The sequence below is a fragment of the Homo sapiens genome, chromosome 7, assembly GCF_000001405.40.
Source record: "Homo sapiens chromosome 7, GRCh38.p14 Primary Assembly".
Taxonomy (NCBI): Eukaryota; Metazoa; Chordata; class Mammalia; order Primates; family Hominidae; genus Homo; species Homo sapiens.
This window is the reverse complement of record NC_000007.14, coordinates 135,656,115-135,796,280: the sequence shown is the minus strand read 5'-3', so window position 1 is coordinate 135,796,280 and position 140,166 is coordinate 135,656,115. Positions and strand designations below refer to the sequence as shown.

The following is a 140,166-nucleotide window of genomic DNA, read 5'->3' as shown; positions in this document are numbered from 1 at the left end:
TCTGACTTGGATTAGTCTTTAATTGAAGTCTCTGCTGAGATTCTGTCTGCGCCAGTCTGAAACAGCCTGTACACTAGTCAGCCATTCAACTGTTCTCTTTATAAATGCCATTTTCCCCTGTATTTGCTGAATTTTCATTCTTCATTCAAATGTTTGGGTGTCTGCATGTTTAATGAACACAGATGCCAGGGTTCTCTCAGAGCCAAATATTTGGATTACAAAACATTGAGGATATCCACATAGTTGGCTTCTCATTCACATATGTGACATTGTGTACAGACAGTTAAGTTTTAATAATAAAGTCTAAGAATGGATAGGGCTGGCTGTTCGTAGGGGAAAATAGTGCTGCACCTAAATCAGTGTGTATTTTTAGAGCTAGTGAACATTTTTATGAGGCTGAAGTTTTACTTGGTCTCAGGTCTGCCATCACAGAGGGCCAAAGTAGGCCCGGCCATGTGGCCAGGGTGAGACCACAGCTTCTGGGGCCAAGTTGAACTCAAATTTTACCTGACGCAGCCAAGAACAGGAAGACCCAAGGCAAGTAAAACTATGTTCTAAGGAGTTTTTTGGACCAGGCTAGAGAATCCAAATTCTACTGTCGGAAACAAAGCCAAAGGGGGTAAGGAATCAAGTGTAATCAAAGATCAAAAGAATGAGGAAAGAGACCCAAGATCATTTCTATGAATGGAGCTGAAGTGATGAGCCTTGATGTGACCAGAGTCAGGCCAGGTGTTGGTCTGAGGGTGTGGATTTGGAAAGGATCAATTTGCAGGGCATGGATTTTCTGGGCCTGTTCAGGGGACTTACCTGGCACTGTGATTTGAATATCTTGTCCCCTCCAAAAGTCGTGTTGAAATTTAATCATCAATGTGGCGGTCTTGAGAGGCAGGGCCTTTAAGAGGTGATTGGGTCATGAGGGCTCTGTCCTCATTAATTAATTGATCCATTAAAGGATTAATGGATTGATTAATGGCCTAACATGGGAGAGGAACCAGTGGCTCTATAAGAAGAGGGAGGGAGACCTGAGCTAGCACACTCAGACCCCTCCCCATGTGATGTCCTGTGCCACCTCAGGACTCTTCAGAGTCCCCACCAGAAAGAAGATTCTCACCAGGTGCAGCCCCTTGACTTTGGACTTCTCAGCCTCCAAAACTGTAAGAAATAAATTCCTTTTCTTTATAAATCGCTCTGTTTCCAGTATTCTGTTACAAGCAACAGGAAAAGGACTAAGACACCTGGTCACAGAGCATGACAGCTGACAAGACTGCTGCAGGCCAGTTGCAGGCTGACAAGGACAAATGGTTTCCTTTGGTGTCATCCAGGCCAATGCATCAATTGATGTCTTGTCTAATAGATGAAAAAGGTATGAAAAAATAAATCAATGCCCAAGAACATAACCTCCATTAACTTGCAGTTCTTGGAGGAGGGAAGGAAACATAGTCTGGTCTGGAGATAGTGTAACTAATAGTTAAAATCATGGATCTCAGATTCAGATGGACCAGGATTGAAACTACAGCTCTGCAACTTGGTGTTTGGAGAGAGGAAACTAACCTCTCTGAATCCTCAGGTGTCCCATCTGTAAAACGAGCATAACGATGGCATCTACTGCACTGGAATGTGATGAAGCTTGAAGGGCATGAAAATAGCTAGTGTTTATTGAGTCCCTACAGGGCTGTGCTCTTACAGGTATTATCACATGCTTGACAAATAGCAAGAACTCAAACGTCAGCTATAATAACTGCCTACATTCTAAAACATTAACAAAGGAAATATAGTACAAATAGTTCCAACCAAGCAACACAAAAGTATAGTTTTTAAACTGAAATCATTATCCATGAAATGTTAACAAAACATCTTTATAAAGGCTATGTTTGAGGAACAGTGCTGGATGCTATAGGAAATGCAAAGTTAAACCAGGCACGGTCTCTGCTCTTCAGGAGCTTCTAGTCTACGAAGGAAGATAAACACAAAATTAACTGGTTGCTACCATGTATGAGAATATATGTATGCTAAAATCAAGATACAAGTAGTACATTGGGAGCAAGAGGGGGAAAGGTTTTTTGTATCTGGATGAGAAAACCGAACTTCATGGAGGAGAGGAAGGAAGAGTGTGGCAGACCCTGATAGTGAGCTCTCCCAGTAGCCAGTCCCAGCTCCTTTCCCTCCTTTCCCTTTCCCTCTTCCAACCAAATACTCACTTTCCCAGCCTCCCTTGCAGCTAGCGGGGGATAGCCATGTGATACAAGGCTACACATGACACTTAAGAGGAAGATTATTGGAGCTTCAGAAAAGGGTTTTACTATTTGATAAAAAGGAAAGTCATCAATAATGACAGGTTTGCCCTTCTTCCTACTTTGAACATGGACACAATGCCTAGAACTGTAACACTTTATAACCATATTGCAACAAGCCAACTTGCCAAGATGACAGAGAAGACAGATCGAAAGGGTCTGGGTCTCTGATGCCAGGGCTGAGCTGCTGCAGCAGCCTGAAGAGCTCACCTCTGGAATTGTTGTTATGGGTGTGATTTTCCCTAAGTCAGTGCTGGTTCCGTGTGATGTTACTTGCGGCTGAATGCCTTCCTAACAGATGCAGAGGATACAGAGCAAAAGCACAAAGGTGGGAAAACACAGGACACTTTCAAGGAAAAGCAAATGCACTCCGAGTTTTTGGAGCATAAGAAGCCAAGAGGGAACATAGAAAACAAGGCTGGAAACGTAGGCTGGGGCCTTGCATAGCATGGTAAGATTTGGCAGTGGGGGAGCTGACAAGGTTTTTTGTGTAGGAGAATGATGTGAGAAGAACTGCAGTTCTAGAAGATTAAACTGGGTGGTTTGGCTTGGAAGGTAGGGGTGCTGGAAGCTGGGAGAGCCTTTGGTTAGCATGCTATCTCAAGCATTCATGGAGAATGTGGGGAGAGGCTGGCCATGGGTGGTGGAAGTGGGAAAGGAGGAGATGAAGGTGCAGAGTGATTTCCCTTTGAACTTTTCCTCAATCACAGAGAAGTTCAGCTCTCGAAGCAGAGCTTGAAAGGGGCCTTTTTATGGATTAGCTATATTCCACACCAAAAAGTGCTCTTACAACTCACTATTTCTCTTAATATACAAAAATGCTCTGAACTTGGCCAGTTACTGTATCCCAGCACGTGCAAAGTGACTTGTCAGGGCCATCCTCTCACTAATGCATCCGTTTACCACGTGGAAATGATCTGCGGTGTGACAAGGAAGCTGGCAGTCAGGCACATCTGTGCATGTGGCCCTCAAGACATATTTGCTAAAGGGCAGGGCGTGGTGACTCACACCTGTCATCCCAGCACTTTGGGAGGCTGAGGCGGGTGGATCACTTGAGGTCAGGAGTTTGAGACCAGCCTGGCCACCGTGGTGAAACCCCGTCTCTACTAAGAATACAAAAATTGGCTGGGTGTGGTGGCACACACCTGTAATCCCAGCTACTCAGGAGGCAGAGGAAGGAGAATTGCTTGAGCTCAGGAGGCAGAGGTTGCAGTGAGCCGAGATCACACCACTGCACTCCAGCCTGGGCAACAGAGCAACACTCCATCTCAAAAAAAAAAAAAATGTATATTTTAAAATGGCAATTTTATAAGTTTTACCTCAATTTTTTTAAAGTGCTGGGAGCAAGAAAGAGGGAAAAGAAAATAAAGGGGACCCTCTACAAAGGCATCTGAGGAAGTAGCATAGTGTGGCGAAAGACCAAGACTGAGAACACTCTGACTCTGTCACAACCACACGTGACTTCAGGCAACTCATCTCCCCAGCACAGCCTCGTTTTCTCATCTATGAACCTGAAAGGGCTTAGAGCAGCCAGCTCCGAATAGACCCTATATAGATATTAGTTATTGCTGTGAATTTATTATTAAGTTTATGAATAGATATGTTCTTCTCTAATGACCTTCCCAGATGCATCCTGGCTTTTAAATCACTGGCTCAATCATCACCAACTTCCAAGACAAAATGAAGTGTCAGAGAGGCCCGAAGAGCCTGCTGTTCTAATAAATATTCTCTGTTGAGTGCAGGGAGGGAAAAGGTTCAGCAGAGCCAGCCTTTAGTGAGTCGAGGGGGCGGATGCCATACATGCTTCTGACCAAGGGTGTTAGAAAAATATGGTTTTTACTTCACCACCCTGCAAAGCTAATAAATAACCTACTATGTATGATTCAATATGACAATGGATATAAATATGTGTTGTAAATTCTAAGGCTGTCTATCCCAAGGTAAAAGATGATTTGTAGCCATCCCAGCATTGAAGAGGCAGGAACTGGCTGAGCACGCTGGCTCTGATGAAAACAGCTCCATCCCTGCTGGGAGCACCCGAGGTGAGGGCGGGTGACAGGAGGAAGTTGCAAGACTACTTTCTCTCTTTCTTCAGTTCAGCCCAGAAGGGCTGCAGGCAGCAGTGGCCTCACAGGACACAGCTCCAGCCTCATCTACCAGGCTGTGATCTCCAGGACACAATAGGGCTGTGATGTGACACTGCTCCACCATCCAAAGACCAAAGTACAACGCTCCTCTCCTGCTTCTCTAGGCCATGCTGCAGGGAAGGAATCCAGCTCCCCTGAGGGCAGGGCCAAGCAACACTCACTAGCAGCCCTGCAGTGTTGAGCTGGATGGGAGGCTCCCCTGGGACAATGAGGGTGCCATCTTTTCTTGCCTGCCAATGGTTTGCTGGCCCTGGGACTTCTGTGCACAAGGAAGGGAAATGCACAGATTCATCTAGGTGCGTTTACCTCAACCCCGTGCGTTCTGATACTGCCTACATAGACTTTGCCTTGACCACAAAACACTCATACTAAAAAGAAAAAAAAAAAAAAAAAAAACCAACCCAGGCACTATCATCTGAGGTCCACTCTGCCTGCTTGATCTTCCACCTTCTATAATGGCAAAAATGTGTATGTCTATTGCACTCTCAAACACTTATTAGTATCTACTGTGTTCACCAGCACTTCTCAGCACAGTGGGAGGTTCATAATAACCAGAAGGCATGTTCTCTGCCCTTAAGGACTTCATTTGTTCATTCATCTACTCACTTTGTTTCTGAGCCATCTATTATGTGCTAGCAGCATGAAGTCAACAGAGGAAGGAAAAGTGTTCATACCTAAACCAGAGAATAATCTCAAACAGACATAGCATGTGGGTAAATCATGACAATTGCTGACACAGATGTAAGTTTAGCAACTTGAGCTCATCCTTTTACATGAATTCAGGTACATGAGAATTCAAAGGAACTCAGGTCACCACTGAGTCAAGTGGGCCCTACCTGGTGACTGGCTGCATCAGAATCTCTTGGAGACTTTCCTAAAAATACAGGTTCCTGGGTCTGGGAAATCTGTATTTCTGAAGCTCCCTGGAAATTGCTGACTTGCAGCCAGGTTTAAATACATCCAGTCCAAGTTCTTATTTAAGAGGTGAGGAAGCCACCGTCCAGGGAAGTGAAGTGACTTCCCAAAGGTCACTCAGCACCCTAGAGACTGTGTTGGGACCAGTCTAGATCAGTGGTTTCTAATCCTGGCAGGACATCTGAGTCATTCGCTGGGCCCCAACCCAGACCCACTGATTTAGGATTTCTAATAGAAGAGGCCTGAGCAACGTGGATTTATAAGTACTTCATGAGCTCTTAAAATTCTGATATGTGGCCATCATTGAAGGCTCCTGACCAAGTCTTCTGGTTCTTTTCATCCTCGCACGTGAGGCACCAGATCCTGGCTGAGAATCGGGAGTCATGCATCTGCTGTTTGAGAGGGCCGCCACCAGCGGAGCTTCCCATCAGTTTTGGTGATTTCACAACCGTGGCTCTCCCTCTCTTGAGAAATAAGGTGTCTGCAAAATCAGAAGGCTTCATCATTGCATATTTTGGGGTCTAGTACATTGCCTCTGTTACACGTTGCAACGAGAACACGGTACCCAGAAAGTTAACACAGTTAGGAAAGGGCAAGATATAACCGCTATGTTCCACTTCACCAGCCTACAATGCAAAAGAAAGTCACTTTCTTATAACGCCTCTAACCCCCCAGCTGCCCAAGTTAGTAAGAAGTCAAGGCCTACTTCCAGAACTCCCTTCCAAAAAATATTTCAAGAAACCTCAGGGTTGCATATGCAGACCAAAGGGCAGCTCAGGCTGCTCTCACCACATGGCAGCCAGGGACACAAGCTTTCCTGCTAAAAGCAGATCAGACTTCAAAGGACCATTTGTGTAAAGTTAACAGGCCATCTCTGGAGTCACTGCCACGGATGGGATTGTAATTCAACAATGTGAAGCTTTCACAACACTTGTGGATGATAAATGTCCCTTGGGGCAATCTTCCTGAGACTAAGCCAATGTCACCTACACTAAAAACCTGTTGAGGGAGAGACCCCCCTTTCTGGATGGCCACTGCAAGTATCTTAAAATTCTCAGCAGCTGTGATCTCCAGGGCACCGTATCTGCTCTCACTCCCTCGAATTCGCTCTTTGATGTTGAGCCGGCTTGAACAGGCCTTGAACTTGTGTGGCCATCTAACACTTGCGATGCTTCAGCAGCAACACTTCTATCACATACAGAATTTAAGATTCTGAACACACTCCTAGTTGTCACATGAACCCACATTAACCCAAGACTTCTGACAATGGTGTCATCCTCTTGTCACAGCTGCAAATTTCTTTGGTTTCATTAGCCACTTTTCCTTGTCTCCTTGTTACTTGGCAAGCATTTCATGTGTCACTTGATCTACTCTTTGTCCTTCTAATCATCCTTCCTGTCTAGTGATAATAGTGAGAATTCACTAAATGTCAGCAAACACACAGTAAACTAATAAGCAGTATGGCTGCTATGAAAGGACCTTGTATGACATCCACTAATGCCACTTGTGCAGGGTGGGAAGAGAAGGAACACTTTGACTCTAGCATGGGGCTCTGTGGGTTGGAAGTCTGGAGGTAGAGAGCTTCTGTGCACTACTCAGTCTGCCCAAAAGCCCTGTTCTCCATCCTTGATGCCTCTGCTCCTAAATGATGCTACTTCCAATCCAGGAGCCCAGGAGCCCAAAATAGATCCATTTATCCTGGGAGTCACAGGTAGGGTAATGGAGGCTCCATCCCATAGACATAAAGACAGCCCAAGGTGCAGTGCCACCAAGGACTATACAAAGGCCCGTCATCCCCCAGTGGGGTCCACAGCCATGGTACGTCCTGTGAAAGGGGGAAAGATACTGTGCTTCAAGTGTTACAGTTCTTAATAACCCACTCTTCCCATGCATATCCACAGGAAGACAGACAGACAGACAGACACACACACACATACACATACACACACACACACACACACACACACACACACAGAGCCATTTTATACCCAAAGTCACATTCATGGCTCTAGGATAGACAGGTCAAGGATAGTTCCAGAATCAGCCAAACACCGTGGCCCTCTCTAAACCCTGGGCCAGACTCCCATCCTATGGTGACTTCTCCCTCAGAGCCTCCTGTGCTCCTCTCCTGCCCTCTGGCATCTGCTGGGCCAATTCCATTTATAACATATGTTGTAACAACATTCCACTTTATCCAGAAAGTTTTAAGGTCTCAATGCAGTCCCTCCCTAGAGACACCTGTGTTCCTTATGCAAATGCGCCCCAACTCTCTCCATCACAGCCAACTTGCTTGACATGTGTATTACCAATGAGCCATTCTATGAACTTGCCCAGAACAAGACAAGAGAAAGTAGTTAGGGACATAAAAATTGGAAAGGAAGAAGTCATCACTATTTAAAAATTCTATGATGATACACCAGAAAACTCAAGAAAACTGACAGGAAACCTATAGTAAACAATAAGAATATTTAATAACATAGCAGGCTACAGAATTAATAAACAAAGTAATTACCAGTCAGAAGATATAATAAGGGAGAAAGCCTCCATTTATAATAGGAACCAGAGAGAAAGAAGATAAAATAAACTTAACCCAAAAATTCCACAGCTATAGGAAACAAACTTGAAAACAGTTCTGAAGGAAAAAAGAAATAAGATTTGAACAAATAGATGAACTGTGTTGTGATATATCAATACTCTCTAAAGAAATTCACAAATTAAACATTATACCAATATAACTACCAATAGACTTCTCATTTTCTGGAGCTAGACAAGATAATTCTAAAGTCCTCCAAGAGGAATCAAGTAGGAAAATTCTGAAAAGCAAGAGCAAAGAGTGATATTAATGTACACTGTTGGCTGGGTGCAGTGGCTCATGCCTGTAGTCCCAAAACTTTGGGAGACCAAAGTGGGAGGATCGCTTGAAGCCAGGGGTTCAAGACAAGCCTGGGCAACATAGCAAGACTTAAGCTCTATCAAAAATTAAATAAAACTAGCTGGACATGGTGGTGTGTGCCTACACTCCCAGCTACTTGGGAGACTGATGTGGGAGGATCACTTGAGCCCAGAAGTTCAAGGCTGCAGTAAGCTATGATTATGCCACTGCCCTCCAGCCGAGGCAACAGAGTAAGATCTTGTCTCTTTAAAAAAAAAAAATGCTGTTAAGCCTCAAATTGTTAAATTATGTGGCACTAGACTATAAATCATCAGACAGACTAATGTAACAACATAGAAAACACAGAAATATTCTCAATTACATAAAGATTTGATATATGATAAGTTTGGGAACTCGGTGGGAGAAACATGAACTTTTCAATGAATGGTGCTATTACAACTGGATACACTTTCTGGAAAATGTTTTTAAACCATACCTTATGCCATACACCAGGATAATTTTCAAACGGAACGAGAATTTAAATGTAATGACCAAGAAAGCAACCTACCAGAAAACATGGAGAATTCTTTTATAAGCTCAGAATGGGTAAGACCCTCCCTGAATGATTCAAAATCCAGATGTCGTGAAATAAAAGATATAAAAATTGTACACCATAAAAATTAAAACATCTGCATGGATAAAAATAAAACAGTCAAATGACATATTACAGACAAAGAGAAATGACAAATTGAAAAATATTTGCAACTCACATCCCATTATACGAAAAATTCTTACAAATTGACAAGAAAAAGGCCAAAGACGCAAATAAAACTGGACAAAGGAGAGCCCACCAAAAGGAAATACAAATGTTCTACCTCTGTCATAATAAAAGATGCAAATTAAAGCCAATGAGATGCCAATTTCCCACTTAACAAGTTGGCAAGAATACAAAAGTTTAGTAAGGCAGAAGCCTGTAACTTATGGCTAGTGGGAGTGTAAACTGATACAAACTGTTTGGAAGCAATTTGGCAAAATTTATTAAATCAGAAAGGCATGTTCCTTTTGGCCCAAGAATTCCACTTCCAGGAATTTATCCTACCGTTATTTTTTTAACATGTGCAAAGTGACCTACCTACAATGTTATCCAGAAGTATTGTACACAAGAGCGAAAGACTGTAATCAGCTTAGGTGTACATCAAGAAGACACCGATTTTAAAAACTGTGGCACAGCCACAAAATAGAATGCTATGCAGCTCTAAAAAGGAATGAACAAACTTATCAAGAACTAATGTAGAAATGTCTTCAAGATACGATGTCAAGAGAAAAAAGTAAGGTACAAGAGAGTGTGTAGAGAACACTGCTAGTTGTTTTTTAAAAGTTGGAAGAGGAAAGAATATAGATTCATATTTGTTTGTACCCACTTTAAAAATACCTCTTGATTGGGAGGCCGAGGTGGGTGGATCATGAGGCCAGGAGTTCAAGACCAGCCTGGCCAACATGGTGAAATGCCATCTCTACAAAAGATACAAAGAATTAGCTGGGCGTGGTGGCACCTGCCTATAATCCCAGCTACTCAGGAGGCTGGGGCAGGAGAATCACTTGGACCTGGGAGGCGGAGGGTGCAGTGAGCCGAGATCGCGCCACTGCACTCCAACCTGGGTGACAGGGTGAGACTCTGTCTCAAAAAAATAAATAAATAAAATAAATACCTCTTGAAGTATACCCCCAAAACACTACATAATACTGTGTTTCTGCTATACGAATAGAAACTGGAAAAACTGGAAACAGGTTTATGAAGCAGCCATTTTACTATATCCATGTATAGTTTTCACTTTTGAATTGTGCAAGTATTACCTATTTTTAAAAGCAAATGGTAATTTTTTAAAAGAATATGGTAAAAAAAAAAAAAAAAAAAAAAGAGAGAGAGAGAGATTAAATGATGTTTCCCTTGCTTAACACAAGCTGTTAAAGCCACTCGTAGAAAACATCATAACATGAACTAGGCTGCTCTAAGCACGTCATGTAGGGGCCACTGTCTGGCATTCTACCCTCTCAACCCATGAGGCCCCTACTCCTAGGAGAGAAACAAGGAACTGTCAGCTCACAGTCCCTGCTTTGCAGCCCCACACCAACCAGCCATGAACTGGGAAAAAAAAAAAAAAAAAAGCAAAATTAGCCAGGCCCAAGAAAGTCTTTCTTTGGGAAACTAAAGCTAGTTTCCCAAACTGCATAGTAAACTTTGAATAAGTTTGTGCAAACTCAATATTATGAAGATACAACTATATAATTTGCAACTATATTTTAAGATTTTAAAAAAGTCCTTTTGGAAAAAGAACACAAATGACAAATGCACCTGACATCTCTCACTGGGTTCTCCATAATTTGTACTTTTAAATGTGATGCTGGTGTACTACAGTCTCTTAGAAGCAACATTTTAACTTCGTGGGTGCTCCACTACTTGTGAGCTTACTATTGGACATGGTATGGTTAGTTCTTATGTCTGAGATACCGCAAACATAGGCAAATGTAGGAATGAATATCTATGACAACCGTGGCTATTTAAGCCATTGAAGCAACAAAACATCTTGACCTGGGCTGTCACTCTCTGGGTTAAAATGAAGAAGTTGAGGCATCTGTCTAGTCCTTCACGGATGCCTACTGTTGATCTACCCTACTCTATAGACTTGTGTGCCACTTCTTCCTTCTCCTACTCCTACTCCTTCTTTCTTCTTCTTTTCTTTCTCTTCCTCCTCTTCCTCCATCCTCTCTTCTTCTTCCTCCTCCTCTTCTTTTTCTCCTCCTCCTCCTTCCTTCTAGCTAAGCTACTGCTGTGGTTTTTTCTATATTCCCAGCCAGGTTTCCTAAGGTACCAGAGACAAAGGAGAGAGCAAAGGAGGGGCTGGGAAGGCTGGAGTCTTCTTCCACCTTCCTCCCCACTCCATAGCACTATTTTGCCTTCCTCACCTGCCTAAGCCCTATTCATTCTTAAGATTCAAGAAAGTTGTCACCTCTTTCAAGAAGCCTTCTCTGACTCCTCTCTACAGCATTGAGTGCCTGTCATTATGTTCCTTCATAATTTCCTGTGCCTGTTATCAAAGCATTAATCACCCTGTACTATCATTGTCTTCTGCGTGTCCACTTTCTCCTAAACTGTAAGCTCTTGAAGGCTAGGGGTGCACTTCATTCATGTGAATCCTTAAAGACTAGAATGTATCACCTGGCACAAAGTAGGTGCTCAGCAAACATTCAACACATAAAGGATGAGGTGGGAGAGAGGAAATCTGACCAACCAATGCTTAGGAGGCAACAGGGTGCAAATGTTTCCTTCTGCCATCAGCCAACGCAGGAGGCTAATTAGGGAAGCCTAGGAAGTGCTTGGACTGTCCATGAGATGTGAGTTCTGCTAGCAAATCTTTAAGTGGATCATCTTAACCATCCGGTCCACGGACAGTTAGGCATGACCAGGAGGAGAACAATCGCACGCCCTGTTTTCCCATAAAGCACCTGAGACATAGAACCTGTGCCCACAGGGGCTGAAGGAGCTCGGAGGCAAGCGAGTGCAATGTGACTCTTGGGGGGCCTCTCTGGAAAGCTGAGTCTCAAAGAAAGGAAGTTCAAGAGCTGGTTTGTTACAGAAGTAGTGGGAAGAGGGGACAGGACTAACGGCAAGGTGGCTAGGACCAGCCCATTACAGGGGTAGAAATGAGCCTCTCTCTTCCCCTACCACCTTTCTTCTCCTTCCCCGCTACCACTATCCTGAGACTACGAGGCTGTAAGCTAGAGGCGAAAGATTGTGCAATAAAGCCCAAATTATGATAATGGTAGTGAGAATACAGCAGGAGAAGGAGGAAGACCAAGCAGACCTGAGTCAGGGAGGGAGGAATTGCGTGAGCAGAGGTGGAGAATTCAGATCCTCTCCGGACTAGAACAGAAAGTACAGACCATGAGTAACCGCAAAACAATAGGGTTGAATGGGTAGAGAGCCATCGAGGGGAGAACAGAGGTGGCAATGGGGAGGTATTTTGTGTTCTTAAGTAAGGACATAACAAAAGCAGTGTTTTGATAAGAACAACTTGACAGAGAGATGCAGGGTGGTTAGAGCAAAGCCTCTTAGGAGGCTGATAGACTGATCAAGGATTCTCCACGAAAGCTGTTACAGTGGTGGGGGTTAGAATAAGAGTTAAAGCAAGTGTTTCATTTTTAAGGAAGAAATCATTACTGCCTGGAGGACAGATTAGATATAAGGTGTGACGTGTAAGGAAGAGTTATCATAGAGGATTCCAAAGTTTCTGTGACTTGACTGAAAAACCAGAAGTTCCCTTGGTGGGAACTGGGTAATAGAGGAAGAAAGCTGGGATTTGGGATGGGAAGATAATTAAGGAGCTTAATTAATGAGATTAGTGAGACTGTAGGGAGAAGCACATTAAGGCGAAGGCAGAATCATCTACAGGAAACACCCTCATGTGGTTCTTTACTTGGAGGAAGGAACCTCACATGACTGTCTTTAACATCAACCATACCGGACTCCCTGACAACATGAGTACAGCATGCTGTCATATTTTAACTCAATGATGACTTTTATATTATGTGATTTTTTTTTTTTTGAGATGGAGTCTCGCTCTGTCGCCCAGGCTGGAGGGCAGTGCCGCGATCTTGGCTCACTGCAACCTCTACCTCCCAGGTTCAAGCAATTCTCCTGCCTCAGCCTCCCAAGTAGCTGGGATTATAGGCACGTGTCACCATGCTCGGCTAATTTTTATATTTTTAGTAGAGACAGGGTTTCACCATGTTGGCCAGGCTGGTCTCGATCTCCTGACCTCAGGTGATCCGCCCACCTCAGCCACCCAAAGTGCTAGGATTACAGGCGTGAGCCACTGTGCCCAGCCTATATTATGTGATTTTTAAGACCATTGCATATAAACTCAGAAAAAGTTTGAAAGTTCACTGCTACTTTAGTGCTCACTATTTTTGGACTCACAGCATCACCGGGCGTTATTAACATCCCTGACTCACAAGCTCCGAATGAGCCTCTCTCAGGCAGTTCCCTACTCACCAATTTGCAAGCAGGTCCGTGTTTGCATTTTGGCCCTCCCATAATTATGTGTGTATTTGTTTGTACATCTCACATCATACCACTGTTAGGACCTTGACCTTTGATTGAATACGGTTTCAATCAGGTGCCCAAACTTCATAGAAATTACATCTTTTCTTAGTCAACTTTTCATGGAAGACCAGTGCTTTCAAATTGCCTTACTCGGAAGGAAAAAGCAGCTCAGGCTAGAAATATTCTTCCAGAAATACACTCCCTGTCCCAAACCAAGTCAACATGGAGAAGTCATCCTCGCTCCTACCCTTCAATATTCCACCAGAACAGGGGATGGGAAAGGAGGGAAGTGGGGGATGGTGAGGCGGAAGAGACCAGGCAGACCTGCCAGGGAAGACAGCCTTGGCAAGGAAGGAAGGGGGACAGCCACCAGAGCTCCATGTGACTCCACTCAATGGGGAGCAGAAGCAGCTGCAGCCCACATGACACATGATCCCTGCCAATCTTCCCGTGGCTACGGAACGGACGGGACCAGGTTTCCTAACATTCGCTCTGATTGTACCCAAATGTTCCCTGGTACACCTCTCACATCACGTCCTAGATTTTGAAATTTAAAAATCGTATCATGTCAGTATAATGTAGATGCAAGATAAAAGAACCCTGGGGCCCAGGCGCGGAGGCTCATGCCTGTAATCCCAGCACTTTGGGAGGCCAAGGCGGGTGGATCACCTGAGGTCAGGAGTTCAAGACTGGCCTGGCCAACATGGTGAAACCCCATATCTACTAAAAATACAAAAAATTAGCCAGGTGTGGTGGCGGGTGCCTGTAATCCCAGCAACTTGGGCGGCTGAGGTGGGAGAATCACTTGAACCCCAGAGGCAGAGGTTGCAGTGAGCCGAGATGGCTCCACTGCCCTCCAGCCTGAGTGACAGAGCGACACTGACTCAAAAAAAAAAAAAGAAAGAAAGAAAGAAAGAAAAAGAAAAAAGAACCCTGGAATCAGGGTGATTGGTTTACACGAGACTAAATTCATGTGAAGCCACCAAATTTGCGAGTTAGGGGTCCATACATTTTCTCTGCCTAAAATATGGCCCAGCTCAATCCTGGAGCCCAGCATTGGACTGAGAATGAAGATAGAGACTATGAGCCGGCCCCGACTGTTGGGATGGGAGAGTTCAGACAGCCAGGCTGGTCTTTGTGGAGTTATTTTTGGTAACTTCCCAGGTGAAACAAGGAACATGGGTGGAACTGAGCCTCCCTGAGGATGCCTGGGGTCCTGATCCAGGTCCAATCATCTCCGAAAAAGGCAGCTAAGGGTCCTCTTGCCCAAAGTGCATCCAGCAGCCTACCTTATATAATGTGTCTCTTAGGAGGCTTCCCCCAAGTATCTTAGCATCTATTTATGTATCCCTGAATAAAACCCTATTTGGTTTTGCACATTTGCAAACTTTATATAAACAGAGTCACTGGGTTTACATTAGTTTGCAAATTGCTTCTTCTACTCAACATTGTTGCTGAGATTTTTTTTTTCCAGGTTAATGCATGAACTGTAATTCATTTATTTTTCACTGTATGTAGCACAATGTATGTGTTCATTTTCTCCTGGGTGGACATTTGTGTTGTTCCCAGTTTTTCTGTTATTAGCAACAATTCTGCTATGAAAATTCTCGTGCATCTCTCCTGGTGCTCATTTGGAGAGTTTCTCTGGGGTATAATAGTGAAATGTCTGGGTCATGCAGTTATTTTGCAGCTTTCACTTTTCTAGATAATGCCCATTTTTTCCCAAAAGTAATTTTACAAATTTACACTTCCACTAGTAGTACTTTGCTCCTCACCTTTGGTATTGTCTGAATTATTGATTTTTGCCAGTTAGGTGGTATAAAATAGCATCTCTGCTTTGTTTTAATTTGCATTCTCCCAATTAATAATAAAGTTGAACATTTCTTCATATGCCTTTATTCATTTGTGTTTCCTCTTCTATAATGTTCCTATTCATAACTGTCTTCTCTATTTGCATATCATGTGCTCTTTTTCTTAACAATTTTTATATTCTGGGTAATGATCTTTTTTGTTCATCTGTGATACAAATATCTTCTCCCTCTTTGGAGCTTTAAATTTTCACTCTTTTTATAGGGTCTTGTGGTAGTTCTTAATTAAAGTAGCAACATTTATCAGTCTTTTCCTGGATGGCTTGTATGCTTGTGTCATGTTTAAGAAATCCTTCCTTACCTTGAGGTCTTAAAGATGGTCTGTTTTTTCCAAAAGGCTTAAAGTGTATTTTGCCTTTGCCTTTTGAGTCCTTAATCAGTCTAGAATTAATTTTTGCGCTTGGAGTGCTATAGGACTGCAGTTTCATTTCTTTCCCATGTGGATAATTATCACATAGTCTAGCACTTCCCCACTTTTCTTAATGCTTTTTTTGTCATCTATCCAGTTTCCAAATATGCTTAGGTCTGTACCTCCCTCTCTATTTTGTTCCAATGGTCTTTTTGTCTATCCTCGCACTAATACCCTACTGTCGTAAATACTATTGCTTTATAATGAGACTTAATAGCTTGTAGGCAAATCCCTGCATTGTGTCCTTTTTTCTTCTAGACTGTGTTGGCTATTCTTGGACCTTTGCTCTTCCACATAAATGTTAGAATCAGCGTGCCAACTACCATGAAACCCATGTTGGTATTTTTATTGGAAATACTTTAAATCTGGAGCACAAAGTTGGAAAAATGGACACAATTTCCAAGACTGTGAACTCTCCATTTATTTATGTCCTCTTTACAGACTTTCAATAAAGTTGGACAAGTTTACCGGTGTAGATTTTACACATTTTTATTAGATTGATTCCTAGGTACCTTACATTTTTATTGCTGTTGTAAATGATAGGTTTGTCTAATTACATTTTCCAAATGTTACTGGTGTATAAAAATGCAATTGACTTGTTTATATTGGGCTTATAGTTGACAAACTTGCCAAACTCTCATTAACTCTAACAAATTATCTATATTTCTATGCAAAAATCATATCATCTATGAATAACAAGTTTTGTGTCTTCTTTTCTAATGCTTGTACCTTGTAAACCTTTTTTTTTTTTTTGCTTTATTATAGATTAAGAAGGGTGAAAGCAGAAGCCCTTGACTTTCTTTTTTAAATTTTTAACTTCTTTCTAATCTTATTTTTTTATTGAGGTAAAATGTGCATGTGAAATTTATCATCTTTATCATTTTTAAGTGTACAGTTCAGTGGTAATAAATTTATATTCTCAGCTGAGCAAGGTGGCTCATGCCTGTAATCCCAGCACTTTGAGAGTCTGAGGCAGGTGGATCACTTGAGGTCAGGAGTTCCAGACCAGCCTGACCAACATGGTGAAACCCTGTCTCTACTAAAAATATAAAAATTAGATGGCTGTGGTGGCACGTGCCTGTAATCCCAGCTACTCGGGAGGCTGAGGCAGAAGAATCTCATGAACTCGGGAGGTGGAGGTTGCAGTGAGCCAAGATTGCACCACTACACTCCAGCCTGGGGCAACAGAGCAAGACTCCATCTATAAATAAATAAATAAATAAATAAATATTCTTTTTCCCCCCCCATTTTATCTCCCTGCCCTCCTCTTCCCAGCCTCTGGTAACCACCAATCTATACTTTATCTTCATGAGATCCACTTTTTTAGCTCCTGCATATGAGTGAGAACATGCAATATTTGTCTTTCTGTGCTTGATTTATTTCACTTAATATAATGTCCTCCAGTTCCATCCATATTGATGCAAATGAGAGGATTTCATGCTTGGTTATGGCTGAATAATATTCCATTGTGTGTGTATATATATATTTGTATCTCCACATTTTCTTTATCCACTCATCCATTAATGGGCACTTAGGTTGATTCCATATCTTGGCTATTATGAATAGTGCTGCTATAAACATGGGAGTGCCGATATCTCTTCAATATATTGATTTCCTTTCTTTTGGATATATACCCAGTAGTGGATTTGATGGTTGTTCTAATTTTGGCTTTTTGAGAAACCTCTATTCAGTTTTCCATAGTGGCTGTACTAATTTACATATTTACCAACAGTGTTCCTCTTTCTCCACATCCTCACCAGTATCTGTTATTCCATCTTTTTTCTAAAAGCCATTTTAACTGGGGTGAGATGATATCTCTTCGTGGTTTTTATTTCATTTCTCCAATGATTAGTGATGTTGAGCATTTTTTCACATACCTGTTTGGTCATTGGTATGTCTTCTTTAGAGAAATGTCTGTTCAGATCTTTTGCCCATTTTAAAATCCGATTATTTGGGTTTTTTTTTTTTTGGCAATTGGGTTGTTTGAGCTCCTCATATGTTCTCGTTATGAACCCCTTGTCAGATGGACAGTTTGCAAATATTTTCCCATGTTCTCTGGGTTGTCTCTTTACTTTGTTGATTGTTTACTTTTCTGTGCAGAAGCACTGTAGCTTGATGTAGTCCTAAGTGTCTCTTTTTATTTTGGTTGCCTGTGCTTTTGATGTCTTACACACACAAAAATCTTTCCCCAGATCAATGTCCTGGAGCGTTTCTCCAATGTATTCTTCTAGTGGTTCCATGGTTCAGGTCTTAAAGTCTTAAATCCATTTTGATTTTTGGGTATGGTAAGAGACAGGGGTCTAGTGTCATTCTTCTGCATATAGTCATGCAGTTTCCCAGCCACATTTATTGAAAAGACTGTCCTTTCACCACTGCATGTTCTTGGTGCCTTTGTTGAAAATGAGTTGGCTGTAAATGCATGGATTTATATTTGGATTCTCTTTTCTGTTCCATTAGCCTATGTGTCTGTTTTTATGCCAGTGCCACACTGTTTTGATTACTAGAGCTTTGTAGTATATTTTGAAGTCAGGTAGCGTGATACCTCCAGCTTTGCTCTTTTTGCTCAGGATTGTTTTGGCTATTTGGGGTCTTTTGTAGGAACTCTTGTCTTATTCCTGTTTTTTCTATTTCATCATTAAGTATAGTGTTTGTTATAAGTTATTGTATGTATATAGATGTCCTTTACCACGTTCAGTTTTTTTAATTCCTGGTTTTCTAAAAGTCCTTTTCATAAATTGATATTTTATTGAACAGTTTTCTGCTTTTTTTGAGAGAAGGCCATGTGGATTTTTTCATTTGACTTGTGAATATGGTCAAGTATATCAGATTTCAAGTGGTGAATCAGTCTTCCATTTCTAGGATAAGCCTCTTTCCAGTGTAGTCATGATTGGTTGTCTTTTATATGTAAATATTATTTGTTCAGTTTGCTAATATTTTGTTTAGGATGTTCACATCTAGGTTCTTGAGTACGATCAGCCTATAATTTTCCTTTCTCATATTGTACCTATTTGCTTTTGGTATGGAAATTTTTTTACTAGCTTCATCAACACAGTTGGGAAGCATTTCCTCTACTCTATTCTCTGCATGGGCTTGTGTAATATATTAGTAACCTGTTTCTTCAAGTCTGATAAAACCTTCTTCTAAAACTATTTAGGCTGGCAATTTCTTAATGGAAAGATTAGTTATACTAGTCACGTATTTAATGATTATGGAACTATTCAAATTCTCTTTTAATTTTAAAACAGCTTTAATAAATAAATCAGCTTTAATATTTTCCTGTTAATTTTTCTATTTCTCCTGTTTCTGCTTTATTGGCATAAATTTGTTTACAGTAGTCTTTTATGATTGTTATACTCTCTGCTGCATCTGCTACCTGCTCCTTTTTTTATTCCTAATATTGACTTTCTGTCTTCTCTCTTTAGATCTTTATCAATATTGACAGAAGTTTATTAATGTTATTACTCATATCAAAGAACTAATTCTTTGTATTAATCATTTTTATTTTATATTTTAGCCTATATTTGTTTACTATTTCATTAGTTTCTCCTCAAGTCTTTATTGTTTTCCTTATTCTATTTTCTTTGGGTTATTTTAATGTTCTCTTACTAACATCTTAGATGCTCAGTTCCTTGACTTTTAGCCATTCTTATTTTATAATATAAGCATTTAAGGCTATAAATTTCCCCCCAAATGCCATTCTAGTTGCATCTCACAAATTTAGATACGTAGTATTTTATTATTTTACAAATAAAAGTATTTTATTTTATGCAAAACAACATATAGTCCATGATTTATTTTAAAATGAGCTTTCAATCCTAGCACTTTGGGAGGCCAAAGAAGGTGGATCTCTTGAACCCATGAGTTCAAGACCAGCCTGAGCAACATGGCGAAACCCTGTCTCTACAAAAAATACAAAAATTAGCCGGGCATGGTGGTATGCACTGGTAGTTCCAGTTACTCAGGAGGCTGAGGTGGGACGATTACATGAGCCCAGGGAGGTCAAGGCTGCAGTGAACTGTGATCATGTCACTGCACTCTAGCCTGGGCAACAGAGTGAGAGACCCCATCTCAAAAAAAAAAAAAAAGAGCTTTCAAGTAACTATCAACTATTTCAAGAAACAGAATATTGCCTGTACCCTAGAAAATCCCTGAGTGTTCCTTCTCATTCACTATACCCTCCCACCCTCCACAAAGCTAACCATTATCCTGAATTTAATGATTATCTTTTCCTTTTTTTTAATAGGTTTTTGATTTTTGTTTTTCGTTTTTCACTTTCTGTTTTTGAGATGGAGTCTCCCTCTGTTACCCACGCTGGAGTGCAGTGGCGCCATCTCAGCTCACTGCAACCTCTGCCTCCCGGGTTCCAGCCATTCTCCTGCCTCGGCCTCCCGAGTAGCTGGGATTACAGGCACATGCCACCACGCCTGGCCAATTTTTGTATTTTTAGTAGAGATGGGGTTTCTCCATGTTGGCCAGGCTGGTCTCGAACTCCAGACCGCAAGTGATCTGCCTGCCTCGGCCTCCCAAAGTGCTGGGATTATAGGCATGAGTCACTGTGCCCCGCCTGGAATAAGATTGTTAAATCAGATACAAAACTGGCTCATGTGCTGTGTGCTGCTAGAAACTAAAACCATAATGTCTGGTTATCTTTCCTACCAGAAAGAAATTATTTGCATCTCTACTGCAAAGGTCGACAAGTTAGCATGTAATTTCACAGAGTCAGGGCCTTTAATAAGTGACTGAAAGTGAGTCAAATAAAGGTACATTCCCCTGGATACTTAAAGAACACTGAGGGGGACTGGGGGCGGTAACTCATGCCTGTAATCCCAGCACTTTAGGAGGCCAAGGCAGACGGATCACTTGAGGTCAGGAGTTCGAGACTAGCCTGCCCAACATGGAGAAACCCCATCTCTACTAAAAATACAAAAAATTAGCTGGGTGTGATGGTGGGCGCCTGTAATCCCAGCTACTCGGGAGGCTGAGGCAGGAGAATCACTTGAACCCAGGAGGTGGAGGCTACAGTAAGCCGAGATCACGTCACTGCACTCCAGCCTGGGCAACAGCAGTCTCAAAAAAATAAAAAATAAATAAAATAAAAAAGAGCCCTGAAGGGATTAAACACCACTCCAACATGACATTGAAAGAAACAAGGCCCTCCTTTTGCCTTATGTCCAAATCTGAGATAATTTTTCTTAACAGCCAAATCCCTGTCTGCTAAAATGAACCACAGCAGGAATGGTACCACATGACTCTGGCCTGGCCACAGCCTATGTCACAACTTTCCTAACCCAGTCTTCTCAGCTTATCCACCAACTATTGGGTGTTGGAACATCCTCAAGTCTCCCCATCAAACTAGGCAGCAAAGTCTACCATTTTGTGGCCACCATGTTTGTCGCTGCTCATGCCAAGGAAGCGAAAGCTGATCTACAGAGAAAAAGCAGCAGGGATCAAATATGGAAAAAGAAGCAGAGTCCAGATGACCAAGCGAGAGAGAGTCAGAGAGAGAAAAGTGAGGATGAAATAACCTCTTGAATAGGTTTTTGAAGGTTTTGCACTCACTTCGTGGTTCCAGGCCTTCACGTAGCTCTGGCTGTAGTTCTTGGCCTTGGGTTTTGTGTGATACTCCAGGACTCTTCCAATAAATTCCCTTTTATGCTTAAAGGAAGTTAAGTGAATTTTGAAAACTAACAAGTCTGGGTACAGTGGCTCATGCCTGTAATCCCAGCACTTTGGGAGGCCAAGGAGGGCAGATCACTTGAGGCCAGGAGTTCGAGACCAGCCTGGCCAACATGGCAAAACCCTGTCTCTACTAAAAATCAAAAAAATTAGCCGGGCGTGGTAGCACGCACCTGTAATCCCAGCTACTCGGGAGGCTGAAGCACAAGAATCACTTGTACCCGGAAGGCAGAGGTTGCAGTGAGCCGAGATTGTGCCACTGCACTCCAGCCTTGGGGATAGAGTGAGACTCTGCCTCAAAAACAAACAAGAATAAGCCACAATTTGAAAGCCCAGAGACGTCAAGACAGAGAACAACGAGAGTTATCTTTCTGATTAACACAGCTCCACAAGTCCAGGTGCAAGACCCCCTTGATATGTCAGAAAACATCAGTTCTTATGAGGTTCCTGTTAACCAAGGGTAAGGCTACTCTGCTATGCAGGAAGTGCCACACAGTAGACAGTTAATTAGGACTTGCTTTGAGCCAAGAACGCCACTGGGCTGAGATCATGAATTTATTTACACAACACACGTGGTAGATCCAGGAACATAGTCACATCTCTTTCCTGCTCCTTATTATGCATTTCATACAGGTTACTGCTGGTGTCTAACAGCCTGTGGTGTGTCCTCCATTGCTTCTATGGGTATAAAGCAAGCCAATTACATCTCCACAGCTTTTTAGCTTCATTTATCAGGTCAATTCAGAGGGGCGCAATTATGAAATTAAAACACCCACATTTTAGGTGGATATTTTTCACTTTTGTATTGAATATTTTTTTAAACGTTCAAGCTTTCAACACTAAACACTAGGATAGCTCTAGAAAGACCCAAGGAAAAGGAAAAGGGACCCACAGGGAGGCAGTGGTAAATAAATGGGAGGTGGCTGCAGATGGGAGGGTCCTTGCGAGGAAGAGGAGGTGGGGCAGAGAAAAAATAAATTGAACCTGATAATACTAGAACAAACAAGGGAAAGACAGATTTTACCAATTGTTTACCCTGTATAAATCTTTTTTAAATTATCTTGGTGCATGTGACAGCAAACAAGAAACAAGAAAGGGGCTTTTATGAAAAAGCTTTTTAGAATGTGTGAAAAAACAAAAGTTCTAGTTTTCCATCTCAGCTCTTTTGTGCAATCACATCAAATAGAAGCTCAGCAGGCCCGAGGGCCACTGCTGCTTCTAATTAAGGCCCCAAGGTAAGGCAGCACATTAGGGGGTATCATCCCAGCAAAACATAAATTCTACCTCTGTCTCTAGCAGCAGAAGGCCGATTTGGGCTCAGTATGCCGTGTTTGTTCTCAGCTTGCATTAGAAGTGGCAGGCCGCACCTGCCTTCCAGACACCCTACAAGCAAGTTTATTCTGACACTGATTCTCTTGTTCAAACAACTCAAAGCATGGCTAACAGATGGTAAACAGAGGAGGAGGGAGGAGCCAGGCATTCTTCCACTTTGTGTGTACTTTTGTGTGTGCGTGGATGAGGGGTGTTGTACCTAAAAGTTACTATTTCTTTCCTTTTCAAAAATAAGACCTCATCCATCACACAGGTGTCAACTCTGAAATTTTGGGGGCTGGTAGGGGGCCTTATTGCTGTCATATGTCTCAAAGAGAGTGGTTTTCCAACTGGAGTGATCATTAGACTCACCTGGTGGGCTTGTTAGACATTCAGATTACCAGCCACACCCTAGAGTTTCTGATTCAAGAGGTTCGAGAATCAGCATTTCTGACAATTTCCCAGGTGATGCTGGTGCTGCTGGTTCAGGGACCACACTTTGAGTATCATGGTTCTCAGACAATAAAGAGATAGAGAAAAAGCAAAGAAACATTAGCTAGGCCTCCAACCCAGACTTTTTGATTTTTTGAGAGACAGCTGGTAGACAAAAAAGAGACAGCTGTGTTTGAACGGGGGCAGATATGCAAAAGGACAAGCCAATGGCAGGCGGAGGATGGCGCTAAAAATGATTAGCACATGTGCAATGATTTGTTATGAGGAGTGGGATTCACATTTGCTGCAGGAGGGGCTGTGGGCCTCCTTCAGTCCAGCCGAGCTTCCTAAACTATCAAGACTCTAGGTGGGGTCCTAGCTCTTCATTTCCTCCCTGGCCTATTATAGAAGCTCTGCGTGCCTGACACCCCTGCTCCTCCCTGTCCCCTGCTATCTCCCCGAGTAGAAAAAACCCAGCTGGTGGAGAAGGAGCTTCCTCAGCTTGGTTCCTAGGGAAGAAGAGCTGGGATTCAGCACATTCTAGGTTCTGTTGTTTTAGGCCTGAGCTACAGGACACTGTCTCCAGCCGCGTTCCCAGCCTAGCATCCCTCACACCCGGTTAATTCTACCAGAGGATTAGGGCACATTGTTAATTACATACAGGGGTTGGGAGTATCTGTTCTTAAGATCTTTGAGGGGATCTGTCAGACAGAGGGAAACATGAATACAGTATTCAGTTTTCATGTGGTTTGTCCTTCCTTGCTGATGCAACTTCTCCACCTGGTCCCCAGTGAGATAGTACAGGCTGAACTAATGAAATAGCTGAGGCTCCTGGTCCCACCACACGAGTATGAGTCACCAGCAGGACCAACTACTTAATGTTCAGGGCCCAGTACAAAATGAAAAGCCAGGGCTCCTTGTTCAAAATGTATTAAGAATTTTGAGACGGCAACAGCAGAACACTAAATTGAGCACAGGGTTCTTTTGTGTATGGGGCCCTGTGTGACTTCACTGGTCACAGGCTTATGGAACCGGGCCTGTCATAGGATTGTCTACGAGTGTATAGACTAAGAATCTCCTTGTTTAGGCTGGGATGCTGCCCCCAGTGGGGTAGAGGGACCCTCTCTGTAGTAGGCTCTCTAGAAGGAATGGAAAGAGGAGTGAAGCCAGACAAACAGAAAATGCAGTCCTAGACCTAAGAGAGCTTCTGTGGCCCTGGGAGGCAGACAGACACTGTCCCTAAAAAATAGATTTTTGGAACAACTTCACATGGACAAGATGACATGGTTGACCATCCATACATCTTACTCTGCTTAGGGCACATTTCCAGTGGGGTTATCCAGGAAAGGTAAACACAAGAGACGCTTCACCATCAAGGGCAGGGGAGGTAAAGCTGAAGTAAGGAAGCTCCAGCACCTTCTATGTGATTGCTGCATTTTGTGCTCAGTTTCTGGAGGCCTCTGACAATATTCAGAATTCTTATGTGCAAATCAGGGAGTTGAAATAACTGACCTCTAGGTCTCTCTCAGCTCTGTTAACATGTGCCCAGCCTTCTCTACAACAAAGTTCCAGGCATCTGTAACATAGCAGACTATTCTAAACATTGGTAGCTTAAAACCAATGTTAAGAATAAATATATATGAATATAATAAAACCACCATTTTATTATATCTCACCATTTTGTGAATTAGGAATTCACACAGGGCTCAGCCATTCAATTTTTCTGCTCCATATGGTATCAGCAAAGGTCATTTGATAGTGGATGGGCTAGGCTGCTTCCAGGATGAGGGCCCAGGATGGCCTCACTCATGTCTTGCACCTTGATGCCTTGATGGGGATGGCTGGGAGGCTGAGATCAGCTGGCACCAATATGTAACCTTTTAAGCATGTGAACTCCAAGTAGTAAACTTCCTGCATGGTAATTCAGGGTTCTCAGCAAGGATTCCAAGGAACCCAGAGAAGAGTTTCAACCCCAGCCACGGAAATTTCAGAATGTCACTCCCACTGCATTTTACTGGTCAAGAAAAAAGCCAGCCCAGATTCAAGCAAAGAAAAATTGGACTCCACCTCTCATTGTGAGGAGTTGCAAAGGATTTATTTGTGGCCATTATTGGATCCATTATGAATGTGGCTCATACAAGAAAGAAGAGAAGGAGCTCAAATCAGCATACCTGTGGTCAAAGAAAAAGCCTAGACTCAATATTAAAATATTAGGAGATAAATGTACATTTGATGTCTTAAGTTAAAATATTTAAAATATAGGGGTCCTATTTTTGTACTGATTCCTCAACTTTTTTCCCCTTTATTTTGACCTATCACTTGACTCAGTTGTATGGAATAAGAATCTCTAAGTTTTTTTGAAAAAATTCAAGAACTTAGATCCATGACAATACCTTATTTGTCCTTAAGGATTCAAAGCGCAGAGTGTGTTTACTAATTCAATACAAACAAACAAACAAAAACTAGGTGCCCACTTTCGTTCGTGCCAGAGCTTCCCACAACAACCCCTGTGGTTTGTCCTGTGAAGCTCCAATTCTTGGTGCTAACTTGCCTTTGTTGTGGGCCATTTTCACCTCTTTCTTCCACTGTCACCTTAGCTGCCTGCCATTTTCCAGGGCACACTTTGGTCACATGTTTCTCCAACACAGAGGCTCCCTTCCTCTGCCTGCTTCTAGCTTAAGCTGGGAGATGCTTCTTACACCATACTTTCAAGGAAAACCAGTGTTTTCCTTACGCAGATGTCGAAATGCTGGCCATCTGCTAACCCTTCTCATGAAGTTATCCTTGCTCAGGCCCCTGAGAGTTTCCCTAATGATGCATCCCCAGGTGCCATCATCCCCTCATCTCCTACAGACCTTACCAATGCCCATCAGAACCTGCACCTCAGTGGTCCTGGCATCCTTTGTTGCCATAGTAACCATCTCTGGGCTTCCACACACCCTTTCTCATGCCCAGAGTCCCTTCTCCAATAGTCTCTGGCAAAACAGAGCCTATATTTTTCAACCATTCTTCCTCATTAAGCCTTTTCCAGCTCACGTCACCCATAGCTGGCCTTTGCTCACTGAATCCTGGCACTCCTTGGCCCGCTCTCCACGCCGTCTCTCTCCTGCAGCCCCTGCATCACCTTAGAACTCTCCTACCTTCTATGCCTGTGTGTCTTGCCACTCCCCACTGTAGTGCAGAGCTTTTGAGAGCACAGATCGTGGTTAATGCATGTGTGTGTGTTTGTCTCATACAGCATAGAAAACAGGACTGGGCTTCACAGTCTATGCTCTAAAGAGGCGTACTGAAATGAAATGTCTAAAAAAGGTACATAACTGGTGCCAGGTGCTGAATTCAGCCCTTTATAGAACATGAACTCTTCATTTTCACCTCATACCACTATGGCCTCCTCTCAGGTCCCAGTTTAACAAAATCCCACAATAGGAAAGAATTTGGATGTCCCATGTAGTTAATTATAATTAGATTTTTTTAACTTTTATTTTTAGATTCAGGGGGTACATGGGCAGGTTTGTTACCTGGGTTATAATGCGATTTGGAATCTGGTACAAACACAGCTCAGAATGCCAAATAAAGGCATGAATATCATGAGGTAGCGTCAGTGGCACAACTTGTTGGCAGGAGAGCTTGAGCTTACGTGGCTCAGACTCCAGGCAGAGAGAATATTCTCGCCTAGAGAAGCCTCAGCCCTAGGAACCAGGCATTTGTGAGTGAGGGGTGAGAAAGAGGTTTCCTGCTCTCGAGGAGAGGAATCATGTAGGAGTTGTGAGAAATAAAGCTGTGGAAGGGAGGGGTGGATCCCAAATCCCACACCCTCAAAAAAGTCAGACTTTAATTCTTATATATTTTACAAAAATTGGAACCAGTGAGGAAAAGAACAAGCCACAGAAATTCATTCTTGGCTCCTGTCAGACAATTGAGCCCCAAACCATGATCTTAAAATCTGTTTGCTATTGAACAGGCAATTGGAAGACCAAAAGGCGCTGACATGTCTGGGGGCTCCTGGCTCAGCTGCCAGCTGGAGGGTTGGAACGGTTGCCAGCAGCCTGCTCTGGTACACTCTGTCCCACTCTGTCCCTGCCCAAGTCCACTGCAGTAATTAGCTCTGCTCATTAGTTTCAAGTAAATAATCTCCTTGTCACAGCTGGGATCCTTTATCAGAGCAGTGGACATTAGGGTTTACAGAAGGAAAATGATTTTTTTTCCCCTGGAATTCCCTGGAACACTAAATCATGACCCAGTAATCTGAATGAGGCAAGGAAACTTCCTAAGACATCTAAAAATTCCGAAGAACAGTTCTGCTTAAAAGGTGGAAGAGTTGGGTATTTAAAACAAACAGCCAAAATACAATAGCCACCGCCACCCTTAGAAGTGGATAATGATTTTTTTCTTCAGTTCACCTTATTAGCTCAGATCATCAAAATGCACAAAGTATTTGTTAAGGGCTAATATTGAGGTATTCCCAACCCCGGGAGAGCATCCAGTCTAGGCAGAGAGAGAATGACAAGTAAATTGGTCTAAATGCACTAATGGCATTCTTGCACTCATAATGCATGCAAACAGCAGAATGCACAGAGGGAGGGCACTTTAAGCCAGCCTGGTTCTTCAGGGATGGCCTCCCAGAGATGTGGTGCTGATTTGAGAAAGACGAGGAGTGGCAGCCAGGAGTGCCTCTACAAGAGGGCTTGCACTGAGGAGGCACGGGCTGGATTCTGAGGTTTTCGAAACAACTGGCAAAATACATTTCCTCATCCTTTTGTCCCTTGGTATCACATCAGTTTGCCCACTTTGAAGAAGGGGAAAGTGAGAAGAGAAACTTCAGCTCTGCCCCTGGATGACCTGTGGAGTTGGGGCTCAGGGGACAGCTCTGACATTGTGGGGGCAGGACCCCTGCCAGCTTCAGGAAGAGCCTCATGGTGACAGGGCATCTCATCCCTGGCCCTTTAAGCTCTGCCTTCCATGTCCCCACCCTAAGGATTGCAGGGGCATCTGCAGCACCCTTAGTCATTGCCAGAGAGGGTGCCCAGTCTGCTCACAAGCCTGCATGGGCCACAGCTCAACACCAAATGCCAATCTCCTTCCAGTGTGGCAGAGGCTCGCTCTGGAGTTTAACACAGGGTTGCCCAAGAGCAGAAAGAAAACACGGGTAATTCAAGGGCAAGAGGGATACGTTTCCTGATAGATTGATTGGAAATTACAAGATAGGAAGACAAGGTAAAGAGGTAAATAATTGCGTGGGGGTTAAGAGGATGAGCTTCGGAATCAAATATTGCTGGTTTTCAGTCTCAGCCCTGCTACTTCCTAACTGCATAGGAATGTTCCTTGACTTCCCTGAACCTCACTTTCCTCATCTGTAAAGTGGGTGTAATAGTACTTACCCCAGGGGGTTGTTATGAGAATTAAATGCAGTAATATGTGTAGCCACTCCGTGCAGGGTCTGGCACACAGAGGCTTTCAATGAATATTACCCGTCGTTTTTTCTGTCCATTTACATCCCCCATATCAATGCATAGGATACCCAAATCCACCAAATTTACCTGAATCATCTAGATAGTCACCTTCATTTGATCATTTTGGAGATAGCCAATGATATTTTACACTGGTAGTTTTTTTTGTTGTTGTTGTTGTTGTTTTTTAACCAGAAAATGAAAAGATACTTTCTAGTAGCAAAGAAGAGTTTCTAGGAAGATCAGTGCTAGAGACAAACAATGGTGTCCAAGTTCTCATGTCCTTTCCCACAGAAAGGGCTTATTTAATGAAACTTTGACTAACTGGTACCCATCCCACGCCCTTGGGTACACTTAGTGATAATGTGATGTCCCAGAATGGATAATCCCTGTGAACATCCTGGCTGGACCACAGCATCCCACGTCCTGGGATGAGCTGAAGTAGAGATAAGAAGGCCTTCACCATTTGTTCATTTGGACTAATTTATGTCACTTGTTCTTTGATTAGCAGCTCTTACATTCAAGGTGCTGCTTTAGAGACCACTGCCCTCACCAGGGACGATAGAGGCAGAGCCACCGAATGGGCTTCCCTTTGATTAGGAAATTGACGCTCTCCATCCACAGCTGTGGTCACAATCAGCAAACTCTACTTATTGACAACTGGGTAAAGCCCAGCCTGACCTCCCTATGAAAGAGACAAACCAGGATTTTTACTCCTGTCTTGCAGAGCAGGAAACAATCATGCTTGTTTGATGCCATTCCACTTGACAAGGAAAGAAACTAGGGCTTGCCCCCTGGTTTTCTGATTCTAAAGTCCATATTGTCACTGAATCAGGTACTTTTGTCACATGGAGGGGGAAAGCTACACATCCTTTGCCCTTTAAAACCTAGAGGACACATTTCAAGGACAGTTGGCAATAGGCTATGGTCCTGGAACCTCTAACCTTTATTCACGCCATGATCTAGAGAATTTTGCAACTAGTTTCATCATGCCCCAAATTGTGCTGTTACCTGAATTAGAAACATTCAGTCAGCTGGACAAATGAAGCAGAGGGAAAACGTTGGGACTCAGAGAACTTCTAGGAGGACAGAGGCAACATGATTCATTCTCAGTGGAAAATTGCATGGGTAGCTCCAGCTAGTCTCCCACTTCTTCCATTTTCCTGAACTATCCAGATCCTTCTATTTCTGGGCTTCCTTTATATTATCTCTCTATGTGATCAACCTCTCGGTCACTCAGCACCTATAAAAATCACCTGTCCTAGGATCCAATAACTTCAAGACTGCTTTCAGCCAAATGTGGGGTTAGAAAAACTCCAACGAACAATTTTATTCTAAAGGGGTAATAACTTAATATGTTGTGTTTCTCCAGAATATTTGTTTTTTGTTTTGTTTTGTTTTATTTTTTAAGAGAAGGTCAGGGGCCGGGCATGGTGGCTCATGCCTGTAATCCCAGCATTATGGGAGGCCAAGGTGGGCGGATCACGAGGTCAGGAGATCAAGACCATCCTGGCTAACACGTTGAAATCCCGTCTCTACTAAAAATACAAAAAAATTAGTCGAGCGTGGTGGCACGTGCTTGTAATCCCATCTACTCGGGAAGCTGAGGCAGGAGAATCGCTTGAACCCAGGAGGCAGAGGTTGCAGTGAGCTGAGATCGTGCCACTGCACTCCAGCCTGGGCAACAGCAAGACTCCATCTCAAAAATAAATATAAATAAATAAATAAATAAAGAAGAAGGTCATTAACCTTAAGACTTAATGGCAGAACTTTAGGCATTATGACAGGTGGTGGGTGGGGCAGGCAGTACCTTACAGCAAGGGGCTCTCTCACCACACACGGGAGGCTGTTGTAAATTTCCTTTCTCCCTCTGTCCAATATGGTCAGCCCTAGGTCGCTCTTTTTCCTCTGAAATCAAAATCTCATCCAGCTGCTGGGAAGACAGAACAAAGCTGCCAACTGATTATTATTCAAGAACAAAGCAGACCATTTATTTTAGCAGGTTCAGAGCCATTATCTCCCCAGGACACGAGCTACGGTGTGTGCCGGCTTTATCTACCCAAATTTCCTTCCGTCCTTAAATCCTTAAAGAGGGTGCTGTTCCTCTTGCTGGAGCAAGACAAAAGGGAACAGGAGAAAGAAATTTCTTACAGCAATGACCTATGAAACTTCTCTCTCCTTCCTTGGCTGCCTAGGCTTCTCAAAGGCAATTGGATTTCCTGACTCTTTGAGAAACTACAGACAGATAAGAAAAGGTATGAGAGAAGCAGGCTTGGGCAGGCATCTTCCATTTGAAATAAGGCAGAAGGCTGGGCATGGTGGCTCACACCTATAATACCAGCACTTTGGGAGGCTGAGGCAGGAGGATCACTTGAGCCCAGGAGCCTGAGACCAGCCTAGGCAATATGGTGAGTCCTCGTCTCTACAAAAATAATGCCAGGTGTGGTGGCGCACGCGTATAATTTCAGCTACTCAGGAGGCTGAGGTGGGAGGATCACTTGAGCTCAGGAGGTAGAGGCCTCACTGACCCATGATTGCACCACTGCACTTCATCCTGGGCAACAGAACAAGATGCTATCAAAAAAAAAACAGAAAGAAAGAGAGAAAGAGAAAGAAAGAAAGAGAGAGAGAGAAAGGAAGGAAGGAAAGAAGGAAGGAAGGAAGGAGGAAGGAAGGAAGGAAGGAAGGAAAAGGAGAGAAGAGGAGAGGAGAAGAGAAAAGAAAAAAGAAGAAAAGAGAAATACGGCAGCCCAACACCATCAACCTCACTACTATTTTTTTTTTTTTTTTTTTTGAGACAGAGTCTCACTGTGTCATCAGGCTGGAGTGCAGTGGTGCCATCTCAGCTCATTGCAACCTCAGCCTCCCAGGTTCAAGCGTTTCTCCTGCCTCAGCCTCCCAAGTAGCTAGGACTATAGGCATGTGCCACCATGCCCAGCTAATTTTTGTATTTTTAGTAGAGATGGGGTTTCAGCATGTTGGCTTCTTTGAGAGTCTCAAGAAGGAATTGCCAGATAAAACACAGGATGCCCAGTTAAATCTGAATTTCAGATGAACAGTAAATAATTTTTCAGTATATAAGTATATCCCATGCAATATTTGGGATATGCTTATACTAAGCAGTCATTCATTGTTCATTTTAAATTCTCATTTAACTGGGTATCCTGTATTTTTATGTGCTAAATCTGGCAACACCATCACATCATATTTCTGCCCAATCTCCATCCCTCCCCAATAGGCTGAAAAGCAATCATACTAATTCTGACGCAGTGAAGACCAACATGTGGGCTTTATGCTGAGTCCTTCATGCACTTGGTAAAATTCACTTTTAAAGTAACATGAACCCAATACCACCCAGTTGTGCTTCTTTTTTTTTTTTTTCTTTTTTTTTTTTTTTTGAGATGGAGTCTTACTGTGTTGCCTAGGCTGGAGTACAGTGGCACGATCTCAGCTGACTGCAACCTCTGCCTCCGGATTCAAGCAATTCTTCTGCCTCAGCCTCGTGAGTAGCCGGGACTACTGGCAAGCGCCACCACACCCAGCTAATTTTTGTATTTTTAGTAGAGAAGGGGTTTCACCATATTGGCCAGGTTGGTCTCGAACTCCTGACCTCATGATCCGCCCGCCTTGGCCTCCCAAAGTGCTGGGATTACAGGTGTGAGCCACCGCGCCCGGCCCCAGTCGTGCTTCTAACACAATTATTCTTCCCTCTCACTGGCAAGTCTTTACTCCTTTTTTTGTGCTGATTGCTGTTTTAACTGTGTTCTCTTTCCAAACAATTTGTCCATTTGAATTAATCGACCAGTAAAGTTCATGAAAAGTCAGCCCATCCTTTTATTCTTAAACTGATTCTCTGGTAATATCTATCTAACTGATAGCCTGTATTTTTTTTCTCTCACTCAGTCTCTTCCATTTTTGTTCTGCTCAAAGTACACCCACCCTTTCAAGATGCACTGGAATTTGTATTTTATAATCTAGCATACAAGGTCCTCTGAAGACACTTTTTTTTTCTTTTAAACAAATGAAGACTCTACCCTCTGAAGCATTTCATCTTCAGGAAAACAGACACAAAATTATTTAATCATTTCCCCAAAGTCAACATTGGTGAAAATTTCTGGGATTAAGAAAAACAATATGATAGGATTTTGTGGTAGAGAGGCTGCCTTTTATATTTTACTTGTGACTTTTCCCAATGCCAAAATTCTATGACTCTATGATCAATATTCTCCCATGGCTCTCATGGCTGCTAATGGCTATGTTTGGGGGACTTTCTCTTCTAACTGTAAGAGTCTTGAGGCTTAACATTCCAAAGTGCTGGCTACATCCCCAGTGGGAAAAAAAAATTTCTACCATGTAGTAGCTATTTCTATTGTTTTATAAGAATGAAAATAAGCCACATAATTAAGCCTGGAGCCCAGGGAAGGGAGCTCAAAAAATGCCTTCTGTGGTGCCATGATAGTGGATGACAAAGTAGATAAACAGGAATCCCTCCTGTCCCCCAGATAGAAAGTCATATGAGTCGAGTCATCCTCCCGCATCTCCTGCCAGGCTACACCTGGCCAATGTGCTTATATAATACTGGATAATAGTGAATGAAAGTTTACATCCCAGGGTCTCCCAGTGAGTTTGTCCATTCATTCATTCACGCAAACCCATTAATTGCATCTCTCACATGTCAGGTACTATGCAAGACACAGGAAACATAAAGGTCAATAAAACCCTGTCTGGACCCTCAAAGAACTGCAGACTGATGCATGAGACAGGTCCACAAATAATAATGCATCCCAATGTATCTCTCAGTGTTGAACTAAAAGAGTGGGCTCTCTGTCACAGCAACTCTCAACCAGGGCCAATTTTGTGCCCCCCACCCCCACCCTGGGACGTTTAGCAGTGTCTGCAGACATTTTTGATTGACACAGCTGGGGTGAGGGATGCTACTGGCTTCTAGTGGGTAGAAGCGAGGGATGCTGTTAAACATCCCACAGTGCATAGGACGGTCCCACAACAAGGAATTATCTAGCCCCAAAAGTCAACAGTGCTGAGGTTGAGAACCCTCATCTAGTGGGATAAAATATGATGTAGTCAGCTCTGTCTGGTCATCTCTGGAATTTGAGCCGACTTGATCACTTTTGTTCTTTTCATAGTTGTGTCATTGATTGGCTTTTGCTCCTAAGCAAGTTACTTCGCCTCACTTGGCTTAAGTTTCCTCATCTATAAAATAGATGTAGAGTCTCTGATCTCTAAATCCATTCTAGCCTAAGAAGCTATGGTCTTCTTGGGCCAATATTTATGCTTTCACTGAACCCTGCTTCCGAGAGGAGAATGCCTTGGCCAAAGACTGTTTACTCCACTCCAGGTCAAGGAGATAAACTAGTTTCCTGTGTTGATCTGGAGTCTCACTCAGGAAGGGCAAGCATGACCTCTGCCCGAGGACCCTGAGTTAGGACACTTCCATCTTTGGAGTTTTCTCATCAGCAAACAGGAACTACTTAACTGCTCTGCCTCCCTGTGTCCGGAGGAAGCCTTTGAGTCAATGAAGAGATGGAAAATTACCCGGATGCTGTTCCTGTGACTAGGTCCAAACCACAAATGCCACTTTTCTCCCTTTGGGGGGCCTGTGGCAAGGACAGGGTGGGGAGACACTGTGCTGTCCCTGTGGTGTAGGCTGGTGGGCTGGGCCGGGGAGGAGTAGTGTCTCTTTATCTGTCTGTGGGGCTGCCTCAGGGAGGACCTTCGTCATTTTTCTCCCTGAGGACAAAAAACTTCAATTCTTGGCCACATATTTTAGGCTCTGGGGACTGGGTAGGGATCTGGTGCCCTCAAATTCTCACACTCTCTCTCTCTCCCCCGCCGTGGCTTCAGGCTTAGTCACCAAACAGAAAGAGCTTTTCTGAGCCAGCCGGCTGGAGGACAAGAGCAGCTACAGAGACCAGGGGAAGCCAGGTCCCCACAAGACGCGCTCCTGCCTGGGCCTGAACAGAGGCCTCTTCAATGCTGCTGTGGTGCTGCTGTAACCAGAAAGGCAGAAAAAGGGAGACTAGGGCAGGGCTGGAGATGAGGGCAGGGCTGGTCTTGGCAGTGACACTGAGTTTGGTGTTATTGGGCTCTCTGTCTTGGCAGAAATGCATCAAGGATGGCAACTGGAGTATCTTCGTGTCCTCTCCCCTGCTACACCAGTGCCACCTTAGGTAGCAGATCCTGTGTGTGATGAACAAATGAACTGCTGTGAAAGAAAGAGAGAAAGAAAGAAAGAAAGAAAGAAAGAAAGAAAGAAAGAGAGAGAGAGAGAGAGAGAGAGAGAGAGAAAGAAAGAAAGAAAGAAAGAAAGAAAGAAAGAAAGAAAGAAAGAAAGAAAGAAAGAAAGAAAGAAAAACAACCCAGAGACATTAAGTAATATGCCCAAGTTATTTAAACTGCTAGTCAAGGGGAACTTCTATCAAATGTGCTTCACTGAACTTATCAACAATAAAAGTTCCAAATCAGACAAATATTTCCCACTCTGTATGTTTTCATTGCTTGGGATGTTGGGGGTTTTTCTGGAGGCGGCAGGGTTGGTATGATTTACATTAAGTAAAATGTGCAAATCTTAAGTACACCGCTTAATGACTTTTATATATGTATATACCCAAGAATCATGTTCCCAGATGAAGATATAAAACGTTCCCATTGTTCTAGAAAGTGTCCTCGAACCCTATTTCAGTTGATAGCCACTTCAAGAAATAACCAGGTTTTTTTCTACTTCTGTCACCATAAATTAGTTTTGCCTGTTCTTGAACTTCTTATTATCAACCTCATATTGTTTTCTTCAATATAATGTATTTGGGGTTCATCCACATTGTGTCAGTAATTTGTCCTTTTTGATTGCTGTGTAGTATTTCACTGTATAAATATATCACATTCTGTTTATCCATTGTTCTGTTGATGGATATTTTGATTATTTTCAGTTTTTGGTTATTGTAATATATTTATCCTAAAGATATGAATTGGATAGGGATAATTTTTTGTTAATTTGTCTCAAAACATGTGCCTATTTTAATTCCCCTTCAAACAAACTCTAATAAAAGTCATTCTCCAAAGCTCCCAGAAGTTGAGATAGAAAGAAGTATTTATTAAATTACCTCAAAGATCTTTTCAGACATGAAATCCTCTAATTCAATGTCTTCTCTAAGAGCTGCTGTTAAGCACCTGCTTGCATGAATTCTAAAATTTTCTCTGAACTGTAATACAGAGAGTGGTTGTTTCCATGTAGAAACAACCCCTGCCTCTATAAATTCACCGACAAAGACTAGAGAACTTATTCAAGCACAAAAAACATACTCATATCTCTTCACAAGATGGCACCTATTTCCAAATGAAAGATGCTCTCCTGTTCTGCGCACTGGAAGCAACTTGGGAGTGACCAGAAGAAATGGTGGAATGTAAATAAATATAACTACTTCATTTCAATCCTTTTTTCTTCCATGGAAAGCAACGGTGGTTTCTTTCTTGAGATAGGTGGGAAAGAATGAAGCCCACAATGGACTATTTACCAGGCCTCCAAAGCATTTCTCAGAATTTTCAGATCCTGCAGTGAATTCCTACCACCCATTGTATTCAGATTTTCATTTCGTCTAATGCTAACTCTAATGAGTCTATACCATACCTGGTGAGCCGAACTGCAGTACACACTCCATCACACCGTCAGTCTTCTATTTAACCCAGACAAAGGGTCTTTTATACTCTTCCTGGACATGAAAATAAAAGATTGGAAACAATCATTTTAATGATATATTTATTTAAAAAAAAACTTTGCCTTAAGATTTGTTCAACAAATATTCATTCAGCCACAAGGACTGAACTCCCAAAGCCAAAGGTTGGAGTCACCATTATTGTGGCACCTAACATCTTGTATGATGTCTAAAAAAAGGAAAATTCAAAAGAAAATTTGCACAATGGCCCACGATGGCTGTAGTCAGACATGTAGGTAATAAAACCTAGGCCTGTAAACTAAAGCTGACTTCTTGCCTGTGTAACTGGAGTTTGTTACATACTTCACTGACAGGTACTGGTTATAAACCTGTTTATCAGCTGTAGAACAAAGACAGGATGCAAAGAGTTGCCCTCCACCAGACCCTAAGGCACCTAACCTTTCTCCTACCCGCTCCACCATATATTTACCTTATCTTATGGACAGTGTCACCGAGCACCAATCAGAATCACAAAAATTCAACTACTGCTTCCCTCCTCCTTTCTCCCACCTTCTGTGCCACGCCTATCCCTCATTAGGAAATGTATCTATACTGTGCCTCCTGTAACCCACTTAGAGACACATTCTTAGTCTATACTGAGTCTGTGTTCCTGGGCTTCCGTCTTCAAGTGTGGCTCAGAATAAATCTAAGCATGATTTCTCTAAGTTCTAGTGCCTGTTATTTCACTTTTCAGCCAATGGTGTATACCATCCAAACACTGAAGTCCTACCCTCATCACACCTAAGACTGCAACCAAAAATACTATGGACAGGGCGGTGAGGCACACAGATTCCATCCCATCCCCTCTCTGTCTTCTCTCATCCCTCTTGGCTCAGCCCTGATCTCTCTTCTCCTCTCCCCTCCTCTTCTATCCCTTTTCCTACTTGGTCTCCTGTCTGCCGATCTCCAAGGCTCTTTATGAGTTCACAGAAAAAAGAAAAGGGGATGGGGGAATGGGGAGAGGACACACAGATGTAGCTGTTACAACTAAACAGCCTTTATACTCAAGCCATTCAGATTCCTGTATCCCACCTTTAGGTACTATTGGTTCCTCACCTTACCCCACATATAGCCCAGGAAGACCTTATCTGCTCTCCAGCTGGCCTAATGCACCATTATTTTCTCCAGATCCTTCACATCAAGACCCGAACCTCCCTCACCCCACCCACTTGGCTTTACCAAGGTAGGGAATGAAATTCCTCCCTGGGATCCTAATGAGCAGTGGTAGTCCCTGAGCTGCCAATCTCTCATCCTCACAACAGGCAGGGGTGGTGCTTGTCTGTCATTATGCTTGACTCCTTTCCCTTCCTTTCCCTAAGCTGGTCTCGCCCTTTTCTTAAAATGACAACACTGTGTAGAATCAGCTCCTGACAGCCTCACCCACCCCAATCAGCCCCGGCCAGCCAGGGCTCTGGAGGCGTCATCTGAAAACCAGGGTATTTTTTTCTAACCTCTCCCCGCCCTCCACCCACCTCTTGTTCTTTCAAGAACAAATTCTTTCCCCGGCATTTCTAAATTAAGAGGAAAAGAAAAGGAGTTTCTTCCATTTTCGTCGTGGATGAAAATAAGCCAGTTGTCAGTTATTTACCCAAAATCTGATTCGGAAATGACCCAGTCCTAGACTGGATTTAAATTTTAAAGGCAAACCTAAAAAGAGTTTCTGAGATATTTTTTAAAAATTCACCAAAAGTGGCCAGGAGGTGAATTTGCTAAGCTGTGGTTATTGGCAAGAAGAACTGCAAAGGCAGGAAATTCTCTGCATAACTAGCCCGTCTTCCCGAAGCCTGCCGGGAGCAGGAACAGGAGTTTCCAACTCCTCCCTGACTATTTCTCCTGAGTCCCCAGTCCAGGCACCCACTGGCTCTGGGCACAAGCCCGCCAGCCTCTTATTGCAAATCACAGCATATGTTCACATCCATTCATCGAATCCCATTTGGCAAGAGTTCAGGCAAGAAGGTGGGATTAACTTGCCAAGACACCAACCACTCCCTCACTACAGGCTGCACGAAGTCCTCTCCTTCTATGTAATCCAGCCAGACAGCAGCCAAGATGCTTACCTCAGGGAACGTTCCATTCTGGAAAATTCCTTCTGGAATCACTCCTTTCTGTTGCCCCACCAACTCCACCTCTCTGACCCAACTCCCACCACACACAGACACAGTGTATTAGTCAGGGCAGGCTAGGTGCTGCAACAAACATCCCCAACATCTCAGTCAATTAGTACAGAGGGTTTGTTTGTCTCTCATACTTAACATCTGAGCAAATATTGCTATGATTTTGAGGTTTTTTCCAAATTATACTTCTAGCCCTCGAGGTCTTAATTTTTTGAGGAACTGTGACTTATCCATGTTTATGTAACAGAGATGTCCCTCTTTATAGTTTGCAGCGTAAACAGCATACTTCAAGCAGGTCCCAGATGCAAGGTTTGAGCCTTCAAAAGCTGGTAGCAGCCGGAAATCCTATATTTTTATTTAATTCTGTATTTTACAAAATTCCAACTCCTTTGCTTTTATATATCCAAAAGTACCTGCATTCTTACCAGTAGGTAAGATAGATAGGAAATGGGAGGAAAAAATGCAAAGGAAATGAGAAGTCAGAGAGGGATCAAAACTTATTCATCCCTATCCAGCTCTGCCAACAACAGCAGCAGGCTGGTAGCTGGGTATGTAGTCAAGATAGACAACATACTCCCTGGAAGCCACAGTAGTGACCCTCCAGGGCTATGCTCAGTCAAGAAAACTACGCTAAAGATCTAAGCCCCTTCCCACAAGGACTCTTTCAGCTACTTCCCTGGGTGAGCAGACCCCAAGAGACCTGGATCGGGATGGGGTTCAGCAAGTACCTCACAGATCCAGAACCATTTCTCCCTTCTCTCCTGCCTCAGTCAGGTGGATTTATCAGCTCTCCCTGTCTAAGTATCCATCAGTCTAACCACCTCAAACCTCCTAGTAACTTCATTCTGGGGATCCAGTTGCCTGTCTCTGCCACTGGCCACAGTTGGAGCCAATCAGATGCCCATTCACAACAGATCTCCCTAGTTCTGAATCACAGGGGAGGGTGTAAATGCCTATAGTAGATTGTATTCCTGTTCACCAATGATGCCAGCTTTCCATGCTGTGGCAGAAGTATACATCCCTGCCCTGCTGGACTCAGAAACTGCCCTGTGACTTACTTTAGCCATTAAAATGGGTTGGGGGCAGGGGGGATGGAAATGTGGAATGTGTGTCACTTCTGAGCAGAAATTATGAGAGCCAGAGCATGGTTTACTTGACCCTTTTTCCCTCTGCCATGATGACCAAGCAGTGCTTCATATAGAAGCTGCTGCATTAGCCCAGGTCCCAGAATGAGGACAACATGGAGGAAAGCCATAGCCAACCCAGGATGAATACATTGCATGCATGAAAAATAAACCTCTACTGATTCTTGTTGTAAGCCCTTGGAACTTCGGGGTCATTTGTTAAAATGGTGGAAGCTTGTAGATCCTGACTGATGAAGTGAATGCCCTGCCCTCCCTTCCCAGAATGCTCTGGGAGTCCCTGTGTACATTACACCACCTTCTCCCCAGAGCTTTTCATACCCAAAGAGGCTTCTCAAAGAAATCATTTTGCATCTTTTCTCCAGGTCTGTTGCCTGCCTTCTTTAGCAAATAAGGAAGTCACAACATCTGCCCTGGCACGCCCTTCTAGTTTGGCCTCTACGGAAACTGATTGGCAGTTCCTTTTGCTAACGAAGGAAAAAACTGTAATCTCTGAGGGCACTGCCACCACCTACGTTTGCCCTACTGTGGTTTGTGCATGGTAGACACCAGTGGATGTTTGTTGTCTGAAGAGAACGGGGATAATTTTGAGGAAGAAATTGGTAGCATCATTAGTAAAATTTAAAAGCCTGAGAGGTAGGTGGGACCATCTAGAATGTGTTCCATCTAAATTTCTACTCACACCATGTCCCTGTTTTAGCAACCTCCCTCAAACCCCTCCCCGCCAAAAAAAACAAAGAAGCACCTATAAGCAAAGGGTGTAACTCGGTTATTTTTAAACTGAAAATACAAAGATCCAAGGCTTTGGGACAAGTCAAATAAAACTGCAATTTTTATCTCCCTGTCCTCCCCTAGACAAAGCACTTGCATCTGGAGTGGAGATTACGCAGGCATTCGGTCTGTGCAAAGCCCAGAAGCTGAACTGATTGCATTGCAGATGCTTTAGGGACACCTAAACACGGCTTAAGAGGCTCCACCAGGGCAGTTGGTGTTTCCATCAGAGAAAAGACCTGGCCCACTTTGTTCAATTGGCCCATCCATTGGTGGTCCAGCATTTACTTTCCTGAATCACTGCTCTGGCTAGCGGGGCTGGCAACAACAACTCAATATTCAAGCCTCACGTAGACACAGGAACTGAATTGCCCCAATGATTATTTGATCTGGCGCAGAACATGCTATACACAGTGGACTCCACGTTGCAGGTGGATGTTCTGGCCCGGCCTGGCAGAGGCGCGCACGTATCACCGAGTCGTATGCTGGCAACCCTTGAGGGCCAGATGACTTCTCTGCTTTGGAGGCTGGCACTTCATAATTACAGCTGTGTTTGTGTTGTCATACCCAATTACCTCACTTACAGCCTTAAAATAGAATCCAGCCAAAGGTGCTGGCTGCACAGACAAAAAGGGAGGCTTCACAGGACTCAGAACCTGGGGACTGAGCCAGAGGGGAGGGCTTGAAGCTGGACACAAACGTCCTAACGCTTAAAAACCCAGGACTCCTTTCCCTCTCCTCATGAGGGAAACAGAACAGTGCCGCAAGACTGTAAATGAATGAATAGGAGCATGATGGAGACAGAACTCCAAGTCAATCTTGTTTCTAGTTTGGAAACATTCATTTACCCATGAATGAAGTCAACCAAAGAGGGGATCTTAGGTGTCTTGTTAGCTAAGGGAGAAAACCCAGAAGAGTTCTGTCACTGTGTCCGTATGTCCCTCCAATGATGGGAATACCCCAATCCACAAGTGACTCTTCTCTCCAAAAAGAATTTCTGCCATCTGCCATCCCCACAGCTGCAGGCCACAGCAGAGAACCCAATGCAGAAGAGATCCCTCCAATTACAGAGCAAGAGCCATTCCCCAGGCAGGTAGGGAGAGAACAGCAGCTTATATCCGAGGGCAAAGAGGAAGCAAACCTCTGTAGAAACCAAGTCGTAGCAATGCCCAGCACTCGCCTCGCTCTCAAGCTTTCTCCACAGAAACCATAAGGCCCTGCTCCTGAGCTCTCCAACTAGGCTGGGGATACCCCTAAAATTTATTTATTTATTTTTTGAGACAGTCTCACTCTGTCTCTCAGGCTTGAATGCAGTGGTGGGAACAGAGCTCACTGCAGCCTTGATCTCCCAGGCTTAAGTGATCCTCCCCATTCAGCCTTCCAAGTTGCTGGAACCACAGGCCTATGCCACCACACCCTGCTAAATTTTTTTATGTTTTGTAGAGAAGAGGTCTCACCATGTTGCCCAAGCTGGTCTCAAACTCCTGGGCTCAAGCAATCCTCCCGCCTTGGCCTCCCAAAGTGCTAGGATTGTAGGCATGAGCCACCGCCCCTGGCCAGACCTTCTTGTCTGCTCCCTCTCTCCTACCCCATCTCCTGCTCTCAGACATCTGCACATTTCTGATTTTATGTCCTCAATCTTTCTTAAATCCGTGCCTCCTCTCCTTACCACTGGCTCCTGCCCTGATTCAGGTCTTTATTATCTGTCCCTAGAGCTTGGCAGCTTCTTGACTGGTCTCCAACCCTGTCAAATCCACCCTCCACGGCACAGCCAACCATAAAGCCAAGCACCCCACCCACCTGCTGGGACCCTCCAGGACTCCCAGTGACCAGTAGAGTGCAGTGCACATTGTAGCCCATGACTCTCCACCAGGCCTTCCTGTCCCACCAGACAGCCTCCCACTGCTTCCTGCTCCTACTTGATCTTCCAGTAAGGCTAAATGGCATGAGGTTCTGCACCTACATCAAGTTGTCTCTCCCCTCATGCTGTTTTTCAGGTTGTCCGCTCCCTCACCATTCCTTCTCCCACAACCTAGTTAAATCCAATGCATCTCTAAACACTTAATTCAGATTTCAACCCCTCCAAGAAGCCTTCCCCGACACCTCTCTCCCTCTCACTTTCTACATGAGAATCCTCCAGCGTTAAATGTAACATCATGTGCTCTGGATATCTGCAGCGGAGTCTATTGCCGCCATTGTTATGAAGATTCTTGACAGCAGGGGATCTGTCTTATTTGATGTGGTGTATACCTGCTGCTGGGACAGAGGAGATTTTCAAAACCTAGATGAATGAATGCATGAATGAATGAGTGAAGGACAAACAAAAGGGTATTGACTGAGCCACTTTTGTGATTCTGCCTCAGAGAGAGCAGAATCTTCCCCCGCATTACCATGAGAAGGGCCCAGACCAGAATTCCCTCCAATGCATTGCACTTCCCATGTCTAGAAGCCACAGCCACTTTATTGGTTTTCTTGTTTTTTTTGTTTGTTTGTTCTTTGTTGTGGTGGTGGTTTTTTGTTTGTTTGTTTGTTTTTGAGATGGAGTTTTGCTCTTGTTGCCCAGGCTGGAGTGCGCTGACGCGATCTTGGCTCACTACAATCTGCGCCCCCGGGTTCACGCGATTCCCCTGCCTCAGCCTCTCAAGTAGCTGGGGTTACAGGTGCCCGCCACCATGCCTGGCTAATTTTTTGTATTTTTGGTAGAGACGGGGTTGCACCATGTTGGCCAGGCTGGTCTTGAACTCCCGACCTCAGGAGTCTTGAACTCCCGCCCTGGCCTCCCAAATTGCTGGGATTACAGGTGTGAGTCACTGTGCCCGGCCTGGTTTTCTCATTTTCATCTCAGCCCCTGCTAGGCAGCATATGGAAGTGTCTACCATACAGTAGTTGTGTGACCCTCGTTACTTATCCTTTCTAAGCTTCAGGTTGCCATATGTTAAATGGACCCTATTTTAGTATCTACCGAATAGAACTCCTGGGAAAACTGAATGACATAAAATGAGATGTGTAGTCAGAACTCAGTAAATGGTAGATGTAACTAAGCTGGAAAATTGACTAAGAAATACAGGTAGGCGGGCCGGGCATGGTGGCTCATGCCTGTAATCCCAGCACTTTGGGAGGCTGGGGCGGGTGGATCACGAGGTCAGGAGATCGAGACCATCCTGGCTAACAAGGTGAAACCCCGTCTCTACTAAAAAATACCAAAAAAAATTAGCCAGGCGGGGTGGCGGGTGCCTGTAGTCCCAGCTACTTAGGAGGCTGAGGCAGGAGAATGGCGTGAACCCAGGAGGCAGAGCTTGCAGTGAGCAGAGATCGCACCACTGCACTCCAGCCTGGATGACAGAGTGAGACTCTGTCTCAAAAAAAACAGAAATACAGGTAGGCGTAGTGGGAGTTCAGAGTGAAGATGTATTGGACAACTATTGCCTTCAGTAGAACACCTCCCCCTAAAGTATTCCTTACATAATCAATAGCTCTCAGAAGCTCCACTGTCATGATTTTACTGTGCTCTGCTACAAAAGGCAGTGTTATTCATTTCCTTACCAGTCTCAACCAGTGCACTCAGGATCGTAGCGGGAACAAGGAAAACATGGGGAGAGAAAAAAATCAGTACTGTATACTAGGCCAGGCCTTCCCGAGACTTCAATCAGGCCCCTTGAGAAGCTGTAGATGTTCGCCTCCTGGTGCCAAGGTGTAGTGGTGAGAGAGAAGGCCTGACTCATCATCTTAGGAAATGAAATTAGTTACAAACACATTCATTCCCAGCCCAAGTCCAAAAGCTAATCCTCACCCCAGTTTAGTAATTAGCAGGTGACAATTTGGAGATTTGAGCCTACAGATTCGAAAAGTCTGGGACTGGAGGCCAAAATGGTGATTTCTGGTCCTGGATTCCCCATGGCCTGGCAAGCCACGTCCATCGTCCTCACTCACAAGAGTGTCGGCAGGACAGCAGGGAGGCCTGAGTCTTCTTGGCTTCAGCATCAATCAACAAGTATTCAATGGGCAACTGCAGGGTGCTTGCTACCCCGTGCTAGGTCCTTTGGGCAATCCTTGCAGATTTACAAAGTACAAAAAGAAAACATTACACCAGAAGCAAAGATAGTTAGAGCCAGTAAGACTAATCTGATGAGTAGAGGCCATTGTGTGTTGGAGCCAGCTCTTACGGACTTCCTGAGAGCCGATTGTTAATATTTCAGAAACTTTGCAAGCCACTTGTTAAAGTATCAGTAGCTTGAAATCAGCCATGAGTATTTTCACCAGGGGAATTGGCAGGCACTACAAATGAAAGTTTCTCCCCACCCCTCTAGAACTGGTTTACCAGCACTCCAATAAGGAGTTCCTAAAATATAAGGCTTTAAGGCAAGCGAGGGGAGTGGTTTTGCATGCGGGCTCTGAAATCACATAGATTTCTCTGAGCCTGTTTCTTCATGTGTATAGAGCTCACATATATTCAATGCTTACTATGTACCGGATATTATTCTCAACATTTATACGTATTAATGCATTGATACGAGTTAGTGGGTGCAGCGCACCAGCATGGCACATGTATACATATGTAACTAACCTGCACATTGTGAACGTGTACCCTAAAACTTAAAGTATAATAATTAAAAAAAAAAGAAATTACAAGTTAAAGTGCTGCAGCATAAAGAAGAAAAATAATCATTTATGCCATTTTTAATACAGAACCTATTTCCAAATCAAAACCCTTTACACTTGGAATATTGTCAAATCTCAAATTTTTACCTGGCTGAGATCTACGACCACCTTTTGAAACAGAGACAGTGTAGGTATGATTACTCCCTGTATACTCAAGGGTTAGGAAAATGGAAAAGAACCGTGAGCCCCTCAAGAATGGTGGCTTTTCTTATTGGAATGAAGTAAATAAAATAAATTCATCAGCAATGCATTTAATTTCTCTCTTAGCAATTAATTGTGTATCTACATTGAATGATAACTGTGTAAACAGTCAAGATATGCATGTGGCAAATGAAAAATAAAGCAAAATGTTTTATCTTAAAAAAAAATGCATTGATTCCTTGAAACAACCCTATGAGAGGAAATTATTATTGTCCCCATTCTATAGATGAAGAAAATCAAGCCCAAGAGAGATGAGGGAACTCCACCAATATCACACAGCTAGTCAGTGGCACAGCTGGGATACAAAGACAGGCATCTTGCCCCAGAGCCTGCCCTCTCACCTTCTAGCTCTGCACTGCCCGATACAGGAGCCACTGGCTGCATGGAGCTATCAGGTACTTGAAACAGGGCTGGTGTGACTTGAGAAGTGCTATAAGTGTGAAATACACATTAGATTTCAAAGACCTCATGTAAATATTATATATATATATATAAAATATCTTGCTAATACTATATCACTTACTTGTAGAAATGATAATATCTTGGATATATTGAATTAAATGAAAGATATTATTACTATTCATTGCACTTGTTTCTTTTTACTTTTTCTATTTTTTATTTTTTTGAGATGGAGTTTCACTCGTGTTGCCCAGGCTAGAGTGCAGTGGCACCATCTCGCCTCACCACAACCTTCACCTCGCAGGCTCAAGAGACTCTCCTGCCTCAGCCTCTCGAGTAGCTGGGATTACAGGTGTGCACCACCATGCCCGGCTAATTTTTGTATTTTTAGGAGAGACGAGGTTTTGCCATGTTGGCCAGGCTGGTCACGAACTCCTGACCTCAGGTGATCCGCCTGCCTCGGCCTCCCAAAGTGCTAGGATTACAGGCGTGAGCCACTGCACCCAGCCTCTTTTTACTTTTTTTTAGTATGAGTTGTAGAAAATGTTAAGTGACGTTTGTGATTCACGTTACATTTCTGTTGGAGAGTGCTGCTGGCTAGTGCCCTAACCTCCTAGTTCGGTGGATGCATTAAATCAGTTAATGCAAGGAGGGCACCTAGCACGCTGTCTGAAGCAAATTAAGCACCTAATAGCTATTATTAATATTAGTGAGCGTACTGGTTTTCAAATGTTGTAGTCTAGTATTTTTTCCCCCAAAAAAACTGGTTGTTTTTTTTTTAATTTTTTTAAGAGGAAAGTTCTTACTCTGTCACCCAGGCTGGAGTAGAGTGTTGTGATCATAGCTCACTGCAGCCTTGAACTCCTGGGCCTAAACAATCCTTCTGCCTCAGCCACCTGAGTGACTAGGACTACAGGCACATGCCACCACGCCCAGCTAATTTTTTAATTTTTTGTAGAGACAGGGTCTATTTTCTCTAGGTTGGTCTTGAACTTCTGGCCTCAAGCAATTCCCCCACTTCGGCCTCCCAAAGTGTTGGGATTACAGGCGTGAACCACCATGCCCGGCTCCCAAACAACTTCTTATAGCAGATAAAAGAGGAGCTTTTGCAGTAGAGTAGAGCTTTGAGGAGCCCTCTTGGGGAGCCCATTCACCCTGGGCACCACCTCCACAAACTGGAAAACCCACAGGATGACATAATCTTTAAGTGTCCTTCAAGCTTTAGCATTCCCTATCATTTCAGAGAAGTTGAGGAAGTGATTGGGAAAGAATTAAGGTGTCTATGGCAGTATATTACAACGACTATGGAAAAACACTCCCATTTTGCTTGGGAAAATCAAAGTGGCTTGGCCCCAGGTCTAGGCACAGCCCAGAAATGGGAGCATCACCAATGTGAGTTGTGGGGCTTGGCCCCAGGTCTAGGCACAGCCCAGAAATGGGAGCATCACCAATGTGAGTTGGGGGTCCCCGTGGGCTCCTGGATCATTACCTACGCACGTTCACACAGACAATACCGATGCACCATGTCACCTCTCCACTTCGGCTCGGTCACAACCTGCCAACTCCCCACCCACCCAGAACCTGGGCAGACCAGACACAGGCTCTAGGCGCCAATGTCCTAGTCTAGCTCCAGGGCCAGGCAACAGTGACACTCAGCCCAGGCACCACAATGATTTTGCTGTCCTGAAGGCAACTTAGGCTCAACCAGCCCTGGTGTCTGCCAGGCAGGCTCCCAACTCTGCCTCCAGCCCTCGCCCCTGGCTCTGGTATCGTATGTGTGGACGGGGAGAGCAGCCAACTCTTCGCCGGGCTCTCTAACAAGTTCCGCGGGTCTGTTTGTTAAAGAAAAATTCCAGTGGGTGCATCCAACACATGGAACTCAAGTACAGAAATTATATTTATCCGCCCCACTGCCAAGGAGATCACATGCCCCGTGAGTCACTCCAGATGTGCTCAAAAACAGAGTCTCTCTGTGGAAGGCCAGTTCCCCAATCCCAGAGAGCGTCAAATGAAGAGAGGTACCGACTCCTGTCCCACCCAGGACGCAGCCTTCAGCCTCCAGCCTTCTGAGGCAGAGTAGGCATTTCTGCACGTCTGCAAAAGGAAGGGAGGGAAGCACTCCATCATCTCACTGGGAAGAACGGCACGGGCATACCTGCAGCTACTGGGGTTCCACTGGGCTTGAGGGTCGATTTTTCACCTTTTGAAGGACAAGATGCATTGGAAGATGTTGCTGCTTCTGCTGTTGTATTACAATGCTGAGGCTTCTATGTGCCACAGGTGGAGCAGGGGTGAGTTGCTTTTTATTCATTTGTTTGTTTGATGCTCATTATACTTTCTTCAATGCAATTCAAAATTTGGAGGGAAGGACATTAGAAGCCCCGCACTCTCCTTTTGTCTAATCTCTGTCAATTCCTTGATGCTTCTTGACGTGTTCCCCCTTCTTAGAGGGTGATGGGGAAATGACACTGGAAAAAATCAAAGCTCCTGAGGGAATTAGGTTGAGGTGGAGAACCCAGAGAGTACCCCTTTCTGGCATCCCAGAGAGAACTCATTTCTGCTTCATAGAAAGTAGAACTCATTTCTTCGACTGCCCCCACCACCTGCAGCAGTTGGGCCAGACCGTCTGGAGAGCAGGTGCTGAGACCTGCTGCTAAAATGATGGAGTGATGGGCACTGGGATGCCAAAGGCCTGCTCCCTGGGGGAACCAGAGCAGAAGCTCTGCAGAACGTTGCCTCCTCACCGGGAGGGGATGCATCTCTGCAGCCAGAGGTGGGCAGGTGAGGAGAGCAACCCTTCAACCTCCACTGCACCCACCAGCTCCGCCACCTCCTCACAAAGGAAGGGGCCCCAGCAAAGGCTGTTCTCTTATCACTGACTTCCTCCCCCTCAGGATGTAGTTCCTCCTAGCTGGATGGCATCTTTTCTCCATTTCCCTGGGAGTGGCTCTGCTTGGTAGACACTGGGAGCACCTCGAGCCAGAGTTTATCACTGTTAGGAAAGGAGGGACCCACGGCACTGCCCACTCTTCACCAATATGAACGGAAATCTTTCCACTGCCTAAAGTCAACTGAGTTCACTCTCCTAGAAAGAACCGCAAGAAGAACAGGCTCCTTCAAGTCAGGCCAGTAGGTGTTTCTAGAGATGCAAAATTGGAAGGCAACTGGCATGGTGGCATGGATGCGCCTCCTGCTTGCTTCTCAAGGACAGTGTCAGGGAAGGAAGGAGTGGCCGGAGTGGGGATAGAGCAGCGCGAGAGAAGGATCTGAAATGGGAGGGAGGCAAAAGCTACTGTACTTATGCTGGGTTTTATTTCCTCATGGTTAAACGTGACATTAGGGACTTACATCTCTAACAGGGATATAAGTCTTTTGAGCTGAGCTGTGAAGTGATCGTTGCCCAGAAACAAATAATACAGCATTCTTCATTTTTCTCATAACAACCTTGCATACACATGCACATACACACGTACACCCCTCCCTTTTCTTTTTTTAATTTTTAATTTTTAATTTCTGTGGGCACATAGTAGGTATACATATTTATGGGGCCTATGAGATGTTTTGATACAGGCACGTCACATCATGGAAGATGGGGTATCCATCCCCTCAAGCATTTAGCCTTTGTGTTACAAACAATCCAGTGATACCCTTTTAGTTACTTTTATTTGTTATTTATTTACTTATTTATTTATTTTTGAGACGGAGTCTCACTCTGTTGCCCAGGCTGGAATGCAGGGGTGCAATCTTGGTTCACTGCAACCTCCGCCTCCCAGGTTCAAGCGATTCTCGTGCCTCAGTCTCCTGAGTAGCTGGAGTTACAGGTGCGCACCACCACGCCTGGCTAATTTTTGTATTTTTAGTAGAGATGGGGTTTCACCATGTTGGCCAGGCTGCTCTCAAACTCCTGACCTCAAGTGATCTGCCCACCTCAGCCTCCCAAAGTTCTGGGATTATAGGCATGAGCCATAGTGCCTGGCCCTCTTTTAGTTCTTTTTAAATGTACAATTAAATTGTTATTGACTGTAGTCACCCTGTTTTCACACCTCCCTTTTCATTGTGTGCACAAACTTTGAGGTAGCACTTGGAAGTAAAAAGCAAAGAGATCTTGGAGTTGGGTTCTGTCACTCCCCTCTTTGTCACACTGGGGATTTGCTTATTAAACAGGGTAACAGTGCCCACTCTTCCTAAGGCACAGGCTATTACAAAGCCAAAAGGGATTATTTGACTTGCAATATGGTTTGTAAACACGATAGCCACATCATGAGCTACTCTGCAAGGGTCCTGGTTTAAGTTCCATCTCTATTTGGCAATGTGATCTCAGACAAGTCTCTTAACCTCTCTGAGCTTTAGTTCACTAACGGGTGACATTAACATCCATCACATCAATAAAACCCTCATGCTATTACTGTGAGGGTCATATTCAAAAATATAGATGAAAATACTTTGTAAATGACAAAGCACAATATAAATATTAGCTATTGCCTACCAGTTTTTGAAAAATAAAAATTTTTCATTAAAGGAAGTTTAAGGCTCTTAACAGGGGAATCTACAGCAACATTCTGGGAGCAACTTCTCCGGGCCATGTCCTTCCGCATTGGGGAAGGTCTTTCCACAGTGAGTTCACAATCCACTGACTCAAAGCCAGCCAAACCGAGGTCACTATGAGGCAGCGGATGTGACGTGCTAGATTAATGGCTCAAGTCAGCGCTGAGTCAACAAATGATACAGAGTCCCTCCAACCATCATCAAATGTCTTCCGCGTAGTTGATTTTTTTTTCATTTTTAACATTTTTTTCTAATTATAAAAGAAATACACAATTCTTGCCATCTTTTTTTTCAAGACTGAATAGGAGTCACACCCAAATGAGTAAGTTTTTCCAAATGTATTATTCATTTCACCTTCATCCTTACCCCCACCCTACCTCCAGCCTCAATTCAAAGTACTCCCTTTGGAAACAGTCTTAGGGCAATCTCTTCCAGAGCTTTTCCTCTTCCACCCCCTGCCCTTTGGCCCCCAGCCCCACCACTACCCCGTGTCCATCCTCCCACCCTCCTGCTCCAAAATGTAAATGTAGATGTAAACCCACAGGCAATATGCGCCTTGTTGTTAGCACTGTCTTTTTCCTACCATCCTCCCAGCCTTTCCCTAAGCGCTCTCTAGGATTCCACCCTGGGAGGCAGCTTTCCATGCCAGGATCCAGGATCACCCATTCCAGCCCCACCAGTTTGATGAAGACCAAATGACTCACCTGTGGCCAAGCCAGGAAAGCCACATCTACACACACACACACATACACACACACAGAAACACACACACACACACACAGGTGGCCCACGTCCCAGCACATACCAGGTCCTGCCAGGGCACCACTGGAAGGGGGAGGACTAGCCAGACTTGAGAAAGAATTATGCACCTATTAAGGATATGAATGAAATATGCACCTATTAAGGATATGAATAGCTATGCTTTTGTTGAATACATACAAGTTATTTTTTAAGTAGTTTAATAGAGCAGCCCTTCCATTTTTTGGTGGACCTTATGTCATTTTCAGGTGTCCATTTAAGGGTTGTGTGTGTCCTCAGTCATGAATGTTCCATGAGGGAAAGGCCTGTGGTCAGTACTCAGTAAGTACTCACTGACTGCCGGGCACGGTGGTGCACGCCTATAATTCCAGTGACTCAGGGGAAAGTTAAAAAAAAAATTAGCTGGGTGTAGCAGCACATGCCTGTAGTCCCAGCTACTCAGAAGGTTAAGGTGGTAGGATCACTTAAGGCAAGGAGATCAAGGTGGTAGGATCACTTAGGCCCAGGAGGTCAACGATGCAGAGAGCTATGATTGCGCCACTTCACTCCAGCCTGGATGATGGAGCAAGACCCTGTATCCAAAAAGAAAATTGTTTTAAGTATTCACTGCCCAAGTGCCCCATACAGAGCCATCTCCTCTCTCCATAGTAACTCTGTGAGGCAGGTGCTATCCTAACCATTTACAGGTTAGAAAATTGGAGAGTGAGGCAAGAAGTGAAGTGACCCAGCTCCCCCAGCTGCAAGGGCAGAGTTGAATTTGATCCCCCAGGTCCATCTGCTGGCAGAGTGCCCCGTCCTCATTCATCCGCTCTGCATATTTCTCCATCCCCCATGGGCCACTCACCTGCTCCCGGCAGCCCCAAGCTCCCCCCTACATGGTGGAGCTTTCCAGCCAAGAGGAGCTGGCTGCCAGAGCCCTTTCAGGAGCTCTCCCAGAGGACCCCCACGCACAGGGCCGAGACCCTGGCTCGCTCAGAATAGCACTCTGTTTCCAGAGGGCTGGCCCAGGAGTCAAAAAGTAAATGACATCAGTCAGATCTGGCAAAAGATCTTTTACAAACGAGAGCTTTTCCTTTCCACACCCACCGTCCTTTCCATCGAGTTGCTTCAACTGATTCATTAAAAATACAGTTGGAGTTTGGCTTGAGATGGTCTGCAGCTTGAATCCTTTCCAACAAGCTCTTTGCCACAAATGCTATGCACAGTTCTGGGGAAAGCATGATTAGCCTGAATACCATACTACTGAACATATCGGAGGGATGGGAGGAAAGAAGAAGAAAGAGACTTTTAACCCAGATTACAGAAAGTCAAAGAGAAGGTCGGGCTGCCAAACAAAGGCAGGCTACTCCATTGGAGTGCCTCTGGCTGTTTGTCTAGGCAAGAAAGCTTTGAAGGGCTAAGGTGTGGGGGAGGTAGGGGACAGCACTCGCTGAGATCAATTAAAAACTAGCTTCGTCCAGGCCCAAACAGGGACTCCTCAGGGATAAGGGGAGGGTGTGGTGGAGACAGAAGTCAACATCTACTTTCTGATCATTAGCCAAGACCGAGAACCACAAATAAACTCTAGATTCACCCTATTAGAAAAGGAAGGATTTTGTAGGCACTCTATTTGAAAAGAATAGAGCTTAGTGACCAGGGCAGGTAATGTGTTCCTGTGGGATTATTTATTCATTTGACAAACAGGAAGGGGCATGATACTAGGCACTGAGAATACAACAGTGAACAAAATAGACAAAATCCCATACCCTCTAGTGAGGGGAAACAGGCAACAAATATATTTATATTTTAAAATGGGTGATTTGTTGGATGATAATAAAGTAAGGACAGAGGCTACAGAGTCCAGAGGGTTGTAATTTTAAATAGAGTCATCACAAAGAGCATTTCTCTCCAGCCACCTTCAGGTGCAGAGGGGCAGGTGTGCAATAGGCAGAGCTGGACTGTGCTTTTGCCAAGCGATTGCAAAGGAACAATAAGGGGCTGGGCGCAGTGACTCACACCTGTAATCCCAGCACTTTCAGAGGCTGAGGCAGGAGGATCACTTAAGGCCAGGAGTTCGAGACCAGCCTGGCCAACATGGTAAACAACCCCATCTCCAGTTAAAAAAAATAAAATAAAATACAAAAATTAGCCAGGCATGGTGGCGCCTGTAGTTTCAACTACTCAGGAGGCTGAGGCACAAGAATCGCTTGAACCTGGGAACCCAGATTGCACCACTGCCCTCCAGCGTGGGCGACAGAGCAAGACTCTTGTCTCAAAAAAAAAAAAAAAAAAAAGGAACAATGAGGGAGAAAAGGAGAATCGATGCAGGAGAGTGATCCTAAAAGTAGTCCTTTGACCTTGCATATCACATTATTATAAGTCAAAGTCAGAGTTTTGAAAAGTATGTGTGATCCACTTAAGAATACGTTTTCTATCAAATGCATAGGCATTCATTCATTCATAACTAACTACCATTTATCCTTTCTGTAGTTATTCAGAACTGAAGAATGCCCACTCTCTGGGCAGAGGTACCTACAAAAAGGAGCATTGTTCACTTATCAGTGAGATTGGGTTTTGGAGCCTTGGAGATCTGGATTTTAATCCCAGCCCTACCTCAAATAAATTGGATGGCCTAGGGCAATTTTCTTAACCTCCAAGTTTCTTCATCTATAAAATGGAAAGTTCATATTTACCTCACAAGGTACTTATGGACAGCACAAGGCACACAGTGGGTGCCCCGAGCTCTTACATTATTATATCTGAGCTCCACATGTTAAGAGCTTTAGCCTGAGCTCCAGAGGTATCTCTCAGCAGAAGACATGGACAGAACACGCTATAACACATGAATCATGAACTCTGGATCCAGCTCCTGGACTAACTTAGTCCATGTGGCATGACCTTTAGCAAGTGAGTCACTTGTTCTATGCTGGTCGGTCCCATGTGTCCTAGATGCTCATTTGTCCAGGGAATCGAGGAGGAGCTGAGCAGTGCTTGGTTTCCCCACCCCACGGCCAGCCTGGGCAGCCAACTTCCATGCAAGCTGACCATTGAGTCTCAGGAAAGGCTTCCTGGGGAAACAAGATTTTCTAAAATGTAGGAGCAAGTCTAGTTTCCAGCTTTGCACATATACATCTTGGAGTTTGCCAGCCCTTGTTTCAGCCATCAGCATTTCCGGTGGGGTCCAGCCTTCATCATTATGGACAAGAACATCTTGGAGTGACTGTACATTGTGAAATTGTACCTCTGTATTTTGACATTGATCAGATAGAGCTATTTCTCACCCACCACCTCCAGCCTCTCCAGTGGAGATAAGTTTATTCTCTCTAGATCTTGCCTCACACAGGGAGTCAGATCTGGGTGGCTGCCGAGCCACTGAGATGTCTGCCCTAGAGCTGGCTGCACTCCAGCAGCCGTCCCTACCCCTGCCCAATGCACAAGGTCAAAGCAGCCACAGAAATGTGAGGGGCAGCACTGCTGGGCCTGGTGGACCAGTGCAGGGGTGGGGGTGAGGAAGGGAGGAAGAGAGACCCATCTTTAAGATTCCTGTGCTTCCCACACATACATTCTAATTTTTTACTTTTTAAATGGATTGGTAGGACCTCTTTTTTAGCTTCTAGATATTGATCCTTATCAGTGACATTCATTGGAAATGCTTTCTCCCATTTGCTTGGCTTTTCTTTTTTTTTTTTTGAGACAGGGTCTCACTCTATCGCCCAGGCTAGAGTACAGTGGCTGATCACAGCTCACTACAGCCTTGACCTCCCAGGCCCAGTTGATCCTCCTGCCTCAGCCTCCCAAGTAGCTGGGACCACAAGCGTGTGCCACCATGCCCAGCTAAATTTTTTTATTTTTAGTAGAGATGGGTCTCACTATGTTGCCCAGACTGGTCTCAAATTCCTGGGTTCAAGTTATCCACCCGCCTCAGCTTCCCAAAGTCCTGAGATTATAAGTGTGAGCTGCCACACCTGGTACACACTTACATTTTTTTTTTTTTTTTGAGACAGAGTCTCAGTCTGTCACCCAGGCTGGAGTGAAGTGGCATGATCTCGGCTCACTGCAACCTCCGCCTCCCGGGTTCACGCCATTCTCCTGCCTCAGCCTCCTGAGTAGCTGGGACTACAGGTGCCCTGTAGGTGCCTGCCACCACACCCAGTTAATTTTTGGTACACACTTACATTTTAAAGCAATAGCCATTCCCATTGTCTGAAGCTATTTCTAAGTCTCCATCAAACTATATTACTATTCAGTAGGAGACCAAGAGCTATTGGAAATGACAAAGTTTCCATTATCAAGCTCAGCTTTGAATCAGGAAGTATTTTCTTCTTGGCTCTTTGAGAACTAGGGGTACCTCTGGGGTGAGCATGTTAAAGACATGTTGCTGTTCACAGGGCAACAACTGAGCGAAGAAAGTCCAGGTCTAAGATCATAAATAACTTCCAGGCAGGCAGCGGCTGTGATTACAGGGAGCAGAAAGGGCTCCACGCCCTGACATTCCCTCCCTATTGCCTTCCTCTGCTGGGACTGAGGTTTTTTTTTTTGTTTTGTTTTGTTTTGTTTTTTTTTAAGGGAATAATACCTTTAATTTGGCAATAAGAGATAAATTCTAGCAGAATTAAAGAAGTAGAGTCGCTCTTAGATCCTATCCTAAGAAGGGGGTTTCATCCACCTCCTTTCTTCCTGGTGGGAAGAAAAGAAGAGCACAAAGAAAGAAACAGGCCACACCTTGACCTAGGACCAACTCATCTCATACCAAGGAGAAAACAGAGACAAAGTCCATGCCCTCTTTGTGCCTGCACTCCTTACCTCCAAGAACATGATGACCTTGGTCTCTTCAGATGACCTTGTAAGGCCCCATCAGATAGGCAAGAGCTCTGAATTGTTTTATGGTAGAAGGACACCATCGGCCTGTCTGTGATATGGATAACACAGATCTGGCTGCCAACTGGAGCCTGGGAGCTGGAAAAAGTCCCAGTGCCTACATTTCACTCCCAGAGATGCCCACAAATTGGCCTGGAGTGTGGTCTTGGGCATTTGGGTTTCTAAAAGTGCCCGGATGAATCGAATGTCTAGTCAAGGCTGGGAACCACCGGTCTAAACAAAGAGCGGCCACACAGCCTAGGGTCAGCGTCTTCCACACAATTTCAGGTCAAGCTTACTCTGACTAGGACAGTGGTTCTCAACCTCGGCTGTCATTAGAAGCACTTAGGAAGCTTTACAAAATCGTAATGTGTTCATTGCCCTCTGGTTCAATTAAATCAGAACTCTGGAGCCAGGTCCAAGAAACCGCTTTGGTGACTCTAACAGTGTTAACTAGTGGAGTCACAGACACCTCACTCTCCTGTGTTCCACCTGACACTACAGGCATTGGCAATGGACAAACAGGGGCAAAGGCTTCCTCAAGCCCTAAAATCTATGATTCTGGGGGAAACTGGCTCTTTTTTGGCAAAGAGTATAAACTCTGCTGAAATACCTGGCTAGGGAATACTGCCATGGAGCTCATGGCTCCTTCCCTGAGCATGGTCTGGCGAAACAGAGCTCGTCACTCTGCTGGCCGAGGCGACCATTAGTGCAGGGATTTGGTCATCAACAGCTATGCCCAGCGCACACCCCGGAAGCCTGCCAGGCTCTGCCACGGGTACAGAATATAAAACTGTATGTATCAAAGCCCTTGAGGAACTTGTGGTATCGATCATAAATAAGTTACTGAGAAAGCAGTTTACAGCAATACTATAATAAGCCCATCAGGATTTTCTGGGACATGGGAGATTCCTACCAGTGAGCTTTTCAGGAAAGTTCCTCTAAGTTAAAGATGTTTCCTTTTTTTTTTTTTTTAATCACTTCTGATGGCAATCCTTCTAAAATGATTTCCATCCTTCCCTGCCTTTTTTTGTTTTTGTTTTTGAGACAGAGTCTCACCCTGTCACCCAGGCTGTAGTGCAGTGGCGCGATCTTGGCTCACTGCAAGCTCCGCCTCCCAGGTTCACGCCATTCTCCTGCCTCAGCCTCCCAAGTAGCTGGGACTACGGGCGCCTGCCACCACACCCGGCTAATTTTTTGTATTTTTTTAGTAGAGATGGGGTTTCACCATGTTACCCAGGATGGTCTCGATCTCCTGACCTCGTGATCCACCCACCTCAGCCTCCCAAAGTGCTGGGATTACAGGTGTGAGCCACCGCGCCCAGCATTTTTTTTTTTTTTTTTTGAGATGCAGTCTCACTCTGTCGCCAGGCTGGAGTGCAGTGTGGCACGATCTCGGTTCACTGCAAGCTCCACCTCCCGGGTTCAAGCAATTCTCCTGCCTCAGCCTCCCAAGTAGCTGGGATTACAGGCACGCACCATCATGCCCAGCTAACTTTTGTATTTTTAGTAGAGATGGGGTTTCACCATGTTGACCAGGCTGGTCTCAAACTCCTGGCCTCATGTGATCTGCCCACCTCAGCCTCCCAAAGTGCTGGGATTTTAGGCATGAGCCACAGCGCCCAGCCTGCCTTCTTTAACTGCGTACACTGAACATAATTTGACCTTTTCTCAATGGCTCAAGGGCACTATTATCAACTAGCAGAGCTGCCATTTATGATTAAGCAAAATATGCCTGTACAACTTCAGGGGGTGCCAACACCTTGTAGTCTCCAATTTTTACCATTATTTCCACAGTTTTCTGGTAGATCATAATTAAGTGTCTTAAAGAAGCTGTACCTTTTTCTATCAGCTGGCAGAGGGCTTGCCGATCATTTCTGCACAGTGCCTGCTCCCCAGAGGGGCTGTGGAGGTGACCAGAGCTATTTGCTCCTAGCCTGACGTGGTCCTGGAGAACTGCAATTTATAATGATCATTCCTATACCCTCTGATGTTCTGTCTTCTCCTTCACTTGTCCCCAGTTAGTGCCTAATTCTTGCTGTCCTGTGTACCTCTAATAGCAATTCATCTTCCTCCAGTTACCATTTCTACATGCAACCACTGGAACAGCATTGTCAAGTCACTGACTTTATACTAAATACATTCCTAAATCAGCCAGGCTTGGCTGGGCTCGGTAGCTCATGCTTATAGTCCCAGCACTTTGGGAGGCTGAGGCAGGCAGATCACTTGAGGTCAGGAGTTCAAGACCAGCCTGGCCAACATGGTGAAATCCTGTCTCTACTAAAAATGCAACAATTAGCCGAGCGTGGTGGCACACATCTGTAATCCCAGCTACTTGAGAGGCTGAGGCAGGAGAATCACTTGAACCCACAGTGGGCAGAGGTTGCAGTGAGCCAAGATCGTGCCACTGCACTCCAGCCTGGGCAACAGAGCAAGACTCCATCTCAAACAAACAAACAAACAAAAATCAGGCAGCCCTTGGGGAAAGCTCTGAGTTTGACCCCACAATGATGCCCTAGATCCAAGGGCCTGGGTCTTGTGCATCTCTCTTCCTTTATTTTGTCATGTGTGTTCAGATTCTTGGCAGCTATATTTTGGATGCATGAGGCAGCCAGAATCCTGATCTTCTGATTAAAACAGGCAGTGAATCAACATAAACCAGCACTTCATACTGATAACGCGCTAAGATGCGTGCAGTGCTATTAGGGAACAGTGTTTTCAGGGAACTCACTTACTGACTTTGGGGCTTTTTGTTTTCACTCATTTCTACTTTGCTTTATTTTGCTTTGGTTTAATATAAATTTCCTAAGGCATGCATATCCCCAGGCATATAGATTTTGCAAAACTTTCTCAGATGGTTCTTCCTTTTTCTTTTTCTTTTTCTTTTCTTTTCTCGTTTTCTCAGATGGTTCTGATGAGCAGCCAGTTTTTAAGCCACTGGTCTGATATGACTGAGAGCTTTCTGGGCCACACCAGGGGAGTATGTCACCTCTCTCCTCACTCTGTGTCCACCACCACTTTCCAGTCAGTCCTTTTTTTTTTCTTTCTTTTTTTTTTTTTTTTTTTTTTGACATGGAGTCTCGCTCTGTTGCCCAGGCTGGAGTGCAATGGCGCAGTCTCGGCTCACTGCAACCTCCACCTCCTGAGTTAAAACTATTCTCCTGCCTCAGCCTTCCATGTAGCTGCAATTACAGGCACCCGCCACCATGCCCGGCTGTTTTTTGTAATTTTAGTAGAGATGGGGTTGCACCATGTTGGCCAGGCTGGTTTCGAACTCCTGACTTCAGGTGATCCGCCCGCCTCGGCCTCCCAAAGGGCTGGAATTAGAGGCATGAGCCACCGTGCCTGGCCAAGTCAGTCCGTTTTTAAGACTCCTTGACTACCTTCAAGGTGGATCAGAGGGAGAAGGTCTGGGCGCACACAGCAGCCAGGAACTCACTGTTTTCTTTCTTTCAGCTGTGCTCTTCCCTGCCGCCCACCGGCCAAAGAGGTCCTCATCACTGCCATTGAACCCAGTCCTGCAGACCTCCCTGGAGGAGGTGGAGCTGCTCTACGAGGTAGGCAGAGGGGAACATGCTCAATCCAAGTCACCCAAAAGACTCTGCACTTTCTCTATCTTTTTTGGAAAAGGAGAAGTGACCCCTCAGCCCCTGACCATGAGTGACCCCTGCTGTGGTAGGGAATAGCCTAATTTGTAGAGGTCATAGAACCTACTCATTCATAAAGTATTCCTCATGCCTCCTGTCTTTCCCACATGCTATAACAGACAATGATGGCATTAGGAGTTCAGTTCAGTTTAAACTAAAGATTAGGTTTGGCCTATAGGCATCACTCCTGGCACCCAGGCACCAGAGTATGGCAATATTCCCAAGCAAAGGCCTTGAGGCAGGACTTGCCAGGAAATGCCAAGCCATTGTCTGGGTGCAGCCGTGTCTCCAAGGCCCTGCATGCTAAGATGGCAATGCTGTCTGGCTGAGCTGCCAGCCTAGCTGGGTTTCTGGAAGCCACAGACCACCCTGCAGGCTGTCTTTCACTACCTCTCATCTTGCATCACTGAGACCCCACTCCTCCTCCAAACCACAGGGTCAATTTCCCGAGGCTGCCCAGATTGGTTCAGTGTTATGATCCCAGGCTCAAGATCTGAGCTTTAGTCCTGGCTCTATCTCCCGTCCGCTGTGCCACCTTGCATAAGCCACTGTTTCTCTCTGGGCCTGACTCTCCTCAACTGTTAAATGAGAGAATTCAACTAGGCTGTCCAAAATTCCCCTCCAGCTTTGACATCCTCTGACTCCATGCACTAGGACTGTCTGGTTAAGAAAGAGACAGCTGGTTGGGGGCTGGGCGCGGTGGCTTACGCCTGTAATCCCAGCACTTTGGAAGGCCAAGGCGGGCGGATCACAAGGTCAGGTGTTCAAGACCAGCCTGGCCAACACGGTGAAACCCCATCTCTACTAAAAATACAAAAATTAGCTGGGCATGGTGGCACGTGCCTGTAATCCCAGCCACTCAGGAGGCTGAGGCAGGAGAATCACTGGAACCCGGGAGGTGGAGGTTGCAGTGAGCCGAGATCACGCCACTGCACTCCAGCCTGGACAATAGAGCAAGACTCCATCTCAAAAAGAAAAAAAAAAAAAGAAAAGAAAGAGACAGCCAGGCCAGGTGCGGCGGCTCATGCTTGTAATCCCAGCACTTTGGGAGGCCGAGGCAGGTGGATCACCTGAGGTCAGGAGTTCAAGACCAGCCTGGCCAACATGGTGAAACCTCATCTCTACCAAAAATACAAAAATTAGCTGGCCATGCTGGCATGCACCTGTAATCCCAGCTACTTGGGAGGCTGAGGCAGGAGAATCACTTGAACCCGGGAGGTGGAGGTTGCAGTGATCTCAGATCGCACCACCGTACTCCAGCCTGGGTGACAGAGCGAGACTCCATCTCAAAAAAATAAAATAAAAAAAGAGAGAACTTGCTGTAGCCATGCAGTTAAGCCAGGGGGAGAGATTTCAAATCCTGCCTTGGGAACCAGACTGGGAAATGCAGAGTCTTTGCCTAGTCTTGAACATGGGAGTCATACGAAGAGATCTATATTTTAGAAAGATCATAGACAGTGCCATGGAGGATGAATTCGGGCAGGGGAGGACAGAGACAGAGAGAAGAGAGAGGATTTAGAGTCATTCCATCCCTACTGTGAGCCTGGCACTACCCAGGGATGTGCATGGCAGACCCAGCTCCCACGCTTAGTGGGCAGGTCAGAGACGAGGACAAATATCTGTGTCCCACTTGATTCCTAGCACAATCCTCTGCATCCTTCAAACTCTGAACATTTTTCCAGAGGTCCTATAGTAAATATAAAGAAACTAGAGCTATACCCAAATAAATATATTGTTTGCCAAGGATGTACTTCTTGACTTTTCCAAGAGCTGCCAAGAAGAATCAGTTAGAAAATCAGTCATTTGGCTCGGGGTAGTGGCTCATGCCTGTAATCCCAGCACTTTTGGGAGGTCGAGGCTGGTGGATCATCTGAGGTCAGGAGTTCGAGACCAGCCGGACCAACATGGTGAAACCCCATCTCTAATAAAAATACAAAAGACTAGCCAGGCATGGTGGCAGGTGCCTGTATTCCCAGCTACTTGGGAAGCTGAGACAGGAGAATCGCTTGAACCCAGGAGGTGGAGGTTGCAGTGAGCTGAGATCACACCACTGCATTCTAGCCTGAGTGACAGAGTGAGACTCCATCTCAAAAAAGAAAACAAAAAACAAAAAACAGAAAATCAGTAATTTTATGACCTTTATGTCTGAACTCCTTCTTTTTGAAAGCTGGTTTAACACAGAAAAGAAACAGCAAGGGGCCCACAGCCCAATCCAGTCTCACCTTGTCTTTGAATAGAAAAACCAAGCTAATGCAGAAAGAGTCTCCCAGCTTCTGCCTTAAAATTATCGAAATAGTTGATGCTTTAGATGATCTTTGTTGGGTGGAAAAAAGAAAGGGAAGAAGGAATTTATCCAGGACACTAGAAACTATAATTAGTCCCTTAAATACTGGTTTTGAACCAGACACTGTATTAGTTTTGTCCATATTTGTCTTATTTACCTCTCACAATATCCCAGTGAAGTAGATGGTGTTACTAATTATTTACACAGAGAAGGAAAGTGAGGCTCAGAGAAGTTAAGTAACTTGTCCAAGTTCACACAGCAAGTGAGAAAGTCAGAACTGGAACTCTCTTGAGTTCCAAAGCTCTTCTGGCAGCTGCCTCCCTAAGGGAAGGTGCGTGATAATGAACAACTGTGTCCTCAGCAATGCCTCACTTCATATTTTTGCACATCCACATTTCTCACCAGTTCCTGCTGGCCGAACTTGAGATCAGCCCTGACCTGCAGATCTCCATCAAGGACGAGGAGCTGGCCTCCTTGCGGAAGGCCTCAGACTTCCGCACCGTCTGCAACAACGTCATCCCCAAGAGCATCCCAGACATCCGCCGGCTCAGCGCCAGCCTCTCCAGCCACCCTGGCATCCTCAAGAAAGAAGACTTTGAAAGGACAGTGCTGACCCTGGCCTACACAGCCTACCGCACAGCCCTGTCCCACGGCCATCAGAAGGACATCTGGGCGCAGTCCCTCGTTAGCCTCTTCCAGGCCCTGAGGCACGACTTGATGCGCTCCTCACAGCCGGGAGTACCTCCCTGAGAGACTGGCCCACACCAGGACCTCAGAGCAGGGACCAGCACAGTAATCCAGAAAGTCTTCATTCTCTACTCCATTTACAGAGACCAGCAACAAAACTCTTACCGCTGACACAGAGCAGCAGAGATCAAACAGTAACCCCGATGCTCTTTTCTCCTTGTAGTTTCCTGGAAGACACATCTGATTCATGCCATCATGTGACCTGGGCTGGAAGAAAGGGCTGGAATGGTCATTCAAGACGCCTCCATGGGCAGAATGGTTTGCCTATGGCAGGCAGAATTCTGATATGCTTCAACCCAGAGCAGTGGCCACACACTCAAGAGTGAGAACAGGCCGGGCACAGAGGCTCACGCCTGTAATCCCAGCACTTTAGGAGGCTGAGACAGGAGGATTATTTGAGGTCAGGAGTTCAAGACCAGCCTGGGCAACACAGTGAAAACCCATCTCTACTAAAATCACAAAAATCAGCCGGACGTGGTGGCGCACACCTGTAATCCTGGCTACTCAGTAGGCTGAGGCAGGAGAACCAGCTGAACCCAGGAGGTAGAGGTTGCAGTGAGCTGAGATTGTGCCACTGCACTCCAGCCTGGGGAACAGAGCGAGATTCTGTCTCAAAAATAAAAATAAAAATAAATTTAAAAAAGAGTGAGGAATGAGCTAGAAGAGACATCATGGCAGGAAGATGGGGGACAGATTCCTTCGGTCCTAAGGGACTAGGGTGCTGGGTTGAATGAACATTTTTCCAGAGGTTCTACAGTAAATATAAAGAAATTAGAGCTATACCCAAATAAATATATTATTTGCCAAGGATATACTTCTTGACTTTTCCAAAAGTTGCCAAGAATAATCCATTAGAAAATCAGTAATTTTATGACCTTTATGTCTGAACTCTTCTTTTCTGAAAGCTGGCATAACACAGAAGAGAAACAGGAAGGGGCCCACAGCCCAGTCCAGCCATTCCTTGTCTTTGAATAGAAAAACCAAGCTAATGCACAAAGAGTCTCCCAACGAACAAGGTGGCATGTAGGCCCGTGCCTGTCTGTCTTCATGCAAAAATAATTTAGCATCATCAGACAACTAAATGCTCCAAATAAAAATGATTTTCAGATGACAGAATTCTACCCTTTCAAATGCCAAAACTTTCCTTTTATAGATATTGACTCGATATCTTTTTAAACTATATATACAAATCACCTTAAGCTTTTGTTTAGTGTAAGATCATCATTCAAACATTCTTGTGTGTGTGTGTGTGTGTGTGTGTGTGTGTGTGTGTGTGTGTGTGTGTGTGATGGAGTCTCGCTCTGCCATCCTGGCTGGAGTGCAGTGGCACTATCTCGGCTCGCTGCAGTGTCTGCCTCCCGGGTTCAAGCGATTCTCCTGCTTCAGCCTCCCGAGTAGCTGGGACTATAGGCGCGCACCACCACACCTGGCTAATTTTTGTATTTTTAGTAGAGACAGTTTTTCGCCATGTTGGCCAGGCTGGTCTCAAACTTCTGGCCTCAAGTGATCCACCCGCCTCAGGCTCCCAAAGTGTTGGGATTATAGGCGAGAGCCATTGCGCCCGACCATGTCATCATTTAAACATTCTAATGAAGGAGTTGGATAAGATAATCTCTAAGACTTCTACCTATGAAGTTCCTACAATCCTTTAACTGTGAGATGCCACAAGGAGAGCACCTGGATCTAAGAAGTCAGCTCAACTGTTTGTACCAACCCTGAGAGGTCCCAGACTGCTCATTCTGTGTTCAGTTCTGAGTTTCCCTGCTGCCTCCCTCACTGTCAGGCTATTAGAGCATATTTTTCTTTGTTACCAATGTAACTTGCCCTTCACAGTCTGTTCTTTCTTAGCTGGCCATTGCCTACAAACTACGATAGCCAGGTTTGTTATAATTCTATGTTAAATAAGAGTTAATAGATGAAGTCCTCTGCTAGGGGTCGAGCGTCTGGGTCCTAATAAGGATTCCTCATTAGCTCAGAGATCTTTCTGTCTTCTCCTAAGTTTACAGCTGAGCTCAGCAAGCAAAAGCTGCAACAAGTCTGATCTTTGAATGAGTGAGGATTTATTGGGCTAAATTTGATTCTGAAATGGGTATTTAACAGTTGTCATTTGATAATGATGAGGTCTGGACTCCTTCAAAATCTTTGAGCAAATAAGCTTTGCATAGCAGTGCTAGCCGCATGATCTTTTTGGAGAAATACTAGGACACTGGAAGAAGGTATTCATCATCAGAGAAAAACACAGCTTTGCATCCTGATATTCTCAGGCTCAGAAGATTAGTAAGTCTCAGTTTCTCTTTCTCATTCCCTGACCATTCTGCTCTTTTACCTCCTCCAAATGCAGATTCTGATATATGCTTTTTTTGTTCAATCTTTCTTTTTCTAAATGTACATATTCTCTCTGACATGGTCACTCTGCTTGTCTCTGTCTTTCTTTCTTTTATTTTAGTTGGTATCTCTGCTGCTGTATATTTGGGCCCAATTCCAAATATCTCTGTATCTGTTTTTTGATGCATCTCCAAGACTCTTCTGCTTGACTTTTGCTCTATCTCTGCTGACCCACACTCTAACACTCACTGTCTGTCAGTCTTCTCTGGGTATCATTGTCTAAGTAAAACACAAGTCAGTGTACAGACAGCGTTGGGATCGGCCAGAGGCAGATAAACATGGTAGCCTATCTTCACAGTTTGTACTTTTCCTAGATGTCAGATGGGGAGTGGATTAGCAATGGCCTCAGTCCCTAGACACTGTGCAATACCCTGATAGTCAGTCTTGTATCCCGCCCCGAGGCTCCACTCCCTTGACAATGGATCTGAAAGCTTTCTTGTACTCAGAATCATCAGATGGAAAGGCCCACCCTTGTAGTCCCTGACCACCATGTTATGTAGATGGCTGCTCCCAGTAGTAAGAAATCCATGAATGGGAAGATGGTTCCCAGGAACATTCACCCAGCAACAAAAAAATTAAACACAAATTGGGGCTTGAATTTTTGTGGCAATCAATGACTGAAAAAAAAATAGAAAAAAGAAGGACATGACCTTTTTAAAGACAAATGAAGACTCATTTTCAGTAACTAGAGTCTTAAAAACTATTTTAATCTGAATGCAGATCATTGTTTACCCACAGAGAGTTTTATGACAATGATTTCACTGACATGCAGAATCAAATATTATGATCACCACCAGCAGCCAAAAAACCCTATTCTTTGCCCAAGGAGTAGTAGAAATGTAGACTAGACAGACAAACAGGGTCTCCTATTTTGCCTCATTAGTGCCACACTCTATACAACTACAGTCACGAAGGGGTCACATTTGGTTATAATTACTATTAGAATAATATGGGAGTGTGATGTTTGTGGTGGAAACTTGCCCATGACTTATGTAACCATTTCTGCTGACAAATTTTAGGATCTAAAAACTTTGTGGGTTTTTTTGTTTTGTTTTTGTTTGTTTGTTTTTGGGACAGTCTCGCTCTGTCACCCAGGCTGGAGTGCAGTGGCACCTCCGCCTACAGTGTTCAAACGATTCTCCCACCTCAGCCTCCCAAGTAGCTGGGACCACAGGCACACGTCACCATGCCCTGCTAATTTTTTTGTATTTTTAGCAGAGATGGGGTTTCACCATGTTGGCCAGGCTGGTCTCAAACTCCTGACCTCAAGTGGTCCACCTGCCTCAGCCTCCCAAAATGCTAGGATTACAGGCGTGAGCCACCGTGCCTGGCCCAGGATCTAAAAACTTTCTAAGTTTCCTCCATCGTTGGCATCCTCACAGCTATCTCCAATGTCACTCAAGAGACATCAACAGACATTTAACTGCTGCAGACTTCATTGCTCTGTCACCTCACCTTGAATCTAACAAATCAAAGTATTTCTGCAGGTCCAATGGTCTAAAATCAAATGCTTGTTAAATGACTTTTTACAACACCCCTTACTTTCCTAATCCATTTCAATCTTATTTTTTTTATTGTGGTAAAAAACACATCAGGTAAAATGTACCATCTTAACCATTTTTAAGCATATGGTACAGCAGTGTTAACTCCATGCATGTTGTGAAACAGACCCCCGGAACTTTCTCATCTTGTAATTCTGAAGTTCTATACCCACCGAACAACTCCTCTTTTCCCCTTCCCCCTGCCTGCCCCAGCTCTTGGCACCATTATTCTGCTTTCTGTTTTTGAGAGTCTGACTACTTAAGATACCTCATACAAGCGGGATCTGGCTTACATTTCTTGAGCATTGTATTCTGGAAAAGTGTTTCCTTCCTCTGAAAAATGGGTAGAGTTCTGAAGGAGAACTACTGGTCTTATTGTACACTTGCTGTACCTATTTTTATTTAACAAATATTCATCTATGGTATAATAAAGATGTCATGATTGAGTTGCTCACTGGAATCTTTGTTATCTCAGAGTATCTCACCGAGGAATTTGGAATGGTTCATGGGTTTAACAGTGGATGTTGACTTCCACAGCTGCTTATAATTATTCGCTGTCTTTAATGTTTGCGACCAAAACATCACACACGTGGTATTGTTCATTCTGAGTTTCAAAATCATAACCAAAAAAAAATGAGGCCAGAATGTAGTAAATACAGTAGCCAGTCTTTAACATGCATTTAAAGAGTTGAGTCATCCTAGCCCATCCTACGATGGCAAGATAATTTCAAAGGGGACCTCAGCTGTCCACAGTTGCACCTGCCTTAAAAGTCAAGAAGAATTTGTTTTTTGGGTCACTTCCCTGGTCACTTTAGCCTGGGGATCATTTCCAAGTAGTATAGTTGCAGATCTTCGAACGCCATTCCTGTGTTCTGTGAATTCAAGACAACATGGGTTTTATAACCCTTTGACTCTGCTCAGCATCTCCCAGATCAAGGTAAGGTAATGTTGCCAAGAACCACTACTTACAGAATGTTTGGGCTTTTGCTTTTGCTTTTCTTCCTTGCCCCAAATCCACATGTCCGTTCTGAGAAAAGAAGCTAACAACTTCTTCCAATCTGTAAACAGGAGAAATTCCAGAGTTCAACTGCAGCTAAGACCTTGTCCCTGAACTTGTCAACTTCTTCCCTGCCCTCCCACCTCCTCCTTTCGTACCAGCCAAAGAAGGTCTTCGGTTTCCTTTTTGGAGAGCCCCAGAGAGAAGCATTTGAGCACCTACTTTAGCCAGAGAGACCACTGACATCTGGGCATGAGACTGGCATCTAGACTTTGCCAGGGAGGCAGCTATACTTCCCAAAAGATCTGGGGTCTTTCTCACGAGCTCATACCCTCTGCTGGCCTAGACCCTTTATATTCCCCCCTCGGTGCTGAGGCAAACGATCTTTGCCAGCAGGGAGGTCTGAAAGGCTTAACTTTGTACACTCTGAGGCAAATTCTCCAGAAGTAATGTTGCATTTTCTCCCTGCCACCAGGCACATTCCCTTCCCAAGGTCTAGATCAGCAGGTGGCCCTCCCAGCGAAAGCTCTGTGTCCTATGATCCGAAACAATAAAGCTGTGCTTGGGTACGTGAGATTATGTTTACGATGATGGTCATCACTCCAGCCCTAGGAAGTTTGAGAAACTGAAAAATAAGCTTAGCAGGCTGCCTAGGTTCTGCGGAATCAGCAGGCCCCCGCTGTGACCAATCAAGAGCGGCCGCGGGGAGAGAAATTGACTCATTCTTTTCAATTTGCTGATTGGCTTTGAGAAGTGGGCGGAGCTACTGTCTCTGTCCCGGCTTCCCATTGGTGGATGAAAGTTAAAGGTGGGCCTCCAGCAAGTTTTGTCCTTTGATAAAAAGGAATGTCTTGGGGACTTTTCTTTTCTGCTTTGCAGGCCCAGGCTCAAGGCAAATTATAAGTAGGGAACCAATTTGAGGGAAAGACATGTGAACAGAGTTAAGGTACCACGTCCTGGGAGCGACCAGCAGCCCCACCTGAAGTCCGCATGCAACTCTGACAAGCTCAGGTGCTTGTTTTAAGGAAAGGGGCTACTAGAGTCTTACCAACAGCGAGCCCAGGTGGGAGATGAAACAGGTACTCCCCAAAATAGGTCATCCGAGGGAGGAAAACTGATGGAGAGCACAATGTGCTCTGAGCGTTTTTAATGTTTTTAAGCTTTTAAATGATTTCTTCAAGGCCGAGCAGCAGCAGCAAAGGTGTGGCTTAAAGGATTAAGGGGGTTTCTGCTGACACCTAGAATGAAGTTACTCTATTACTAATCAAGCCGAGAGGAGGCCCACTATGCCCCCGTTTATCATCCTTTCCCAGTTCCTTTTTGCTGGTCACAAAACGATGCTCATCAATCCCACCTAAAGCAGGAGGCCAGGAGCCCAGCCTCTTGTAGAAACAGCGAGGGTATAACTGCCCTCCCGTTCTGCCCCCAAGACGAAGGAGGACTCTCGGAAGCCAAGAAAGGTTTAAGAAGTCTTTCTGGATAGAGAGCAGTGCCCAGGCAGGAAGCCTTTCGCCGGCAGAGCGGGGTCCAAGGACGAGCTGGAGAGGACAGAGGCGCGATGGGCCTGCTGCAGGGCCTGCTCCGAGTCCGGAAGCTGCTGCTGGTCGTCTGCGTCCCGCTCCTGCTGCTGCCTCTGCCCGTCCTCCACCCCAGCAGCGTGAGTACCGACCTGCGCCCACCGGGGGTCTGGGAGTCAGTGGGAGGGCAAAGAGGGGAGGTCGGTAGGGGAACATGGGGCGCTCAGGCAGTCCCTCAAAGTGGCTTGTGGTGGGTTTAAAGAAATGGAAGGATTTTTCCAGAGGAAACCAAGATATCTTCTTCCTAAAAGCTGTCATGTTCATCTCCTATCCCAGTCCCATTCCCCCAACCCCATGGCCCCCACCGGGGTCAGGACAGAGTAGGGGCCTTGGCAGAAGTGACTGATGGGTGTTGCACCAAGCAGCAGGCCAGCCTGCCCCAGCAGCGGGGGCCAGCGACACCCATGCAAACGACATGGTGCACCTGTGTTTGTCGGGAGTTCACCTGGGACCCTGGTTATCTGAGAGCCCCTGGAGACACAGAAAGAGCTCCCAATAGTGGCACTGAGGAGAAGGTTGGGGGAGGAAGAGAACCGTGGAGCCAATCCGTGGTCTGTGGTCGTGTCCTGGTGGGCTTCGATGACCACAGTTGAAGCTCTAATCCCGAAGGCGCCTATCAACTTCAGGGAATGAATGTTTAGGGAAGGAATGAAAGCAGAACTTAGCAGGCTGCCCTGCTCCCATGCACGTGGCCTTGAATTATTTGTGTCTTCTGTGTTTTCTTCTCTGTCCTCTTGAAGGACAGACAAAAAGTGACACGATAAAAAAGAGATAAGAGCCCCCAAACTCTAGCCCGTGACCTCATTCTTCACCTGGTTTGTGAGAACAGAGGAACCTCAGCTCTGGCTCAGCATCCAGCTTGCCTGTCACACCCTCCTGGTGGTCACCTGCTTCCCTTCCCTTCCCTCCGCTGTTCTCTTCCTCCTGTCTGTGGCTTGTCCCCTTCCCCCAGCTGGCACTGCCCTGGAGACTTTAGGAAAAATAAGCTAAAACAGGTTAATCACGTTTGTAGGAGGGGGAGCAATTCTTCCACTCTGCTCCTTAAGTAACTTGGTAACCAAGATTAAGTTAAACAGTTAAACAGAGGGGATTAGGATGGTTCTTCTTAAAAACAAACTGGCTTAAATCTTTCATAGAATAAATACTCCAGAGTGCCAGGGAGACGCTGATTAAAACTGGGCTGGGATTAGCAGACAGTGATTGCTGCTGACATTCTTCCTGGACTGTACCCTAGTCAATTTTCTGCTTTGTCCAAATGGGCCTGATTTTTTTTCTTTTTGTGGCTTTTCTTGTTTTTGTTTTTTCTCCATGTAGGTTGCTATAAGGGACTGTTACCGAGAGACATACTAGCCTCCTCTCCCAAGCAGTATCAGGAACCTCTCATATCTCCTGGTTGAGGCAGCCCCATCTTTGGGGACCTTGGCCACTGCCCACAGAAGGCACAGACTAGGTGCCCAGCAGGTAGAGTTTCATCCATCCGTCACCCCTTTCATCAAACTTTTTTTTGTAGACGCAGAGTCTCACTCTGTCACCCAGTCCGGAGTGCGGTGGCACAATCGTAGCTCACTGCAGCCTTGAGCTCCTGGGGTTAAGCAATCCTCGTGCCTCAGCCTCTGGAGTAGCTGGGACTACAGGCAAGCAAGTACCACCACATGCAGCTAATTTTTAAAAAAATTTTTTTTGTAGAAATGGGGGTTTCACTATGTTGCCCAGGCTGGTCTCAAACTCATGGTCTGACGTGATCCTCCCAAAGTGTTGAGATTACAGGTGTGAGCCACCGTGCCTGGCCTGCATCAAACTTTTAGAGTCTGATATTTAACCCTTAAAATTCCAAATGGATTTTCTTGCTCTGGACTGGAGTTGAGAGCAGTGATGGAGTACCTGGGCAGGAGCTCCTGGCCTGCAGTTTTGATGGTTCTAAGCGACAAGCCTCAGCTACATTTTAGGAGGAGTCAAAATGACCTTCCCCCTTTTTCTTGCCCAACTCTCTAAAACTAGAGGTCCAGACACTGTTTATCATGTTATAGAAGAAGAGGGTACAAGAGACAGCATCCATAACTAAGCCCTTCCTCAGTGCCCCCAGTGGGATAAAAGTTGCATCTCAACTGCCCAAGCTAAATTTTTTAAAAGGCGCCCCCAGTCATTGATGATAACAGATAACAGACTTCAACCTCCTTCCCGTGAAGTTGGAGTGGGATATCACTGGGGTGGTCAAACTGCGTGGAAAACGAGCAGTTCCACGCCTAAGTGAGTAGCTGACTAGGAAACGTCCTACATGGGGAAATGCCACTTTCGAACTCTTTCCTTTACTTGTAAACGGGAGCCAAAAAATAGTAGATAGCATGTCCCTTGAAGATATTGTCTGAACACTCACCAATGCCCAACCCCCACATACCTGCTATTATAAGGAACCAGTGGTGTTGTTAAAGAGCCTGGGGGTTGCAGAATATTCTCTCCAGAAGATGAGCGAGACCTGACAGCCAGCAGAGAAGTCCAGTGCAGTTCAGCCCACGTGAATTGAACCACCTGCTAGACATGGGATAGGCGTTGGGGACATCGGACTCCTTGTAAGCAAACTTTGCAGTATTTTTGGTTGTCTGAATACAAGCTTACCTCCTGAATTTTGGGAAGCTTTAGAAGGGGAAAAATGAAGTTTATGGAGATTCCATGGGTGAAATAAGTGGAAACTGTATGGAAAGACTCTCTAAAGGTGTCTCTTGTCCATTCTTCTACTCTAAGGAAAATCCAGGTAAAAAATGATAGTAATTAATCCTGTCCTTAATACAGCTGGGTGAAGGTGGCCTGATGACTTACTTCTTCCAGTAACCTAGTCGCATGTCTAACAATATTTACAACCAAAATGTTTGCTTTATTTTACCCACATTCTCCTAATTGAAAACTAAAGGCACCTGGCAGAGGGAAAGTCCTCTTTCTTTCTCTCTCTCTCCTTTCTTCTTTTTTTTTTTTTTTTTTTTTTCTGAGACAGAGTCTCACTCTGTCACTCAGGCTCTGGAGTGCAGTGGCACAACCTTGGCTCACTGCAACCTCTGCCTCCCGGGTTCAAGGGATTCTCCTGCCTCAGCCTCCAGAGCAGCTAGGATTACAGGCATGTGCCACCACACCTGGATGAATTTTTTGTATTTTTAATAGAGACAGGGTTTCGCCATGTTGGCCAGGCTGGTCTCGAACTCCTGACCTCAACTGATCCACCCACCTCGGCCTCCCATAGTGCTGGGATTACAGGCTCTTTTCCTCTTTCTCCTTTCCCTTTCTCTGCACCTTCTCTCCCCACCTCCTTCCCCTTAACTTGTAACTTGTAGCCCTGTAATGACCAGATCAAGAAAGACTAAGGGTTCCAGGAAGAAATAAGGGTCCCCAGTGAGGGGCAGACATTTTGTCTCTCAACTCTTTCTCTTCAACTGGAGTTAAGATCTGCCACTCTGTCTCTTTCCCAGAAGAGAGATGAGAACACGTGGGTTTGAACTCCTTTAGGTAGTTTTATTTCTATAGCAAACAGGGTATTTCTCTAAATTGAATTTGTTTCCAAGTGGAGCCTCTTTTTTTTTCCACCATTGGTTCTGTTGTCTTATCAGCACTTCCAAAAGTTTTATCTTCCCTCTGATCTTTTGGCCCCAGAGAACATCTCAGTGGGGAGCTACAGTCAACTTTTGGGCCCAGTTCCCATTTCTCAAACCCCAATCCCATAATCCACGAATGTCAGGAGGGCACAAGGTCCTTGCCAGCCCAGCTGATTTAATCACTCCTGCTGCCCCTTACTGATACAGCGACCTTTTGTAACTTTTATGCAAGAGTTTGAGGACGCGTGTTCTGAACTCAAGGGGCCATAAACAGCAAGATTTGTCAGGTTCCTTGATCAGCAGCCAGCCTCAGGGCAAATCAGACACGAGTCCTGATGGTTTACAACTATGTAAAAATTGAGGATCCCACAGCCAACTTGGATTTTCTATAAATGCTCTTCTGAGTCACGGAGCTTGGTGATGTTACCATTAACAAGGCCCATGAACTGCAGCCTCTCCCTAGAGTAAGGCGGTAACCTGTCTTAACAGCGTTCATCAGCATAATTCAGGGCAATCAACACAACTAGAGGGCAAGCTGATGGAGGGCTGGCTTCTGATAAGAATGTTGTACTTAATTACCCTGTGCACCCCTAGGTTGTCCAGCCAGCAAAGTGAGTGGGCTATGGAAAATGCTGGTGAATGTCCAGGCCTCCCCTTCCAGATAGATGGCTGTCTTCAGTCTTTGTAGATGGATGTTTCCATGGTGTCAAGCGGATAGAATGGAGTCCAAGAGCAACGAGAACCAGACCCTGGTTAGGGCAGTGGCTCTCAACCAGGAATCATTTTACCTCCCCAAGGGACATTTGGCAATGTCTAGAGATGGTTTTTTGCTTGTCACAGTGGAGGAAGTGCTACCGGCATTTAGTGGGTAGAGACCAGGGATGCTGCTCTTTTACAGTGCACAGGACAGCCCCCCTGCAAGAAGAAACTATGTGGCCCTAAATGTCAGTAGTACGAAGGTTGACAAACACTGAGTTAGGAGCTGATGCTTCTTCATCCAAAATGAGAGTTCCATGCTCAGGATCGCTGCCTTCCTCTTCAGTCTTCCCTTCCCTCTCCCAGGGAAGGGAGCTCCTTATTAACTCTTACAGGGGCCTTTGGGAGAAGGATTCAGTCTCTAGATGCAAAACATGGTAGGACCTCAGATCCAAAATTGAAGGGGGAAATGGTCAACCAGTTCTTCAAGTTGCCTAATAATTTATTTGATTAAAATTTACTACTGAATCAAGTTGTTTCAGCAAATAGTCTAAAACAGGGGGATTTAACTTTGTTTATTCATTTTTAAAGCAATAAAGCTTTTTTTTTTTCAAATCTCACATGTAATGTTCGTATATGAATCAAATGAGAACAAAGCTACTCCATTTGGGATGAGGCTGGAGAGGGGGTCCAGATTCCAGGCCTTGCTGATCCCCCTGGTATATTCTTGAGACACACCCCAGATGCCCAGGGCTGTAAGAGCACAGTCCAGAAGCCACCTTTTGGATTGTTTATAAATCTCACTTCTTACTGATCCACTTCTCTTCAGTCAGGCACACACCAATGCCACATATCTTCATATCTTAGGCACATGTGTCAAACTCAGGATGACTGATCTCAGAGCTCACATGTGAACGAACTGTTTTTTTTGTTTGTTTGCTTGTTTTTTTGAGACAGCATTGTACTCTATAGTCCTGTAGTCCAAGCTGGAGTGCAATGGCATATGATCATAGCTCACTGCAGCCTGAAGCCCCTGGGCTCAAGTGATCCTCTGGCATCAGCCTCCCAAGTAGCTGGGACTACAGGCCTGTGCCACCACACCTGGCTAATTTATATTTTATTTTTTAGAGATGGGGTCTTGCTATATATTGCCCAGGCTGGTCTCAAACTCCTGGGCTCAAGTGATCCTCCCACCTTGGCCTCCCAAAGTCCTGGGATTACAAGTGCAAGCCCCAGCCCCCACCACACATAGTGATTCCTATCTCCAACTACCCCAAGAACTTCTAATATCCAGTCAACTTAACACCAATTACATCCCAGTCCAAGTTAAAGCTTTGAACTCCACTTGTATGGTTTTGTGATCATGGGTCTGGTCACTGCAGTTAAGTTCAGTCCCCACCTTGGCAGTTTCCAGAACCCTCCGAGCTGCCTGGCTACACACCAGTGCAAACCACACGCCAGGCATCGGTCCCCGAAGGAGCAGCCATAATGTCACCCACCAAAGGATGGACTCACCATGTATTCACCATGCTCGCCTGCCAGTTCGGTTTCGGTCCCTGGGCTGTATCCTAGTACCCGCGTTACAGTCTGAGTCTGCTGCCTCAGATGCCAGGGTTGCATCCGGACGCTCAGTGGCAGTGACTATTCCTGTGAATGACGGCCCCTTTCCTTGCCTTGCAGGAGGCCTCGTGTGCTTACGTGCTGATCGTGACTGCTGTGTACTGGGTGTCGGAGGCAGTGCCTCTGGGAGCTGCAGCCCTGGTGCCGGCCTTCCTTTACCCGTTCTTCGGAGTCCTCCGGTCCAATGAGGTTAGACTACTTGTAGCCCCACCCCCTGCCTGGGTCCCTGCAGGGCCCCTGAAAGAGAGCCTCCAATGAAGGGAGATTCACCCAGCACTTGACGATGAGGGGGCCTTGTCACCCACTGGAATGACCCCTTAACACTAAGCTTTGGCACCTGCAGTTCTAGACCCTGAATTCCTCTCCTTCCACCCATGATCCTCATCTCCTTCAAACTGGCTCAAAATTTGCCTCTTTCAGGAAGCCTTACTTGATTAAACACATCCAGTTGCTCCCTCGGTCTGAAGCCTTTTAGGAGCTGTGTGATTGATGCCTAAAACTCAGCTGCTGTTGACCTTTTTCAGACTCTGGATGTCTATTTAGACGATAAGCACACAAAGGCAGGAATCAGACCTCCCATTAGAAAGCTGAGCCTGTACACAGTAGGTGCTCAATGAATGTTTGTTACAGAGAGACTTACCCTATTTCCCTGAACCCTGACAATGTTTTCATCCACGCCTCCAAAAAACAACATTTCTTTTTCTTCTCGCCCGACTTAAGGTTACTTTCTTTCTTTGCGCCCTCCCTAGAGTGAGCCCTCTCCATTCACTGTCTGTGGCCTTCTCAAAAGCTCAAACAGAAATTGTCAGTGGGAAGCCCAGGTTGTGGCAAAATTTCAGAGCAAAGTTTAAGCCTGCCATGAGTAGGGAAAAAGAAAAAACAAAACAAAACAAAACAGCCAGAACCTGGGACCAAATGAATGACGATCTCATTCAGTAACACCTGGTTCCATTCAACTGTCTCATTATTAACACCTGGTCTCTGCTTAGGGTTTTTGTTTTGTTTTTGGTTTTTTTTTTTTTTTTTTTTAATGAAAAAGCCTGAATCACTGAGATGGGGGTAAGGTTATGGGCAGAGGCACAGAAAGAAGAGGAAAGGAAGCTCATATTTGAATGCCTACTAAGCGCCAGGCACTCTATCAGAAGTGCTGCATTTGTTATGTAATACTCCCAAGGGCTGTACAAGGCGCATGCTAGTATTTCCATTTTACAGATAGGCTCAGAGAATTAAGAGACTCAGCCCAAATCACAAAGCTGAAAGTAGCAGAATTAGATTCAAACCCGTAACTATTAGAATTCAAAGTGTATACACTTGATCACTACACCATAAGAAAAAGACTCCATAAAGTGGTATGTGGCTTCATGGCACTATGTACACATGGAGTTATTACTTAGAACTGTGAGTCTCTTCACTTCTGTGATATGAGGAAGAATGGAGCGGGGCCTATGGATGCTTTAATGGACAACAGAACTTTCCAAAAATAGAATTAGGCAATCCTCTAATAGTTGTACTTCACTGCAAATGAACACTTTGTCTTTCTACTGGATAGATTTAACTGACTAGTTTTTTGTTTGCTTTTAGGTTCCTTTTCTTTCTTTCTCTCTCTTTCTCTCTCTCTCTCTCTCTCCCCCCAACTCCCTCCCCTGTCTCTCTCCCCCTGGGCCCGTCTCTCTCTCTCTCCTCTCTCTCTCTCTTTCCTTCCTCTTTCTATCTATCTATCTGTACACACATATATATATGCGTGTGTGTGGCTATACACACACACACACACACACACACATACACACACACACACACACACATGTGGCATTGAGTAGCCATAGCCTCAGGCTCACCAAAAAGAAGAGAATCCCCAAAGCTCTCAGCAGTGCTTTCATTCCTGGAGATGGGTACAACCCCAATATCGTGGGGACCCATGTAAAAGCTAATCTGTGACCAGAATCACCAGGCAGTTGTTCTAATTGCCCCCTCTTCTTTCGTGAAAAAAGAATAGGTAATATGGGGTTTTGTGTCTGCCTAAAGAAAAAAGCAACCTAAATGTGACTTTTCTTAAGAGAGCTATACAAGCTTGTTCTCCAGGCTTCTCTTTAAAATTGTGAAATTAAAACCAGCAAGGGCAGGGCTTGAAAGTGGAGGGTAGAGGAAAAAAAATGATGTTTAGAAAGAACTGAATCCTAAATAACCTTTTAAAGTGAGAAAACTATTAATTAAGAAACCTAATCTTTGTATTTCACTATAGGCAGCCCAAAAGCCAACAGCATGCCTTAGCTTTCAAGCAGACAGTGTCTCTGTTTCTCCAAGGGCACAGTAGAGATGTTGCCAGGCAACAGTTATCCGAGGGACGCCCCTTTGTCCAGAGAGGAAGGCCAAACCCGTAAGGAGAGTCTGCAGAGGCAGTCGCTTGGGAGGGTAACAGGACTCTGTGAGAAATAAAGGAAGACTGTCCAGGGAGGGACTGTGTGTCACTATTGCTAGGGGCTGGAGGAGCCAGAAAGCACGTCTTATCATTTGAGGTGAAAAATCCGAATCCACCTGCCTGATGACGTGGCTTTGGCTGATGATGATATTTAGTAGTTGGGCTACAGGGAGCAGCTTAGTCCAAATATAGTCTGTTTAGCTGACCTTCTTAGCTCAGATTAGAGGGAAATGCCAGTAAGGCAGAGCACATGGGTTATAGCCCTTTGTAAGCCAGTTAACTTTGCAGAGAAAACACCTATTCCACAACCACCTATGCACCACTATGACACCAGAATGTGCCATGGCTCACAGGGGGAAGCTAGGCTGGTGCTCTTTAGGAGCCCCCAAATCCTTGTCATTTCCCAAACCCATCTACTTCTTGACCATCCTCTTACTGCGACTTGGGTTATTCTTCCACTTTGGAAAGTTCTCTCCCGTTCTTTGACCTTTAAAGTCCTACTCAATTACTCTCTTTGGTGAAGCCCTTCCAATGACCAAAGGCTGAAAGTGTTGATCCCTTCTCAATGAGCCTATTTCATGTCTTTATCTTTTAAATGGTGCATCAGATACACCAGATATAAACTTTTCATAGACATGTGCTCTCCCCACCGAGATTCATGCTCTCTGGGATGTACAATGTCTATGTCTATGGCCTGTCTGTAGCCCAGCACCATGTTTGCATCAGCCCTCATTCACAGCTCTTGATTGCAGTGTTTCTTGACAATGTGTCAGTAATGTCATCTTCAGTGAGGGAAGGAAGGCACGTGAATAGGATCAGTGTGACTCTGGGACTGTGGCTGGGTTCCCTCATGTTATTCATTCAACATTTAGAGACAGTATTTTCTCAGTTCTACATCTACCAGGTGCAACATGGGATGATATGGGTACCCTGAGGGTGACAAAAATAAACAAAATGTCATCTCTCCCCTCTTGAATCTCGTATCTGAGCTCTCACTGTCTGAAGCTGGATATGTTCTGCAGTTTCTCCAGAGAAACAGAACGAAGAGGAGACTAGCGCGCACGCGTGCGCGCGCGCGCGTGTGTGTGTGTGTGTGTAGGAATTGGCTCACTTGATTAATTATGGAGGCTAAGACATCCCATGAGCTGCCACTTGCAAGCTGGAGACCCAGGAGAGCTGCTGATGTCACTCTGTGTGAGTCCAAAGGCCTAAGAACCAGGGAAGCCAATGGTGTAGATCCCAGTCCCAGGGCAGGAGATGACAGATGTCCCAGCCCAGGTGGTGAGACTGGAAAAAGGAGGCAAATTCCTGCTTCCTCTGCCTTTTGTTCTAGTCAGGCCCTCGACAGATTGGATGATGTCTGTCCAGATGGCAGAGGGCAATCCACTGATTCAAATGCCAATCTCATCCAGAAACACCCAGAAGCAATGCTTAATCTGGGCACCCCATGGTCCACCCAAGTTGACATGCAAAGTTAACCATCACAAGTACATATAAATGGTTCATTTTTACAGTGGTGATCTGTCAGCCAGTGGGTATTAGGAGTTGTGTGCAAAGCTCAGACTCAGGTGCTGATAAGAGATACAAAATGACAGAAGGGCTCCTGACCCGGAGAAGTTTCTATTTTAGTAGAGAGAAAGTATAAACCATGTGGAAAAATACAGAATGCCCTATGAAGTGATGCCTCGTTTTCTGGCATTGTGGAGGATTTATACAACTCCTCAAGAGGGGATGTTCTAGATAAATAAAATTTACACTGCCAACTGCCCAAACTTCATGTTGACTAATTTTTGATTACAGTCTTTCTAATGGGTTTTATAATTTCCTTGGTCTTTGAAACAGAAGTTATTAAATATAATTTAACTTTTTCCTTGGAGCCTTCAAAATTTCCAGGGGGGAAAAAAAGAATTTCTCACTCAGAGGAGTCAGAGTGGGCTCCATGAGAAAGCACAGTTGAGTAACTTGAGGGCTGGGTGAACAGCTGAACCTAAAGAATCTTGAATAGCATGTTGGCATCAGATTAGGGTGAGATTGCAGTTGAAAATATAAAAGGCTTATTATCAGATTTGCAGATGGCTAAGTTGGATGCGCTAGCTGGCTAATGTACGGTGCTAATGTACGGTGGCAGAATGAGACATGCGGACAGGAAGAGACAATGGACTGAAACTGACAAAATGAAGTCTAATAAGGATAAATGCCAGCAGTTCATGCGAAAAAGACCCTTGGCTTTTAGCTAAGTACAGGCTCAGCATGAGTCACCATCAGTCCAACGTGGCTGCCAAATTCCAAGTGTTTACCATATGCCAGGCACTGTGGGAGGTCATTTACACACACTATATAACTTAATCCTCCGTGAAGGTGCTATTATTTTTATCTTCATTTTAAAGAGAAGGAAACTGAAGTTCAGAGAGGTTAAGTAACTTACTTACCCGCGGTTATGCAGCTACTAAGTGGTGGAGCTGGGACTTGAATCCAAGATTGTATGATTCCAGAACTTGAGCTCTTAACCCCCCAGGCAATGTGACCAAAATCCTCCGTTGAATTAATAAATTATGGGCTGGGCACTGTGGCTCACGCCTGTAATCCCAGCACTTTGGGAGGCCAAGGCAGGCGGATCACCTGAGGTCAGGGGTTTGAGACCAGCCTGGCCAGCATGGTGAAACCCATCTCTACTAAAAATAAAATAGAATAAAAAATTAGCAGGGTATGGTGGTGCATGCCTGTAGTCCCAGCTACTCAGGAGGATGAGGCAAGAGAATCTCTTGAACCCAGGAGGCAGAGGTTACAGTGAGCCAAGATCATGCCACTGCACTCCAGCCTGGATGACAGAGCTAGGCTCCATCTAAAAAAATTTTTTTTAATTTTAAAAATTAATAAATGATGTGTCCAGTACATCAAATTCTGGATAAGGAGCTCATCCAGAGGTGGGTGGCCAGGATGTTAAAAAGCTGGAGCCTGAGTCACATGAGGAATGAAGAGAAGACTTAAGGGGACATAAGTCCAGGCTTCCATAAGTCCAGGCTTCCATGGCTCCACACTCCAGGCCCAAAGCGTCACACCAGAACCAGAGTCAGAGTGCCATAAAGGAATTTCCCGTTCTGTATAAAGGAAAACTCTGACATGAGTTGCCATGTGTGGTCCTTGTGTTCCTGTCCCTAGATGTCTGAGCCAAATGACCATGCCAGATACACTAGACATAGACTTTGTGCCTTGGGAGATGGGTTGGACTCTAAGGTCCCTCTATGATCTTGTGAGCATCCAGCTGCTACTTCCTCTGCTGATTAGTCCTGTATTTTAGGTTTGTGTGTGTTTGTTTTTATTTTGGCTCCATTGTGACTCTCACTTACCGTCATTATATCTGCCTCTGAAGTCCTCTAAGCCCCTTCTAATGTGTTGCTCCAAAAGTTTATAGCCTGGGCATGATACCTGTGTCAATCAAGTTAACTAAGATTTACTGTCTATAGGAGAATGGCATAGAGGTGGGCACCACAGGGCTCTCCGGTGAAGTAGAAAGCATGGGTTGGATATTGGGGATTGGGAACAAACAGCTCTCCAGGAGGCCCAGGGTTAGGGTGTACTTCAGGAAGTAATTGCATGTGCTCTTTGTCTCTATCCTTTCCCCAGCACACACACTGGCACACACTCACACACTCACATACACACTCCTACACACCCACTCATACATACACATACACACACTCATATGCACTAATGCACATTCACACACTCATACACACGCTCACACACTCATACACACACTCATACACACATGTTCACACATACACACTCACACACTCATACACATACACTCATACACACGCTCACATATACATACACTTACTCACACACATACACATGCTTAGATATACGTACACTCACACACACTCATACACTCATACACATGCCCACACTCATACACATACACATACACACATACACTCACATATACACACTCATGCACACATACACTCATACACACTTATATACCCATATACACATATATACTCTCACACACTCATACACACATTCTCACACACGCATACACACATAAACTCATACACGCTCACACACATACACTTATACACACACATCATACACACACACATTCACATACACACTCATACCCTCACACACATTCACACTCACATATACACAAATACACACTCACATATACACACACATACACACACTTTCACATACACACTCACACACACTCTCACCTGGGCCCAGCCAGCGGTCTCTGGCCCTGCGCTGCAGGCCTCGGGCTGGTGTCACTCAGCTTCCAGCTCCCGCAGGGGCAGGAGAGGAGTACAGGCTGCGCCCGCTGGGATAACCCGCAGCCGCTGCCGCCTGGTGCCGCCGGAGTCGGCTGTCATCAATCCGCTTCCCTGCTGGCTCCTGATCTTTCTGACCCGCCAGATTCCTGCCCTCTGACTCGTTACCCTGACTTTCTCTGTTTGAGTAAGCCTGGGGGCATTTCATAAAGCACTCTCAGCTCTGCCTTTCCCATCTCTCCTCGCCATGGAGGCTGACCGGTCCTCTGCATGCGGGCCCGTGGGCATGTGGGCTGGACATCCAGCTGGCCACCTGCCTGAACCCCAGGCTGCCCTCACCCTCAGCCACCCAGACGCAGCCCCAGGGCTGAGCTCCACACTGGGCCTTCAGTGGGAGCCTACAGACCTTGCAGCCTTTCGAGACCAAGCTAATGTTTCTGGGGGGAAGAGCAGCTCCCTGTGAACCACCACCTGACCAGCAGCCCCTTGGCTCGTGGCTCAGAGCCCAGACCCTTGCCTCAGCTTCCCCATCTGGGTAGTTCATACAGTCCCAAAGAAGAAACTGGGCAGGGGTGGTGGCGGTTATGAATCAGTGTCTCCAGTCATGCAGGAGTTGGGCCAGCTTCTGGGTCATGCCAGCACCCATCTGGGTCTCTCTACTTTAGACTTCTCTAGGGCAGGATTTGCAAAGAATGTTTTTTTAAGCAATGAAACCTTTTCTTTAAACCAAATCTTAGAAGACTCAATATATAAAACAGATGGAACCAGGAATGCAAATCAGGTGATGAGAAGGGTGTCTGAGCCCCTGCTAGGGGCTTACCCGGCAGAAACAGCATTCCTGCCCCCAGGGAAGGTGGAAAGGAGACACTGCTGGCTTGGCTGTGCTGCTTGGACACTAACTGGAATGGAGTCCTGTGGGGCTTCAGCCCTGGCAGGGCTTAGCTTAGCACTGAGCGGGAGCCAGGCCAGGTATCTGCTCCCAGGGTTCAGAGAATTTCACTGCAAAATTGTTCAGATGAGGCTGGGCACAGTGGCTCACACCTGTAATCCCAGCACTTTGGGAGGCCAAGGTGGGAGGATCACAAGGTCAGGCGTTGAAGACCAGCCTGGCCAACATGGCGAAACCCCGTCTCTACTGAAAATACAAAATTAGCCGGACACAATGGTGGGTGCCTGTAGTCATAGCTACCGGGAAGGCTGAGGCAGGAGAATCATTTAAACCTGTAAGGCCAAGGTTGCAGTGAGCCGAGATCAGGCTACTACACTCCAGCCTGGGCAACAGAGTGAGACTCTGTCTCAAAAAATATATAAAATAAAAAACACATAATTAAAAAAAAATAAGAGCCCACCTGCATTATCTTATGTGTAAAGCCCATGTCACAGCAGATTAAATTAGCTATGTAGCATCACTGTGGCCCTTAAAAAATTGGTGACAGAGGTACAGAGGTTCATTAGCTTGTCCAATAGCAGGTAACTCATCTGAACTTCAGAGCCCAAGATTGCTATAGCTATTCCTTGTCAAGGGGACCTCCTTGAGCCCATCTTTCCTAAAACACAGTCCAGAAACACCTCTGCTCTCCAAGTTCAGTGATGTGGCATACTGAGAAAAACCACAGAGCAGAAAAGCAGAAAAAGCAATCAAACCACCATGCAAATGTCCTAAAATCCATGCACTTTACTCCTGGGGAGGAACAGCCATTTAGAATCTAATTTCTCTTTACAAAAAACTCTAACAATCTTCGTTATCTGGCTTCCCAGCTCACAGGATGTGAGTCTGGGAAATTATAAAATGGGGAAAGGAATGCTAATGGCAAGCATCCTCACATCGGGAAAATGCAGCCGCCTAAGAATGAGACGGGAAACCAGCAAAATGCAGACCCAGGGACCAGAGAAGGACCAGCAGCCTGGACAGCTAGCCAAGGGCAAGAGCGATAAGAGGCTCCCTGGGCAGAGGCTATGATGGGGAGAGTTGGCACATGTCTCACAAGAAGCCGGGGAGAATGCACAGGCTCTGTTGATAAAGGCAGGAAATCTGCAACACACTCTAGAAAACAATAACAATCATCCTCGAGAATCTTGGAAGTCTGGTGTTCCCTGGGAGGCTCTGAATAACCCAGGTGTTATTGTGAAAGAAAAATCAATGGGCTAGAAAACTAATAAACAACACCACTGAACAGAATTTTAATTTCTAAAAATGAAAAAGCAGCCCTGTGGCTTTGCTCTGTGCATGGATGAGCCCACTCTGTGTGCTAATGGCCTCAAACCAGCTCAGCCTTTAGATGGAGCACTTCACAACAGGAAGAGTCACCAGGGATCCTGGCCATCAATGTGGCAGGCCATGCCAGCTGGTTTGCACGTGTCATTTAATCTCTGTAATAACCTTATGAGGTAGGGACTCACATAACCTTCCTTCCTTTTTTTTTTTTTTTTTTAGATGAGAAAATGAAGCCCAGAGAGGCTGAATACCTTGTCTAGGGTCACACAGTGGAGTCCCGGCTGACTCCAGAGTCCTCCCTCTTCCCCACTCAGTGATGTTACCTCTGTAATCACAAACTATATCCTGAGCCCCAGGCCGTGTCTCCCGAGCACATAGTATCACTTACAAGGGAGCAGGAAAGACATGAGAATAGAGCTGAGCCCACCAAACACCCAGCACAGAGCCAATATCCCACTGAAGCTGGGCCTGGAGTTCAGACTGGCCCTGCCCTGGGCATTTAAGGCCAGTGTCAGGACTGCGATTATAAATGAAGATAAAAAATGTGTACCAGTGGGCTGGGTGCAATGGTTCATGCCTGTAATCCCAGCACTTTGGGAGACTGAGATGAGCAGATCACTTGAGGTCAGGAGTTTAAGACCAGCCTGGCCAACAAGCTGGTTAAAGCTCGTACCTACTAAAAAAAAAAAAAAAAAAAAAAAAAAAAAAAAAAAAATCCAAAAACATTAGCCAGGTGTAGTGGTTTCACTAAGGAGGTTTCCTTAGTTTTTCTAAGCACCTGTAGCTCCAGCTACTTGGGAGGCTGAGGCAGGAGAATTGCTTAAACTCAGGAGGCAGAGGTTGTAGTGAGCCGAGATTGCGCCACTGCACTCCAGTCTGGGCCACAGAACAACTCTCTGTCTCAAAAAAACAAAAACAAAAACAAAAACACGACAAGAAATGTGTGCCAGCTCATGCTGTCTGGGAGACCCAGAAAATCCCCCTAGAGTTGAATCAGATGGGGGTTTCCAGTCGGCTCACCGTGTGGCAGGCTGTCTAGGAGGCTTCGGATTCAGATGGCCCTGAAGTGGTATCCTGCCTCTGCCCTTACACTGTGACCTGGGAGATGCTCCCTAAACCCCCAGTTTCCTCATCAGTAAACTGAGATACGGATAGTGCTGCTTCATAGCACTGCTGTGGAGCTCAAATGAGAAAGTGAATGCAACATGCAAAATGCCGGCACTAGAAGGCTCTCCATATTCCTGGTTGCTTTCCTCTGCCTCCAAGTGGAACCCAGAGAAAGTGGCCTACCTGTCATTTAGGCACTGAGCATCCTAAAAGGCCATCACAGCCAAACCGGTGTTCTAGAATGGGATATGATAGAGGCAGAAAACGTAGCTCTTGTCAGTCAGTCCCTGGGGAAAGACACCCCAGTCGCACTGACTTGAAAAGCTTCGCAGGGCTGTGTCATGGGGCTGGTGGAAAGACCATCTCCCACAACGGTCCCGCATCTTCTGTGGGTTTCTCTCCTCGGTAGACAAGAAAATAAAGCTCCAGTTGTGCCACAAAGCCGCCTCCACAAAGCCTGGGAAAGTAACCAGGCAGTGAGAAAGGCCCTTGAACCTCCAAGTTCAACCACTTCCCTAGGACAATCCTGCAGTGCCTCCTGCTCCCGCTAGGGGGCCGCTCCCCCAACCCCACCCCCGCCCCCACCACCATGATCACCGCCCTCTCAGAGTGGACTCTGCCACGGAGTCACAAGCTGTCCAGAGCAGGGGGCCTTCCCTGCCCCCAGGGGGCATTCGTGACAGTAGTCCGCTGAGGAATGGGCTTAGAGACAAACACTGGGTTAACCAGAAGCAGGGGCTTTTCCCCCCAGGAAATGGTCACAGTGAGGGCAGATGTCCCTTCTCCTACACAACCCTCATCAACCAGATGCAATGAAATGTCCATAGGGCAAAAGAGAGAAAGGAGAGATGGAGCAGCCTGCCTTTATTTTGGTTTTGATGTTATCAAAGTGTTTCGTGCACAAAGTTTAAAAATCAAATACTTTAATACTGAACGCTTATAATGAAAAGTCAGCAGTCTCTTTCCTCATCCCTCCCACTTCCCCCCCTACCAAGTCCCACCCCACCCTCAGAGTCAATAACTTGTAACTTTGTTAACAGCTTCTTCTGTCATTAAGCTCCATTCCCATATGATATTCTTATATTAGTCCTTGAGTTCTCACTTTAAGCGGCTATCAGTTGACTTCTTGTTATAGCAGATGAAGATTTTTTCTTTTTGTTTTTTGTTTTCTTTTTTGAGACGTAGTCTCGCTCTGTCGCCCAGGCTGGAGTGCAGTGGCGCGATCTCGGCTTACTGCAAGCTCTGCCTCCCGGGAAGATTTTTTCTTTTACATCCCCCACTTCGCCTTCTACCATCCTCCCAATATGCTCAATCACAATTTTTGTTAATTCAATAATCAAAATTAGTATGATCATGTACATATTATTTCAAATGCTATGTATTTTACTATGTATTTCCTTTCCTGTTGAATTTTTATTTTTGCTGCAGTTAAAAATGTTCTTGTTTTCTCACTTTAAGAGGGTTTTTCAATTAGAAGTTAGACTTTTCTATAGCTTTTCCTCTCAATTTCTGTATGGTTCCTCCAGTTGGAAGCAATTCTCATGTATGTGACAAATATTTATTGAGCATCTACTTTTGCATATTATTCTACTAGGTGTTAAGATATATAGAAGGGAACCATTCACAGCCGAAAAATTTAGTTGAGAGACAAGAGAAGTACACATACAAAAATAAACAAACAACAGTACAATCAGGAAGCAATCATTCAAGCATTGCTCCAAGTGCTCTGTGGTGTGCGGAATTAATGGTGCCCAGGAGGAATATTCTGGAATCAGAGGCTAGGGCCACAAGAAAGGTTTTTTCTAGAGGATGCCAGGCCTGAACTGGGCTTCAAAGTCTGATTGGAATGTACAGGCAGAGATGGAAAGAGAGAATGTTCCAAGTGAGAGAATCAACAAAGATTTGGTCCATGAACCTCAAACATGCGAAACATCTTTTTAACTGCCCTATGTCTCAACTTCCCCATCATTAAATTAAAAAGTAGAAAGGAGTTTATAACTGGTACTGTGGCCACTAAGGAAGAGAAAATCCCTACTCGTAGAAAATATACCCTGAGCCTGGGAGGTTGAGGCTGCAGTGAGCTGTGATCATGCCACTGCACTCCAGCCTGGGTGACAGAGTGAGACCCTGTCTCAAATTTTTTTTTAAAAAAAAAAGAAAGAAAGGAAAATATACACTGAAGTATTTAGGGGTAAAGGACCAGCCAAAATGTGTGTAACTTACCCTCAAATGGTTCAGGGAAAAAAAAAAAGAGTGTATAGGTATTCCTTGTACTATTTTCATTTTTGGAATTCATTGGAACTTGAGAATTATTGGGAATTATTTAAATTTTTAAAATTAAGGCCGGGTGCGCTGGCTCATGCTTCTGATCCCCGCAATTTGGGAGGCCGAGGTAGGAGGATCACGAGGTCAGGAGATTGAGACCATCCTGGCTAACACAGTGAAACCCCATCTCTACTAAAAATACAAAAAAAATTAGCCAGGCATGGTGGCAGGCACCTGTGGTCCCAGCTACTCGGGAGGCTGAGGCAGGAGAATGGCGTGAACCCAGGAAGCGGAGTTTGCAGTGAGCCGAGATCGCACCACTGCACTCCAGCCTGGGCGACAGAGCGAGACTCCATCTCACAAAAAAAAAAAAAAAAAAAAAAAAAAAATTGAGCAAGACTCTGTCTCAAAGAAAAACAATAATGAGGATATGATGTTAAATGAAAAAAAGGCAAGATATAAAAGTATACATACTGTATAAATGCATTTATCTATATAGGTATAGGAAAAATGGAAGAAACTATAAGTATTTACAGTAGCATGATTAAGGGTAATTTTGTCTTTAACTTTTTTTATATTTTGAAGTTTTCCATACTGAGTATGTATTAATTTTCTAATAGAAATGAAATGAAAATAATTTTCTAATATTTTCTAAAAACATTAAAAATTAGGTTTGGGGAGAAACCTAGGGTTATTTTAAAAGATCAATATAAAATTATATGTGTTTATTCTTTAAAATCATATTCACATCATATTTAAATACAGTGGTTTTATGTTTTCCAAAGTGGAGAAGAACATCTATCCTATAGAGTTATGGGCCAGATTGAATGAAATAATCTGTCAAGTACTTAGCACAGTGCCTGCCCACAATGAACGCTCAGTAGATGTGACTCTAGGATGGGCGGCTATTTCAATAATCCTCACCCCCCTGCCTCCCCTTCGCCAGCCTCTTTGATTGAGAACAGGTTTTATTGGGTATGGCCCATTCTCCCAGCTGGTGCTGGGCCCTGGGTCTTTGGTCCGGGAGGGTGACTGACATGCCTGGCCTCCCTACAGGTGGCGGCGGAGTACTTCAAGAACACCACGCTGCTGCTGGTGGGGGTCATCTGCGTGGCGGCTGCCGTGGAGAAGTGGAACCTGCATAAGCGCATTGCTCTGCGCATGGTCTTGATGGCCGGAGCCAAGCCGGGCATGTAAGTCTTATTTGGGATGCCAGGACATAGGGCATCCTTCTAGCTCCCAGTGTGCCACCAGGACAGTGGTCTCAGGTCACTGCGGGATGTCCACTTCAGCTGTTTTTTTACCAAAGGGTCGGGCTGACACCAGAGCCATAGGACCCGTCCAGGGAGAGGGCCTGTGATCATGGAGTAGAGATTTAAACCTGTGACCTTGCTATCATTATCCAAAGAATTTACCCATTGACCTAGGCTGCAAGGGCAGCAGCTTACAACATATAGGGGCCCATCAGGTAAAACAGGATGGACCAAGAGAAATTGTTTCCCAACCTGTTTCCTGTGTATCAGGGAACAGGCTGGACCGGAAGTGGCTGTCTTCTCCTTTGTCACTGAAGGAGACGGGAATGTTTCCTCCCATCCACCCTGAGTTTTTGTCATCAGTTCAGACCACAGACCCAGTTAGAGACACTGCATTTGACTGTGATGCGGGAGGGAGTCCCACCCTCGGGGAATGTGTTACGGTGTCAAGGTTGAGTTTTGTGTTAGCTTCAGCAATGTTCCATTTGGATTCCCCTGCCTGTACCTTCCCTTTTGGAATATCCTGCTCACCTCCTTCTAGTTTACAACTTTCTTGCTGTATTTTATGTAAGCTGCCCTGACTCCTATGGGAGTCAACACGAGTATAAATAAATAATATAGTATTGGTTCTCAGTATGAGTCATTTAGATGACTATAGGTTATGCTTAAAAGCATGTTCCTGTCTCCCAGATTGTCAAACAGGTCTGATAACTACAGCTTAATCCACCCCCTAACTCAGTAATAATCTTGCCCCTACACTCAACCTCCCAGGCACACAGTGGCATTTCGTCACATCATATGGAGACTCTGTGGCTCTTTAAAATCTCTGTGTACTATCTGCAAGAATTTTTATCCTCTCACATTTCCACTCCTCCCTATTTACATCAGTCAGCAAGTTGCCACCCCCAGAGGCAGTTACCCGTGTAGGTACAGAATTGGCAAAGTCAAGTCGCTGTCAGCCAATGGAGTCCACATGATAAACGTACTGTCCCCAAGTTGTGCAAAGTCAGTGATTCCACCTAAAATAATAAACACAGTAGTCTTTATGTTGGCTTATCTTATGGAAACTAGGACATGTCTGTACAGGCACACATTGCACAACGTTCTCAAAGCCAAAGAGAAATAATTAGAGGGTTAACCTTGTTAGTGTTTTTCTCCAAGTGTTGACGCTTTAAGATGTCAGCTGGAAAAGTGCACACAGTGACACGGGACACTTCTGTGACTTTGGGGGCTATGCCTTCAGCATGTTGACAGGTAGTGGGTGGAACTGTGAGCTCCAAACATTCATCTCTATTGGGTCACTGATATCTATGGTGACTTGGCGGCAAAGCAAGGAGTGCCGTGGCGCTCACAGAATTGCTGGCTGCGAGGGCAAACAAAGTATTGCCTTCCACACACAAACACACATCACCGCCAAGCTCCAGCCAATGTCCGTGGAGACAGAAAAACAATGGTAAGTCTACACCCTGTGGCCCTACTACCAGAGCTATTCTTTGCTTCACTAAGGACTTTTTTCTGGCTAAGGCCGCTAGTCCATGAAGTGTGATTCATTCATTCAAGAAGTATTGCTTTAATACTTACGCTGTGCCAAGCATTGGGAGTACAGAGCTGAATGGCACCCTGCAGGACAAATGCCTGCCTTTCCAGCCACAGCTGTCTAGACCAGCCCCAGCAGGTTGGTAGGAGGCCCACTGTGGAGCCGCAGGGATGTGTGTTCCGTGGACGCTCTGCCCCAACCCTCCCTGCCTTCCAGGCTGCTGCTCTGCTTCATGTGCTGTACCACGTTGCTGTCCATGTGGCTGTCCAACACCTCCACCACCGCCATGGTGATGCCCATCGTGGAGGCCGTGCTGCAGGAGCTGGTCAGTGCTGAGGACGAGCAGCTCGTGGCGGGCAACTCCAACACCGAAGAGGCCGAACCCATCAGTACAGTTTGCTGGAGTTCATCTCTCCTTTGCTCCTCCAACCTCCCCTGGGGTCCTCCTGCCTGGCTCCTCTAGGGAGACTGCCCAACTTTGTGCCCACCCCAGGACCCCCTCAGCCATGCCCCCACATTCCCCTTCCTCTTCCCTCTCTCCTCTTTCCCATCCCAGCTCTTGGACTCTGAAGCTTCCCTGAACTCCCTGTTCTGGCTCTTCCTTCCTCCTTCACTTCTGGGCTCTTTTCCCCCAAATGCTCAAGGGTACACACTGCTCTTTGCCCCCAAATGCTCAAGGATCACTGCAAAACCCTGGGGCCAGTCTGCATCCATGAGCCCCATTCTATTTACAGAGCAAAGGGAAGGAGAAATGTCACCCACTCCATATGGCCCACCTCCGCCCTAAGCCCTTGAGCTATGCTCCAACCCACAGGGTCAGCCCCAGCCTCCACCTCTCACATACTGCTTTTCTTTGCTACTCATAGGTCTGGATGTAAAGAACAGCCAACCTTCTCTGGAACTCATCTTTGTCAATGAAGAGTGAGTATGACTGCCCTCTCCCAGACAGCGCCTCTCAGAGTCCATAGGGGAGGTCAGAAAAGAGGGGACCTAGACCCATAAACAGCTCTTTGAGATGTACCACCCAAGCTCACCACCTTGCCACACCACCCCCCCACCCCGCCCAACCTCCCCCATTTCCTCTCCATACCTAGGAGTGACCTGTCAGGACCTGGAGAGTCACTCCCTTAACCACAGTGTTGCAGTGATGAGGAAGAAATAAAAAGGCCACACTGAATCTCAGTGGATATATGAACTGTCCACACAGCCACCATGCAGAATCTCTTCTAAATTCATGTCCCTTTTAGGAAAATAGTATGTTTAATTTGTTAACGGAAAACCGTTCACATCTCGATGCCACTGCAGATTCTTGGAGAATCATGAAATATTTTCTAGATATTAGATAAGGTCTTGGTAGATTTGGTCTTGTTAGATATGGCAAAGAAAACTTAGGTGACAGGTAGGGGATGAGGGGACAGGAGGTGAGAGGGCCTTGTGATGATGGGAAGCAGAGCTGGAAAAGGAGAAGCAGCCTCAGACATTCCTGGAGGAAGCTCTATTAACAGCTGATTCCATTTGGAGATTCTATTTCAAAATGTGGCCCACAGGCATGCCACAATGAATAGTCCACATTTAAAAGCTGGATTTGTAATACAGCTCAGCTCTGTCATTTGCCCTTGTTGTAAAAAAGGAGAACGCACATTGGGTGAAATCAGCGTTCACAGTGGGACAGACGTGGAAGGGTGCCATCAGGAAATCGCTTTATTTTTCTCCACCACTATCTTCAATCATAGCATATTGGATTTCTTGATGACATCACCCTTGATGATATCCCAGGCAAATCCCGTAGCTCTCCTGGTTCCTTTCAGGTATTATAACAATCTCATGTTCAGACATTTGGGAGACTAGTCCAAATTCAAATCAAAACTTCAACTTCTCAGCCAAAGCTTCTCCCATACCCACCCACCCCTCACCCTAGGCCTGCAGAAGAAAGAAGGTGAAAGTAAGTCGGGGGAGGGAGTTGAGCTTCTTTCTGTCTTCCTCCACCTCCCTCTTCTCCTCCTCCCCTAACCGCACCCTCACTCTGCTGCTTCTGACTTTTCTGGGCTTAGGACAGCAGCTCTAGGGTACAGGAAAGATAAATGGGTGAGAAGGGTCTGGATGGGGGCTATTGAGGTCTGGGGTTGGTGCCCTCTCTGAGATTTCAGTCCCTGGCTCTTTCATCTGTGGGGCAACTGCCTTCAGGGTCTTTGGAGCATCCCATTATGGCGCCCTCTGCAGGGCCTCAGGCCTGATGGCAGGGCCTTGCTCTGGGATTAACACTCACGCCACCCTCCAGGGCCTGTGCTCTGGTGGTTAACTCCCCCACAACCCCTGTATTGGGGCTGCCTCTGCCTCTGGGCAGGCCTGTCCCAGGTGACCCAGGAAAAGGCCATCCTCACTGTGGCCTTTTCTCCTCCCTGTGGCCTCTCTGGCATCACCCTACTGGCTTCTTGCCTTTGCTCTTTTCCACACAAAAATGTATCCCCAAACTCCAAAAGAAAAGCCTGAGTTGTCCCTAGAACTCTAAGCATCTTTTGTGCTGGTGGGAACTGGGTCATTTGCTGGGTGTGCAGACAGCACTCTTGCGGCCACCACCTCCCATGCTACCTGAGGATCCTCGCCTACCCTCCTCACCCAGTTTGGGAAGAAGGGAAGGGAAACATCACAGCACATTCTCCTCCCAGGCTAAGAACTCACTCCAAAGAACACTTCCCTCTGCACGCCTGTCAGCTTCTTATCCTTCCCTGACAGAGCCTGAAGAGGGACCATGGCCGCAGGACCCACATCCCGCATGTGTGTGCCCAATACGCTCTCTGTCTTCACAGTGGCTGAGCTGGTGGCTCCCACTGTCCTCGCAACTAAGACAAACTGGAAACATTCACTGATCACTCAGTGTGTCAGTTACACTGATGGCTAAGTTCTCATCTTCTTCTGTCCTCAAGGCAAAGGTTGGGGACCAGCAGGGGTGGGAGAGACTCACCCCCTGAGGTGTACTTGCTGATCAGAAGTCCTCCCCCTCCGCCACCCTCTCCCTCTCCCTTGACTTTCCCTGAGTACAATCCAGGCCCTCCCTGCTCCTGTCACCTCCGATACGCATATCACAAGTTCCCCTTTCTAGATAGTGGTCTTCCCAGAGTCAGTCAGTGAGAACATGAGAGTCAGCCAGTGAGAACATGAGAGTCAGCCAGTGAGAACATGGTCAGGGGGCATAGGCTTTCCAGAGAGACAGACTCCTGGACTCCTACCCTCCTCTGCCACTTAGCATCCCCGTGCTAAGTACTGGTGTAAATGGAGGTATGAATGCCAGGACCATAGATCTGTGATGAGGATTAACAATGTCTGGGGGTTAAAGCCCATATATGTGCACTCTGTATCTAATATCCACTCCACATCTGCTGTTAGGACGATTGTTAATATCAAAGGAAAGTGCTGCCCCTGCCCTCAGAAGGAAGCAGGCCCCTGGCCCCACTAATCCTTACAGCATCTCAGAAGGCAAGGAAGACAAGGGAGAGATTAGTCTTCTCTGGAGACTAGAAAACTGGAATCCAGAGAGTTTAAGTCCCTTACACCAAACGCCTGATGCAGGGGGACCTCCCCTCCCAAGAGTCGGCCTCACTGACGTGGCTCCTGTGTCCTCTGCTTGGTTCCAGCAGGTCCAACGCAGACCTCACCACTCTGATGCACAACGAGGTATGGCCTTGGGGTTTTTCTGTGCTTTGGAATCACTTGAAAATCCCTCAGCACTTCTTCATGGAAACCCAAGATTCAGAACCAGATTTTCAACAGCTACAGATCCACCTTAGAGTTCCTTTCAGTGAGGATTCCATTGACAAAATGTTATTATTAAAAAGGACACATTGGCTGGGCGTGGTGGCTCATGCCTGTACTCCCAGCACTTTGGGAGGCCACAGCAGGAGGACCACTTGAGGCCAGGAGTTCAAGACCAGCCTGGCCAACATGGTGAAACCCCGCCTGTACTAAAAATACAAAAATTAGCTGGGAGTGGTGATGGGCACCGGTAATCCCCACTACTTGGGAGGCTGAGGCTGGAGAATCACTTGAACCTGGGAGGCAGAGGTTGCAGTGAGCCCAGATCGTGCCACTGCACTTCAGCCTGGGCAACAGAGCGAGACCCCCATCTCAAAAAATAAAAATAAATAAAAATAAAAAGAACACATTTACAGGGGAAAGCAGAGTTTACCTGCACACAGTTACTCGAACTTATTTCACCTCCCCCAAATCTGGTTATACATCTTTTCATGAGAAGTATAAAAGGCCAATTAAACATTGGACTTCAGCTGGGTACAATGATGTGCACCTGTACTTCCAGCTACTGGGGAGGCTGAGGCAGGAGGATCGCTGTGGCCCAGGAGTTTGACCCCAGCCTGGACAACACAGTGAGACCCTGTCTCTAAAACAAACAAAAAACTGTGGACTTGCTTGTGATTATTTTTTTTTTATTTTCTTTTTTTTCATCTTATATATAAAGGGTTCTTCATTAGCTAATAAAGTCCCAGAAAGGCTGGCTCTCCTCTAAGGGCAGAGCCATGTTCTGCCTAGTTTCAAAGCCTCTTCAAGTGGAGAACTTGACACCAGGCTGGGCGGGGCAGGCCTGGCTGAGGTGCCCTGGTGTATATGCTCCCCCTGGCTTCTGGCCTCTGGTTCCCACAGTGCTGAGGCATGGGGTGGCCCTGGGATGACTAGGTGGTCCTTCTCGAGGCACCTGGCTCACCACTTCCTCTTCCTAATAGTGAGATGGCCTTTGTCCCAACAGAACCTGAATGGTGTGCCCTCGATCACCAACCCCATCAAAACTGCAAACCAACACCAGGGCAAGAAGCAACACCCATCCCAGGTAATAGAACGGCCCCTTCTAGCTCTGTTTCCTACATGAAACGCTGTGAACTGCTTCCCAAGGGCACTGGTCTTGAAGTCGTAAGGGAATCAGGCTAGTGAGCTGTCACCAGGCACTCATTACTCTCATACATGTCTGGCCTGTGTGCGCCATGGAGGTGAGACATCAAGCTCACTTGACTGTAGCAAGACAGTCCACTGCCTGAGCCCCAGTGTCTTCAACGATAAAAGCTGGGGTTTGGTGTAGATCAGAGGTCCTCAAACTAGTCTTCAAAGGTGCTTCAGGGACACTGCAAATATTTTATTTGAGTATCCTAAGATTGTAAGGCACCTGCTTTTCTGAACTAATAATTGTCTTCCTGGCACGATTCCTCTGAAACAAAATGCAGAAGTCGAATGAATGTTGAGGCTTGTATAAAATAGCAACTGTCACTTACGACCGTTGATTTCAAATGTCTGTGTTCATCAAAACAGTCTCACTTGTTTAATATCCATCATCATAAATAACTGCCACCATTTATTAAATGCTTATTATGTATCAATCATTGCACTCAGCATTTTTTCTATGGTCTTGGCTCAATGAGGTAGCGATTTTGAGCTCCATTTTTGCAAACAAGGCAGAGATGAAATCATAACCCAAGACCAAGGAACTAGATAGGGGAGCATTCTGATTCAAATCCAAGTCTCCTTGACCACATGCAATTAACCCATCAATATACTTCCAATTACAAAATTGGATGCATGCCAGCCAGGTGCGGTGGTTCAGCACTTTGGGAGACCAAGACAGGAGGATACTTGAGCTCAGGAATTCAAGACCAGCCTGGGAAACACAGCCAGATCTCGTCTCTACTAAAAATAAAAGTAAAATCATTAGCTGGCATGGTGGTGCATGCCTGTAGTCCCAGCTACTCAGGAGGCTGAGGTAGGAGGATCACTTGAGCCCAGGAGGTCAGGGCTGCAGTGAGCTATGATGGCACCACTGCACTCTAGCCTGGGCAACAGAGTGAAACCCTGCCTCAAAAAAATAAGGATGTATCCAATTGCTACACTTAAACTATTCTGTGTAAAATTTCAGTAGAAGAAAGGATTGTGGAAAACCACTGGACCAAAGAATCTTTGAGGTCTCTTCCAGCTCTGTTAATCAATGGATCTTTTAGAGGTCTGGAGGGTCAGCCATACTTCGGCCCCACTAGGAAGATGGGGCAGTGGGAAAGGGCTTTGAGAGATGTGGCAAGGTGGCGCTTCCCCATTGGTTCTTTCATGACCTGACTTGCTGACAATTGCACCAGGACTTTCCTAGTCTCATGAAGAATCAGTGAAGGTGGCCAGGTGTGAAGGGAACAGGAGGGACTTGCTTCTTCAGGAAACACTTGAGACCAGAGTTCAGCAACCTCTCTGACCCTGAAAGGCCGTCATCTGGACCAAGCAGGCTCAGAGAGGACCACAACTAAACTGAAGTTTATCTGCAAGGGGGAAGAAAAAAGTAGAGAGGAAAAGTCAGGCAAGGAGAAAAGAATGAGGAAGGGAAGGAGGAAATAATCACACTTCAACCCTCTTCCCAATGAAGACTAGGGTTTTTATGTAATCCAGGTGTATTTTTTAGTCATCTCTCCATCAGGGTTTGATGGACTTGAATGGCCAGATTTGAGAGATATTCAGAGGTAGCTTGATGGGTCTTGGTAGGATTAGAAAGGGCCTGAGGGGAAGGCCAAATCCTGTCATTCTAACTCTACAGGAATAACATCTGTTTGTTATTCAAACACAATGTAGAGTGACACCAGTTTTACAGGAGTTCAAATAAAAACCCATGCTGTCAATAATAACATTAATCACAAAAATAATAATAGCCTACCATTCATTAAATGCCAGGAAGTGTTCTAAGCGCTTTACATATATTACTTCATTTACTCTTCACAACAATTCAGCAGAGAAAATATGGTTTCCACCATTTTACAAAGAAGAAACTGCAGCTCAGATGCATGCCCAAGTTGACAAATGGTAGAAACTGTGATTTGTCTTTCTGACACCCAAGCTCAAACCCTTTCCGCTGTACCATGGTGCCTCCTGCCTCTCATGCTTCGGCCAGACAGCCCAAGCTGGGTTGGACAGATTTGCTGATTTTCCTTCGTTAGGAAAAGCCACAAGTCCTGACCCCCAGCCCCAGGAAGCAGAAGCTGAACAGAAAGTACAGGTCCCACCATGACCAGATGATCTGCAAGTGCCTCTCCCTGAGCATATCCTACTCCGCTACCATTGGCGGCCTGACCACCATCATCGGCACCTCCACCAGCCTCATCTTCCTGGAACACTTCAACAAGTAAGTGATTCACTTGGTCAACAAATATTTACTAACCACCACTGTGTGTCAGGAACTGGACTAGGTGCTAGAGATATGGTAGAAAATGAGAATAGAAGAGTTTCCGTAGAAAGAGGGAAAAACAGGCTGAGCACAGTGGCTCATATCTGTAATAAGGCACATTGGGAGGGCAAAGCGGGGGGATTGCTTGAGCCTAGGAGTTCAAAAACAGCCTGGGCAACATAGTGAGACCCTGTCTCTAGAAAACATTTAAAAATTAGCTGAGCATGGTGACACGCACCTGTATACAGTCCCAGCTACTCAGGAGGTTGAGACAGAATTGTGGAGCCCAGGAATTTGAGGTTACGGTGAGCCATGATCCTGCCACTGAACCCGAGCCTGAGCGATAGAGCAAGACAGTGTCTCTATTTAAAAAACAAAAACAAAAAAAAGGCCGGGCGCAGTGGCTCATGCCTGTAATCCCAGCGCTTTGGGAGGCCAAGGCAGGCGCATCACGAGGTCAGGATCCCTAGACCAGCCTGACCAACATGGTGAAACTCCGTCTCTACTAAAAATACAAAAATGAGCTGGGTGTGGTGGTGCACACCTGTAATCCCAGCTACTCAGGAGGCTGAGGTAGGAGAATCACTTGAACCTGGGAAGCAGAGGTTGCAGTGAGCCAAGATCATGCCACTGCACTCCAGCCTGGGCAACAGGGCAAGACTCCATCTCAAAAAAAAAAAAAAAAAAGTCCCAGCACGGTGGCTCACACCTGTAATCCCAGCACTCTGGGAGGCCAAGGTGGGCAGATCACTTGAGGTCAGGAGTTCAAGACCAGCCTGGCCAACATGGTGAAACCCCATCTCTACTAAAAATACAAAAGTTAACCAGCCATGGTGGCAGGCGCCTGTAATCCCCGCTACTTAGGAGGCTGAGGCAGGAGAATCACTTGACCCCAGGAGACAGAGGTTGCAGTGAGCCAAGATCGTGACACTGCACTCCAGCCTGGGCAACAGAGCAAGACTCCGCTTCAAAAAAAAAAAAAAAAAAGAGTCCCAGCACGGTGGCTCACACCTGTAATCCCAGCACTCTGGGAGGCCAAGGCAGGCGGATCACTTGAGGTCAGGAGTTCGAGACCAGCCTGGCCAACATGGTGAAACCCCATCTCTACTAAACATACAAAAGTTAACCAGGCATGGTAGCAGGTGCCTGTAATCCCAGCTACTTAGGAGGCTGAGGCAGGAGAATCGCTTGAGCCTAGGAGGCAGAGGTTGCAGTGAGCTGAGATCGCACCACAGCACTCCAGCCTGGGTGACAAAGCAAGACTCCATCTCAAAAAATAAATAGATAAATAAAAATTTAAAAAAGGAAAAAAAGGGGGAAATCAAGTCATTATAGCTAAGTGAGACTGGAGAAGTCCAGGACTCTGCAGGGAGAGCCCTGCTGGGAGAGCTCGCCCATTTGCAGGGAGGAAATGCCTCCCTGAAGAGGCGACCATGTGGAAACCTGAAGGACGGGAGTAAGCTAGATTAAGAGAGATTAGCCAGACAAAGAAAGCAGTATGTAGGAGGGCTCCGAGGCAGGACAGCGGAGCACATAAAAGAAAACGACAGAGGGTAAGAGGAGGCCAGGGAGCTGGATGGGCAGATCTTCAGGGCTTGGCAAGACCCACTGAGGAACTTGGACTGCATCTGAAAGGCTCTGAGATGCTTTTAAAGAATTTTAAGCAGGGAGTGAGATGGTCAGATTTATAGTTTTGAAAACTCATTCTGGATGAAAAAGAAAAAAAAAAAAAAAAGGAGAACAGATTGGAAAGGAGAAACCAGACAGCAGGAAGGCAATTCAGGACACTGCTGCAAAGTTGTCCAGGGCAGCCGGTGGCTTGGCTGACAGTGCAGTGGGGAGGAGGAACAGTCAGGTTTAAGGGAAACTCAGAGGTCACTTGCTGGGTCTCAGGAAGGTTAGAAAGGGCCTGAGAGAGGGAAAGGCCGTGTCTGCCTCTCAGGCTCCTGCCCTCAGCATGTGAAGGAATAGAGGGGAAAGAGGAAGTATGGGGTGTTGGAAAAAGTGGCATAGAGGCTGAGATGTCCAGGTGAAAACAGACCTGTGAATGTCAAGGCAAATATTAATGCTTAGGCTGAAGGCATAGATTTGAAGAGAGCGGCCTGCAGCGCTGGGGTCATGGGCGTGCCGCCTGTACAGGGACACAGGGCCACCATGCCCAGACAGGCGTCACGCTTGGTTTAATGCTCTGCTGTCCCTGCCTGGATATTCATAATAACCTTTGGGTAAAGGGGCCACATATTCATTTTGCCTCCTGGTAAGGGAAGCTACGGGAGTGGAGGAAATTACCTAGAATATACAGGGTAAGGAGAACAGAGGACATAAATATTAAGCTCACATATTTAACGGACAGAAGGAAACAATATCAGACAGCAGAGAGGGAAGGGAAATCTGGTGCCACTCTACCCAAGGGAGGAAAGTATTTCAAGAAAAAGGAAGTGCCTACAATATTTAATGTCAATGAATGATGATGCAAAGTAAGGATGAAAACGTATCCATTAGATTTGGTGATGTGGAGGTTACTGGTGATGTAGGCAAGAGGACCTTGGTCAAGAGGTGGGAGAAGCAGCCAGATTCTGGTGAGTTGAGGACTAAGGTAGAGGTGAGAAAATGGAGAGCTGGCTGTGAAGGGAAGGAGAGATGTGGGGTGATAATAAAAGGAAAGTAGGGGACGGGCACTGTGGCTCATGCCCGTAATCCCAGCATTTTGGGAGGCGAAGGCAGGCAGATCATCTGAGGTCAGGAGTTCAAAACCAGCCTGGCCAACATGGCGAAACCCCGTCTCTACTAAAAATACAAAAATTAGCTGGGCATGGTAGTGTGCTCCTGTATGTAATCCCAGCTACTTGGGAGGCTGAGGCAGCAGAATTGCTTGAACCCAGAAGGCGGAAGTTGCAGTGAGCTGAGATCATACCACTGCACTCCAGCCTAAGCGACAGAGCAAGACTCCGTCTCAAAAAAAAATAAAAATAAAAAAATAAAAGGAAAGTAGAGCAGGGTCAAGACGGAGTTTTCAAGATGGGAGACATTTAGATGCTGGTAGGGATGATCCAGATGAGAGGGAAGTTAAAGATCTGGGAGAAGGGATCACTGATAGAGGGATGTCTCACAACTTGAGGAGTTTTACGCCCAGCCCCAAAAACAGAGACCCAAGGAAAACACAGCATAGGTCATTTAGGCCTGAGCCTCGTCTAGGCAAAAGCCACAGCTCTCGCGTGGTCCATCCAGGCTCCCCAGGAAACAGCACTTGGGCTGAGGGGCCACAGCTCTGCCTGCTGATGAATGAGCAGTTCCCCATACAAATCCCCTCTACCCTGAGACCAGTGGATGTTGATAAAGATTTGGAGATTCCAAGTCCTGGTTCTCTTATGGGCACCGTTAATATCTAAAAACTTCATTAAGCCCTAAAGCTCCAGATTCTCCAGAATTGTGTCCCCCAATCAAAACTTACATTCCTTTGGTGATTTTAGAAACAAAGTATACCAAGCTGTTCCATTTTCTGTTGCCTTGAAAACCAGATGAATAAACTTAGCAGAATCTTTAAGGGCAAACACGTCCTGAGTCATTCTCTTGAGTGCAAAGTATATACACTTTAATGATATTAATTTTAGTTGTTTTGATTCCTTTTTTTAGCTAGTTTCATGATTCTTGTCTGGGCTCTGTACAATTGCAACTGTCAACTAAATGAGTCCTAGGCAACGTTTTACCATATCGTTATCATTATCTCCCCACTTAGCCCAGCTGTATGTTTTAGGGAGCATTTGGCATACTACCCCAAAATACCATATGGAAACCCTCCCTTTCTAATTGCTGACCTGGTTCTTTACCCTCCAGCCAGTATCCAGCCGCAGAGGTGGTGAACTTTGGCACCTGGTTCCTCTTCAGCTTCCCCATATCCCTCATCATGCTGGTGGTCAGCTGGTTCTGGATGCACTGGCTGTTCCTGGGCTGCAAGTGAGTTCCAGGGCCCTTTCAGCAAAGCACTGAAGCCCCCCTGTTGATCCAAAGGCCATGGCATGGGCCCTGGATGGCTCTGTGCAAGGGGGACTGCCAAGTAACCACAGAGGATGCCCAAGGAGAATGCAGTGGTCTGGTCTGAGAGTCAGGTGCTGTCTCTTCTAGACATTCTAAACATTTGTGAACTCTGCACTTCACTCTCAGCTCTACAACGAAATGTTCTTAATTCCAACTAAATGGTTAGAGAGCCTGTCCAGTTTATACAAAGTCTGAGGTGAAGAGTATTTAATGTCGTTTTATTGCTCTCAAAGCATACAGAGCACTTCCAATTACTCCAAGAAATAGGAAATAAAAAATATGACTCTAAGTAGAATTTGCATTAGGTTTAACTTTATAGGCATGGGTGATTTATACTTAGTAGCCTGAATAAAATATGCTCATATGCCTCAAAATAACAAGTCAGTCTACTCCAAATTTGATCAGTTTCAAACACATAAGGGAAGATAATATAATGTTTTGCTATTAGTCCATGTAACCCAATGCTCCCATTGGTCAAGAAATGTTCTCTGACTTTTCTTTTTACTCAGACTGTTGTCAAACCAATGATAACTATATACTTCTTAACTCCAGTATTGCTAACATAAAACTAACACTGTGTGTTCCATATACGCAGATGTTTGTGTGTTTGTTTGGCTAGAGACAAAGCTTCTCTGGAGTAAAAATGTTAGTTATACATCTAGACACATAGTGGAATAAAAGTTTTAGTTTATACATCTAGACACATATACCACATTACACTGATTATTTTACTTACGTAAAAGACAAGTAGGTAGAAATGACCCCACACGAATACACTTGCACAAGTCCCTGAGACATCACTTCACACCAATACACCAGAGACAGACCCAGATGGATATCCCCAGTAGGCTAGGGGAGAAGGTTGATGAGAGGCCGGATAACTTGGCAGATAAAAGCCATATGAATAGGTGGGGGATAGAGGGATAGAGCATGTGAAAGAGGAGAAAAGTGACCACAGCAGGCAAGCGGTTTAGTATTTACCTAATATTTGATCTCTGGGCCTCAGAAGTGTGTTTTCTTTAATCATTTGCTCATTCTCCCTTCTCAGTTTTAAAGAGACCTGCTCTCTGAGCAAGAAGAAGAAGACCAAAAGGGAACAGTTGTCAGAGAAGAGGATCCAAGAAGAATATGAAAAACTGGGAGACATTAGGTAAAAATCAGCCATTCCTCTTCCCTCCTTCTCCAGCAGAAACACAGCAGGTAAAGTGAGCACAGGAGCAGCCCTGTTCCTGACAATCCCTGACACTGGGAGAATTTTCCACAACTCTGAATCAGGCCTTTAGAAGATGCTATTTAGTGCCAAAGCCAAGCTGGCCCAGATTTCAGGTGGCCACCCTTCCCCTTTGCTCTATTCAGAGTCCAGGGTATAGCCATGGCATGGGGTGGAGTGCTGACCATGGAGCAGACAGAGGCAGAAGAAGGGAAAGACAGCACAGCCACCCTCTTGGAAAATGTGAATTCCTTCCAAAGCCAGGCCACCTCTCATTGCTCAGACGCGCCACCACAGTGGTGCGGTTATCACTCCCAGGGAGATGGGAGACTCTGTGCTATATTTAGGGTATAAGGCAGTATCAAAGACAGACTTGGAGAGAGAGCGTCCAAGAAATCACTAACCAACCCTCAGCCACTTCCATCAGCTTTTCCACAGGGACCCAGCTTCCTATTTAGTGCTATTTCTCCTTTTATGGCAATTGGCACATACAACTTTGCATAAAACAATCCAGGTAGACACTGTCTTATTTAAAGCTTTAAGTTATAAAAGGAATACATGTTCATTGTAGAACATTTCAAAAATACAAGACAGTATAAGAAAAAAAATCAAAATTGACTGGATTCTTAGCACCCCATGTTAACACTTCTTTCCATGCTTTTTTGTGCAAAACTCTTATGTATTTTTGGTAAAATTCAGTCCACACTGAAACTGTTGTATACCTTGCCTTTCTCAACTCAACTTTGTACTCTCAGTACAGTATGTTCCACATCCTTAACTCTGCTGTGGAAATGGGATTATCAATGGATGCATCTCATTTTAACACAGAGTTGTATCAAAATGTATTCAGTGTCATGAAATACCATTGGATATAGAGGATGCTTCCATTTTTTAATAGGTAATTAATGTCTCAGTATGCATTTCTGGTTAGATGATGGGAATGACCAACTATTTTTTTTTTTTTTTTTTTTTTTTTGGGATGGAGTCTCACCCTTTTGCCCAGTCTGGAGTGCAGTGGCACAATCTTGGCTCGCTGAAACCTCCACCTCCTGGGTTCAAGCGATTCTCCTGCCTCAGCCTCCCGAGTAACTGGGACTACAGGCACGTGACACCACGCCCAGCTAATTTTTTGCATTTTTAGTAGAGATGGGGTTTCACTGTGTTAGCCAGGATGGTCTCCATCTCCTGACCTCATGATCCGCCCACCTCGGCCTCCCAAAGTGCTGGGATTACGGGCGTGGGCCACCACACCCAGCCAGGGAATGACCAACTTTAAGGCTTCTAATGTGTATCATCAAATGGCCTCAAAAAGGTTGTAGCAATTCCTCCTCCCACCAGCACAGTGTTTGGGGCTGCCTATTTCACTGCACTCTCCTTGTAGGCTGTATTTGAAATTATTTTACAAATGTACAGTGCTGTGTTCTCTTGCCCTTTCTACTGAAGTTTCTCCAGGAACATGGTTAATGTCATGTTTTCTGGGGCCACTCAGTCTTCTCCTCATCTCACTGTCAGCCATTCATAGTGGTTAGGCAGTGAGTGTGTTTTATGTCTAGGGTATTGAAACTCTAAATACAGAAGCTTCCAGAAGCAAAGTGAAAAAGCTAGGAGAAATTTCTCAGTTCCTGAGTGGGTCTTTCTGTTTTATTTTATAGCTACCCAGAAATGGTGACTGGATTTTTCTTCATCCTGATGACCGTACTGTGGTTTACCCGGGAGCCTGGCTTTGTCCCTGGCTGGGATTCTTTCTTTGAAAAGTAAGTGATATCATTTCCTCCTTAAGAACAACCCCCTCACCCCAATTCTTCAGGCAAGACTTCATAGACTCTCAGGGGCAGATATGAAGCCAGGAAGATTTCATTCCCCAGGAAATCCACTCTTTTTAGGGAGGCTGCAGTGTGAAATCAGGAAGGAAAAACACTCTTTGGAGTCCCGGTCTGGGGTTGGAATCCAGTGCTGCATGTAGTCTCATTACATAAGCTCTTGGAAGCTTGGTTACCTCATAGGTGGTTATGAAAGTTAAAGGAGGAAACATCTATAAAGTACCAACTGTAAAGAAGAAATCAACTTCTCACTTGAGAAGGGAGGCACATGGAGGTGTGGCCTTCATAGGAAAGAGGTCTCATCCTCTTCTATTCTCCTTTATCTAACCAACTCCACTCCTGATCACTCCATCTAGGACTTGCCCCAATTAACGGGCTCACAAATTCACATTAAGACATCTACTCTAGCCAGGCCCTGCCTCCAGACATTCGCCATTGCCCATTAAATCCAAAGTGGATAGCGTGGCAGCAACTGGCAAGAACTAAGCTTAATGTTACCTCTAGATAAGTCCTAAAAAGAGGCACTGTGTTCGGACAGACTGCTCCGAGACATCATGTTACTCCTGAAAATTCCTGACCCTTCTCCTCAGCTATGCTTGTCTCTTTACTAGGAAAGGCTACCGTACTGATGCCACAGTCTCTGTCTTCCTTGGCTTCCTCCTCTTCCTCATTCCAGCGAAGAAGCCCTGCTTTGGGAAAAAGAATGATGGTGAGAGAAGGGAAGAAACTGGGGGTAGCTCTAGTTGAAGAATACCCAAATCAGACTAATACTCCCAAAGAGATTTACCAAGGTCCTTCAGATTCCCACCCCCCTCCCGGCCCCCGCCCCAAATAGCAGTATCCCAAATCATCCACTTCACCAATTAGGCTCCTGTCTCCACAAATCACGTCCATCAGGGTTTATCTGGCTTTACATCTCTCTCTAATCCAGGAGAGAACCAGGAGCACTCACTGGGGACCGAGCCCATCATCACGTGGAAGGACTTCCAGAAGACCATGCCCTGGGAGATTGTCATTCTGGTTGGGGGAGGCTATGCTCTGGCTTCTGGTAGCAAGGTAATTCTTGAATTCTGTTTTTTTGGGGTTTTTTTTTTTGAGACAGTCTTGCTCTGTCACCCAGGCTGGAGTGCAGTGGCACAATCTCAGCTCACTGCAACCTCCGCCTCCTGGGTTCAAGCGATTCTCTTGCCTCAGCCTCCCAAGTAGCTGGGATTACAGGCGTGCACCATGATGCCAGCTAGTTTTTGTATTTTTAGTAGAGACGCGGTTTCACCATGTTGGCCAGGCTAGTCTCAAACTCCTGACCTCAAGTGATCCACCTGCCTCGGCCTCCCAAAATGCTGGGATGACAGGCATGAGCCACTGCACCCGGCTTGAATTCTGTTCTTATGGGTCAAATACTTTTCCAGCATCTTTACCTAATGAGTCATTATGGGCATGGGAGGAAAGACTCAAAGCAGCTGAGAATGTTCACAGAGTCCCTGGGAAGGGAAACAATAGAGCAGGATGGATGTCCTCTGCTGCCCTAAGCTTCTCAGCGCTACTAGGAACAGAGGAACAGATGGGCTGTGCCACACAGTCATGACACATGGGCATTGATAGTTCATCTATGGGGCCCATGCTGCTACAAGCAAAAGGTTTATTGGAGTTTGCAGCCATCTCCTTCTGGGATTTGACAGTGGCAATAGGAGATGGTAACAGGAGATAGACATAGGTAATAGGTAATAGGAGTGGTAATAGGCGATCTCTGTAAGGGACCAGAGATGCTCCAAGTGACACATGGTGAACTGTCTGTCCACAATACATAGACTGAGCCCCTTTGGAAAATCTAGGCTAAAGCTGATGTAAATGCTTCTTGATTTTCTGACTGGGAGGATTTTGGATGAGATCTTTTAAGTGGGGTGGGGATGTGAGGGGATGATTGAATTTCCTAAAGTGTTAGCCCTCCATAAAATAGAAAACAATCTTAAGAATGAATTAGGTTAAGGTTCAGACTATTTCTCCCTCCATCTCATCTACATGCATTATCCCATGCTAAACTTGGTTCTCTTTTTTTTTTTTTTTTTTTTTTTTTTTGAGACAGAGTCTCACTCTGTCACCTAGGCTGGAGTGCAGTGGCGCCATCTCTGCTCACTGCAACCCCTGCCTCCCAGGTTCAAGCAATTCTCATGCCTCAGCCTCCCAAATAGCTGGGATCACAAGCACACGCCACCACACCCAGCTTAATTTTTGTATTTTTAGTAGAGATGGAGTTTCACCATGTTGGCCAGGCTGGTCTTGAACTCCTGGCCTCAAGTGATCCACCCACCTTGGCCTCCCAAAGTACTGGGATTACAGGCATGAGCCACTGTGCCCGGCTTGGTTCACTTTTCATGGCCCAAAATACTATCTGCATTATTAATAATAAGGTCACAGAATACTCCACTAAGGAGAACCTTAGAAAACAATGAGTCCTATCTCCTGCCCATGGTGAGATTCCCCTCCATGGCACTTCTGGCTTGGACACTTCCAGTGACAAGGTACTCCCTGGGCAGGGAACAAAGAATAATTGTTCCTTATTTTCAGCTCAGGTCTTCTGCATGTTGTCTGTCCACTGTTGGCTCTAGCTCTGTTCTCTGGGACCCTCTCCTAGATAATAATTATTAACATGAAAAAATCAAGTAGTAGTGACCCATACCATCTGGTCTCTCTCCTCAGGACTCACTACACTTGGCCTTATTCAAACATAGTCTATGGGGTGGTCAGTCTACTGCCAAGTAGAGTAGTTATATTACCCAAGCCCCATCTCTCACCTCTGATTCAAGCAGCACCCTGCATTTTTATGGAAGCTTTTATAAAGCATCCTTGGCACTCATGTCAACAATTATATTAAAACTGCAGTCAATTAGAACCCTTCATTCTTTTTAACTGTTCATCATTACTGGACCTTCACCCCATCCTATATATATGCCATCAATATTTCTCATTCCAAGTTCGGGATATTTATATTTATCTTTATTGAATTTCAGTTGTTAGTTTTGGCCTCTGACAAGATTGGCCTGGCAAGATTTTATTTTTTTTTTTAACCAAAATTGGGCTGGGCACAGTGGCTCATGTCTGTAATCCCAGCACTTTGGGAGGCCATGGCGGGAGGATTGCTTGAGTCCAGGAGTTTGAGACTAGCCTGGGCAACATAGTAAGATCCTATCTCTACAAAAACAAAAGTTAGCCCAGTGTGGTGGTGCGTACCTGTAGTCCCAGCTACTCAGGAGGTTGAAGTGAGAGGATCGCTTGAGCCCAGGAGTTCAAAGCTGCAGTGAGCCAAGATCCCACCATTGCACTCCAGCCTGGGAGACAGAGGGAGACCCTATCCCCTGCCACCAAAACAAAAAACAAGAACAAAAACAAAAAAAAAACAATAAAAACAAAATTGTGCACATATTAGAGATAGTACAGTTATTTCTGTAAAGCCTACTGCCTCTACTAATTTTAATAATAATTTAGGTAGCATATATGTGATTCCTACAGAGTTTGAAATAATTTCAGTTTTGACATTAGTGAAGAAAATCCATTGTAAAATGTTTTCATACCAAGAGTTTAAAGAATTAAGACTTCCTTTGATTGTGTTTTTGTCTAACTTTGAAGTCTAATTTATTTCAAATCATAGTATAAAATAGTTCTGCTGGAAAAATAATTGCCAATAAATTATTTCACTTTACTAGGCCGGGCATGGTGACTCACGCCTGTAATCCCAGCACTTAAGGAGGGTGAGGCAGGAGGATCACTTGAGGCCAGGAGTTTGAGGCTAGCCTGGCCAACATGGTGAAACGTTGTCTCTACTAAAAATACAAAAATTAGTTAGGCGTGGTGGCGGACACTTTTAATCCCAGCTACTTGGGAGGCTGAGGCAGGAGAATCACTTGAACCCAGGAGGAGGAGGTTGCAGTGAGCCGAGATCGTGCCACTGCATTCCAGCCTGGGTGACAAAAGCAAAACTCCAGGGACTGGGCACAGTGGATCATGCCTGTAATCCCAGCACTTGGGGAGGCCAAGGTGGGTGGATCACCTGAGATCAGGAGTTTGAGACCAGCCTGGCCAACATGGTGAAACCTCGTCTCTACTAAAAATACAAAAATTAGCCGGGTGTGGTGGCACGCGCCTGTAATCCCAGCTACTTGGGAGGCTGAGGCCAGAGAATTGCTTGAACCTGGGAGGCAGAGGTTGTGGTGAGCCGAGATCGCACCACTGCACTCCAGCCTGGGCGACAGAGTGAGACTTCCTCTCAAAAAAAAAAAAAAATTTAGCCGGGGATGGTGGCACATGCCTGTAATCCCAGCTACCCAAGAGGCTGAGGCATGAGAATCATTTGGACCCGGGAGGCAGAGGTTGCAGTGAGCTGAGATGGTGCCACTGCACTCCAGCTTGGGTGACAGAGCACAACTCTGTCTCAAAAAGAAAAAAAAAATTATTTCACTTTACTTACCAGTACTATTTGGATAACGTTAAGTAAAACTCCATCTCTTTATATAATGTACCATTTCCATTCAACTAACTGCTGTTCCTCCCCTGCCTCTGTCCAATGAGCAAGGTTTAATGTGTTACCAGAGGGAACAATTAAAGAGTTCCTGGAGGCCTTGGGGCTCTGAAACAAGCATTAATTGATGCAGTCTGCACATATTGGGTTTGTAAGCTCTCAGTGAGTTGAGAGGAAAAAAAGGAAGAAAAGTTCTACAAGGTGAAGTGGCTACAACAGAGAGAATTCTGAAGGCCTTTGGTCCTCAGTTGTCTATGAGCTTGCCAGGAGGTGGCCAGGGTACTGTAGAGATGAAATGAGCTTTTGATGAATTTGGAAGAGAGGAGAAAAAGTAACATGCTGGCAGTGTAGGGAAGGCGGTATTTAATAGTAAAACATGTGTAGCAGGACTTAAGAGCTTGAGGAATCATAAATGTCTCACCTTCCTTTCTGTCCCTGCTCTCCATATTGTCATTGCATTCGCAGTTTCTAGGGTACCATGGGAAAAGGCAGAGCCTGTCACCATAGAAGAGAGAGAGGAAGGGAGGCAGGATGCATATGGCAACCTGGAGTTTTTAATACAAAACTCAATGATACCTTTCATTTTTTAGGAGAGGGAGGTAGCCCTCCCTATTTGCAGGTGAACATCTTCCAACCAAATGAATCATTCCAAGTGGGAATATTTATTCATTTATTTTTTATTTTTTTGAGACAGAGTCTCACTCTGTCACCCAGGCTGGAGTGCAATGGCACAATCTCGGTTCACTGCAACCTCTGCCTCCCGGGTTCAAGCAATTCTCCTGCCTCTGCCTCCTGAATAGCTGGGATTACAGGCGCGTGCCACCACACCTAGCTAATTTTTGTATTTTTAGTAAAGGTGGGCTTTCACCACATTGGCCAGGCTGGTCTCAAACTCCTGACTTCAAGTGACCTACCTTCCTCAGCCTCCTAAAGTGCTGGTATTACAGGTGTGAGCTACCTCACCCAGCCAGAATGTTCATTTATTTAAGTGGATGTGTGTAACTGTTGCTAGTGGAATAAATTCAGGACGGTCAATATGCCTTCATATCTGTGTCTTCAAAAAGCACTGGCAGGCCAGGTGCGGTGGCTCACACCTATAATCCCAGCACTTTGGGAGACCAACGTGGGAGAATCGCTTAAGCCCAGGTCTGTTTGAGACAGGCCTGGGCAACATGGAAAGACTCTGTCTCTACAAATAAAAAGAGCAGGGCGTGATGGTATGTGCCTGTGGTCCCAGCTACTTGGAAGGCTGAGGTGGGAGGATTGCTTGAACCCAGGAGGTTGAGACTGCAGTGAGCTGTGATCATGCTGCTGCACTCATCCTGGACCCTGGGCAATAGAGCAAGACCCTCCTCTTAATTAAAAAAAAATTCCTGACAGATAGTAGAACTAATGTCAGCCATGATGAGATTTGAACCTAAAACAGGTTGGGGCTGAATGACCAGCCTCTATGGCACTTAAGAGGCACCTTCTCCACTAAGTGGAAATAGACTTTTATCCCCCTCTACTTTATTACTCCTGTAAAACCTCCAGTGCTCAGCCCTGCCTGTTCATCTCCTTAAAAACACAGGAAAGGCTACTATCCACAGATGTTGATAAATTTTTCCCTTTTTTAGGTAACAAAATAAACTGGTTTCAAAAGCAGATTAAATGGCTATACTTGGCACTCTGTGAAGGGCATTGTCGAATCAATGCACAGGGTAAGGATGTCAGAGGCTAGAGAAAGGGTAACGAGACTGAAGTTGAGGAGCAAAGATCTCCAACCTCTGACAAGTTGTCATGGCAAAGTCCTAAGAAGGATCATGGCAATTAGGGTGGCTCTCCATGTCCCATGACGAAACCCAAACACTGAATGTTGTGCAATCATAAAAACCAATTTTCTGAACTACAAAAATGATCGAACCATAAAAATCAGGAACACCTCTGGTTCCAGTCAGACTAAAGATCAGAGGATCCCTGGTCGTCCAGCCTTCCAACATCCCTGACCTTCTGAAGTCTAAGATCTCTAGCTGGGATGTGCTTCTTCTCCTTTCTTCTTACTGTAACACCTCTTCCTACAGAGCTCTGGCCTCTCTACATGGATTGGGAACCAGATGTTGTCCCTGAGCAGCCTCCCACCGTGGGCTGTCACCCTGCTGGCATGCATCCTCGTGTCCATTGTCACTGAGTTTGTGAGCAACCCAGCAACCATCACCATCTTCCTGCCCATCCTGTGCAGCCTGGTGAGTAATGCGGAGCTCCCAGACATCCAGACAGGCTGTCCCAGGGGCCTGGAGTGGCAGGCCTGGCTCAGGGCAGCTTCCGTAGCTGTAGGCTCTCCTCTGGTTACTGCCCACAGCCTTCACTAATTGGTGTTCAATTCCTATTTTGAAAAATGAAGTTTTTCAAATAGCAACTAGTAAATAAAAAGATACACTAATAAATCATAGCAAGAGTTCTAGAAACCTTTGTCCAAAAGAGTAGGATTAGTTTAGGGGCAGCCCTGAGTGGAAACCAAAGAACATACAAAATAATATTCAAACCCTATCATTTCAATTCCCCGCAATCATTATCAACCTTTCTCTCCTGAGATAAAACCTGAGTAGGGCCAAAGAGGTAGCCACAGAAAATGGAGGTAAAACACACACAGCTGAAAAGACTGAGCTCACAACTCAGACAATCATCACAGCCTCCACTGAGTTTCACTGTCCTCCGGGAAGTTCTGAGGATTGGGAGCAAGGTCAGCTTTGCTCCACAACCTCAGACCAATTTGTTGTGAATAGAATAAGGGAGGGGAGCAACGGCCAGATCTTAGCCTGGCCAAGCAGCCGGAAAGGTGATGCATCTGACCCAATGCTTCATCTGTCCCATTCTGGGAGGCAGAATCCAGGAAATGAAGGCCCCTCCTGACCCCAGCAACATAGTCTCCTACTGCTCTTTCTAACCCCAGAGCCATACTCTCTGCTCATTGCTCAGATGACCCCAACTTCTCCCTTCCGTCATCTTGCTCCTGCGAGCAACAGAGTGCAGTTAAAACTTGGCAACATTGAGAGCAGGACCATGGATTCAAATCCCATATAAAACAATTATCTTCCCTAGGAAAAAAAAAAAAAAAAAACCACCTTAGTTCTGTACCCTAAGACTGAGGAATCCCCACTTCAATCAAAGCAACCTATTCATGAGATTTGAGTTTAAGGAAAGGAAGTCTCAGCTAAAGAATAAAGTTTAGGAACCAATTCCTTAGAATAACACCAAAAAAATCAAACATCCCTTCTAGGGAGTAACTCAAAGCCATATTTCCATGTGGAGCAAGTAAGCAGCATCAGCCTATTCAGGTTGTCAAGGGACTGCATGCCCCAGAGGGCAGAGACCTAACTACCCCTCCACATAGTGTCCTGCTAAGGTTAGCCAGCACCAAGTCATCATTAAAGCATGCTCCTGACATTAAGCACAGGAAATGCAAGCCTAATCTCGTGAATGTTTCTGTGAATTCTCTCTTCTAGTCTGAAACGCTGCACATTAACCCCCTCTACACCCTGATCCCAGTCACCATGTGCATCTCCTTTGCAGTGATGCTGCCTGTGGGCAATCCCCCTAATGCCATCGTCTTCAGCTATGGGCACTGCCAGATCAAAGATATGGTGAGTTGGGGTGCCCTCTCCCTGCCAGGCCCAGCTGCCATGAGGACAGGGATGACAGCTCTGCAGCCTTCTTTCAAAGCTTATTTTGTAGCAGTGTCCCTGGCCTGTCAATGCTAAACCCAGTGTGGTAGCAAGAATAGCACCTATAAAAAGGTTTTTGTTGGTCTATAAGCACCAAGGATAGCAAGAATGTGCTCTCCCCAACCCTTCCCTGGAAGGAAGTGGGTACCTAGGTAGAGAAAGCTGGAACAGACAGGCTGTGGCCCAGTTCCAGAAGGCATGAGCCTGTGCAAACAAGTTTTGCCTTCGTTTCTTCATTAGGCCAGTGGAGACATTCATTGAGAAAGCTACTGGTTTATTCACAGAAGATGAGAATGAGGAAGTGTATGAACCTAGGGTGAAAGGTATTTTGAGAAAACAGGATTCTTCTGCTCAACTCACCCTCCACCCCGGCCCAGGCAAGAAACCCCTGAAGCAACAATGGAAAATGAAGCGTCCACCATTCATTTTCATTTTCAGCTGGGCTCACAAAAGATGGCTTTGAGATATTTTGCTGCTGACTTTAGCACTGGGCCTATCTACCTTCTACTCCTCTACCTATACACCTGCTGCTATACTTAGTATCCAGGGCTGAGCGGGGGGGGAGAGGATGGAAAACACTGATACGAATTACTGATGGTCTGACAATTTTTTTTCATGGGAGCCAAATTTGTTCTCGGGCAGCCCTGTAAAGTAACAAATAGAGGAAAGGAAGAAAAAGTTTCAGGCTGGTGGCAGATATTCAGGTCCTTTTTTATCCTTTTTTTTTTTTTTTTTTTTTTTTTTTTGAGACAGAATCTCACTCTCACCCAGGCTGGAGTTCAGTGGTGCGATCTCGGCTCACTGCAACCTCTGCCTCCCAGGTTCAAGTGATTCTCATGCCTCAACCTCCAGAGTACCTTGGACTACAGGTGTGCGCCTCCATGCCCAGCTAATTTTTGTATTTTTAGTAGAGATGGGGTTTCACCATGTTGGTCAGGCTGGTCTTGAACTACTGGCTTCAGATGATCTGCCTGCCTTGGCCTCCCAAAGTGCTGGCATTACAGGTGTGAGTCACTGCTCTCAGCCTATTCAGGTCCTTTCGACTGTTCGAACTGCTCATCTAAGTCATCCGTGATACTTCCTTGAATGGAGTGTCCCAGCCATCCCTCTCCCCTCCCATCTTACTGCGTAACCCTCAGTCTGCTCACGCTGAGCTCTACCCCAGCTCTCCTGTCTCCCGCTTCCTCTGCTGTGTGCCCCCACCACTGACCCCTAGCTTTCTACACTGGAATCAAATGATCAGAGGCAGTAATTTTCAAAGGTACCAGGTGACAAGAAGTGAGCCAGTCTTGGGCACTATTCCCAGCTTGGGCACTACCTTGACTTCAATTTCCTCATCTGCTAAATGATGAGGTTCCAGCTGGATGCTCCATGGGGTCCCTTTCAACTCTAACACTCCTTAATTTAGCCCTGCTAGAACCTGCCCTCTCACCTGTGGGGAAACATGGGCTGTCCTCCATGCCAAAATGCCCAGGGGGCCCCGACCAGACGGCAGGAGAGAGAGGACACGTCTAGCCATTTGCTTGAAACAATTTCCCAGCATCCACTTTCCCCTTGCAATTTTCCCAACTTAATGCCAGCTAGTGACTTGTCTTGGCTACATGCTATATGCCTGGTTACTCCTTGGGAAGATGCCAGCTATCCTTACAGGACACATTTTTCCATCTGGCTCTGCCAGCCCACCATCTCTCACATCCCCCACTTCAGCCTGTGGGTGTCAATGTCAAGGCAGAAGTGAAAAGGGTCAGTCACTGAGGTGTAATTCCCTCAGAGGAAAGAAGCAAAGGCTCCATTCCAGCTAGCATGCCTGTGTCCCCTTCTTGAGGAAGAGCTGAGCAGAGGCAGCTAAACCGTTTCCCCAAGTGAACTCAAGGTACACTATTTCCATGAGCTGTTCCTTAAAAAAAGGTAACAGTAGCAAAGGCTTCATGTAATATAGCCCCTCGTACAAGTTCCCTGTATTAACGCATCGGGGCTCTGAGAAGTTCCTGCTTTACAGAGATCTGGTTAGTTTTGTTTAGCACATTTCCCTATCAGTGAGCTGCAGAAATACCTCTTCACGTTCCACAGAGTGGGTGTTCCAAGTAACTAACATACCTTCTAGGCTTCCACTTGAAATCTAGTGAGAGTGCTGTAAGCATGAAGTGGAGATGACTCTAATTGTCCCTTTCCCGCCTTTCCACAGTCCTGTGCACCCTACAAGGCAATGCTAGAGCACCCCAGGCAGCAACTGGGAACTAATCTGGGCCACAAGGCATAGGCTGCAGGAACAGAAGGGGGACTTGGGGATCTGTGCTGCTGCTGGTCAGAGTGACTAGGGTGTGCTGGTTTGTGTCCTGCAGGTGAAAGCTGGCCTGGGAGTCAACGTTATTGGACTGGTGATAGTAATGGTGGCCATCAACACCTGGGGAGTTAGCCTCTTCCACCTGGACACTTACCCAGCATGGGCGAGGGTCAGCAACATCACTGATCAAGCCTAACGCCAAGTGTACAAACTGGCCCAACCACAGGAGCTGCCAGTATCCAGCAGTATCTGGACCACAGGCAAAGAAAACCACTAGGACCACCAGGAGCACACAACCCCAGACCCACGCCGGAGGGCATCCCTCCACCAGAAGATTCCGCCACCTCAAGTGAACTGCAGGAATCCTCCAACAACCACAAACACATGCTTCGCTGTTAGTGTCTTCTTCCTGCCCTCAGCACCACAGCTCAAGAAAACCTAAAGTTTCAATACAAGCCATAGGCTCACAGAAAAAGAAAAAGAAAATAAAAATTAAATTAAAAAAAAAGAAGACAAAGAAAACCTAAAGTTGTATCTAGTCTTTGTAATCCATTCATTCTGAAGACAGGAAAAGAAAGCCTGTCTTAGTCACCCTTCGGAGGCTAAGCCTTGCAAACTCACTAGGTTTTATGTTATTCTTAATACCTTCTTAGGAGTAGAAAGATACCCAAGTCATCCTACCAAGGCAGAGTGAAACCAGTGACATCTTTTTTGTGGGAAACCTCACCCAGACCTCGAAACCTAATGTCAGCTCCTTTCTCTCTCTCTCTTTTTTTTTTTTTTTTTTTTTGAGATGGAGTCTCGTTCTGTTGCCCAGGCTGGAGTGCAGTGACACGATCTCAGCTCACTGCAACCTCCACTCCCAGGTTCAAGCGATTCTACTGTCTCAACCTCCTGAGTAGCTGGGACTACAGGCATGTGCCACAACGCCCAGCTGGTTTTCTGTATTTTTAGTAGAGATGGGGTTTCACCATGTTGGCCAGGCTGGTCTCCAACTCCTGACCTCAGGTGATCCACCTGCCTCAGCCTCCCAAAGTGCTGGGATTACAGGTGTGAGCCACCACGCCCGGCCATCAGCTCCTTTCTCTTAAGTGCTTCTATCCTAAGTTCTCTCCACAAGAAGGCATTCTTAGTAGGTCTTCCTCATGGCAATTAGTACTCTTTCATCACCACTTTCATTCCCTTTTAAGCATCTCTCCTCAATGGCTCCCCTTTACCTTGGCACCAAATTCCCATATAGTGTTCCCTTTCAGAAAGAGGCTGGTGTTGTTCTATTAGTCAAAGGAAAGGGAAGTCGGCCGGGCGCGGTGGCTCACGCCTATAATCCCAGCACTTTGGGAGGCTGAGGCAAGCGGACCATGAGGTCAGGAGTTCGAGGCCAGCCTGACCAACAGGGTTTTAGTAGAGTGAAACCCCGACTCTACTAAAAATACAAAAATTAGCCGGGCGTGGTGGTGCACGCCTGTAATCCCAGCTACTCAGGAGGCTGAGGCAGAAGAATCGCTTGAACCCAGGAGGCAGAGGTTGCAGTGAGCTGAGATCGCACCACTGCACTCCAGCCTGGGCGACAGAGCGAGGCTCCGTCTCAAAAGGAAAGGGAAGTCAAGAAAGAAGATACATTGAGATTAACATCTCTCTCTCCACCTGTCACTAACCAGAAATACTATTGCCTTGGTTAAGTTTTGGGAGGGAGGGAAAACTTTCCTATGTGTCTTATAAGGGAAACCAAAACTATAATTAAGACCACAGCATTATTATTATATTAGACTGGCTTGCTTCTGGATTTAATAAGTAGTTTGTTCCTGAGAAAACAAAGTATTAGGTAGTAGCCAAAGGTCCAAACACATCTGTCACTTCCTACACATCCCTACATGAGCCCCTTGAGGGAGAAGAGCTGTCTATGGCTCTTGAAATCCCCCAGCAACTTCTACAATGTGGTAAGCTGTAAATGCTCAATAAACGTGTCCCATGAGAAAACAACTGTCTGGAAATCAAGGCTTCTTTCTCCTCCTGAAGACCATGCCGTTTTCTCCATGATAGATATCCTTGCTACATGACTGGAGATAGCTCTCAATCCCTCTAGTTTGTTAGTGTTACATATTTTTTATTTCTCCCATCAGTTGTTTGCTAAATATATCTTAGGGGAAAGGGAGTCCCCTACAATTACTGCACTGTTTTAAGTGATTTTAAGTTACTACTGATAGCACGTGCTGTTTTCCCACAATAATTTATCTATAAAATCACTCCCTTAATTGATCAAGCATCTGTGAGTTGTAAAATTTCTTTTGGAGCAAAAGAAACCACCACAAACATGTGCTTCAACCACAGAATGTGACTGACCATGGTTAATGGGAACATCAGTGCTTCTGCCCTGTGAGTTAGACCAAAATTATTTGTCCAATATAATAGTTAAGACCTCACAAGCCCAAATGAAATACCAATGTTAGGTACGCTACAGCTGATTTGATCCAGCCAACATCTCTAAAGTCATTTGCTTTAAATTTTCAAGAGTCAGGGTATTACTCTTATTATCAGAGCAGCCAAACATCACATTTATGAACCATCACAGAACACAGATCCTTTGCCCCTAAGTCAGACAATAGGACAAAGGTGCAATCTGTAAGATTCTGGGAGTATAAGTAAAAAGAGAAAGAAAAGTTGATTTAGAATTAAGTGGACTTAGAATTACTGGCCAGTATTCAACTATGTGAGAACCTGACTCACTCCTGAAGGGAAAGCTGTGCCAGCAACTGCTGCCAGGTGTTCCGAGTAGTGAATGCATTCAACTAGCCAATTTAGAAAGAGCGTTTATTTCAGTCTGGTCTACTAAACTGCTCTCAAGCACAGCACTGTTCTTTCCCAGAACTGGAGATTCAAGCCAAGCAAGGTTACCCATTCCAGTGACAGGAAATGGCAAATATGATTAATAACTCCTTGTCATCTAAATCACTCCACTGTTGGATAACTTCTAGCCCTCCTTAATAGTCTTGTGTCTCTTGCAAATATAATTTAATTTTATCTTCTAATATTTTATGGATGATGAAACTGTGAGCCAAAGTCACTAAGTATAGTTGCATCTTATTCTTAAACCAATTCTTTATCAAATTTGCTTAGTCAAAGTTGCCTTTGAAATTCCACTAAGTCAGACATTAAGTACATGGTATACAATCTTTCACATTAGTATTTACATATCACAAACACTCATGTACCATCTTTTAACAAATCAAAAGCAGCTAGTTTTCCTTCCAACATCAGAACAAATCTGTTTGTTCAACCATACAATAAATGAGGTAGTTGGCTTCACATCTGGAGACCGTGATGTTTGAAAAAGTCTCTAAACACTAGAATCACTCTCAATACAGCAAGAAACTCAAACCATTAGAACGCAAAGGGAACCGAGACCACCTGAGTACACAGGTAGCTCAGTGGGGCTGTCCTCACTGAACGAACACTGAACACAATTGCATGCACTATTTACATGGCACCTTTTTTGGTCCCAGTCCTGTACAACTGTGTAAGATGATGCAACTGCACTGTACCTTTCATAAAATCCTCCCACCGAGGCTGTGATTCAGGAAGGCCCAGGACCCAGGGTTTCAACGTCCCACCCTGGGAACTTCCACAAGGTCTCACTGTTCTCAGTTCATTTTTCTTTCCCTGTGCCTTGCAAAACATGCCATATGTTAGGTCTTCAATGCTTGACTAAATACACTGCAACCAGATTTGGGAAAGGTATAAAATGAACACTTGAAAATCTAAGTGTCACAAACTCCCTATTAAGAGCAGGCAAGATCTCAAAATATTTTCCCTTCACCACCCTATTCCTTTCCGCAAGGCGAAGCCCTAATAGTCAATAGGGAAAAAAGAACTCATTCATCTGTAAGGAATGGAAATGCTACATGCAAAACCCAAGACTGGAAGTTTAAGAAAAGCCTCATTTGCTCCAGTACAGTATATAACGTTCCTTCAGGAGGAATAACTCAGAAAAGGCATTAAAAATGTGGGAGACCTCAGCAGAAAAACACCAGCATAGTATCTAGGGAGTGAACGGGTTAGTGGAAATGAAAACATTACACATGTGTACCATGGGTACATATGCTCTATGAGGCAATGTGTATAGACAACTAGAAAAACCACACAGCCTACTTTTCTCTATAGTCACACAAACTCATTGGGTAAATGAGTTAGAAAAAGAGAAATAAAATTGCTCCTTTAAATCAGAATCAGGTAACTGCTTAAATACATAAAATACCAAATCAGAAGAAAAGTCTAAAGATATACTTTTGGTAACTTCATAAAATTCAGCCTCTTTTGACAATTTTAAATAAGGCTTTTTTTCTTGCTTTGTTTTTGTTTTGTTTGGGAGGATTACAGTTTAGGGATAAGCTTTTCAAGTTCACTGTATTTTTCTAGCATCAATCCTGAAGTCTTGTATTTCACATGTCAGAGTAATCTGCACTAGTATTTTGAGCAACTCTCATTTTATGGTCAGATGTGGCAGAAGTTTTCCTAACCATATTAGTAGGAGCTTTCAAACATTTTTTAAAGGAAAAAAAAAAGGCCTGTCTTGTGGTGCTTCTTCCCACCACTCCATTGATCTGTGTGGCAAGGGTTCCTACAAAATTCCCAGGGAAGGGGTAACTTTCAGTGCCATAAACCCCATTCACAGTAAGGATTTTCAACTACACCCTAAAACTATGATGGTTCTGGGCTCCTCCAACATATAGCTCAGTGAAGATCATCTTGCCTGAGAACTCTGAGGTCCTTTTCACTGCTGCCAAGAACATAAAACTAGGAGAGGGTATCTGAATGGTGAATGCAAAGTCAGCCTGCACTGTGTAGCAGTTTACATGATGAAGCCGAATTTAAGAACTGATCTGCTAGATGGATCCCACTGGTAGAAATGATCCCCTTGCCAAGGTTAAGTGTCACCTCTAAAGGAAGCCCTAAGTCCAAATGAGCCTTGTTTACAAGGTATAATATAAAGAGACCTATCCTTCTAATAGCTAAGTGACCTCCAATCCCAAAGCAGCCACTCTGGGAGACCACACACACCACAGCAATGCTATCATGGTTGGTAACAAGGAATCCCTCTTTGGAAACAGCTTTCTAAGCTTCTAGCATTTTTAATACCCGCAAGGTAAACTTTCATCCTTTGAGGCTGTAGTTCATTGTGCTAACAATTCAAGATCAAATCTTGTGAGCCAGATGGTACAATCCAGGTGGATACTGTAAATTTTCATCAGTATCAAAAACAGCGACTACAGAATAATGACAAACTTTTTGTGTGGTTCATAAACTGATTCCAAAAGTGACTGCAGAACTAGCCAAAAAGCAACAAGTTTGTACTAATAGCTACTATTTATTAGATAGTCTGCAAAGCACTGTGAAACATTACATACATTATCTCAATTATTTTTTATGAAAACCCTATGAGGTGGATATTTACGTCCACGTCTACAGATAATGCAAGAGTTTCTGAAAGAATAAGCTACAAACCCGTGACATGCAATTTACCTATTAAATGAATCTAAAAGTTTAAAAAAGCTGGGCGCAGTGGCTCACGCCTGTAATCCCAACACTTTGGGAGGCTGAAGTGGGCAGATCACTTGAGGCCAGGAATTTGAGACCAGCTTTGCCAACATGGTGAAACCTCGTCGTTACTAAAAATACAAAAATTAGCCAGGTGTGGTGGTGATGCCAGCTACTTGAGAAGCTGCAGCACGAGAATCACTTGGACCGGGAGGCAGGAGTTGCAGTGAGCCAAGACTGTGCCACTGCACTCCAGCCTGGGCAGCAGAGTGAGACTCTGTCTCAAAAAAAAAAAAAAAAAAAAGCCACTTGCCCATGATCACGCTGCTAGGAAAAGTCAAACCATAATTTAATCCTAATCTGTCACACACAAAGACAACATTGACAGGAATAAAACTTACTTCCATGTAGGAGAGATGCAAGTTGTCAAAGAGAAGCAGAATCACTTTATCATATACAGAATCAATGTCATCACTGTCTGAAAAAAGATGCTCTGAACAATTCTTCCAGTTTATTGATTCTGAACCTGCCATGTCTTCAAAAATGGCATTATTAGTGAAGCTGCTCAACAAGTCCTCTGAAACAAAACAGCTAGCGAAATGGGTATTTGTATTTAGTCTAAATTATACTTTTAGGACTTCATCTTATAGCTATACCCTGAATCGATATGCTTAATAACATTAGGATTGAAGTTATCACTGTAATAGCAAAAGAACAACCTAAGCATTCACCAGTAGCAGATTAAATCAATTATGTTATATCTATTCAAAAAAATTTTAGGCAGCCAAAAAAAGAATGAGGTTCCTTGCTACTTACATGCTGGTATAGAATGATCTCCATTAAAAAAGAAAAAAAGAAAAAAAAAAGGCGAGGGCTAGACCTCCATGTATAGTTACTATTTGTGTTACACGTGTTTGTTTAGGCACAGACTCTTTCTCAAAAGTATAAGGCGAAGTGGTAACAGTAACTTGTCAAACAGGAGCCAGGAGCCAGAGAACAGGGGTGGGAGAGGCCCTTTATATGAAATTACTTTTGTATCTTGTCCCATGGCAAAAGTTAATTATTCAAATTTTTTTTTAATTTAAAAACAATACAAGCTGATTATACATTTGACAAATACAAGGAATTTCTGACTGCAGGAAAAAACAAAGCATCAACTACAAAGAGAAGCAGAAATTCTTCTTGAGCTGCTGATTTTACTATACATTTGGGCTATATTTTTTCTTAAGACAATCACTACAAAGTAATAATATAAATACCTTTTTTAATGTGAAAAGGTATAAAATCTCCTTTAAAAACTTTTCACTTATCCATCATATAACATCAAATGTACCTGTAATCCCAAGTATGATTCTTTTGAGAAGGAAAAAAGTCAGATCAAATACATCATTAAGGAAAAACATGCACACTAAATAGACTATGAACTCTACTGGGACAAAGACCATTATTTTGTGTATTTTTTCATTCCCCAATTCCTGACAGGATTCTCAGAATCGTTTCTTCATGAATAGCAAATTGACTTATTGGTTAAATTAGCAACTACAGAGCTGCCTAACAACAGTACAAAATAAATGAATAATTCACCAGAAACTAGCTCTAGATACTAATTTTAATTACTTTGCAGCAACATAATTTAGTACCAAATGTTTAACAAGTACCCATTATAATTACTAAACTGTGAAGTCACTATTATTTGTATCTGACCAGCTATACAAAACTCATCAATTTTTCTTTTGAAAAAAGGTAGTAAAAATCGCAAACGATAAAGAAGACACTACTCATTAAAAGTCATGTTTACTAATCTAGCACCATAATTCCAGTCTTAGAACCTCCCATGCAGTTGGAAAGGGATTATGGGAAGAGGTGAGTATGTTGGAAATGTCGGGTAGTTCTCAAATTGGGGCCCCATTTTGCTTGCTTTAAAGCAAAAAACACAGGGTCTAGCAAAGAAGAGAAGTGCTGAGGCTGGAGACGAAAACAAAAGCTTTTGGTTCAGATAGTAAACGAGGCCCTCAAGAGCAGTAGAATCAGTATATCCTGAAGGCAGTGCTGGAGGCAGTCTCATGCACTAGGGGGTTTCTTCTTGGCATCCAAGTCCTTTTTAATTTCTTCAAGTTTTTTAGCCAGGTTTGGTATCTTTGAAGAGAAAAAAGGTTATTATAATTTTGCATCTACCTAATCAATATTCTTGTACTTCTCTTCCTCCAAAGATAAATGGTTTTACAAGCTTTTATCTTCCTCCAAAAGAGATCTGCTAAATAGTGGTTATTTCTTTTTGCTTTCTTTTTTAAGATAGGGTTTCACTCTGTCACTCAGGCTGGAGGGCAATGGTGCAAACACAGCTCACTGCAGCCTTGACCTCCAGAGCTCAAGTGATCCTTCCCGCCACAATCCCGCAAGTAGTTGGGACCACGGACATGCCACCACCCCTGGCTAATTTTTGTATTTTTTGTAAAGATGGGCTTTCGTCACACTGCCCAGGCTGGTCTCGAACTCCTGAGCTTGAGCAATCTGCCCACCTCGGCCTCCCAAAGTGCTAGGATTACAGGCGTGAGCCACTGCACCCGGCCAATAGTGGTATTTCTTAGCCTTATAACTGCATGTGAAAGATATCAGAAGTTGTCAGATAAGTATGCTCCTTCTCTGAAACCCACTTCTACTTTTGTATACCCACTTCCGCTCGATCTGGTGCCAAGTAAAGGTTGTACATATAAACAATAAATGTGACATAATGTAGCCTTTGCCTAGAAAACTGTATGACTCAAACGAAGGTTGACAAAGGAATTCCCTTTGTCATATGAAAAGCTTTATAACAAATCAAGTTAGTATCATGTTTCCCTTGCTTGTCTTTTTCAAACTCCTGTCCAGAATCCCCATTCATAGGCTGCTGCACCACCTGGTTTTCAACATCACCACCTATAAAGTGAGGTTAATACAACTTCACAAAACTCTGTCCCCAAATGTGCTACACTTAGAATTTTGGAGATGGAATATAGATCTATATTTTTCAGTCCCCCTACCCAGATGCATCTCCAAAATTCTAAGTCATCTCTACTACTGGATAGTGGGGCTGAAAATATTATCCAATTAATTTTTAAATTCTCACTTATCACATGATTTCCCAAAGAATTTTAAGAGCCCAACTTAATATTACTCTCGGCTAACAAGCCACAGCTGAGGATGATCATGAGCCCAGCTAAACTGAAGGGATTTTGCCCTCTTGTGGTGATATGGAGGACAGCTGTTTCATGAGTTGGATTACTTTTTCAAACAATGGCAAACCATTCTACAATATTCAGGAGTTTTGCCTCAGCCATATGGACTACATTTATGCTGGAAGTCACACCTTACCTCAAACAAAGAAAAGTCACTCTAAAACAGTTACATGGAATCAAGGAAGTCATGGATATGGCCACTTACATCATAGTTCTGAGCCAGATACATTCCAACCACGTTGCCCAGTGTAAATCCAAGCTGAAAAAATAGAACAGTAAGAGTTATAGTGCATGCCGAGTCCTGTGCCAGTCTGATTCCAAACTAAAATACATAGACAATATCTTCCTAAGAAGCTTAGGACAGTTAGAAGACCTTGATGTCCAGTCTAGGGCTGTGTACAACATGAGAGTCACATTTTTCTTCTATAAACACAGAGATGCCCTCTCCAGAGGCTAAACAGCATACAAAAGAATAAATGGTGACACCAACCAAACATAAGAAAAAAATAAAACAACAAAAAAGAATAAATGGTAACACTGTATAAAGCTACCCTAAATTCTCTTATCCCCTCACAACCCACATAAATACTTGACTACAAGTCCTGGAAACTCAAGCCAAAGTTCAGATTTTTCTTGTTGCATGCTGCAATTTTTTTGTCTTTTTTTGGTTATGGATATTGTTATTCCTTTTTAAATCAAATAAAAATTATTCAGTTTTTAAAGTATTCAGTCAAGGCCGGGCACAGAGGCTCACGCCTATATCCCAGCACTTTGGGAGGCCAAAGTGGTAGATCACTTGAGGTCAGGAGTTTCAGACCAGCCTGGCCAACATGGTGAAACCTCGTCTCTACTAAAAATACAAAAATTAGCCAGGCGTGGTGGCTCACATCTGTAATCCCAGCTATTCGGGAGGCTGAGGCAGGAGAATCACTTGAAACCGGGAGGCAGAGGTTACAGTGAGCTGAGATTGTGCCACTGCACTCCAGCCTGGGAGACAGAGCAAGACACTGTCTCAAAATAAAAATAAATAAATATTCAGTCAAATCATAGGATCTCAGAGAATGAAGGGACTCTTCACAGTTTACAATCTCTTCATAGTTCAAAAGAGGAACTTGAGGCCCAGGATGGGAAGGGACTTCTCCAAGGACATTCACAACAAGGAGGACAGGACAATCTACATTAGCTTCACACTCAAAAACTAAAATATGTGATTACAGAAAAGAAGAGAAAACTCTGACACACCACTGAGAGCACATATGGCTTAGCACTCTGCCACAGGTACAGTCTAACAGGCAGGACATTTAAGGCCGGTGGGAAACACAGTGACAAGAGACGGGTGCAATTTTTAGAAAACTTTAAATATTTATCTCATTTGGTGACTATTTTCCTAAACAAAAACTGGTTCATGAAAATTTAGATATATCCAAAAGGGCCAAGGCTCCTCAGCTTTGAGTTTTAATGATAATAATTCCCTGTTTTCCTCTGGTAACTAAGAGGCTCCATCTGGAGCTTAATTTCTCATTTTATAAATTCAAACTAGCATCAATTTTTTTCATCATTTTCTTTAATCATTGTTGCTTTTATTCAATCAATACACAGCAGAGAGGTTTAAAAAAATAAAATGTGGCACTTAACACCATCAATCACATGGCATGACTGAACCTTCTCTTCAAGTTGGAGATGCACACAGGGGAACAGAATGCAGCTGGGTCCTTAGTACACTTTAAACTTACTAAGCTTGAAACACCAAAAGTATAATTTAAATTGGTTTGTTGTTAGCAATAAAAATCATAGAAGAGTCTATCTTATCTCTAATCATAGACCGTTCTGATCATTTGATTAATCAGATATGGCCTGCAAAATCCTACTTTTACCAGTGTTGCACCTTGAAGGAGAATGATTTTTTTCTCCTATGGGTTGAAACCAGGTAGGAAATGGTTTTCCAAATCCAGAAGGAGTATTAAATTTGCTTAAAAGAAGAGAAAACAAGTCAAATGAAAGTATTAGCTCTAACACCAAAAAGAAAAAACATGGGATTTAAAAACTTTCAAAAAAAATAATCGAGTTCTGGTTCCACCACTATCAAGCGGTGTGCCTAAAGCAAGACACTTAACCTCTCTGGAGCTTTGCTGATTTGAGCTTCCTGATTTATAAAACATTATACTCACAATGTAATGTCCAGCTCCAACATGCTAAGATTCCTAGTTCTTACCAAATGTGTCTCTAAATAAATGTGGCATGTCTAACGTGGCTTCATTTTGGCAACTTTGCCAGGTATCAGGGCACATAAAAAACTCATGATTATTTTAAAACACAACACAAAACAAAAACCATGAGCCTCTAAACAAGTCATATCAATTCCAGTTTCAGAATACTACCGGATCTACCAAAGGAGTATCATAAGATTAAATACACAAGAAAAATATCACTAAGAGAAATGTTGGGAAAAATGCATGAAGCCAGAAAAGCATATACAGTATGTCATTCACGGGATGGTCAGTAGGCAAGTTTAGACAAAAAAGTAAAACCTAAATCTGAGGAACAGTGACTCAGTCTGAGAGGTTAGACTGGAGTCAGATTATAGGAGGTCTTGGATGAGTCTGAAACCTCCTTGCAGGCCAAGAATGCCTAACTTCTTCCAGGCCAAGACCTGGAAACCTCATCAGTAGTTCTGTCAGCTGAATGCCATCACAATGCCCTGCTTCCCCCATATCACATGGTCACCCCTTAGTATTCCCTGTAGAGAAGACTGTGGCATAAGGAATGCAATGCTTTCTTCCCAAGCTCAACACTAAGTGCATTACTATCACACCCTCTCTGTAATAATTTTGAGACTTTAGGGGTATGAAAAAGTAGCTTCTTTTCACAGAAACATTGGGGACAATTAATGGTAAAACACTGGAAGTTTGAGAACAGAGGACTGAGATGAGGAAAGTAGTGTACAGGAAAAATAGATGGGAAGAAGATACTGGAGCTAAGAGCCCCAAAAGAGAAGTCTAGACTGGCACAGAGCAGTACACAACAGAAGAATCGCATTGTCAGCTCTATAAATAGAGAGTACACTAAGAATCAGTGAAGCTCCACAATCCATTATCCACAATTCTGAAACCCAACTCAATCCAAACTACATTTCATCATAACTCATTTGGTAGCAAAAGCATATCTGACCTGAACTAACAGGAGCCTATTTATGTCATTATCACACTTTAGTGTGAATAATCATTTTTTGCTATAGAAATAGAAATCTTTAAATATAGGATCCTGCCTTAGACCTCCTCGCTGGAGAATATGTCTCACACCAAAAATTTTAATACATTTAGATTACAAAGTGCTATCCCAGATGCTGCTGGGGGTGTTAAGTACCGAGGTACATGATGCAGCTTATTACTTTTCTAAAATCTGAAAGAAATCTGATTTCCCAAATACATACGGCCCCTAAAGATTTTGATTAAGGGACTGCAGACCTTATACTAAAAATCAACCTCATATTTAGCCCCATGAAAGGATTAAAAATGATCTCTGCCCTTAGAGAACTTATATGATGAATAGGAAGAAATGCTAGGTAAAATAGTTATATAACAACAGAAGGCAGGACCCTGCACAGGATTTTCAATGTTAACAGATGCTCCAAACATCAGAACTAGGCCATGCATTAAGTGGCAAAATGAATGACACAAAAGTGATTCTTTTAAGAAATCATACTTGAAAAATATATACCTCAGGTTGATATTAAAGGCTCTAAATATGCTAAGTGTTCACATTTAAACTGGTGATACGGTTTGGCTGTGTTCCCACCCAAATCTCATCTTGAATTCCCACGTTGTGGGAGGGACCAAGTGGGAGGTAACTGAATCATGAGGGCAGGTCTTTCCCATGCTGTTCTCGTGATAGTGAATATGTCTCATGAGATCTGATGGTTTTATAAAGAGGAGTTCCCCTGCACAAGCTCTCTCTTTGTCTGCTGCCATCCATGTAAGACGTTACTTGCTCCTCCTTGCTTTCTGCCATGATTGAGGCCTCCCCAGCCATGTGGAACTGTAAGTCCATTAAACCCTTTTTCCCATGTAAATTACCCAGTCTCGGGTATGTCTTTATCAGCAGTGTGAAAATGGACTAATACAACTGGTAAAGGAAATGCGAAGAAAACTGAATGTGGAAAATCAAGGCACGAGATGGGAATGGACATGTGATGACTGGCATAAAAGAAACAGGCCTGACTGGAAAAGAGAATTTGAGTTAAAGAATGGAGAGAATTAAGTATGGAAAGCTGGAAAGGTCTAGATGTTGGGCTTCAACAAGCAGGTAGGGCAGCCAGGTACAATGGCTACGCTTGTAATCCCAGTACTTTGGGAAGACAAGGTGAGAGGATGGCCTGAGCCCAAGAGTTTGAGACCAGCCTGGGCATCATGGTGAAACTACATCTCTACCAACAAAATGCAAAACTAGCCGGATGTGGTGGCATACATCTGTAGTCCCAGCTACTCTGGAGGCTGAGGTGGGAGGATCACTTGAGCCCAGGAAGTAGAGGTTACAGTGAGCTGAGATCATGCCACTGCACTCCAGCCTGGGCATCAGAGGCAGGGGAGTTTCCTTCACATGCAATCATGGTAGGGAGACACTGACTACTCTGCCCTCAGCAACATGATGAAAGCACTGCCTGAGAAGCACTCTCCCGGTACCTATACTCAGAAAAGGCTGAGGAAACAAGGACCTATTAGATGATGAAAAGATGTAGGAATTTAAAAAGGTAATTTTTTTTTTAAGAAAACCAAGTACCCATTAGAGAAAAGCCGATTACTGTGGTGGCAAGGAAAGAAGACTGAATTGTTTCTATTGATCAATAAAGATCAATGGAATAAAGTGGAGAGCCCAGGAATACACCATAAAGGCTTATGGTCAAGTGATTTTCAACAAGAGTGCCAAGGAACTCAATATAGAAAGAATAGTCTTTCCAAGAAATGGTGCTGGGAATAATCTTTTCAAGAAATGGTGCTGGGACAATGGGATATCCACATGCAAAGAATAAAGGTGGACTCCTATCTCACACTATATACAAAAATTAACTCAAAATGGATTAAAGACCTAAATGTAAGAGCTAAAACTATAAAACTCTTCAAAGAAATCATAGGCGTAAACCTTCATGAGTGGGGCTGGGCAAATAGTTTTCTTAGATATGACACCAAAAGTACAAGTAACCAAAAAAAAAAATTGGACTTCATCAAAATTAAAAATATCTGTGTTTCACATGAGTGGGGCTGGGCAAATAGTTTTCTTAGATATGACACCAAAAGTACAAGTAACCAAAAAAAAAAATTGGACCTCATCAAAATTAAAAATATCTGTGTTTCAGAGAACACCATCAAGAAAGTCAAAAGACAACACACAGAATGAGATAAAATATTTTCAAATATATATCTGATAAGGGATGTGTATCCAGAATATATAAATAATTCTTACAACTGAGTGACACAAAAAAACTCAATTTAAAAATGGGCAAATTGGCCAGGCACAGTGGTTCACACCTGTAATCCCACAGTTTGGGAGGCCAAGGTTGGGGGATCACCTGAGGTCAGGAGTTCAATTACCAGCCTGGCCAACTTGGTGAAACCCCGCCTCTACTAAAAATACAAAAATTAGCCAGGCATGGTGGTGGACGCCTGTAGTCCCAGCTACTCGGGAGGCTGAGGCAGGAGAAATCACTTGAACCCAGGAAGCAGAGGTTGCAGTGAGCCGAGACTGCACCACTGCACTCCAGCCTGGGCGACAAAGCGAGACTCCGTCTCAAAAATAAATAAATAAAATAAAACAAAAATAAAAATGGACAAATGATGTGAAAGGATTTCTCCAAAGCTACAAACAGTCAACAAGCATATGAAAAGATGCTCAACATTAGTCACTGAGGAAATGCAAAGCAAAACCATAATGAGGAACTACATCACACCCACTAGAATTACTTTAACAAAAACAATAAGAGCTACACGAAATGTTGGCGAGGATGTGGAGAAATTGAAGCCGTCATACATTACTAGTGAGAATGTAAAACGGTGCAGCTACTCTGGAAAACAGTCCAAAAGTTCCTCAAAAAGTTGAGCATAAAGATACCACATAATGCAGCAATCCCACTTTAGGGTATATACTCAACAGAACTGAAATACATATCCACACAAAAGCCTGTATACAAATATTCCTAGCAGGATTACTCATCATAGCCAAAAGTGGAAACATCTTGAATGTCCATCAACTGGTGAAATAATTAACAAAATAGAAATAAACATAACAAACAAGGTGCAAGATAATTATTCAGAAGTTACTGAAAAGACATGAGACCTAAATAAATGAGGAAATGGATCATAATAGTGTAATAGTGTAAGGCCAGGCACAGTGGCTCACACCTGTAATCCCAGCACTTTGGGAGGCAGAGGCGGGCAGATCACATGAGGCCAGGAGTTTGAGACCAGCCTGGCCAACATGGCTGTTTCTACTAAAAATACAAAAATTAGCCGGGGATGGTGGCACACGTCTGTAATCCCAGCTACTTGGGAAGGTAAGGCACGAGAATCGCTCGAACCAAGGAGGCAGAGGTTGCAGTGAGCCGAGATTGCACCACAGCATTCCAGCCTGGGTGACAGAGTGAGACGCTGTCTCAAAAACAAAACAAAACAAAGACATAATAGTGTAAAGGTTTCAGAAGCATAAGTCATCAGGAGGGCCTCATGGAAAAAGATCAAAGTGGGGCCTTGAAGAGTATTTAGGAAGGCAAAAAGGATAAAGGGAAAACCGGCCGGGTGCAGGAGCTCACGCCTGTAATCCCAGCACTTTGGGAGACCGAGGTGGGTAAATCACTTGAGGTCAGGAGTTCAAGACCAGGCTGGCCAACGTGGTGAAACCCCATCTCTACTAAAAAATATAAAATTAGCCAGGTGTGGTGGCATATGCCTGTAATCCCAGCTACTTCGGAGGCTAAGGCAGGAGAATCGCTTGAACCCGGAGGCTGAGGCAGGAGAATCGCTTGAACCCAGGAGGCGGAGGGTGCAGTGAGCCAAGATGGCACCAGTGCACTCCAGCCTGGGTGACAGAGTGAGATTCTGTCTCAAAAAAAAAAAAAGCAACAGATTACAATAACACAATAACAACATCATAGGCAGTGTGCACAAAGCCCCCAGCAGTGCCATCATGTTAGCTTCCCGCCAAAAGCATCCTTAAAATAACTCTAGCTAAACCTTACGATTAAGGAAGCAGTAGCTTCCCTCAGGTAGTGTTGGTAACTATCTGCAAAGAGGTGTCTTTTACTGCAGTAAAAGAAAGGGGGGTGCTCACTTTGGCAGCACATACACTAAAACTGGAATGATACAGAGATCAGAATGGCCCCTGCGCAAAGACGACACACAAATTTCTGAAGCACTGCATTTAAAAAAAAAAAAAAAAGTCTAGGAGCAGTGGCTCAAGCCCATAATCCAACACTTTGAGAGACTGAGGTGGGAGGATTGCTTCAGCCTGGGAGTTCAAGACCAGCCTGGGCAATATAGTGAGACCCTATCTCCACTATTAAAAATAGTAATAATAAAGGGGAAAAACTGCAGTAAAAGAAAAGGGGAAAATCACAGGAACAAGGTCTCTTCAAGATAGGGACAAAGGGAGAATATTTTAATCTGAGGAGGAATATGAATAATGGAAGGACGTTATCACCAACACAAGCAAGTGCAGTGGTTTTCAAACTGTCCACAAATCACAACTGTAGGAGAAACATCTTAGACGGTTCCAAAATGTGTAATGACAACGCACTGCTTAACTTGTGACTGTTTCATCACTTCTAAACCTTTCCTATCACCTACCCTTCTGAGAGAAGCTAATCCCCACTTGAGAAGAAACTCAATCAGGGTTCAAATGAACCCTGCAAAAGAAAAACTGAACACTATCTGAATCCTTGTTGAGTGCTCCTGTTTTTAAGTTCTTTAATGTGTTAACTCATTTTTAATCCTCACAACAAAACTGTGAGGTGGGTTTGCATTTTCAGATGTGGAAATGGGAGCACAGAAAATTTCAATAGCCCACCCACGCTACCACAGCTTGAAAATGATGGGAGGCAGAGTTCAAACTGAGAAGTCTGACTCTGAAGTTTAATCTCTTAAACACTAGAACATGATGGTCATTTTTTAATAGATGAAATGACTGCACACAAAGAGAAATACTTGCTCAACTTTAGAGTCAGTGGCTCATTTGACAGAGGTGGAATCAATGTGAAAAGTAATGCTATCCACTTATTTAAAAAAAAAAGCAATGAGGTGGAAGACCAGAGGGTGAGAGAACATCAGTGTTCAGTTACTTCTGAGCTAGGAATATAATTGACAGCTTTAGCATCTCTCCTTAAATACTGAGAATTCTGAATTCTCAAATCAGAATCTGACCAGGCACAGTGGTGGCTCATGCCTGTAATCCCAACACTGTGGGAGGCCTAGGCAAGACCTGTCTCTACAAAAAAAAAATTTTAAAATTAGTCACGGGTGGTAGTGCGGGCCTGTAGTCCTAGCTACTACTAAAGAGGCTGAGGTGGGAAGGCTGCTTGAGGCCAGGAATTAAAGACTGCACTGAGCCATGATTGTGCCACTGGACTCTAGCCTAGGTGACAAAGAGAAACCTTGTCTCAAAAAAAAAAAAAAAAAAAAAAAATTAACACACAGTAAAAGTTTATTGCAAAACCAAATAGACTCATTCTGCAAAACCACTTAGAAAGTTAACTGTAATTGAATCATGTCCTCTCAGTTTATCAATGAGCAACAGATATAGTAAGCAGCTCAATTACATCATTCTATACTCTGGAGCTAAGTGATACCGCTTTTAATCTAGTGTTTACTACAAGAAAATGACTGTCATTATTCTGAACTCCTAAACTAACATCTAGTTAGGACACTACAGAAACTCCTAGAGGCAAAGGAGCAGCCCTGTCTTAGCTGGGCAGATTAAGGACACTCTTTTGACTAATTGGATTTAACAATCCATTACCATCTTTCAAAAGGACAAAAGGGGTGCATTTTGTGTTTTAATCTCTTTGATAAAGATACAGCATTTGGGGCCGGGCGCGGAGGCTCACGCCTGTAATCCCAGCACTTTGGGAGGCTGAGGCAGGCAGATCCCGAGGTCAGGAGATCGAGACCATCCCGGCCAACGGGGTGAAACCCCGTCTCTACTAAAAATACAAAAATTAACTGGGCCTGCTGGCGCGCACCAGCTACTCGGGAGGCTGAGGCAGGAGAATCGCTTAAACCCAGGAAGCGGAGGCTGCAGTGAGCCGAGATCGCACTACTGCACTCCAGCCTGGCGACAGAGCGGGACTCCGTTAAAACAAACAACAAAAAAAGATACAGCATTTGAGCCGGGAGCAGTGGCTCACGCCTGTAATCCCAGCACTTTCGTAGGCTGAGGTGGGTTGATCACTTGAGGTCAGGAGTTCGAGACCAGCCTGGCCAACTTGGTGAAACCCGTCTCTACTAAAAATACAAAAATTAGCTGAGCATCCTGGTGCGCGCCTGTAATCCCAGCTACTCCGGAGGCCGAGGAGGGAGAATCGGTTGAACCCGGGAGGCGGAGGTTCCAGTGAGCCCAGATTGCGCCACTGCACTCCAGCCTGACGACACAGCGAGACTCCGTCTCAAAAAAAATAAAAAATAAAAAAAAATAGAGGTTGAAAGCATCAAGTTTTGAATGCACAATAGCTTGGCAGAAAAACTTTCACTTGAAAATTTGATGAGCAACTCCTGGAACCTTCACCAAGCAATTTTTGAAATATACCGAGTTTTGCCAGAAAACTCGTTTTTAACTCAAATAAGGAGCCAAGAGAAATAGTCTGCTTACTCATGCTTACACATTTTGGGAAAAATTACTTGTATACCAGTGTCTGACTCATTCCTCCAACTCTGAAAGGTCTGATGAGGACTTAGCCTCTCGGACTTCGTGAGGTGGCTAATTTACGGTTTATTCCTGGCCTTCCTACCTCCTCAGAAAAGCCAACTAGCAGGGCTCCACAGCAGGGACCGGCCGGCGACCATGTAATGGAACAGGAGCGCAGAAAGAAAGGGGGGCGGACTACGAAAAGTCATCAAGGACCACACAAGCTTTAATACAAAGATTGCACAATGAGCGCGGGGCGCGGCACACAATAAGAAGCTCTGGAAACGCACACTCTCTGACACCTCAAAGTTTTAGGGACTTGGATGGCTGCAGAAAAATATTGGCAAAGGGATTTTCTGGGGAGGCAGGAAGAAAACGGCCGCCCTGCGAGGCGACGACCAGGCGCGGGGGACGAAGGGACCGCTGGACCCACGCCCAGGCCGGGTCGGCGGGGTCGGCAATCCTCAAGGGGGAAATGGGGTCCGAGGCACGCCCCAGGCAGCGGGCCCCGCTCTTCGGCAGCTCCACTCACCAGGAACTGGAGCATGATGTCGGTGGGGAGGGCGAGGAGGGCGCGAAGGACTGCAGCAGCTCCGCGGGCCGGTCCGAGCCTACCTCCCCATGCGCGGGGGGGGCGGAACCCCTCGTCGACTTCCGGGTCACGCCACGCCCCGCCCCGCTCCTCCCACTCAGCCCGCGCCCGGAAACGACTTGCAGTGTCGCAGCGCCCAGGTTCCCCCTGGCGGAGCGCGTTGGCCTCACCGCCTGAACCGGCGGGGCAGCGAGCGCGCGACAGGACTTGCGAAGAGCAAGTCCCGAGCCTGGCTGGGCATCCTTGAGCATCCCGCCTCTGTAAACCTGGGCCGAGGCCCAGGAATCTATATTATTCTCAGCACGCGGACTATTCTGATACACAGCCCAGTTTAGGGCTCTCTAACCTAGAAGGACGGCATGAGCAGCGGGTCCCATCCCTAGGTTCGCAGCTGAATCGTGGGGGCTTTTGCAGCATCCTCTACTTGGGCCCAGCTGGACTTTGCGGGGAGGAAAGGAGGCTTGTAGCTCTCAAAGCTCCGCAGGTGTGCTGTGTAATCAGCGTTGTGTAATCAGGTGTTGTGTAATCAAGGTAGAGGCTGGGTACCGTATGGGGCCCATGCTGCCGTGTGCCGCACGCCAGTCACTGAGATGATGAGTTTTGTAGCAGAGAAAAGGTTTATTCACCAGGCAGCCAGCCGAGGAGACGGGAGAACAGATCTCAAATCTGCCTCCCCAAAGATGGGTTTTAGGGATATTTATGGGATAGAGGAGCAGGGTGGTCTGAGGTGTGGGGAAAGGCGGTTGAAGGTAAGGAAAAGTTTGGCAATGGGTTATCTGCGCGAGGTAGTCAAGCTTCATGGCTCTTTATAGGATACATGGTCACAAAATGACATCCTTAGCATGATCTGAGTGTGGAGGTTTTGGCCCTCTAATGTCAGAAGGACACCCATCGGGCTTTCATGCAGGCCCAGTTGAGAGGTTGGTGGTTTAAACTGTACAAGAACTGACCCCAACTTCCTGAAAAACAAGAAACCTTTATCAAGCAACCCAGATGTCAGAGATGTTATCCATAAGGAAGATAGTGGGAGCTTAGATATATATTGTTTAGCTCTGTGACTTTAGCTATGTGGGTTTTTTAATCCACTAAAAGCAGGTGACTAAAAACAAGTGAGAGAAGTTGCATTTGGCAGGCCTCATCAGGTTGGCTCTCAGTTTCACTGGCCTAGCTGGGTTTCTTGCCTGGGATGGCCATAGGTCCTGTTGACAATTTGTATCATCGCCACAAAGAGTCTGTTCTGTCAGTCTTCCGGTCTGTGTATGTGTGTGTTTTTTTCTCTCTTTCTCTTTTAAAGAATTTATTTTAAGCCTATTATACCACACAGTATGTTTTAAACACTAACTCCCTAATAAGATATATAACTCCCTAATAAGATAAAGCAAAGACAAAAAAAGTTCATCTTATTAGAAACAAGATACACCATCCCTTATTGTCTTCAAAAATTATTGCACTTTAATTTTCATAATTTGACAAAGCATTCATGAAACAATCTGCAGACTAGTTTTAACAGACAAATAACACCTGTAAGCAGACATGACTGTCCTAAATTATTAGGTACGAATTTTACAAACTTTTTTTTTTTTTTGAGACGGAGTCTCGCTCTGTCACCCAGGCTGGAGTGCAGTGGCGCAGTCTCGGCTCACTGCAAGCTCCGCCTCCCGGGTTCACGCCATTCTCCTGCCTCAGCCTCCCGAGTAGCTGGGACTACAGGCGCCCGCCACCACGCCCGGCTAATTTTCTGTATTTTTAGTAGAGACGAGGTTTCAACGTGTTAGCCAGGATGGTCTCGATCTCCTGACCTTGTGATCCGCCCGCCTCGGCCTCCCAAAGTGCTGGGATTACAGGCGTGAGCCACCACGCCTGGCCCAAACTTTACTTATATTAGTGGTAACGGTGGAGCTGGAGAGTATCACGCCTTCTCCAAGCTGCCCAGCAAGAACCATCAATAGTGTGGTGGAACTTATGGCACTTTCCAAGGCCACAGCTCCTTTGGCCTGCAGATGTCAGCCCACACATCTCCCTCTGCTTGTGGACTGGTTTGGTGATCGACTGGGTGTCAGGATTTCTTCTGATAACTTCATAGAATGGATCAATGAGGATAACCTCAAAAAATCTGTATGTGGAATCTTCACCAACCCAGTAAGAATTCAGGACTCTTAGAGCCCCACAGTTGTGTCCAACTCGCTCCTCTGCAATGGACTGAAGGCTTCGAGCAAACTTCAGCTGGTTAACACCATGATGGACAGGCTTGCCATAAGTTGCACCCTTAGGAATTGGGCATTTTTGACCACCATGGTGAACATGAATCCTATATATAATGTAACCTTGCTTGGCCTTGTAGCCCAGCTGGCGTGCTTTATCAGGCCAGGTGGGGCAGGGAGCCCCGTGGACAGCAGATAGCTGGCAGTACTGCCAGCAGCAGACCCTCAGAAGAAAGCGCATGACATCAGACTGCTTCTTCCTCCATTGCTCCTGGATGTACTTGTATGCATCCATTTTGGCTTACCTGATGGCTGCTGCCAGACAGAAAGGAAAGAGCTTACTCCCCCTGGTCTGTGTTTTAACATTAATGCTGATCAGTTGTTGCATTTAAACTGCAAAGGAGAGGGGATATAACGAGGCATGTCTGACCTCCCGTACCATCATGTCTGGGAACTCAGTTTTAAGGTCTTTCTGGAGTCCCTTTGGCCAAAAAGAGGGTCTGTTCAATCAATGGAAGGAATTTAGGATGTTTAGTTTACCTAGGGAATAGGAAAGCTATAGAAATCTAATCAACATTTCCTATTTCTGCTTTTCTCCAAACATCTCTCATTGTTCTCTCTGTCTTCCCCCACCCACTTCCTGGTTTTTCTGCTTTCCAGCATATTGCCACAGCAACCGACCTGGGTTTATTTATTAAATGGCTAACCAATAGAGACACTCTGTGGTTAGCCATTTGTATTAGTCTGTTTTCGCACTGCTATAAAGAACTCCCTAAGACTGGGTAATTTGTAGAGGATAGGCGTTTAACTGACAATTCTGCATGGCTGGGGAGGCCTCGGCATACTTAAAATCATGGTGGAAAGCTAAAGGGAAGCAAGGAATATCTCACATGGTAGCAGGAGAGAAAAAGGGAGGGGGGAGCTGCCAAACACTTTTAAACCATCAGATCTCTTGAGAACTCACTCACTATCAAGAGAACAACAGCATGGGGGAAACTGCCCCCGTGATCCAATCACCTCCCGCCAGGTCCCTCCCTCGACACGTCGGGGCTACAGGGATTACAATTGGAGATGAGATTTGGGAGGGGCCACAGAGCCAAACCATATCACCATTTAACAAGTAAACTCAAGTAAGTTGAGTTTACTCCTAATAGGATCTCTCTCTCTTTGCCATTCTCGAATGCCAGGGAAAGGAAAACTGATGGGTCAAGATGGTGTCAGATGCTCCACAATCAACTACAACTAGAAAGGGCAGGGTCTCTGAACTAAAGTGGCTGCCAAGAGGGAAGAGGGAAGGGATACTAGGAGATGGCTACAACACACCATACTTTCCAGTCTGTCCAGGTTAAAACTTGACTCACTCAAGACTTAACCAGTGCTTCTCAACTTTAATCTTCATTCACATCACCTGGGCATCTTATTAAACTACAGGTTCTGATTCAGTACGTCTATGGTAGGGCCTAACTTTCTGCATTTCTTTCAACCCCAAATGATGTTGCTGGTCTATGGACCAGACTTTGAGTTGCAAGATGCCGGACTGTGAGCTACACTGAGGGTGAGGACTTCACCTGTTGAGCTCATGACTCCATCCTCAGCGCCCAACAAGTGTCTGGCACAGCCTCTGAACGCAATATAAGGATAGTTATTAAAATTTATTTCGTAGAACCTTATCCTCTCCTTAAGATAAGGCTTAAATGAAGCCTAGCTTTTCCTCTAAGGCTTTTTCAAAGGTGTTTTCTCTAAATAAACACAGGGCATGGAGAAGCAAGGCAGGACTCTTTTGTTCCCCACTGCTACTTCCAGATTATCCCTTCAATATCCTTATATAAAAACACTTCCTTTACTTTCCTGTTTACCATTAGCTCCCCCTTCCCTTTTTTTTTTTTTTTTTTTTGCAGTGGGGTCTAGCTCTGTCACCCAGGCTGGAGTGCAATGCCGTGATCTCGGCTCACTGCAACCTCCGCCTCCTGGGTTCAAGCGATTCTCCTGCCTTGGCCCCCTGAGTAGCTGGGATTACAGGCGCCCGCCACCATGCCCAGCTAATTTTTATATTTTTAGTAGAGACAGGGTTTCATTGTGTTGGCCAGGCTGGTCTCAAACTCCTGACCTCATGATCCACCCGCCTTGGCCTCCCAAAGTGCTGGGATTACAAGCGTGAGCCACCGCACCCAGCCTACCTTTAGCCCTTCTTAATGTCTTAATCTGTTGATTTCTGAGGCAGTCTCCTCATTCACTGAAGGCTTTGGCATCTAACCCACAGCCTTCCTTTCAGTGCCACATTATCGTAATTTTGGGTGACTTCAAGGCCATATGCACTTGTACTTTCCAGATCTCCTTCCTTCCAGTGACCTTCACCTTCACTCCCCTTCAGCAGTGCTCTACCGTGATCGTTAACACTTTGTCATATCCTAGACCTGTGAAGTATACTCCCAAATCCTACCTCCTCTCCTATCAGCCCTTTGACCTTAGCCAGATCTCCACTCAGCTATTCCATATTCTCATGAGCTATGAGCCCCCTTCTGGAAGGCTTCAGTCCTTTTCTGTCTAGTCTATACCCCAAGAGACCAGCACTTTAAGGACCGTTACTCTCAATTCTCTTATCCAGTGGTCTTCTCTGATACTTGCCTTTTAAAATTCTAATTTTTGATCTCCACCTTTTCCAGTCCCATACCAGTGATTCTAAGCACTAAATGGAGAAAAGATGGATCATTCAGCAAATGATACTCATCTAACCAGGATCATTACGTGGAAAAAATAATGATGTTGGGTTCCTACTTTACACTTTGCACATAAATTACAGATAACATAAATGGCACTGCACACATAAGTAACAGCTTAAACAAGACAAAAAATATTAAAAGAGTAAAAGAGAGAAGTTATTTTATAATCTACAAATGAGAGTGGAAGCTTTTTCACATCGCCAACATGATACAAAACCCAGAAGCCATAACAGATTGAGAAAATCAACTACATCAAAATTTAAAAATTCTGTAAACACTTTTTGTGAAATAAGTGACAGTGCTAACTTCCTTTATATAAAGATCTGCTACAAATCAGTGAGACCAATGGCTCAATAAAATATGGCCAAAGGATTTGAACAGTTCACAGAAAAGGAAATACAAATGGTTCAAACATATGAAAAGATCCTGTGGGTGGCATTTATGTTAATACTAAGAGAAATGTGGATTAATACTATAATGAGGTACCATTTTTCTCCAGATTGGCAAAAATCAGAAAGCTTGGCCAGGAGCGGTGGCTCACACCTGTAATCCCAGCACTTTGGGAGGCTGAGGTGGGCAGATCACTTGAGTCCAGGAGTGTGAGACCAGCCTAGGCAACATGGTGGAACCCCATCTCTACAAAAAAATACGAAAATCACCTGGCTGTGATGATGTGCGCCTGTAGTCCAGCTACTTGGGGGTGCTGAAGCAGGAGGATCGCTTGAACCCGGAAGGTCAAGGCTGCAGTGAGCTGTGACTGCACCACTGCATGCCAGCCTGGGTGACAAAGTGAGACCCTGTCTCAAAAAAAATAAAATAAAATAAAATTTAAACAGCTTGATAACATACTGTGTTGGAAGAAGTAGGGGAACAGGCACAGTTTACACAACATTGAGGGGAGAATGATTTGTTAAAACTTTCATGGAGGCAGTTTGGCCAGAACTATAATTTTAAATAAGCATAACTTTTTCCTAGCAATTGCTGAAATTATGCTCAAAAACATTCATTGTAGAAAAAGGTTGGAAACAATGTTAACCAATAAATTAACGATTAAAATCATGCTATATATCTACATTGAAATACTTGTGCACGAGAAAAGAGCTTTATGTGTTGATATGGAAATATCCTCAAGTGAAAAAAGCAAGGTGTTGGTATGCTACCATTTGAGGCATTGACAAAAATATCAGTGGGAAGGAATGTGCTATTCAATAAATCATAAAATTATCCATATGGAAAAAAGTAAACGTAGATTATACCATTCACAAATATCAATGCCAGAGAAATTAATGACCTAAGGAGGAGGCAACATTTTTAAATGCCAAAAGAAAATACAGAAGAGTATCTTTATGATTTCAAGTGGGAGAAAATTTTTAGATAAAGAGCACATACCATCAAGGAAAAGATTTGACACATTAAAATGTAAACAAGTATACCATAAAAAAGTTGAAAAGATAATCCAACAGACTGGTTGTCTGAAAAGAGAAAACTGAAAAAAATTG

At 44.8% G+C, this 140,166-nt stretch overlaps 3 protein-coding genes, 2 long non-coding RNA genes and 2 pseudogenes across 14 annotated transcripts, besides 13 other annotated features; 3 read left to right on the top strand and 4 right to left on the bottom strand.

The window, feature by feature from the left end:
* Window positions 11,531-11,713: a silencer, noted in NCBI's record as "fragment chr7:135469316-135469498 (GRCh37/hg19 assembly coordinates)". NCBI's record gives its function as "represses an EF-1alpha promoter that drives an FKBP-Casp9 reporter gene in an ReSE screen in HepG2 liver carcinoma cells and phorbol 12-myristate 13-acetate-treated (for megakaryocytic differentiation) K562 erythroleukemia cells {active_cell/tissue: HepG2 | K562(+PMA)}" and the evidence as "EXISTENCE:reporter gene assay evidence [ECO:0000049][PMID:32094911]".
* Window positions 25,102-37,758, bottom strand: LOC105375522 (uncharacterized). 3 transcript variants are annotated; one of them, XR_001745032.2, is made up of 3 exons: window positions 37,672-37,758; window positions 36,115-36,196; window positions 25,102-25,196 (listed from the first exon to the last, which is right to left on the bottom strand). It is a non-coding gene; the product is annotated as an uncharacterized LOC105375522 (long non-coding RNA). The 3 variants fall into 3 exon arrangements; XR_928023.3 differs by lacking the exon at window positions 37,672-37,758 and adding an exon at window positions 37,379-37,517; XR_007060543.1 differs by lacking the exons at window positions 25,102-25,196; window positions 37,672-37,758 and adding exons at window positions 30,299-30,424; window positions 37,379-37,517.
* Window positions 41,551-42,466: an enhancer, noted in NCBI's record as "OCT4-NANOG-H3K27ac-H3K4me1 hESC enhancer chr7:135438563-135439478 (GRCh37/hg19 assembly coordinates)". NCBI's record gives its function as "activates a minimal SCP1, AML or CMV promoter by ChIP-STARR-seq in naive H9 embryonic stem cells {active_cell/tissue: H9 hESC(naive)}" and the evidence as "EXISTENCE:reporter gene assay evidence [ECO:0000049][PMID:30033119]".
* Window positions 42,467-43,382: an enhancer, noted in NCBI's record as "OCT4-NANOG-H3K27ac-H3K4me1 hESC enhancer chr7:135437647-135438562 (GRCh37/hg19 assembly coordinates)". NCBI's record gives its function as "activates a minimal SCP1, AML or CMV promoter by ChIP-STARR-seq in naive H9 embryonic stem cells {active_cell/tissue: H9 hESC(naive)}" and the evidence as "EXISTENCE:reporter gene assay evidence [ECO:0000049][PMID:30033119]".
* Window positions 47,468-66,689, top strand: FAM180A (family with sequence similarity 180 member A). Of its 2 annotated transcripts, NM_205855.4 has the most exons (4): window positions 47,468-47,776; window positions 59,082-59,182; window positions 61,962-62,635; window positions 66,000-66,689. In NM_205855.4, exons 1-3 carry the CDS (start codon window positions 47,701-47,703, stop codon window positions 62,304-62,306), a joined length of 522 nt encoding a protein of 173 aa, NP_995327.1. In that variant the 5' UTR covers window positions 47,468-47,700; the 3' UTR covers window positions 62,307-62,635; window positions 66,000-66,689. The 2 variants fall into 2 exon arrangements, with proteins under 2 accessions (NP_995327.1, NP_001356626.1); NM_001369697.2 differs by having other exon boundaries at window positions 61,962-66,689.
* Window positions 49,831-51,030: an enhancer, noted in NCBI's record as "P300/CBP strongly-dependent group 1 enhancer chr7:135429999-135431198 (GRCh37/hg19 assembly coordinates)". NCBI's record gives its function as "activates an origin of replication core promoter dependent on BRD2, BRD4, P300/CBP, MED14 and CDK7 cofactors, with strong dependence on P300/CBP, by STARR-seq in HCT116 cells {active_cell/tissue: HCT116}" and the evidence as "EXISTENCE:reporter gene assay evidence [ECO:0000049][PMID:35650434]".
* Window positions 61,702-62,202: an enhancer, noted in NCBI's record as "H3K4me1 hESC enhancer chr7:135418827-135419327 (GRCh37/hg19 assembly coordinates)". NCBI's record gives its function as "activates a minimal SCP1, AML or CMV promoter by ChIP-STARR-seq in naive H9 embryonic stem cells {active_cell/tissue: H9 hESC(naive)}" and the evidence as "EXISTENCE:reporter gene assay evidence [ECO:0000049][PMID:30033119]".
* Window positions 66,690-68,094: 1,405 nt separating the features above from the next.
* On the top strand, window positions 68,095-115,050 carry SLC13A4 (solute carrier family 13 member 4). Of its 5 annotated transcripts, none has more exons than NM_012450.4 (16): window positions 68,095-68,883; window positions 74,758-74,886; window positions 88,031-88,167; window positions 89,981-90,153; window positions 90,631-90,685; window positions 93,400-93,436; window positions 94,521-94,601; window positions 96,733-96,917; window positions 100,794-100,913; window positions 102,043-102,144; window positions 103,857-103,958; window positions 104,636-104,733; window positions 104,956-105,080; window positions 110,598-110,759; window positions 112,020-112,157; window positions 114,581-115,050. In NM_012450.4, exons 1-16 carry the CDS (start codon window positions 68,785-68,787, stop codon window positions 114,716-114,718), a joined length of 1,881 nt encoding a protein of 626 aa, NP_036582.2. In that variant the 5' UTR covers window positions 68,095-68,784; the 3' UTR covers window positions 114,719-115,050. The 5 variants fall into 5 exon arrangements, with proteins under 5 accessions (NP_036582.2, NP_001305121.1, XP_047276140.1 ...); NM_001318192.2 differs by having other exon boundaries at window positions 93,397-93,436; XM_047420184.1 differs by lacking the exon at window positions 112,020-112,157.
* Window positions 80,810-81,676: an enhancer, noted in NCBI's record as "NANOG-H3K27ac-H3K4me1 hESC enhancer chr7:135399353-135400219 (GRCh37/hg19 assembly coordinates)". NCBI's record gives its function as "activates a minimal SCP1, AML or CMV promoter by ChIP-STARR-seq in naive H9 embryonic stem cells {active_cell/tissue: H9 hESC(naive)}" and the evidence as "EXISTENCE:reporter gene assay evidence [ECO:0000049][PMID:30033119]".
* Window positions 87,685-109,270, bottom strand: LOC105375521 (uncharacterized). Of its 3 annotated transcripts, XR_928021.3 has the most exons (5): window positions 108,959-109,270; window positions 107,253-107,377; window positions 104,523-104,710; window positions 89,809-96,063; window positions 87,685-89,246 (listed from the first exon to the last, which is right to left on the bottom strand). It is a non-coding gene; the product is annotated as an uncharacterized LOC105375521 (long non-coding RNA). The 3 variants fall into 3 exon arrangements; XR_007060541.1 differs by lacking the exons at window positions 89,809-96,063; window positions 107,253-107,377; window positions 108,959-109,270 and having other exon boundaries at window positions 104,523-104,642; XR_007060542.1 differs by lacking the exons at window positions 89,809-96,063; window positions 104,523-104,710; window positions 107,253-107,377; window positions 108,959-109,270 and adding an exon at window positions 89,367-89,451.
* Window positions 91,886-92,180: an enhancer, noted in NCBI's record as "tiled region #13285; K562 Activating DNase matched - State 12:CtcfO". NCBI's record gives its function as "activates a minimal TATA promoter and a strong SV40 promoter by Sharpr-MPRA in K562 cells {active_cell/tissue: K562}" and the evidence as "EXISTENCE:reporter gene assay evidence [ECO:0000049][PMID:27701403]".
* Window positions 98,157-98,870: an enhancer, noted in NCBI's record as "NANOG-H3K4me1 hESC enhancer chr7:135382159-135382872 (GRCh37/hg19 assembly coordinates)". NCBI's record gives its function as "activates a minimal SCP1, AML or CMV promoter by ChIP-STARR-seq in primed H9 embryonic stem cells {active_cell/tissue: H9 hESC(primed)}" and the evidence as "EXISTENCE:reporter gene assay evidence [ECO:0000049][PMID:30033119]".
* Window positions 98,871-99,584: an enhancer, noted in NCBI's record as "H3K4me1 hESC enhancer chr7:135381445-135382158 (GRCh37/hg19 assembly coordinates)". NCBI's record gives its function as "activates a minimal SCP1, AML or CMV promoter by ChIP-STARR-seq in primed H9 embryonic stem cells {active_cell/tissue: H9 hESC(primed)}" and the evidence as "EXISTENCE:reporter gene assay evidence [ECO:0000049][PMID:30033119]".
* A 4,814-nt stretch (window positions 115,051-119,864) lies between the features above and the next one.
* STMP1 (short transmembrane mitochondrial protein 1) lies at window positions 119,865-133,767 on the bottom strand. The gene is made up of 3 exons (NM_001130929.2): window positions 133,687-133,767; window positions 123,475-123,528; window positions 119,865-122,190 (listed from the first exon to the last, which is right to left on the bottom strand). Exons 1-3 carry the CDS (start codon window positions 133,699-133,701, stop codon window positions 122,116-122,118), a joined length of 144 nt encoding a protein of 47 aa, NP_001124401.1. The 5' UTR covers window positions 133,702-133,767; the 3' UTR covers window positions 119,865-122,115.
* On the top strand, window positions 130,579-130,682 carry RNU6-1154P (RNA, U6 small nuclear 1154, pseudogene; annotated as a pseudogene).
* Window positions 130,906-131,200: a silencer, noted in NCBI's record as "tiled region #4311; HepG2 Repressive non-DNase unmatched - State 7:EnhWF, and K562 Repressive DNase matched - State 5:Enh". NCBI's record gives its function as "represses a minimal TATA promoter and a strong SV40 promoter by Sharpr-MPRA in HepG2 and K562 cells {active_cell/tissue: HepG2 | K562}" and the evidence as "EXISTENCE:reporter gene assay evidence [ECO:0000049][PMID:27701403]".
* Window positions 131,984-132,508: an enhancer, noted in NCBI's record as "H3K4me1 hESC enhancer chr7:135348521-135349045 (GRCh37/hg19 assembly coordinates)". NCBI's record gives its function as "activates a minimal SCP1, AML or CMV promoter by ChIP-STARR-seq in primed H9 embryonic stem cells {active_cell/tissue: H9 hESC(primed)}" and the evidence as "EXISTENCE:reporter gene assay evidence [ECO:0000049][PMID:30033119]".
* Window positions 132,509-133,033: an enhancer, noted in NCBI's record as "NANOG-H3K27ac-H3K4me1 hESC enhancer chr7:135347996-135348520 (GRCh37/hg19 assembly coordinates)". NCBI's record gives its function as "activates a minimal SCP1, AML or CMV promoter by ChIP-STARR-seq in primed H9 embryonic stem cells {active_cell/tissue: H9 hESC(primed)}" and the evidence as "EXISTENCE:reporter gene assay evidence [ECO:0000049][PMID:30033119]".
* Window positions 133,673-133,892: a silencer, noted in NCBI's record as "silent region_18680". NCBI's record gives its function as "represses an Ori minimal core promoter by ATAC-STARR-seq in GM12878 lymphoblastoid cells {active_cell/tissue: GM12878}" and the evidence as "EXISTENCE:reporter gene assay evidence [ECO:0000049][PMID:35858748]".
* RPL15P11 (ribosomal protein L15 pseudogene 11) lies at window positions 135,613-136,293 on the bottom strand (annotated as a pseudogene).

Coding starts and splice junctions, on each gene's coding strand:
- FAM180A (NM_205855.4), top strand. CDS start 47,701: ATGCATTGGAAGATGTTGCTGCTTCTGCTGTTGTATTACAATGCTGAG. Junction 47,777..59,081: donor GTGCCACAGGTGGAGCAGGG/GTGAGTTGCTTT, acceptor TCTTTCTTTCAG/CTGTGCTCTTCCCTGCCGCC. Junction 59,183..61,961: donor AGGTGGAGCTGCTCTACGAG/GTAGGCAGAGGG, acceptor ATTTCTCACCAG/TTCCTGCTGGCCGAACTTGA.
- SLC13A4 (NM_001318192.2), top strand. CDS start 68,785: ATGGGCCTGCTGCAGGGCCTGCTCCGAGTCCGGAAGCTGCTGCTGGTC. Junction 102,145..103,856: donor GAAAAACTGGGAGACATTAG/GTAAAAATCAGC, acceptor TTTATTTTATAG/CTACCCAGAAATGGTGACTG. Junction 105,081..110,597: donor CTCTGGCTTCTGGTAGCAAG/GTAATTCTTGAA, acceptor CTCTTCCTACAG/AGCTCTGGCCTCTCTACATG.
- STMP1 (NM_001130929.2), bottom strand. Junction 122,191..123,474: donor ATCTGGCTCAGAACTATGAT/GTAAGTGGCCAT, acceptor TTCTCTTCAAAG/ATACCAAACCTGGCTAAAAA.